The 110661-nt window shown below is 39.2% G+C and overlaps 3 protein-coding genes and 1 non-coding gene across 8 annotated transcripts; all 4 read left to right on the plus strand.

The window, feature by feature from the left end:
- The first annotated feature begins 802 nt into the window (after positions 1 to 802).
- On the plus strand, positions 803 to 43176 carry IPO7 (importin 7). The gene is made up of 25 exons (XM_075048054.1): positions 803 to 1009; positions 10027 to 10108; positions 11727 to 11880; positions 12235 to 12393; positions 14325 to 14481; positions 15131 to 15220; positions 15667 to 15761; positions 15861 to 15945; positions 25484 to 25618; positions 26152 to 26251; positions 27348 to 27424; positions 27800 to 27916; positions 28694 to 28783; positions 29311 to 29476; positions 30184 to 30344; positions 31239 to 31367; positions 32995 to 33061; positions 33140 to 33265; positions 33579 to 33676; positions 35101 to 35196; positions 36164 to 36384; positions 36490 to 36695; positions 37287 to 37493; positions 37854 to 37970; positions 40223 to 43176. Exons 1-25 carry the CDS (start codon positions 926 to 928, stop codon positions 40318 to 40320), a joined length of 3117 nt encoding a protein of 1038 aa, XP_074904155.1. The 5' UTR covers positions 803 to 925; the 3' UTR covers positions 40321 to 43176.
- On the plus strand, positions 28979 to 29160 carry LOC142040651 (small nucleolar RNA SNORA23). Its single transcript, XR_012653248.1, has one exon. It is a non-coding gene; the product is annotated as a small nucleolar RNA SNORA23 (small nucleolar RNA).
- A 2726-nt stretch (positions 43177 to 45902) lies between the features above and the next one.
- ZNF143 (zinc finger protein 143) lies at positions 45903 to 88933 on the plus strand. Of its 3 annotated transcripts, none has more exons than XM_075048058.1 (16): positions 45903 to 46034; positions 59514 to 59644; positions 60437 to 60529; positions 61021 to 61104; positions 61331 to 61411; positions 62511 to 62707; positions 66655 to 66729; positions 71160 to 71279; positions 72308 to 72383; positions 74736 to 74861; positions 77890 to 78069; positions 79192 to 79419; positions 80667 to 80815; positions 82507 to 82668; positions 83506 to 83652; positions 86839 to 88933. In XM_075048058.1, exons 2-16 carry the CDS (start codon positions 59521 to 59523, stop codon positions 86920 to 86922), a joined length of 1926 nt encoding a protein of 641 aa, XP_074904159.1. In that variant the 5' UTR covers positions 45903 to 46034; positions 59514 to 59520; the 3' UTR covers positions 86923 to 88933. The 3 variants fall into 3 exon arrangements, with proteins under 3 accessions (XP_074904159.1, XP_074904162.1, XP_074904160.1); XM_075048061.1 differs by having other exon boundaries at positions 59514 to 59632; XM_075048059.1 differs by lacking the exon at positions 45903 to 46034 and adding an exon at positions 54723 to 55026.
- On the plus strand, positions 88928 to 108392 carry WEE1 (WEE1 G2 checkpoint kinase). 3 transcript variants are annotated; one of them, XM_075048057.1, is made up of 11 exons: positions 88928 to 89009; positions 100269 to 100477; positions 101003 to 101069; positions 101154 to 101326; positions 102256 to 102377; positions 103045 to 103191; positions 103626 to 103721; positions 103801 to 103886; positions 104019 to 104189; positions 104279 to 104424; positions 106922 to 108390. In XM_075048057.1, the coding sequence occupies exons 2-11, from the start codon at positions 100335 to 100337 to the stop codon at positions 107070 to 107072; spliced, it is 1302 nt and encodes a 433-aa protein (XP_074904158.1). In that variant the 5' UTR covers positions 88928 to 89009; positions 100269 to 100334; the 3' UTR covers positions 107073 to 108390. The 3 variants fall into 3 exon arrangements, with proteins under 3 accessions (XP_074904158.1, XP_074904156.1, XP_074904157.1); XM_075048055.1 differs by lacking the exon at positions 88928 to 89009 and adding an exon at positions 96977 to 97886 and having other exon boundaries at positions 106922 to 108392; XM_075048056.1 differs by lacking the exon at positions 88928 to 89009 and adding an exon at positions 98599 to 99976.
- The last annotated feature ends 2269 nt before the right edge of the window (positions 108393 to 110661 follow it).

Raw genomic sequence — 110661 nt, forward strand, 5'->3', positions numbered from 1 at the left:
TCCAATTCTGATTTTGTGACTGAGTCAACCCCTCCAGAAATGACAGCTCTGTTCATAGTGATTTTCTGAAAAATTTCTGACACACCTTCGGCCCTTTTTTGTTTTGTTTTGTTTTTTACTAAACGTGGCAGAACAAAAGGCTGGATTTTCCCAAATGCTTAAGAAGTGTTTGCACCCTGTGCCCACTATAAAGCAAGTGCCTTTAAAGGAAACCCATGCCTCCACGCATCCCTCCTTCCTCACCAGCCATCCAAGCCGCTCCGAAAACGGGAAGAGTACGTGGTAAAAGGAAGGACTTTCGACAAACAGCGGATTCCACTTAAACTTAACGCGGCCCATGAGTTCAGGGCAGAGCGTGTGCCGGCCTTCCCCTCCGCAGAGGCGGCCAGCCCAGCTCCCCCCCCCCCGCAGCCAGCGGCGCCTACCGCGAGCCGAGGTCGCCTTCAGGCCCCTCTCCACAGCCCAGCGCCGCTGCCCGGGCTGCCCCGCACACAACACGCCCCCCGAGGTGGCGGGCCGGGCACCGAGCCCTCACACGGAGGAGGAACCAAGCGACGTCCGTCCATCCGTCCGTCCGTCCGTCCCTCCCCTCAGCCTGCCGGGGCGGGGCGGGGCGCGGCCTCCCTACCAGCGCGCCCCGCCGCTCGCCGCTTCGGTTTGGCGGGGCGGGCGGCGGTTGGGCGCGCGGCGGCGACCGTTGGACTACAGGTCCCGTGGCGCCCCGCGGCGCTGGAGGCGGGGCGCGGGCGGCGGAAGGGGCGCCGCTCCCTGGCGGCGGCGGGGGGCAGCTCTATCCGGGCCTTTGGCGCTTTCCCTTCCTTTCGCGCCGGCGGCCGCTGCGAGGCGGCGGGTCCATGTGCGTACGGCGCGGCGCGGCCCCGGCCCCTACCCTCCGCCTCCTCCTCTTCCCCCCGCCGCCGCCACCATGGACCCCAACACCATCATCGAGGCCCTGCGGGGTACCATGGATCCGGCGTTGCGGGAAGCCGCCGAGAGGCAGCTTAACGAGGTGAGGGCGCCCGATGGGGCCTGGGCCGGGGCCGCGGCCGCCGCGGTACTGGAAAGCGGGGGGGGTGTGTGGAGGGGGGGGAGGCGGCGCTGGGCGGCGGGGTCGGGGCAGGCCTGTGTGAAGGGGAAGCGGGGCGGGGGCGGCGGGAAGGGGGCCGAGGGCGCGGGGAGACGGGGCTGAGGGAGCGGGGAGGGGGGTGCAACCCCCCCCCCGCTCCCTCAGCCCCGTCTCCCCGCGCCCTCGGCCCCCTTCCCGCCGCCGGGCCCTGCCTGGTGTCACGGCGGCTGCAGGCCGGGCCCGGCCGCCCGACTCGCATTGTCCCCGGCACATGGCAGCGGGGCCTCAGGACGGGGCCAGGCCAGGCCATGCCATGCCGTACCGGGCGGGGCTGCTCAAGGTAGTGTGTGTGTGGGGATATTTAACGGCAGAAAGCGGTCGGCGTTGGGGAGGAGGCCCCCGTTGCTTTTCCTGTCGGGTAACAAATTACCTCCATTGTCTTCCTGCTCAGTCGGGGAAAGGGTAATCTATAGAGGGATGTTTAAAATCGTCGGTGGCGCAGGCCCCCGGTGGCTCAGAGGCTGGACCCAGTCCTGCCTGGGACTATCTAAGGGCAGTCTTTGGATGTGGAAGGCAGTAATTTGTCAGCGGGGAAGGAGGTAGCAAGACCCCCATCGCTTGATAAGTAGCACAGCCTGTTAGCTTAAGAGTGGCCTGGGCTGGGTTCAGAAATAAATCGGATAGCCTGGCATTATTTGGTGTTCGTACAGATCGTTTGGACTCAGTGTTCGGCAGCGCTGTCCGGGTAGGTGTGCTTTCTGGGTGTTGTATCGACATGTGCTCGGAAGACAGGGTTCCCAACCCAGATATGTCATCCACTTAGGCTACACTCATGTGTCATATTGGGATATAACAAAACCAGCAGGTCCTAGTTCCACAGGTTTCAATTTTGGAAGGTTATATTACTGTCCCACTTAACTCCACCTGGTAGGTGAAAACTTTTCTTTGTTGATGAGACAGAGCCACGGGACTTCCAGACATCTTGAAAAAAAGACGTTTTAGTGTTTGACTCAGAGAAAAGGTGATAGCTTGATGGAGGAGGTGAAGGATAAGCCTGTGTGGCAGCTCTTGTGGTGCCTTTAGTTGGCCTTTTCCACGAACGTTTTTCTTTGTGCTTTTAAGCAGACTTTTGGCCTGACAAAATATATTTAATGCAACAGATGTTCAACAGGGCTTAGATAAAGGTGGGCTAAATGCTCTGCTGGCAGTAGAGAAACTTCCAAAAACTAAAGGTGTAGCTTCTCATATTGTAAAAAAGTGTAATTAAGCTGAATTCCTGCATGTCATTTAATAAGTGAATGGCAAATAAATATTAGGTATGTTTGAAATAGCTGTAAAACTACTCCATGTTTAATTGAGGTTTGTATAAAGTAATTGCCTGTCTTTTCTATATACTTTGGTAAAAAGAATTTTAGTGTTTCTTATTTAAATAAAAAATCAAAATAATTTAATTTGCTATAAGGACAGTAATATATATGAAAACTTAAGCTGGCCCTAAAATGCCATTTTTTGTGTTCTATGCCTGTCAATATCTATATATAGTAACTTGCTTGAAATCTATTTTAGCTCTTTTCTGCAGGTAATGAGTTGCTGAACTTGCAGGAAATTACGTTCTCTGCCGGTCGGGGTCTTCAGCAAATGGCTAACTCTGTTGCATGAAGGATCTTGCTCACCAGCAACTGGCTTTTGTTCACGCTTTTGAATCAAAACATCATGGTCTATCATGTACTACACAAATATTAAATTGGTATAAAATCCAAATATCTGTGCCCCTTTAAAAACTCCAGACATTATTGAACCAGTGTATAAGAATTCTTTATTGTTGGAAATGTAGCTTCACTGATCTTTCACAGGCCTTTTGTCATAAAAATATTTGTTAAACCCTAAATCTGCAAGCACTTATATATGTAGTTTTAGTCACATGTGTGGTCTTGGTTTTGCATAGGCTTGTTGAAGTCAGTTATGCATTTGCTTGCAGGATCCTGGTCTAAATTTGTTAACTGTTAGGGCAATTGTGTCACCAGTTAATATTTTATTTCAGGTATAGGGGTCTCTTTCTCTGTAAAGATGAAATCACACAACAGTGAAAGCTATTCTTGCATGTGGCCAGGCACACACAAGTGATTTTATAATTTAAGTTTAATAGTTGTCCTTGGTTGACCTTTTAGTTTACCTTTAATTTGTCTGAGGTGCCTCTGTTGACCTGATGAGACTGGTTTTCAGTAGAGTGGTCATTTTACCTTATCAGAAAAGAACGTGCTTCTGTCAGTAATTGATATTACTAATTAATGGAAGAGTTAAGTATCTAGATCTGTCTTCATCATACCCTATCAATCAACAAAGTTTCCACTGACTGGAGAAGGGAACTGGGGTGTATGATTCTTGATTTGTCCAGGCTTTGTTATTTTTCCTTTGACCTTGACTGAGTCATGAATTGTTCTATGCTTTATTTCTTCTTTCATTAAGTTTTATCAGGTTATATTGCCTGTGCGTAAAATGCTGTGAGAACTTCTAGAGTTGAGATATGCTAAAAACAAAGGCAGGTGTTTCAGTCTCTTTGGCTTTACTTTCTGCACTGTGAAAATAAGTTATAGGGAATGATACCACTAGCTCTTGTGTGTGACAGCTTCTTGTGTAATTTCCAGCTGATGATGTACCCTGAGTTGTTTGCCCATCTCTGTCCCTGTCTTACAGGGGAAAGCTGTGTTTTACAAGGACTTAGAACCAGACTCTTCAAGTAAGCTACTGGAAAGCAGCAAGAAGATGTTGTTGCCTTTTGAAACAGTCTTTGTACTGCGTGTATAAACTGTTTCCCAGAAATGGTGATGAAAATAGATATTTTTAACTACGCAGCTATGGAATGACACTCTGAAAATGATACACAGTGTGTTTCATCTTTTAATATCAACATATTTATAAAGGCGCAGTTGCTAGATAATACTTTCCTTGCAGGTTTCTTTGTAATTCCAGGGAATTTATAACTTAACTGTTATGTATGTCTTGTAAGTATCTGAGATTAACCCTGGTGCATATGAGCTATTAAGACATCTTTTTAGACAACCCAATTTTTGTGTCTGAGAATGTTTAAAAAAAAAAAAAAGCATTCCCCAATAACTCATAATTTTTTAAGTCAAGGCTTAACAGAGTTTGTTTATGAAAGTGTTATCCTGTTGCTCTGCTGAAAAAGTGCCTTTCAGAAGTTATGTTTAAGCTTTTTCATGTTCTAATATAAATGACAGGGAAAGGAAAAGTGCTTTAGCTTGTTGACTAGTCACCATAGCATGCCATCGGTTTAACAGGATGCAGTAGTGCCTAGTTCAGTGTCTTTCATTGCCTGCTTAATAGATACAAATGTCAGAACAATAGAATGATTAAATTAAATGATTGAACTCTAACTACTGGGAGCTTTGGAGTGAAACGTCATCAAAGGGGGAAGAAGTAAACTGCTTATTACGTGGTACCTTTCACCCAGGAATTTCCAAATGCTGAAATGCTATGTTTTGGATACTTTGGGGTAGGTGTTTATAGTGTTACCCCCATCTTTAACTTTTTTAACCTTTTCTAACAGGGTCTTCACGTATAACACCTACAGCTATATTTTGTAGTGTGAGTAGGAACAAGAACAGAACATGAGTTTCCTGGCTCCGATTATCAGATCATGCATTCTCTTTTAAAGTTGTTAGTATGACATTTTACCGAAAGTACTTGATTATTTTCACTTCCCTTATCTTTCATCTATATATTTTGGTGTGTGCTACGTGAGAGATGCTTTGGGAAAGGATGGTTTTAAACTGTATGTATCAACGCTGGTCCAACACCAGAAATCCCCTTGGGGGCAGTAAGGAGCCAAGGGAGCTTTGTCTTCATTAGGAAGAAGTTACATTCTTAATGCATGTTAACCAGTACGAGGTAAAATCCTAGCAGATGGGGCAACTTGCCACTTTCTCATGACTTACCAGATAGTACTGTGTGTGCTTAGCTATCCTTCGCTAAAAGCACATTCCTTTTTGCTGTGTGAACAGAAGAGCAAATAGGTTTCAGAACTCGTAGACAGTATTCTGATGAAATGAGCATCTGATAAGCATGTATGTATTTTTTGTGGACCTTAAACTGGATTTGCATATACATTGTAGCTGCATAAGAGGTGACAGAACTAGCTTGCAAAAACCTGAGGTCAGAATGACTTCCACACCTGCTGAGTTCTTAAAAAAGAATTGAAGAGTGCTACAGGGCAGTTTGCTGATTCAGCATGGCCTTACAGTTCCTGACCTTACCTTTCTATAAAAAACCAAACTGTTTCATCTCAGTGTAATAGTTGTGTTCACCTAGTTCTGTTATGGTCTAGATCAAAAATTGCATGTAGATTTTTTATTTTCAAAACTGGAATGGGGGAGATGCATTGAATTTGGTTTTTTCCAGCTCCTTTAAAAATAAATTGTAGCCTTTATTTAAATGTGTGCTACTTTGAATAACTATATAAATAACCTAGGGTTCTAGTTCAGCAACATATAGTAAGTATTACCCTTCTGTTTTACTTTTTTGGTAACAGTAAAGGAGGTAACTATAGTAGTGTGTCTGTTACGGTACGTTGAATTCTTAATGTCTAAGAACATTGGTTTTATCATTTAGTGGCATGCAGGCGTTGTGTGAGATAAGAATAATTGTAGTATTAAAGACGAGTGTAACTGACTTTAGTGAGTATCATTACTGGGGAAAAAGTGCTTTTCAGTGTCATAATTAAACTGGTGATGGTTCATATGCTGTGAACTGGTCTTTTTAATGTTAACTTCAAACTTCATTTACATTTCAGATTATGTAGCTGGCATAATGCTTTTCTCAAAAGTGTGTTTTAGCACATGGCTGACAAACTAACTCAGCTAGGAAAAACTGCAATGAAATATGCAAGAAGATTGTATGTTCTGGGACAGTGATTGATATTAACAGTGGTGCAGCGTTTGTGGTCTGATGGAATACATTCCTCAGCTAGTGAGGCTGCATAGCAAAGATTGCTCTTGGGAAAAGTCCCTGAATTCTTTGGCTCTTAGACAACAAAGTCATACCAGTGACATGGCATGTTGGAGGATTTGTAAGGGGGAAGGACTCGAGATGAGTTTTGGTTTTGTTTTTTTAAAATGTTGAGTTACGTGTTGGGAAACAGACTTTAACAGAACCTTTTTTTTGTTTCTTCAGTTATCGTAGTTCTCTAAATGTAGTATTTATTTTAAAGGGGTGTTTGTAAACAGTGGGCAAGAGAATAAAAGACAAAGTTTTACTGATGTCAAAACTTTAAAAGTCATAGAAATTGTTTCTAGTCTCCATGCAATTTAGAGTATGTGGTAGCAACCATTGTGAAATCCTGATTTTAATTCTTGCATGCTGGAACCATGGGACTTCTGTGTAGAATGACATTACTTGCCAGTGGCTTTCACTGAAGTAGCGTCAGTGCATCCGATTCTTCTGGGGACTGGGGCGTGCATGGGCCAGCAGAATCCTCTGCATTCAGATAGTACTCTGATAGACTTTTAATTAATCTTCATTTGCAGCTCACCTTTTGTATAGTGAAGTATTCTGGCTAATCACATGCACTAAAACCAAAAGCTAGTATTTGTATAGAATATGTACCTAAAATAGGTGTGGGTTTTTTGTTTGGTTGGGTTTTTTTAGCAGTGCTGTCAGTGAAGAGAAACATGATGTCCTCAGAGGCAGCCATCTTTGGAGAGTAAAAATACTAAAGATTAAAATAGCTGAAATGGATGTGTGTTCAGTATTTTTTAATGCCGTAGATACAAAATCAGCACCTATGTGGTGTCTTTTTCTAAGTTCAGTTGGTTTTTTGGGTGCCAGTAAAACATAGGATGTTCTTTTTACTAGTAAAGCAAAACAAGGGAGCAAGTGACAGGTTACTGTAGTACCTGTGTTTTTATTTGACGATTCAGTACACACATGCTTTCATGTAGCTGTGCTGACTCCTCCCCACATTTCCGTTTCTGTGGAATTGCCTTCCTTTCAGTGTCATGGAAAGGGGGTCATTGTAAAGAGTTTGGAAGTCCTTTATATTCCATATAGAATGCATAGAAGTGTTAATGTAGCTCTGTGTGAATTTAGTTACAAACTGAATCGATTAAGAGGAGGCTTTGTTTGGAAGGTACAAGGTATTTTACTTATGCTACCTTGTATTAAAAGCACAAATTATTTCTGGTCTGAATCTCTCCTTTGAACCGCTAGTAGCTCGTCTTTGTGGTTGACTGGTGTCTGATGCTTGAGATGTTAATAAGGATGATATTTGTAAGATTTAAAAAAAAACAAGATAATGTTATAGATGTTTTGGTCCTATCCTTTAAAACTTGGTAGAGTTCAAAGAATCTGGTGAAAATACATTAATCCCACATACTAATATAATTAACATTTCTAGAGAGCTTCTCTAGCTTGCTGTAGGCATAGGCTCAGTGCTGTTTTTTGGGTTTTTTTTTGTTTTTTTTTTAATGAAGGAAAGATGATTCTTGGGTATTTTACTAAATTTCAGTGTGTGGTAGTTTTGTACACTGCTGTATTTTTTTGTTGCTTTTTGCTTTTAAGACAACATTTTTGTATTCAATTTGTTTTGTTATTCCCATTAGTTCCTTGACAGTTCTTAAGCAATTACCATATTTTTTACTGAAGTGCATAGTTTTTATTAAAAGGTTAGTTGACATTTATCATGAAAAAGGGAAAGTAATCCTTCATTTTTTTTAAATTCTAGGATTAAATGCTTTTCAATTTCCAAACATGAAACACATTGCAAATTTTCACTATTGAAAAGGTAGCTGTTAAATTTATCATAGTCACTGTGGAAAGACATCAGTTTCCACTTTTAAGTCCATTTTATGCAGACTAATATAGCCTTATTTGTAGGTGAGTTAAAGGTTGTTGAAACTGAAAGCTTTCTTCAGCAAGTTCATAGTAACACACTTAAGTACAGGAGTACTTCCGCTGACATTAATGTTAGGCATACAATTGAATACTGTGCTGAATTAGGGTCTAATGTTATTTGGTATGTGTTGCAGGTGAAGTGTGTCTATTAATGTTCCTTAAGAAAAGAATGAGTTTAATGGACCTGGAGCTGTAGTAGAAACTAATACCAACAAGTAAATTTTATTTTAAATGTATTTATTCAACCATTACTTGACAGTTGAAAACAAATACTTCTTTTCATTTGAAAGTGTATTTGCTTCTTCAGGACTTTGGGGATCTCAGAGGGACATGGGTGAGAAAGGTGCACGCTCAAGTTGCAGCATCAGTTACTCCCAATTCATCAAAACGCACTCTACAAATAAACATTTCAGTTGGGCCAGATGAGAGTGTTGCTTCTGTGGGTTTTCTGTAGCCTGTAGATTTTTAGTGCACAGGATGAATATGTACAATGAAATTTTAACGTTTTGGGGAGATTCTTAAGTCAAGTTTGTTCTTCATTTAAAATCAGTTTCAATTAACAGGAGATGGAAAACAAGCTACACTAATCAAATCTCAGTACAAATGCATGAACAAATGTCATGTCCCAGGCTGTCCCTTTTACGCTTGTTTATACTAGAATCTATAGGAGATATTTGCTGGGGAAAGTTAAAGTTGGAGAGAAGAACCTGGTGCTGTAGGAGTGAGCTGGGCACTGTTACACACTTAGGAGGAATGTTGACATTTCATACTGTCAAAAGAGCTTTTGGTCCTACTAAAAGAATAGAAGGATAATTTCTGATTATTTCTCTTTATGATATTATTTGTTCTGCTGCAGTAACTGACACAGTCGTTTGTTTTTGATAAATGGATAGTGTAATTTCAATGGTTTTCAAAGTATTAATTTATTAGCTTTCTCTAGGGAGTAATAAATTGAGTAACAAGTAGGTAAGAGGTGTTTTCCTAAGAGTTTAACAGCTTAAGTTATGTAGGTCTATGCAGTTGTCTTTGATAGAAGAGCTGCAAAGAATGTATGAAACAATATTGACATGTAAGTGAAGATAAAGCAGAAATATATCTTGGCAATTTGAATCTGGAGTAATTAGATTAAAAGGGACCTCTGCAGATCATCTGGTCCAGCCACCTGAAGCAAAGCTCTTTTGAAGTTAGATGAGGTAGATCGGGACTTGTCCAATTGAGTTCTGAATATCTCAAAGGATGAGGTCCCACAGCCTTTGTGGACAGACTGTCAAGTTTTTTGTGCTTAGGAAAGGTGGGTAAGGGTTGCTATAATAATGTTAAGGTTATTTTCCTCATATTGAAAATACAATATAATATTTAGTGTATCAATGGCATTTCTCATTGCTGTAAGAAAAAACACATTTTGTTTTCTTTGTAAGTGAACTCTTGCAAATCCTTGCAAAGTTGTTACTCTGCGGATGTCACTCCATTTAGGTCTCCATACTGTTGGTTTGCTTTATACTTTATATAGTTACACTCATAGTTGCTGCAGTAGTGCAAATGGTCACTTGAAGCCGTTTTTTCAGAAAGATGAATTATGAGTTGCACAGGCTTGCTTAAGGCTGGGCTTAGTTTTAAAACATAGTTGCCAGCTGTTTCTTGGGTTATTATATAATGAATTCATACGTTGCTAAAAGTCACTGTAAACTTGCTGTGGTTGGGTTTTTCTGGCTATTCGGATATTCTTCTTTCAAGTAAGTATTTGTTCTGAATTAAGAACATGTTTGGTGACAGGTAAAGGCTGATTACTGTTTAATGATTTCTTCAACTGTATTACCTTAAACGGTAGGGTTTTTCCTTCCCCATGCCGTCTTCAAAATACAGCGAGCATGAAACTTTGGAATGCTTTGGTTGATTAGCTGACTACTGTGAAACTGTTTGAATTGCTGGTATTCTACTGATTGCATTACATCATTACAAAGATATTGTAAAACCTAACAGGAGTATGCTAAAACTTAACAAACTATGACTAAATAATATTCTTTTTTTTTTTTTTTTTTGTTCCTCTACAGGCTCATAAGTCAGTGAACTTTGTTTCAACTCTGCTTCAGATCACTATGTCTGAGCAGCTGGATTTACCAGTGAGACAGGCAGGCAAGTTTTCGAATCTTTTTTCATTGTATCTACTTTAAGGGTGTGTACACACAAGCACATACGCAGATACTGTTGAAGAATTCGAATAGTTTTAATCTCAAATGCTCCAAATGTGGGAGTCACTTGAACTACAGTCATCATGAACTACATCTGGCACCACACACTGAATAGGGAAGACGGAAAGAAAAGGTGGCTGGCTCTTCAGTGATTGCTTCTGTTTATCTCTAGTGGTAATAATGGTCTCTGGGGGAAACAGAATGGTTTATGATGCTAGTACATTTCATCCAAGGAGGTTATTTAACATTGTACTAGTAATGCTAATGTTTCTAGACAGTTGAAGAGGAAGAAAATAAGTTATGACTTTTGGAACCTTGCTGATTTGCACATGAGCCATCAAAATTGGATATTGCATCTTAGCAACTCCAAACAGCACCTTAAAGCTGCTATGATTACTTGATAGTGGTTTCTAATATGATACTTCAGTGGTTTTTCTGACAGTTCAGCAACTGTGATCTTGATCACTTATTTGGATCTTCCACGTAGTAGACTATTCTAAGTTGTAGCATAAGCCTAACTTGCATTTTTATCTTATAGCTTGGGAGTACCATTCAGAGGATGACTCAAAAAGTATAACATGCAAAAAAAGGGGGAGGTTTGAAAACAACCTCTGAAAATTCAACCTCAGTGTAAGCCAATTAAAAACCGAAGCTGTCTGTAGAGAGTAGAGACAACTCATGCAACACATAGCTTACAAACAGTGCATATTTTGCAAAGTAATTAATAATAAATCTCATGAAGGACAGATTGAAGTCTGCATCACTTCAGTCTTGTAATAGCAATATCTGCTGAGTGTTTCTTACCTTTGCAGGCCCTTTCAGAAACCCTTTGGTTTCTGAATCTTCAGAAGGTGCATATGAAATTTCAGAAGAGAAGTTGCTTTATGGAATTGTGCATAGAATTAGATTACTAGTAACTTTGTTACTAGTTTGTCATTTGAGATTTCCCCTTGCGTTTTGTAAGTCTTTCTTTCCATGTGCTGTAATCTGTGTTCTGCCACATAAGCAGTTTGGTTGTCAAATGGTAAATGCAGGCATTTGTGCCAGCAGCCTGATTGCTACAAAGTGCTGTGGCCCATAACCTTGGTATAAAGGAGCTCTGTTTCTCTTTATCATTCACTCCTGTATCACAACTTAATTAGATTTTTTTTTTTTTTTGCTTACAAGGCATGTTTTAGATAGTCATTAGTATTGATTAGCTTTGTTTTAATGAAGATACTGAGAAAATAATTATAAAGGATTTTTAAGAAGTGTGTTGCTAAAATGTTCCACAGCTATTTATCTGTAGCACAAATAAAAGCAATACGTTTAGTATTTTTAGATGAAAACACATTCTTTACTGAGCTAAATATACAGGCATCACGATAAATGGGTAGAATATCAACCTAGTAAATTATTAGCTTAATAATTTGCATGGTTTATGTATTTTGATTTTCACTCAGAAATGGCCAATGAATTAGTCATTTCAATCAGTTTTGTTCTAAAATAGATTTGCCTGCAAAATGCATGTTTGTTTTGTACTTTGAATGGCTATCAGCTGAATTGCCACTTTTGTTTCACAGGGGTTATCTACTTGAAAAATATGATAACCCAATATTGGCCAGATCGTGAAACTGCACCAGGAGAGATTCCACCTTACTCCATCCCAGAAGAAGATAGACACTGTATTCGTGAAAATATTGTAGAAGCCATTATTCACTCTCCTGAGCTGATTAGGTATGCAGTTTTAACCTGGTTATGAATTGGCTGTGGTTTCTAACTGTTGGGTTTGTTTTGTTTTTTTTTCTCCCCAGAACTAAGATCACCTGTGTACTAAGCATCATTGTCATACACTGTGTATCCTAAGCATAGAAATAATGTAGATGGAAAAACAGTTTTCAGCCTGTGCAGCATGTAGAAATTTAAAGTTCCTCAAATGGAGAATATTAAGCAGAAAGTACAGAACCTAAACCTTCTAAACAGAACTTGAAATAAGTCTAAATTTGGGCAATGTTAGTTGTTTCAACACCACAATAATATTATTAAAATAATAGTAGTAACTTATTTAATAATTGTGCATTTGATTTCTAGAGTACAGCTTACTACTTGCATTCACCATATTATCAAGCATGATTATCCTAGTCGCTGGACTGCAGTTGTGGAGAAAATTGGATTTTATCTTCAGTCTGACAACAGTGCTTGTTGGCTTGGAATTCTTCTTTGTCTTTATCAACTTGTAAAAAACTATGAGTAAGTTTTTTCTACCATATGAAACAACAGAATTAATAAATTTGTGTGTATTATTTGTATTCTCTATGTATACTGTGACCATGTAGAATTGTGTGTGGGACTGTGCAGAGGTGATAGAAATCTAGTTTTAGAGAATATTCTTGAATACTTGCCATGCAGATGTTGGTTCATTTATCTTCTCCACTAAGAAATTACAGAAAGACTCTGTCTATGATTATGGCAACCCTTGTTTAGGGAAGAATTTTGATACGAGCGCAGTCATTGCGTGATTAACTAAGGTAACAGATGTGTTCATGATCTTAGTTGATCAAACACTTCAGCTGAGGCCAGCAACTGCTCATACTTGTTTAGCTTTCTGGTCAAGTCAACAAGGGTCGGTTTCACAAATCATGTAGGAATATGCACATTTCATTGTGTAACAATATGGGTGCAAGCAGGTCTCTCAAATTTGTTAAATTACTTATGTCTGTTATGACTTTGATAAAGATTTTACTGCTTGAGTTGTAGGAATATTTAGCTATTGAATTTTTTTTTCCCCTTAATGTGGAAGGTAAATATCTTGGGGCTTTTCAACAGGTTTTTTTTTTGCCCTTCAAATCCAGCCAGCAAGATCATATGGCTGCTCTTTGCATAGTTATTTTTTCTGGTCTTTTTCAATAGTGTCTTTTGTGGAAACTAGAAACGGAGTTTTCCTGAGCAACATTTAATCCTTATATTTAAGTTTCTATTTCAGAAAATACATGGAAACTATATTATTGAACAGGATTTTGGAGCTCAGTGTTCTGTAGCAATTTTTACAGAATATGCCATCTGGCAGCAGACTGAGTAGACTTTATCTTATATTTCTGCAAATTGGCACTCTTTTAAGAGGCTGAGCATTGATATTTAATATTAGTGAAAAGTCTGCTAAAAATGTATTAAAAAAAAAAACCCCAAAACAACAACAACCACCAAACCAAAACCCAACACCCCAACCCAGAAATCTCCCACAAGAGTCCAAGAGTATAATAGTATTAATTGCTTAATCAAAAAATAAAGCTGTATGGTGTTAAAGTGATATTTTACTTTGTTCTTATTGTCATCACCAGTATGGACAAGATCCTATTCTGCTGTGATAACTCTTGAGTCAATAAGGACTTTCTTCTTTGTAAGTTAAAATTTGGGGTGAAGATTTCAAAATGCAGCTTCATGTCCTTTCAGGAATTTTGAAATGTTTTGAGAAAGGAAATGGAGCCTTGTTTTCAGGATAGGCAAACTGGTGGACTGTCACCAGCATGGGAAGGTGCGAGCCACTATTTCAAGGCAGTTTGCAATCGAAGCTTGCTCAGAGTCCACCACATAGCCTTCCAGCCTACATTCTCTATCAGATAGTCAGATTTGGGCAAACTAAATGGTAAGATGTGAGAGACATCAGTGGTAAACTGAGAGACTTCACCATTTACTTTCTTCAATGTCAGTGAAGTAATCTAGGTTCTGGAAATATTTTGATTAATTATGAACTCTGATAAACGTATTTCTGGAATTTTACTGAGTAGCCCAGCATCTGCCGTTCTTGGCAATAAATGCGTACCTTTTGCTTGCAGTTTTTGTAGTGCTCTGATTGCTTTTCACTATAGTAATGGTGTGGCTGAACATGATGAAGAATTCAAAGTAAGTTGGCAGGAGTGCATTACCAGCAGAAAACTAATGTGGATATATAGTGGAGTAATGGATGCTCAGCGGTTTTCTAACTTGCCTTTTAACTGTAATGTTGTCTGACTATAGCTTTATTTCAAATTCTGTAACAAGAAATGGCTAGGTATTTTTTTTTAATCATATGTTGTTATGAATGGTAATATAACCTACTTGTGTCTACACTGGGGGAGCTGTGGACTTTTAAAACTCAAAAGCTACCTGAAATGTCTACAAAACTAGTTTGTTCTTATCTAAAGGTACAAGAAACCAGAGGAGCGGAGTCCTTTGATAGCAGCAATGCAACATTTTCTACCAGTTCTGAAGGATAGTTTCATTCAGCTCTTGAGTGATCCATCTGATCAGTCTGTTCTCATCCAGAAACAGATCTTCAAAATATTTTATGCCCTTGTCCAGGTAAAAAATAACTTTGTATGTACTTGATCAGTAATTTAATTTAAAGCATTATACTTTTCCTTAAAATAGTAAATGACAGAACTATTAACAATATTAGATTGCATCCAAATCATTTACCTAAACTACTCAACTGTGTTACAAATCACAGGTTTTTGGTATGCTTGATTGTGCTGTACTTTTACTTTTGTACAGTGCTATTCCTGGTGGCATTAGATAGAACTTATGCATGCCATCCTGTAAGGTAGAGTGTTTGCTAGGAAACAGATTATAAAATCAGTTTTCTAATGACATTGTAGAGGCCAGCCTACATAGAATTGCCAGTGTAAATGCAGCAGTTTGGAATGAACGGTTAATATGCTCTTAATTGCTTCAGAAATTGGTGTAACATCCATTTAAGTAGTGTCTTAGCATTGCATAAGCAGAGTGTATTTGAGTAAAGACCTCTAGCACTTTTGAGGATATTGAGGATATAGACTAGGTTGTGTTAAGTTCTTTAGCCTGGTTTTCCGAGACATTTGCTAATCTTTCATGGTAGCTAAGCGTAGACAAAGATTTGAAAGAGCTAAAATTCAAACTGAAAGTAACATTATTTTCATATTGCTTTATAATACATTTATCCTCCCCCCCCCTTTTTTTTTTTTTAAATAAGTACACATTACCTTTGGAGTTGATAAATCAGCAAAACCTGACTGAATGGATAGAAATCCTGAAGACTGTTGTCGATAGGGATGTACCAGCTGTAAGTGGCTTTTGGCTATTTATATCTTTAAGCTTAAATATTTTTCATTTGTTAGAATGTTAAGAAGTTTAGCTTTTTATTTCTGCATTCTTTTTTCTCAACTGATGCCAAGAAAATAAATTTTTAAGCTAAATAGGGTGTTTTAAACAGACTAGACAAATTTTGAAAATGTGTAGCTTGTATGGGAGTTCTGTTGTTTTCAAATTATAGCACAGCTTATTTTGGCTTCTTGTTTAAAGAATTTGTTGACCACTTATGCAGCCTATATCATGGAATTTATTTTTAGATATTCTGTACTATATACTTCTATTAAGCTAGAAGTGCAAGTGGCAGGTTAAAAACAAAATATGCTATATAGTTTTTCAAAATACATTTAATTTGAACTCTTTGTGAATAGTTGGTAAATAATATTCCCCCCTCCCCCCCCCCGCCCCTGGCCCCAAAAGGAAACACTTCAAGTTGATGAAGATGATAGACCTGAGTTGCCTTGGTGGAAATGCAAGAAGTGGGCTTTGCATATCTTAGCTAGACTTTTTGAGAGGTATGTTCTTTTCCATTATTATTTTTAAAAAACCAAGCAAGTCTTCAAGTCAGTAATATTGCTGCACCCTTGAATTTGCATACTTGCTTCTAATTCTAGGTATGGAAGCCCTGGTAATGTTTCCAAGGAGTACAATGAGTTTGCTGAAGTGTTCCTGAAGGCATTCGCTGTTGGTGTTCAGCAAGTAAGAAACACTGAATGTGTGGGGTATTAGGATAAGTTCAGAGTTAGTAGTGATTTCTTATTTCACTATTTTCTGAAAAGGCTTCTTGTTCTTCTTCATAGTTGTTTTTTTTTAAGTACATTGGTATGGAAAGCACTGAAGTCTATGGGTAAAATGAAAAGAATTATTAATATGCCACATAGGACAATCCACTGAAAATGGCCTATGCATCACTGATAATCTGTAAACAGAGTAAATGCTCTCATATAACAAGCCCTCAGGTGAGCTTCAGATAAATGCTATCAATTTTTCTCGTTCTGGAAGAGATAGGTATAATATTTATATGGTGTAGTTGACCTTCTTACCTACCCTTTTAACTCTGATGATACAGTTCTTCTTTCACTCAAAGTCAGTAAATACTAAGCTTTCTAGCCTTCTGCAAAAACCTGATCAAGCAGAGGCTTTCTTACAAACAGGTAAGTATGATGGTCGCTTTCCACTCATCTCCCTGTCTGGGGGTTGCCACTTCTGCAGGGTCTGTTACATGCAAAGCATCTTTTGGACTCTAGCAGTTTCTAACCTGATGTATTGATTTTATACTGAACTATCCTTCATTTACCTTTATTGGAGTAACTTCACGTTTCAGATAGTCCTACCACATGGCAGCAAGCTACAGGTTTTCCTGAAGGGACGGAATGGATTGGTAGGGCAGGAATTGTCATCTGCCTCTTATAGTGCATGTGTTTCAAGTCAGTAATCTGAACTTTTTGAATTAGCAAGAAAATTCTCATGAATATTAGGAAATTTTTGGATCTGTTTTTCAGCTCCTGGCTGTACTTTTGACTTCTGTTATTTTGAAACAAGTTTATTTATAAAAAAACTTCAGGTATTTTTTGTAAAATTGCCTTGTACTGGCCCACAAATCTGTTTGCATTAATATGATTAGGTTGTAAATGTAAATAGACTATTAATTTCTGAAAATCTCAGGGAGTAGAATGTTTTTTTTCAAAGCCTTTACTTTATTCAGAAGAACCGTTCTTAGTTCAGTTTCAGTTTTCTTAATTTTCATTCCTAATGAAAGTATAATGAATTACAGGACTTTAAAAGAGGAAAAGTAGGGAGAGTATCTCCTAAATACATGGTTTTTTAAAGGTCATCTGAAGTATTGAAAGGGAAAAGAACTTTTATCACATTGGGTGTTAGAAAATCTATCCCAACATTCTACTCAGACAAGTAGAGTCAGTGTCACCTTCTGAGGTGCTCATCTGTCACCTGTAAGTGACATCAGACAGATAATTATTACATGTTCTTTAAGACCTTACTGATCGCTTTGTACTTCCAAGATAAGGCAAAGTTCTGACAAAAGACTGTATGGGCAAAAAGTCTTTGAAAAAATAAATTTAAACAGTTGAACAAAATAATTCCATGTTTTTTCTTTTCATTTTCTTTCAATCAACTTTGATCCTTACTGCATCTAGGAAATGCCAAGAATTCAAGTCTTGCTTTTTAGCAATTTTCTTTAAAGACTTTAAAATGCTTACAGTTTCTTCCTATACAATAATGTAACTTGCTTAGAAATACAGATTATTTTTAAGGCACTGTCCTCTGTTTCTGTGCAGAAGATAAATCTTGGATGTATGCTCAAGAAATTGAATGCTTCAGATAAATGTTATGGAAGATTTTTGAACAGCATGTACTTCTTTACAAAAATTGGAAATCTGTGAAATACTGAAGAATACAAATTCTGATAGTATGCTTCACTGAGTTCTCTTTACTCTCCAAAGTGTATGCACCCTTTTACTGAAGGAGTATGTGGTGGGTTGACCCTGGTTGGATGCCAGGTGCCCACCAAAGCCGCTCTATCACTCCCCCTCCTCAGCTGGACGGGGGGAGAAAATATAACAAAAGGCTCGTGGGTCAAGATAAGGACAGTTTAATACAGTGATAGCAAAGGTCGCGCGTGCGAAAGCAAAGGAAAAAACAAATGATGTTATTCTCTACTTCCCATCAGCAGGCGATGTCTAGCCACTTCTCGGGAAGCAGGGCTTCAGTACGCGTAGTGGTTGCTCCGGAAGACAAAATGCCCCCCCCCTCCATCTCCCTTTACTTAGCTTTTATATCTGAGCTGACGTCATATGGTATGGAATATCTGTTTGGTTAGTTTAGGTCAGCTGTCCTGATTGTGTCCCCTCCCAAGATCTTGCCCTGCCCCAGCCTGCCATTGAGGGGAGGGCAAAAATGTTGGGGAGACAGCCTTGATGCTGTGCCAGCACTGCTCAGCAGTAGCCAAAACATTGGTGTGTTATCAACACCTTTCTAGCTACTGATGGCAGGGCACAGCCCTACGAGGGCTGCTATGGGGAGTATTAACTCCATCTCAGCCAGACCCAATACGATCTCCACCCCTTATTCCATACCATTTCCGTCCTGCTCGGGTCCCACATAATTTAATACAGATATCTTCTAACCATACTATTGTATTTAATTCTCATTACTGAAATCCTTTCTTACCAACACTTACAGCTGAAACTACATACTTAAATCACTTTTATACCCAACGTACAGATTTATACATTCTTACTAATTACTATCCCCTGTCCTTTAAGAGATAGATATTCCATGGGCTTCTGATCCTCGGTACCCCCGACTCCAAAACCCTAATGGTCGACCTCGGGTTTCTCCTGGTGTTTTCTGCCACAGGCTCCAGGTGAGACCATGCTCCCCAGCTGCAGTGTAGAGTATATTTTGTACATCTGGTCCTGTCTGGACAGGCCCAAGAGCTACTGCACGAGCTATTTCCTGTCTGATATGCTCAAAGGCTTGTTGTTGTTCAGGGCTCCATTCAAAATAGTTCTTTTTCCGCGTTACTCGATAGAGAGGGCTCACAAGCTGACTATAACCTGGAATATGCATTCTCCAGAACCCCACAAGCCCTAGGAAAGCTTGTGTTTCTTTCTTGTTAGCTGGTGGAGACATAGTTGCTATCTTGTTAACCACATCCATAGGGACATGAGGGCGTCCATCCTGCCATTTTATTCCCAAGAACTGAATCTCCTGTGCAGGTCCCTTGACCTTACTTTTCTTTATGGCGAAACCAGCTTTCAGAAGAATCTGAATTATTCTTTTTCCCTTCTCAAACACTTCTTCTGCCTCCTTGCCCCACACGATGATGTCATCTATGTATTGTAAATGTTCAGGGGCATCGCCTCGTTCCAGTGCTGTTTGGATTAATCCGTGACAAATGGTAGGGCTGTGCTTCCACCCCTGGGGCAGTCGATTCCAGGTGTATTGAACACCTCTCCATGTGAAAGCAAACTGTGGTCTGCACTCTGCTGCCAAAGGAATGGAGAAAAACGCATTGGCAATATCAATTGTAGCATACCACATGGCTGCCTTTGATGCCAGTTCATATTGGAGCTCTAACATGTCTGGTACAGCAGCACTCAGTGGCGGTGTCACTTCATTCAGGCCGCGATAATCTACTGTTAACCTCCATCCTCCATCAGACTTTTGCACTGGCCATATAGGAATATTAAAAGGTGAATGAGTCTTGCTAATGACTCCTTGGCTCTCTAGGTGATGAATCAGCTCATGGATGGGAGCCAGGGAGTCTCAGTTTGTCCGATATTGCCGCCGGTGCACCGTCCTGGTAGCAATTGGCACCTGCCGGTCTTCAACTTGCAGCAATCCCACAGTGAAGGGATCTTCCGAGAGGCCAGGCAGGGTAGATAGCTGTTTGATCTTCTCTGTATTTACAGTGGCTACACCAAAAGCCCATCAATACCCCTTTGGGTCTTTGAAGTACCCTCTCCTGAGGTAGTCTATGCCAAGGATACAAGGGGCCTCTGGGCCGGTCACAATGGGGTGCTTTTCCCACTTGTCCCCTGTCAAGCTCACTTCAGCCTCCAGTATAGTCAATTCTTGGCATCCCCCTGTCACTCCAGAAATCCAGATGGGTTCTGTGCCCCTGTATCCTGATGGCATCAGTGTACACTGTGCACCAGTGTCTACCAAAGCCTTATACTTCTGTGGGTCTGATGTGCCAGGCCATCGAATCCACACAGTCCAGTATATCCGGTCATCCCTTTCCTCCTCCTGGCCGAAGGCAGGGACCCTCTATTGCTGTTCCTCATCAGAATATTCACTGTCTGATCCTTGCAGTACCAGACCAGAAGTCCCCTCACCAGAATCAAGGGAGGTGGTTTCAGTTCTTCTGTGCTTGGAGGATCGCTGAGTGCTTTCTTGGGCCTCTACAGCAACTACGCTGACAGCCTTCTTCTTGGGTGACCCCTTCTTAACAGCTGTCTTCCCTCTCAGTTCACGTACGCGGGCTTCCAGCTTAAAGGTGCGTTCACCATCCCACTTCCTCATGTCCTCCCCTTGGTCACGCAGGAAGAACCAGAGTGTACCACGTGGCATGTGCCTTGGGCTCCCTTTCCCTCTGACTGGGGCAGGAGAGGACTGATTTCTTGGAACATCCCTAACAGCCAAGGCACTGTCCTGTAGGGATGAGGAGACACAGAGATTTTCCTCAAAGTTTTGGAGCCAAGACGACACTTTCTCCACAGTTGGTGTTTCCATATCTGGACAATACATTGCTGCCAAGCTGTTAGAATACGACGCTGGGGCACCTTGAATCACCTTTCACCACATGGCCTGTGTGCACAGGACATCCTCTGGATCTTTGGAGACTTCGTCATCATCTAGATCACTGTAGATGACTTCCACCACTGCTAACTCTCTCAGGTACTGGATGCCTTCATCTGCAGTAGTCCACTTTTCTGAGGAATTGACAAGATCTTCCTTGAATGGATATCTTGCCCTCACACTTGAGAGGAGCCGGCTCCAGAGACTGCAAACTGCTGCCTCTTTTCCAATTCCTCTTTCAATTCCCCGGTTTCTAGCGAGGGATCCCAGTTGTTGGGCTTCCTTGCCTTTCAGCTGCTGACTATCAGCCCCGTTATCCCAGCATCGGAGCAGCCAGGCAGCAATCCGCTCACCTGGCTGGCAGCTGTAATCTTTCCGCAAGTCCCGAAGTTCTGAGGACGTTAGGGACCGGGTAGTTTCTGCTTCCTGTTTAAGCTCCCTCACTCCTTCCTCCAATTTCTTTATCGAAGGACCAGCTTCTAGATCAAGCATTTCCTCTTCTTCTTCTTCCCTCACTAATTGATGGTATGGACCCGTTGATCTCCTTGTCCACTGTTTCCTTTTCACTACTGGGGCAATTACTGTAGTTGTTGTTGTTTGGGTCCCTATCTCGAGCATGGTGTCCTCAGATGCAGTCTGGGTCCCTGCCTCAACCATAGTCCTCTGAGAGTGTTGAACTATGGCCCGGTAGGCATAGACCAGGCCCCAGTACAGTGCGAGAAGCTGCTGGTTTTCATTGGGATAGGCAAGGCACCCTTCTATCAGGTGGCGTGTCAGTTTGCCAGGGTTACTTGCCTGTTCGGATGTAAAATCCCAGATTATGGGAGGTGATAACTGTCCTAGGAATCTGCCCAAATCCTTCCATCTACCCTGCCACCCAGGGACCGGTCGCTTGAGGGCACACTTCAGTATTGCCTCACCTAAAACTTGTCTTCTCTTATACCAGGATGAGACCAGATTCCACAATACCCATAATATGCCACCAGTATTAATTATTAGTATTAAACAGCTCACATAAGGGTGAACAGGGACCTCGGGAGCCTGCATAATAAAACCATTCACATCAATGCCTGGTAGGAAGAGGGAGATGTGTTCTCTCATCTCCTCCACAAGATAGCTCCCACAGCACAACAGAGCCATCAGTGCCAGGACAAAGCATGCAGCCATTATTTGCGTTAACATGTTCCCAAACTCAGCAAGCTAGAGATAAGCAAGCAGCTAACAAGCTCTGTGACCTGCACAGGAGCTTGCCACTTAATAACTAGCTATAGAACGCTTAATGCAAAACTGCCGTTGTTGAGCCCCACGTTGGGCGCCAAAAAGGACTGTGGTGGGTTGACCCTGGTTGGATGCCAGGTGCCCACCAAAGCCGCTCTATCACTCCCCCTCCTCAGCTGGAGGGGGGAGAAAATATAACAAAAGGCTCGTGGGTCAAGACAAGGACAGTTTAATACAGTGATAGCAAAGGTCGCGCGTGCGAAAGCAAAGGAAAAAACAAATGATGTTATTCTCTACTTCCCATCAGCAGGCGATGTCTAGCCACTTCTCGGGAAGCAGGGCTTCAGTACGCGTAGTGGTTGCTCCGGAAGACAAAATGCCCCCCCCCTCCATCTCCCTTTACTTAGCTTTTATATCTGAGCTGATGTCATATGGTATGGAATATCTGTTTGGTTAGTTTAGGTCAGCTGTCCTGATTGTGTCCCCTCCCAAGATCTTGCCCTGCCCCAGCCTGCCATTGAGGGGAGGGCAAAAATGTTGGGGAGACAGCCTTGATGCTGTGCCAGCACTGCTCAGCAGTAGCCAAAACATTGGTGTGTTATCAACACCTTTCTAGCTACTGATGGCAGGGCACAGCCCTACAAGGGCTGCTATGGGGAGTATTAACTCCATCTCAGCCAGACCCAATACAGAGTAATAGATAAATATATGGTATGTGTTTGCAGGTTGTTCAAGTATAAACTTGAAACATGCTGCTAATAATATTCTCATAATTACTTGTCATTGAGTATTCTTTTTATCTACTCTATATCTTTTTGTCATGTGCATGTCACCAGCTGCCCCCCCCCCCCGCCCAAAGAAGAAGAAGAAAAAAATTCCAGTACATTCGGCATTAGTTGTAGCTAAACTTTCTTAAGCTTGGCCAAAACAGGCTGAGCTGCCTCGCTGGAATACCTTGATTCTTATCCGTTGTGTTAGCAGCTGTTTTGCTCAAGACATTTCTCATTTTGAAAGACCTGATGAGCCAGAACAAAGCCCTGGTTGAACACTACTGTCTGGTTGTTCCTTGGCACAGTTGCAGAATGTTCTTTATTTGCCCTTGAGCCTCCATCCCACATTCTGCTTTTCCTCACTGCAATTCTTAAACCTTTTCTTAATCTTTTTAATTTCTTTACTTATTGCATCTGAATCGTGGAACTGCTTACATTTGTGGAAAGAGAGGACCAAAACACTTGTCCTAAGTAGTGTGGCTGCAAAGACCATTTGTTTAGACCTCAGCTTTGTCCTCATTTCCAACACTGTTCCCCACCCCTTTATTGACTATTAATGAATTTAGGCTTTTCTGTGTGCTGTCCTGTTACATTGAAGAATCTCTCTCTCTAAAAAAAGAAACTTCAGATCCTTCTAAAATTAAAATATACCAGCAAACTGGACCTTCTTGTATAAGGTTTTCCACAGAGAAGATTGTATTACTGTATGTTAAGTTCTAGTTTGCTGAAGACCCGGGATTACTGCTTATGCCTAGAACAAAGAAAACCAATTTATATTTTTTAAATCTTTCTGAGCTGCCACCATGGTGTGACTTAGGCCACAGAGCCTGTCTCAGATCCATGCATTATAAAAGTTCAGTATATGATGTTAATATAGTGATGGTAGTTTCTTTATTGCTTGTGTTGACATTTATAACGGAAGCCAGTCTTTAGAATGTCATGTACCTTGTGTAAAACTGCAAGAAATCCCAGTCCTCGTTAGTTTCCTGATTACTTCTGGAAGGATTGTGTGTAAGGCTTACCATCAAAGAAGTAAAATATGTTGCATAGTTGTTTACATGTTTAATCAATTTTGTTACGAGTTGGTTAGACTCTTTTTAATGATTAACATTCTTCTTAATTGTTCTAACTTCAAGAAGCATGTTAGTCTTACCAGGTATGCATGTTTTACTGATTTTGGAAGTTACAAACATCTGTCACTATTTTCGCAGAGAAGAATTTTCTCTTTCAGTTAGTTCACAAGAGACTAAAAAGGCATTTTGACATACGTATTCTTTGATAATCCTTGAAACAGCTGTAAGTCTGAACATTTGCTCTCTTTTCCTTTCCTACTCTAATTCAGTATCTAATGCCACCAAAGCCTTGTACTCCTCTTTAAACTCAAGCGCGAGGCATCTCCTTTGGGAGAGATGCTTCAGTAGTTGTGTAATGTTATCAGTGGAATTACTTTTCAAAATAATGAATCTCATTTTCCCAAAATGTTTTCTTGGTGATATTACAGATTGATAGATATCGGTTCCTTCAGTTTTGGATTTTAAAACATTGTTGTTCTATGTGAAGAATTAAATGAAACCCTGGAAATGGGATTTTTCATTTCTCTCCAGTTGGTGCTGCTGCTCTTGAAGGTGCAGTGTTACTAGTGGCCTGGATTGGACTACAAGGAAATCCCCTTGCATTACCCATACCAAACTTTCCAGTGAGCTGGAAATTAATTACTAGTAATGGTCCCATGTCCATTCCATCTCCTTATTTGTGGAAAGCCATGGACTTGAACAAACGTAAATCCCTGTTGTCCTGGTTTCGGCTGGGATAGAGTTAATGTCTTCCTAGTAGCTGGTGCAGTGCTATGTTTTGAGTTCAGTATGAGAAGAATGTTGATAACACACTGATGTCTTCGGTTGTTGCTCAGTAGTGTTTAGTCTAAAGTCAAGGATTTTTCAGCTTCTCATGCCCAGCCAGCGAGAAAGCCGGAGGGGCACAAGGAGTTGGCGCAGGACACAGCCAGGACAGCTGACCCAAACTGGCCAACGGTGTATTCCATACCATGGGACGTCCCATCCAGTATATAAAATGGGGGGAGTGGGGGCAGGGGGGATTGCCGCTCGATTAGCTGGGTGTCGATCGGTGGGTGGTGAGCAATTGCACTGCGCATCATTTGTATATTCCAATCCTTTTATTATTACTGCTGTCATTTTATTAGTGTTATCATTATTAGTTGCTTCTTTTCTGTTCTATCAAACCGTTCTTATCTCAACCCATGAGTTTTACTTCTTTTCCCATTTTCCCCCCCATCCCACTGGATGGGGGGGGGGGGTGAGTGAGTGGCTGTGTGGTGCGTAGTTGCTGGTTGGGGTTAAACCATGACACCTGTGAATAGCTCTGAATGCCACCTCAGGAGAAGAATTGAGGCCAGAAGGGGAAAGCTGGTTCCCTTTCCCTTTTCCAAGGGGAAAGGCTGGTTCATCGTTCTTCATACACATACGTTCTTCATACAGCGTTGTTGCTGTAAGGCTGCACATAGGCAAGAATCAGTAGACTGCGTGATTGTAGAGTATTTTACCAGTCCGCTGTTTGGGCATGAATTTCTGCCCCCAGAGAGTCGTAAGATGTAATAATAAACCTTGGACAGAAAGGACTGCTGTACCATGTTGGTGATGAATTAGCATGTATGTTTTGTCTTATTAAAGGATTGTATTTTTAAAAGATGTGCAGCACCTTCTATGAGCTGCAAATTGCCTTATAAAATTAACAATGACATTTAGTAGAAGGATTAGTCAGTACCCATTTTAGTCTAATGAATAAATAGGGGTTGTTTTTGTTGGATTTAGAGGGGTTCTCATATAGGATTGTGAGATAGGGTAGAATTCTTGTGGTTAAATGGTCTGTGCTCAGTATAAACTATTGATGAGATCTGATTTTTCTAGGTGTTGCTGAAGGTGTTGTATCAATACAAGGAAAAGCAGTACATGGCTCCTAGAGTTCTGCAGCAAACACTGAATTATATCAATCAAGGAGTGTCACACGCAGTCACCTGGAAGAATCTGAAACCTCATATTCAAGTAAACCATTTTGGGGGTTTAATACTTGGATGACTCAGTCATATATTAGTCAGTCTGTTGTATAGTGTTTCTATCCTTGGTAGAATTCAAGTTTTAGGGACCTCTGTTATAAATTGCTGGTGGAAGGAATTTAAGCGTGTTTGTTGAAGGTTACCTTGATACATGAGCAAAGCTAGCTAATTGCTTTTTTTGCTGTCAGTCCTTTGTGCTTTAACATATTAAGGATTACAGCATAACACAGCAACACAACAAATTTGGAGATGCTGTTAACTACTGAATTTATGACATTGAATCATCTCCACATACCATTATCCAAAGCAAATCTAATAGCTTGCGCTGTGTTGTAGCTCTGCCTTAAGTTAAAAGATCTATTTGTTGTACGGTAGCACATAAAATCCACTATGTCCAAATAGTTTTAGAATGTTACCATTTTATGTGAGAAGTGAGAGGATGAACAATCTGTGAAATGCAGGATGGAATACAGAGATTGATTTAGTAGTGCTAGCCTGTTTTCAACTTTTTCTTTATTGCAGGGAATTATCCAAGATGTTATTTTTCCATTGATGTGCTATACAGATGCTGATGAAGAGCTTTGGCAAGAAGATCCGTATGAATATATTCGCATGAAATTTGGTGAGAATTTGAAATCTGCTCATGTTAAAATATGACTTCACACGAAGATGGGATTTTTTGTAGTTTTTGTGAAAATAAGAGATGGCTTTAATCTTTTAAAAGGGGAAAAAAACCCAAACAGTTTGTATTATCCAAACAATATAACTTCATATAGTTAACTTTTGGTTATACTGGTGGAAATGACAGATAACATATGACAGTCAGCAATGACACAGGTGTTTCTGCACTTGAAAAAGTAGCTAATTTTGACAGTTACAAAGTTTTTGTTTTAAGTCTAATTGTCCAGGTTTTGCTAACCATAAGTACATAAATTTAATGTTATTAAAAGTTTATGCTTTACAACAGCTATTATTTCAGGCCCTGGAGTTTTTACAATCTTAAGTAATTTCACACGTGGCACAGTACAGAACAGATTTACCGTAATGGTAAATGACATTATGAAGTAAGCCTAGCATTCCAGACTTTTCTAATTTCACCTCCTGTGGCTTGCTACTTTGTTGTTGGGGTTTACTATTAAGTCTATGCAGTCCTGTCAGGCTGGGGAAGAAAGAAGATACTTCATACTTCCTGAACAAATTCTTCCTTCCACTAGGACTTTTATGTGGCTAGAACAAGGAATCTTGATGGGTTTGGGAGTTTCTTATCCCTCAGGTCAAAGGCAGACCTGTAAACAGTACAGTTATTATACAAGGCTCTGATAATCCTCTTCTGCAGAAAAATAAGAAACTGAGCATTTTTAACTCAATTATGTATGCTTACCTGTACAGCAAATGGAATATATGTTAAAAATTGACTGCTGTGTCTGCTTCTACTGTTACAAAAGATTTATCTTAAAAATAAGGAAGACATACAATTTCAAATTAGACATGTAGAGCCAGTGATCACAAAAAAGGTGAAACATACATATTGGGAATCTCCAACCATGTGTTACTGGTTTTTGGTCTTGGAACATCTGTAGTAAGAAAGCATGATTAACCACCTGGAAAAAAAGGAAATTTTTTTCTCTTTTATTTCATATTAAATCATTAGATTACATTAGGATCATGAACTGTAGTAAAGGATGAAAATTTATAGCTGTTATATGTTTACTTAATAGATGTATTTGAAGACTTCATTTCTCCAACAACTGCTGCTCAGACATTATTGTTTACATCATGTAGTAAAAGGAAAGAGGTAAACTATTCAAGCATTTTACTTCAATACAATGTTAAGTAGATTTAGTTTATAGTCTCCATTTGCTGAAAGAACTACTAATAAAAGTTTTACTTCTCTGCTCTCTGTCATATCATAGTACACTAAAATTTATCACTTCTCTCGAATTTATTTTGCACTGGTCTAAAATCACACATTTTATTGTGATTTTTTTTGTATTTGCCAGTTCCCCTATGACCTATCTATCAAGAATGTTGTGTGTTTATAACAAAGACATAAAACATTACCCAATTCCAGACTTGGAGCAGATTATTAGATTTAAACATTTCAGAGCACTGAGAATGGTACCTGAGATGATTAATTGAAATACTTTGACTAACCTTACATGTAATCTAGGTCTTGCAGAAGACAATGGGCTTTTGTTATCAGATCCTTACGGAGCCAAATGCTGACCCTCGTAAGAAAGATGGTGCTTTACATATGATCGGTTCTTTGGCTGAAATTCTTCTAAAAGTAAGCATAACAAATCTGGTGGTTCTTCTGGTTCTTTTTTTTTTTCCTCCTTTCCTTTCTTTCACATATACTGTCTCAGAAGAAATGAGAATAGCTCTTTGAGTTTACAAGTTTTTGAATAACTGCCAGTTGTTTTTAAAGCTGTTGAACTTAATTGTTTTGGTTTTGTTGCCAGCTTAATTACAGAAGTTTTATTAGGTCATGTTCAAGTTCAGATTATTGTTTTAAGTTCCTTGAAGTTCTCTGCCTCTGGTAAGAATTGCTACACCTTTTCCTGTGCTACACTTAACTACATTCCCTTTTTTTGTGGAAGAAAGGAAAAAAAAATCCATCCAGTGAGAGGCTGTTGATTTAATGAGACCTTTTCTGTGTGTAGAAGAGAGAAAATAAAGTGAAATTAGCAACCTTGCTCAATTAGAATGGTAGCAAAAAAGAGGCAGGGCATGGACTTGTATTTGAACCACAGCTCTGAGAAGTTTCCCTGACTACTTTTGCTTTTGATGCTAGAGTAATGTATTGCCAAGCAAAGGGTTTTTATAGGAGTCAAAAAATTATAGGAAAAAAAGTGTCACTATTTTGATTGAAAATTATAAAAGTACGATCCAAGTTTAATTACTAATACGGGATTTCATTGTTGCTTAATGGACTTTTATTAAAGGGGAAAGTTAAAAGTGAGGGTTTTGTTATGCTGTTCACACTTGTGACTTTTTTACTGGATTAGAAATGCATTTTTATATAAAGTTTTAAACTGATGTGTTTCTATTCATATTCTGACAGAAGAAGATATATAAAGATCAGATGGAATATATGTTGCAGAATCATGTGTTCCCTCTCTTCAGCAGTGAGCTGGGTTACATGAGAGCACGGGTAAGAAAGTGTAAGATTTACTATTAAGATACACCGTTCCAACTGAAGAGTTCAGGAATACTCTTTAAGTTTTTCCCTCTAACAAATGCACTCCTTTCTGCACCTTTTCTGTGATAAATTTTATGCTTATTTCAGATATTAGTATCAGTCCTTATGTATGATTACAGATAGCTACTATGTAGTTCTAAAATGGCTGCAGAATTGTGTGCATAGTTTTCCATCTGTGTCTGGTGGTATGGTCTATTTGTGTTTTGCATTTAGACTGTACTGCTCACACAAAACCTGTGGCCAAAGATGAACTTGAGATCATAGTACTGGTCTAGTGATGTCTGAAAGACAAGCCTCCCACTGGCCAGCCTCCACACTCTCAAACATCTTCATCTGTTAAAAAAAGTTTTACGGTATCTTTATTCAACAGTAATTGTACTTCAGATTTAATGATTCGTGTAGGTTATGGGTATACAAGTAGTTGATAATCCCGTTTGTATGTTTCGTAACTATGAATTTGTTCAATGTCTTTTTTTCAGGCTTGTTGGGTTCTTCATTATTTTTGTGAAGTCAAATTTAAGAGTGACCAGAATCTCCAGACAGCCTTAGAACTCACAAGACGGTGTCTGATAGATGATAGGGAAATGCCTGTGAAAGTGGAGGCTGCAATAGCACTTCAAGTTCTGATCAGTAATCAAGAGAAAGGTAGCCCTCTTTTCTTAAAGCTACAACAAACTTTAATGGAATAGGTATTAATATTGCGATGTTCAGAGACTTGTTCTCTTCTTTCCTGATGTTAATTTACTTCTTGCAATTGTAATTTGTAATCACTTATTGTAATTTTCCAGCCGGAAAATTTTATATTTTTCATAAATGACATTATCACAACTTCATGGTACAATAAATACAGTTTTACAGCACCTACTCATTGAATCAGAAATACAGTGGCAATATAAGCATATCTGTCTTGGCATACATTCATTCATGTGGTTTTTTTTTTGTTTTTTTTTAAGTTGTCTTTATCCTGGCAGGCTTTACATTGGTTAGTATTCCTGAAGCTGGGATAAAAGCCCCAAAGCAAACATAAATTCTATATCAAATACTTTGGCTAATTTGACAAAAAGGCATACATACCCGTTCCTGTTCAATCAAAATTTGCATTGATAAGTAATCTTGCATTCTGTAAAGACTGTAGAACTCTGGTTTTCATACTTCAGTTGTGATCACCTTGGTATACATTTTTATTAAAAAATATTCTGAATGTTAGTATTGCTATAATGATTTATACTACCCACATTTTTGGTATGTTAATGCCAAAGCACTAAATATTAATGAAGTATATATTGACTTTCTTATACTGATACTGTAGTTTTGTAAGAATGTCAATTCAAATATTTCCATTTGTTTTACAGCTAAAGAATATATTACTCCATTCATTAGACCTGTAATGCAAGCTTTACTTCATATTATAAGAGAGACTGAAAATGATGATCTTACTAATGTGATTCAGAAGATGATCTGTGAATATAGTGAAGAAGTTACCCCAATTGCAGTAGAAATGACACAACATTTGGTAAGACTTTCTGGTGACTTAGGAAGATGTTTAATACGTGAAAGATTGGTATTTAAAACTAAGGTAGTTGTCCATTGATTAATATCTGTTGTTACTCCAGTCTGCTTAAGTGCATTGATACAAGTAATTTTCTTCTACATTTAGACAGTTTTTTCTCAGAAATGGCTTCATCGCTTGAACTAAACAGAAATTTCTAAGAATGATTGTAGAAATGTTTGAGAAATCTTTGGACATATTTTCTCCTGGTAGTGTTGTTAATGAATTTTGGTAGCACATTTTAGGTAGTCTCTACAATGTGACTTAGGTTTTCTGTTTTAAAATGGAAAATTAAAGAGCAGATTTTCAATAAAAAACTTGGTGTGAAAATAATGTTATGTTGTATGTAAATGTGAAAATAAAATGGCATCTGCAGGAGAAATTCAGAGCTTGAGTGGCGATATCTAGCAAGTTGTACTAATGGTTTCAAAAGCGGAGGTCAGGTCAGTGCTTTCCTATTAAAGGCCCTTGCCTTGGAGTTACAACTAAATTGTTTGCATGTCCTCTGTGGGAATGCCTGCAAAGTGGTCCAGTCTAGTTCCGCTACCAATTAAACCTTGTGTCAGAAAAACTTACTCGTAGGAAATGTATTCTTTTGCATGGAAAGTAATGTCATTTATATCTTTTTGTTCATGAATGGATAAAGGGTGACAGCTCAAATGGCTTAACGTTCAAATTTTATCAGTCTTGAAAACAAACTCTGGAATGGAGTAGTCACCTTCTAATATTCATACACTTTTTCTTAGCAGAAGTCGTCCTTAAGTTGTGTAGAATACCAGACTTGCACCATCGTTTTTCATCTCCAAGCATGTCCTCATTAAATGACGTATTTATGGGTTGTTTTGCTATTACATGCAGGCAATGACATTTAACCAGGTGATCCAGACTGGACCAGATGAAGAGGGCAGTGATGACAAGGCCGTGACAGCAATGGGAATCTTAAATACCATTGATACACTTCTCAGTGTAGTTGAAGATCACAAGGAAGTAAGTAAAAATTACTTTAAAGCTAATATGTATTGTCCAAGACACTGAAAGTCTGTTGTAGTTCCAGTGTTCCTGACATTGTTATCTGAAAAAGTGTCCTTTTCAGCCAAAAATATCTTAAGCTGGAAAACAGTGAAGTACTTATCATGCAACAGAGTTGTAACAGAGTGGGTCACATTTCTAACACAATGCTTGTAGTTATAGACCATAAATGTTGCCACAGTACGTCTCGTAAGAATCCAGGTTCTTGTTCAAATACGTGGAAGCAACTTGTCTGTAACAGATGGAACTGTCAGCTCATCTGGAAAAACCCATCTGATTTGATGAGGTCTGCCCTTCAAAGAAAATAGATAAAACTTCAGTTAGCTTTGAACATTGACTGCTGACTTAGTTTGCTTTCTGCAACAGAATCAATGTCTGTACATACAGCTGTTGTGGCTATGCTAAATGGTAGGGCTTTTTAAACCTGCCTAATCTGCACTGTAGAATTCTCCAGTGTGATGAAAACTTTTGTTACTTAGTTTTGTTGTACTGAATGGACTAGCTTCTGTCCAGAGTACAGCTTGTTCAAAAGATGCTATTGCTGGTTAAAATCCTCTTGATAAAGTCAGCTACTGTTTTTTGATAAATACATTATAGTTTTTTAGTGACTAAATAGTTCGGTAATAAATTGTACTCTTGGGGTTCTGAAGACTTTACTAAGGAAGCAGCATAATACAAATTCTGAACGCCCAAGGGCAGAAGCCAGTGCTGCCATGCAATAAACCAAGGACCAGTTCGGCTCATTTACTTGTTGCTAAAGCTGCTCGGCAAGCTTTTCATGTACTTGGTTTTGTCAGCAGATTCTTGCTATCTAAATGAAAAGTTTGTGTAATGATATGCTAGTCCTGAGGAACTCAACTGTAAAATGTTGATCACTAAACACTTAAATTTAGAGACATCTCACACGGGATGCCCAGTGTTCGAAGAGGTAAGGTATTTAGCTGGTTAGTTTCAAATCCTGTTCTGTATAGCTAAGACCACCAACTCAAGCCTTATTTGTCCCTATGCAAGGTAAGTGCCCTGAACAGGTGAATGACTGTTTTGTTAGCTGTTCCATGGACTAATAAATACTAATTGGGAAGAGCGTCTGAATCTGTAGACCAGCATTTAGACTGTTTGTCCACGTACCATGTGAACATACTAAGCTAGGTTTGGGAGGTGGCTTGGTATTTGTTTGGTTTTGGTTTTGTTTTGAAATTTCACTTTTCCAGAACAGCAAATACTTCCTGTAACTTCCATTGCTTACCCTTTTGACATATATAAATTTACTTAACTGTGTTTTAATGGAACTGAACTGTTGCATAGGGTTACTGTCAGGCTTTTCTTTTTAAAGGATACCATAAAATGAGATTCTTCCAATATTCAAAGAATACTCCAAAACCAGCTTGTATTAAAAGCTATCTTACAAACCCTTAGCTAAGAGTGCTGCTTTTACACATTTAGTGGTCTAAAATGTGGGAAATTTTTAATTCCTTTTAGAAGACTATATTGTATAAATAGAAACTGCTTTGAGTAATTTTATTTGAAAATGTGTTTAATTTCAACTCCAAAGTATTGAAAACAGTCATAAATCTCCTTTTTTCAGATTACCCAGCAGCTGGAAGGGATCTGTTTGCAAGTGATTGGAACAGTTTTGCAGCAGCATGTATTAGGTATATGTATTTCCGTTGGCTTATTTATTTAAGTGTGTGTGATTGGCATTAAATTTACCTCTATTCTGTTTGTTTTAGAGTTCTATGAGGAGATCTTTTCCTTGGCTCATAGTCTGACCTGTCAACAAGTTTCTGCACAAATGTGGCAGCTTCTTCCGCTTGTTTTTGAAGTCTTTCAGCAGGATGGCTTTGATTATTTTACTGGTAAGTAATACAAATAAATCAGAAAGCCAGATGGTTTCATATATGTGATTTCAACCATACAATGAATTGCATCTTGATTGAAATGTTAGAAGAACACTGAAGTGAGGTTACACTTGAAGTATTTTATTCTGCTGTTGCTACAACCAGACTTGTTTTGCTAAGGCATCTATGAGTAGATGCATGCTTATCTTGACAAACATTAAGCAAGACTGTAATTAACTTATTAATACATAGATTTCAGCCTGATTTTAACAGCTCGTCTAATAAAACATGCAAACAATATCTAACTGTGAACATTCTTTTTTTAATACAGACATGATGCCTCTCTTGCATAATTATGTTACTGTTGATACAGATACGCTTCTGTCAGACACAAAATATCTTGAAATGATCTACAGTATGTGCAAGAAGGTAAGTAGATTTGTTTGTGATAACAAAACCTGTGATCTCTGAAGTAATACACTGTTAAACTGGGTGCTTTTTTCCACAACAGCAGACTGAAACTGAAGAATTTTGATGTCTGCTCTTGAAGCTATTTAACATTCTCTGTGATTCCACAAATTATTGTGGAGAAATCTAAAGAGGTTGCATCAAATTTCAGACATATGCTTTTGCTAAAAGGGAAGAATAAATCATATACAACAAAAGCAGATTAAACAGCCCAGAGTTTTGTGCATGTGTGTTTTGTGTAATACACTTTGTGCATATGGGCATGCAAAACAGGTGTATGCATATTGCAAAAGGTAGATGGTTTTTTTCATCTGAGGTTTGTAGCCTTGCTATGGCTAGGATACCACATACCATATGTATGCTAAAGTCTTAAATCTATTGGCTAAACCAAGTGGAGTAGGGATGGAAAGTAGGGGGATAGGAATAGGAAGTTATTTTCCGAAGTTTGTGCCAAGTCAGTGATGAAAGCTGGGAGCAGAATGCAGTTGGCAGTCCAGTCACTTTTGGGCAGTGTTTCTGTATTTAACTTAGCTTCTCAGCTCCTGTGTATTATAGGTAGCTGCTGACTGGGCTTTCTTTATCCAATCAATATGTAGAATACAAAGCTTTCCAGAATGTTAGCCCTATGTGAGGAAATGAATAATTCTTTATAAGATGGTGTTAATATTTTATAATCTCTAATAGTAATCTGTGGGGATTTCAGTTTTCCACTTCTGGATATCATGTGTTGTGTCTATATAAGAGCTATGATGAACTGTCAGCTGCCCTGCCCATGGTATCTCCTGAGTAATTCTTTTGAAGATGTTTAAATATAATAGTGAATAACTCTAGACAGTCTTTATTTGAAAACAAGTTGCAACCAGGCTGACTAAACTGATTTTAAGTACTTGAACATTTTGTATAAATAAAAAAGAAAATTAGCCTGTTATAACCTCTTAGTGATTAGTGTTTTATTAGCTGAGCACAGTGAATCTTTAACACAGAAGTTTTAGGTATTGCATGGTCTCCCACTGGATATCCCAAGTTTGTAAATACCATTTTTATGAAATTCAGTACACGAACACGTGAGAAAAATTTTTGTTACATGTATGGAAATAAACCTTTGCAAAATGCCAGCTGATGCTTATACAGTTACTGTTGTAAGCTCCACATCCGTAGCGTTATTGAATATTTGTATATGTAGATTAGTTTTACCTGCATTCAGCAACATTTCAGTCTCTAGTTGTGATACTGAGCCATTGCTGTAGATTTGGCTGCTTCACTGATGGATGTTTATTCTAGCATTGTAATAGAGTGGGAGAATTTATATTAGCTTTTCAAAGCAAAGCAGTATATAGAAAATACTTCTTGAAGGGATATTGTCAACATTAATTGTTATTTTTCAGGTTCTTACAGGAGTTGCTGGAGAAGATGCAGAATGTCATGCAGCAAAGCTGTTAGAAGTGATTATTCTTCAGTGTAAAGGGCGTGGCATTGATCAGGTTGGTAACAACTTTGGTTGCTATAACTAATATTTTAAAAAGATTTTATTCTCAAATATGAATTGATTATGTGTTAACATGAGTTCTCTTCTGAGAAGTTTGTGTAGTGTGACTAATAATCTTGCGTTCTACTTTAGTGCTACTCAATTAACAGCCCTGCAGAGATAGTTACTGCACGCTTTGTCTCCAGAATTTAGGACACTGAGAAACTCAAGTGTTTTCCAGAATCTGGAAGAGTACTGCTTTAGGTGCATCTTCGTTCTAAAAGTCGATTATTTATATTCTAAGTTAATTCTAGTGAATACTTCATGAAAACTATTCAGTCTGTTAAGTTAACAGCCTTGAAATAAATAAGAATGAAAATGAAGTTCCTAGAATCCCAGTTGATGTCATAGAGGAACCAGGGACTTCGATATGCATGTATGGAAGTTGGAATTTGAGAGATGAATTTGTGTGCTTCCGCTGTGTACATGACAAGCACTGTATAATAGCTTTTTAAAAGTTTTTTTGCAAGCTTTTTAATATTTGTGGATATGGTCCTTGGAAACTTTAATTTTTAATTTATTTGAAAGAATATCTTCTATTTTTTTTTTTCAGTGTCACGTCTCTGAAGAGACTATTCCTTTGAATAGCTGTTTTCTTGGAATGTTAGTAATATCTCTTGACTGGACTTTCTAGTGTACATATTAACTCTATTTTTCATTTTTAAAACACAAGATATAGAACCAGGAATTACATCTGCTGTGCATAATGTCACAAAATCCCTGTGCTCGGAGTAGATAAAATATTTTCACTTTTTCATTTCATCTTTGTATATGACTTCTGGCAATTAAAAATTATTCCTGTTTTATGCCCTCTGTGTTTATGCGCCAGACTAGTTTTATGCCATTTCTCAGCTTTAGTGTGAAATACAGAACTACAAAATTTATTTTTTATCACTAAATTTGTAATGGTTCTCACTCTTCAGTGCATACCCTTATTTGTGGAAGCTGCATTAGAGAGATTGACCAGAGAAGTGAAAACAAGTGAACTGCGAACAATGTGCCTCCAGGTTGCCATAGCTGCTTTGTATTACAATCCTCATTTACTATTAAATACATTGGAAAATCTTCGTTTTCCCAATAATGTGGAGCCTGTCACCAATCACTTCATAACACAGTGGCTTAATGACGTGGACTGTTTCTTGGGGTAAGTGTTTCTAATTTTGAAGATTATTCTCTGTGATACGCCTCTGCATTATAGGCTTGTAAATCATAACAAAACTTGCAACTTTTTTACTCTATTGTTTTGTAGACTTCATGATAGAAAGATGTGTGTGCTTGGCTTGTGTGCTCTTATTGATCTGGAGCAAATACCACAGGTTTTAAATCAAGTTGCTGGCCAGATCCTGCCAGCTTTTATCCTTTTATTTAATGGATTGAAAAGAGCATATGCCTGTCATGCAGAGCATGAAAATGACAGCGATGATGATGATGAAGCTGAAGAAGATGAGGAAACAGGTATGGAAACTGAAACATCACTGTTACTTTGTATTTTTCATTTTCTCTGATGGAGATGCAGAGTTCCTTTGTGGAAATCTTCAAAGTTCCCTAATTCCAAAAATCAAAAGCTGTGGTAGAAAACATTGGACCTCTTTTAATGACTTTAAAGCATATCTGACTTACTGTCCAGTCACTCTTAAAAACTTAACTTCCTAGGCTGAGTTTCTTCAAAGTCACTAGTGTGTGGATGCTGTCATTGCTGAAAGGAATTATTACTGGGGCATGTTTCCCATTTGAGTGAGGGCTAAGAGTCAGTAGAAGGAGTTTCCAGGGATCCTTCTAATCCATTGTACCATTTAGACTATATATTACAAGCTGTCCCATGAGCTGCTGGTGTTTTAGCTCTGTATTGAAAATGACAGTTCTTGTGAATTCCCTCCCTCCCTGGACTAATGGCACTAGGCGAGGAGTTCAGTGAGCTTCCCCTTTCCTAGTCTGCACTGTTTTCCGTTCCATTGCCTGTTCTGCATAATCGGCCATCTTTGTGAAGAGTCGTTCTTACTATTCTTGAGATGATAAACTTTTTTTTGTGTGTGATATTTAACTCAGAGGAATTGGGGAGTGATGAAGATGACATTGATGAAGATGGTCAAGAATATCTAGAAATTCTAGCAAAACAGGCAGGTGAAGACGGAGATGATGAAGACTGGGAAGAAGATGATGCTGAAGAGACTGCTTTGGAAGGCTATTCCACAATTATTGATGATGAAGACAACCCTATTGATGAATATCAGATATTTAAAACAATTTTTCAGAGTAAGTAACTTGATTTCCTTTCCTGGCTAACAAGTTATATTTTAACTTAATTTTACTGTATACTGTTGTAAACTAGAACCTGTTGAAAGCTTCCAAACAGGCTTTCGAATATGTGCTTTGAAAAAGTTCTTTCTTTGGAAGGGGGAAGCCATTGTTAAACTTTCAGAGCAGGGGAAGATGCTTGAATGAATTTATGGTGGGAGGGAAGAGGTCAGAAGTTGCGTTAGTGTTTTTAAGTGTCTTTTATGTAACCCAAACAGACTATTATTCTGATTAAAATGGTAATGAGTTAGTAAGTTTTGAGTTAAAGAACATTTTAATGAACACTTTCCTTTTGGTTTTTTTTTTTTTCTCTTGCAGCAATTCAGAATCGTAACCCTGTGTGGTACCAAGCTTTGACACAGGGTCTTAATGAAGAACAAAGGAAACAATTGCAGGACATAGCAACTCTGGCAGATCAGAGACGAGCAGCACATGGTATTTTTCCCCCTTTATACCATTAATTCCTGCTTTTGCTGTTTGAATGCTGTTTATGTGCTCAAGAAGCGTAATACAGAAAAAGCCTATAATTCAAGCCTGATAATGTCTTCATCAAAGCAGAGTTGGTTTACACTCCAGAGGTGCTTGAAATCTCTTAAGATTGTTAGGTCACAAAGCCTCAATGCACAAATTGTATGGCATACCACAGGTGTAAGGAATGATAGAAATGTCTTAATGAAGTAGCCAAGTAAATAAAAGCGTATTTGTCATAATTGCTTGGATTTGAAAACAAATTATTTGATTACCTGAAGGTGGATGAACTCTAGGTATGGAGAGAAACACATTAAGTGCCTGATAAATTATTTCCTGATGTGACCTAGTCCAGCTGGGATAGACAATGATTCTATAGGTGGGAAAAGAGCAAATTATGGAAGTAGTATCCATCTGTAAAGCTACATCATTAAGCCTGTTAAATATTTCAGATTGTTATTCTTCAATACAGGTAATACACATTTAAAAATATAGGAAGTTGGCAGATCTTCAGTTTTCTTTTTTTGTTTTGCAAGTTTTCCCAGGTGTTTGAGAGTAAGCCAATATAGATCACTCTCTGAAGTCAGGGCTGAATTTTGAGTGATCAGTCTGGTGTCGCATATCCTGCATCCTATTTACCAATTACTACAAGATCTTTCAAAATAGAAGTTCAGAAACCTTTCAGTAAAAAGATTGGTAGTAAGAATGCACATTTTATAAGTAGTTTGTGTCAGAAAACAGCCTAAATTACCTCACAATGCTTTAAGTGTTCAGAATGATCCACTTTTTAATAGTTATACAGTTTCACTGTGACCCGTCAAACACTTGACATCATATTGATGAGATTATACACCTCTTTTGCATTTCATGAAAAATAATGTTCTTATTTTTTTCAGCTGCTTATTCGTAGAGCAAGTTAGGTTCAGATTGTGAAGTTTAACTTAACTAGATCCTTACAGGAAATTCTTGTGTACTATCGGAGTATACTGATAGTCCATTTAGGCTACCTACCACACATGCAGACATCCTGCTAGAAGGATTTGGAATATAACTACCTCTCATTAATGTAGCTAAGAAGAATTTCCATAAGCTAAGAGATTTGTCTTCTGTACACTATGGAGCCAGGAGCAAACAAAGCAATGATCCCCAGGTCATGTTCTCCCCCCGTCCTTCATCAGCTGTGGCAACATTTTTCTGGCCCGTTTCCAAAGAAACAGAGGCAAAATGCAGATCCTCTGGATAATGTGACCTGTCCTGTATTCCCAGAAAGAGAGAGATTGCAACTACTTTGAGGTAGGAGAAAGCTCTTAAGACTAGAAATAAGACATTAATAAGAGTTGTTATCTTGAGCTGGGAATAATAGAAACCTCCTGCATTATCTAGGTTGTAGTAAAGGTAGATAGAAATACACATTTCTGTAGAAGTAGGTAGACAGAAATGTATAGATGGAAATACACATTTCTGTCTGCTTTTTACCAACCTCATCTTCAGTTGTCCATGTATTAGAGCTTGTGAAAACTGGTCTTATAGTAATCTTGGAAAGATGGAATATGCAGCTAGTAAAACGAGAAAGCTTAACTATCACTGTTAGTTACAGTGATGGATATGTGGACCTCAGAAGCCTAAAGATCTTAAGGTTTGGTTGAAAATGAAAAGTGGTATTGGTAGTTTTCTCTCAGGATTATGTTACATGGTCTAGTAATCTATACTCTATGTGCTTGGGTGTGGCTATTTCTGCTTAAATTGTTGAATTGAGATAGGAACACTGAAAATTTAGGTACTATCTGTGTACTGCTTTTTTGTACATGTGCTCTGTTATTGATTTGACTAAAAAGGTCTATTAATGTTAATCAGAAACAATTGGGTGCCTGTTAGAAAGTTTAGAAGTCCAGCATCCATTCAGGTCCTGTTTCTGAAATGTGAAAATTACATACTCGTGTCCAAAAGCTGAAGTGTGGGCTTCTTAAAATATAAATTCATTTAAGCATAGCTATGACTCAATATTGAGAAATTAAAATAAATAAATAAATAATCAGCCCATCTGTTGTTTGGGGCATTGCACATTTCCACTTTGTGAATGCTGATTACTTCCTTGGGTAACCCCAGGTTAAACCTGTATCTCTGAGAGACTCAAAATGGTCAAGTCACAAAATCTTAATCTGTCTTCCCTCCTACGCACACACTAAAATATCTTCCTTCTGTTTTTTGTTTTGTTTTAGAATCCAAAATGATTGAAAAGCATGGAGGATACAAATTCAATGCTCCAGTTGTGCCAACTTCATTTAATTTTGGAGGCCCTGCCCCAGGAATGAATTGAATTATCACTTTTCCTGCTACTGTGTGATTGTAGTGAAGAGCTTGTGTTCCTCCCAATAGTGGTTCCAGAACTGGTTCATGTTATCTACAACTCACTCTAATTGATAAATAGATTGGACAAAAGCCCTAGAGGTGGGACCTGATCATGCAACCTAATACTGGAAAGCAAACCAGAGGGTTTTTTTGAAGATAGGAAGAATCTGAATTTAAAGCTTCAAATGACACACTTTGGAAATCGGAAATCAAGAGGGGATGTCATGAAGGCAGCTTTTCTTTTTCTGAGGAAAAAAATAGGCATGGGCTGCAGGACTATTTAAAATGTCTCATTTACAGTACAAGCTAGAAGGCAGACTTAATTTTTACACCTGTGGCGGTATGAGTATTTGCCCAATTTATTTCCCTTTTCTCCCTTCCTATTGGGTGTCTATTCTTTTATTGTAAATAAGATAAGGTAATCAGATAGCCTTACTTAATCTTCATCATTTCCATTTATCAAGATTGTTCATATGTAGAATATTGGACACTTAATGTAGCACTACATAACTGATAAATCTGTAAATGAATTAGCACTTTCATATTGAAACAAGCCTGCTAGCCTATGTACAAAAATAGCAAAATGTTTGCTGTTTATAAAAAATAAAAATAAAAAATAAGGGATGTATTGGGGAAAATAATTTCAAGTTATTAATTTAAAATGAACTAGCAGTTTTGTACCTGGTGACTTTGTGGTGCAGTCACCTCTGGTTGTGACTTGAATTCGGTTATGTAAAAAGGGGTTAGTGATATTTCATTGCTGCTAAAAAAAAAATAGCAACACCCTCTGTGTCCTTTGTTTTTCTTAAAGATCTCACTGTACAAGGTGAAATTTGGATACAAATGTGTACTGTAAGCACTGAGGAAAAAGTTACCTTCTCTAAAGCAGGTAAATAAGATGTGAAGTTCTTAAGAGTTGATTGAAGTGTGTGGGTGAAACATCTATATATGCAATCTGTTAAAAAGACAACAATTAATTTGGCTAATCTGGGCTATGAACTATGAATGCAATTGTTTCCCCTAATTTTGCAAAATATTCTTTTTCCAGCATGTGGTAGTGCAGGTGCACTACTCTTGCATTTCATTCCCCCTCTTTTTGCACTCCCAGCATTAGTGTGTGCTGTTGTCTGCCTAATCCAGACAGTGTATTTGAAGTTTTGCCAATCTTTCATTTTTGAAGCCACAATTTTCTTCCTTCAAAGTTGCTATAGTAACTAGTATTTTAGCTGGAGAGGCAAAATACAGTTCCCTCTGGGACCACTATCAAAACCACTGTTTGAAGAAGCCAGCAGGGAGATGCTGTGAACGGGTTGGCTTAAATGCCCCCTTTTTCTTTTCTAAAAGCAAAAATCCATAGGTTTTTGATCTTGCCTTGAGATCATTGGTGTCAGGTCTTTTAAATCAAATGTTTGGTTTTTTTTTTTTTTTTCTTTTGGCTGTTTTTATATAAAAATGTCACCTGCTGTTACAATTGATATTAAACAAGCTACCTTAATTTAATGTAAGCCTCCAAAATTTAAATACAGGTTAAAAATAAACTGAGTTTATATCTGTAAAAATGAAATGCACATATATATATTATGATACTCAAAATGCAGTCTTCAGAAAATTGGTTTGTGTGGTGTGTTTTTTTGCATCAGCAGGGTAGCAGGAATTCATGGTTTGGGGTTTCCTTGACAAGCTGACCAGCACCATGCTCTGCCTTCCATTTGTTGCACAACCGCTAGCGCTTCTCTGGGCAGGTGTAGTGGGTTTTTTCCAGTCACTCTTCTCTGGTCTGCCTTTCTTCGGCAAATACAGTTACCTGCGCGCAGAGCTAATGTGAGAGATGGAGCCAGGACTATAATGCCACTTTGCCCTAGCCGAATACCAAAGGGATACTTTAAAAGCAAATTGTGGACTTAAAAGGATGGGTATTGTACCTGATGTGAAAAAGCCTAAAAAATTAAGCCTCGAATCAGAGTATCCATTATAGTAGTGGTATGAGAACCACCGTAGTACTTTGGAATCTTTAGCTGACAGGCCAAGTCCCTATAGCAGAACTGATTTTTTTTTTAAATGTGTAACTCATGAGCACATACAGGTGTACTCCGGCCTCAAGATAATCTCTAGACAAGGTTTTATTTTTGTAGAAAAAGGTGACAGACATAATTACAGCATACCTTTTCCTGTGCATTCCTTGACCTTGAAAAATCCCCAGTTTGACATAATTTTTGAACATCTGCTTGTTGGGTATCTGCTTACCTTGTTATGCATCCCCCAAAAATCTAAGAGATTTAGGACAGAGGAGACACTTCTGCCTCATGGCAGAAGATGTGACAGAGCAGCAGTGAGAAGGCTTTATATGCAAAGCAGATGAAAAAAAATGAGGGGAAAATCACCAATTTAGTGCCATTGTCATTTCTGGAACAGTTATATTTTTCAAGTCACAAGTCAAGGAAAGAATTTTATCTTGGTGTGAGGAATACAGTCTTACTTCAAGGGTGCTTTTATGTGTCGCTAGATTGGTTAGCAAGGAGCATCTTTTTTAAGAATGGATCTAGAACTTTGCTTTCCTTAGCTCCAAGAAATGTATTTATATAAATTGCAGAACAATTTTGCATTGTTGTTGGTGGTGATAGCGCATTTTGTGATGCAATATATCAATTTCAGTGATACACTTATGTCAAAATTTAAAATTGATCTTCCTCCTAGAACTTGCAATTATCCATTCCATTTTCAAGGATAATGCAACTCTAAAGGAAGAACTGGGAAATTTAAAGCCTCTGTTTTTTCTATTATGGAAGATCTCCTTGGATTAATAAACATCTAAAGCAAATCCTTATCTTCACTTATTTCAGTGTGGTGTTTTGAATGTAGCTGTATTCTTACAGTACTTGGGAGTCCTGTTCTAGTTACGTAGCTCTAAGGTTTGTATTTTCCTCTCTAAAATACTTCTTCAAGCAGAGATGTTAGGCACAACTACAGTCCTCTTAACTGTGTTAAATGTCATATGCTATTTTTTAAAATGTTGACATACTGGGTAAATTTAATACCCTTTTTTCCTGAATCACTATCTTAAAAGAATTATTAGTAGGTGTCAGCGTAGTACAGCAAAGCTCTGTACAAATCTCTTGTAGCCTAGAATTACTACTGCAAGATTCAAGAAGTCTGCAGTGGATTAAGTACAGAATACCCGACAATAAACATGCAGATGGTTTTAATTGTGCCTAGTAATTCATACCTCAAATTTTATGGGTTAAGTTTTATTTTTCTAAAGGAAATTTCTGCCTCTTGTGACTATCAGTTCTCAAAGAGTAGAAATATCATGAAGCTTCTCAGCGATTTTATCTTTGCATGTTTCTGTCAAGTTCTCTTTCAGTCCTTCCTCATAGTACTTTTCTCTTGCTAAACATTTCCACTTCCTGGACCTGAATTTGTCCCCCTGTAACTCCCATGAGATGCTGCCAAGAAAGTGTAAGCTCTCTGTACTTACACAGTTCATACTGTAGGCAGTCATACCCCTGTTGATGCTCTCTCTGTGTGTATTCAACACCAAGAGACACAGCTGCGTCCTTCTCTGGCATTTCAGCAGTGGGACTGATGCTCACTGATGGCTCTGAGCAGTGCAGCCGAGGGGACGGCTCCTCAGTGGGTGCTGCAGGCTCCCATGGGGGAAGCATGTGGTTCCAAAGTCAGTATTAGTGGTAGACCCAGCATTGTCTATGTATGGGTTTTGATTTAACAGATGTGACAAATTTCACATAATGCTGGTCCAAAGTTTGTATGCTTGTGAAGACTTTACCAGTCTTCCATGACTTGGGCTACTAATTAAGTTTTTATCTTTGGTGTATGATCAGCAGTGGGTGAACACTTCTTCTGAAAATCTATGCAAAAATGGGCATTTATTTTTAAAAACATAGTTGGGAAGAGCACTACAGTTCTGCATTTCTGCTCAATCTACTATTCAAGTTTTAACCTGAATGCAGTATTAAAAAAAAAAAAGTTTAAAAGCTTGCCAGGTACAAGGCGCTCAGTATTACGCTGTTACAGACTACCCAAGCATGAGTTCCTTGAGCTGGGTTTTTCTCTTACTTGTGCTTTGTGGGACCTTCTGCATACCCAGAACTAGGAATGTGTAAAAGCTTCATTTATCTGGTGGTGTAGCACTGACTATACATTACTTTGCAATCAATATGTAGTTTATTTAACTTAAAGGGTGTGTCATTGGTTTGCTTATTTCTGCTTTTTATAACCAGTCTCAGGTGTTGGTGCTTTAGAAATGGCAAGTGCTTCAGACTGGGAAATCCCAAGTTGTAAGATTTGAGAGAGATGTTAAGTAATCTATTAACATAAAAGTGTTGGTAAACCCAAAATAGAATTGTATTTTGGGTGTTTCACGGCTACTGTACCTCAAATCAAAGTGATGGCTGTAATTTGTATTTTGGGTGAAAGTTTCCGGTTAAGAAACAGGAACGAAAACTTGAAACTAAGAAAGGAAAATTGCTCTGTATCAGGCCTGGTTGGGAATCAGCTGGTTTTGGCTGTTTGGCCATTTGGCTGTTTTTGACTGCAAGAATTTAGAACTGTAGTTTTAGGCAAAAAACTTACATATTCTTATAGCAGTCATGTTCAGAAAGGTCAAGTAAGCCCTACAGAGCTGGGCCTACTGTCCTGTCAATGGTGGTAGCTCATGTTAATTGCACGGTTGTGTTTTCTTAAAAAATCATTTACCGAAGTAATTGTAATACCCTTTAACTGCCTGTGGAGCTGCTGTTGGACTATTACACGTTTCAATACCTAAAAATCACGTGAGCATAAATATTCTCCAGCTCAGCTTTAAGAACAGAGTCCTTATGCCGAAGAGCTGGGCTGAAAGGCAGCACAAGATAACGCGCCGGGAGGCTGGCGAAGGGGACCCCCGGGGGGCTTCCCCTCCCTACCCAGCTCTGCCCCGAGCAGCCCCTCTGCCAGGGCACCGCGCCCCGGCCCCCTTCCAGCGGCCTCCCCCCGGCTCCCGCACCGCCAAGGGACGGAGCCGCGCGCACCGCCGGCCCGCCCGCCTCCGCGGGGACGGCGGCGCCCCGAGCCCAGCAGAAAAGTGCCGGGGCCGTGTGCGGGGGCCGCGACGGCGGGGCCGGAGCCCACGGGCAGGCCGCGTCCGAGCCAGGAGTCCCTCCCCGCCGGCGCCCGCCTCCTCCGGCCGCTCCGCTCCGTCGCCACCGCGGGGGGCCGGCCGTAACGCCAGGGGCAGCCGCCTCGGGGCGCAGCCCGGCCCTCGACGCTCCCCTCCCCGCGGCGTCCCCCAGCGCCGCTGCCGCCGGGCGCCCTCCCTGGGGAATGAAATGGCGCCCAGCTGCCTCGCTCCCCCGTCGACGCACAGGCGCCTCGCTCCCCGCGGTACAAAATGGCGGCGGCGGCGGCGGCCCCGAACCCAGCCTAACCGAGACGCCATGAAGCTGCGGGGCGGGGCCCCGGGCGTCTAGCCAATGGGCACTGGCGCGGGGCCTGGAGGCGGCCAATGGCGGGCGGAGGCGGTGACGCGTGGCGCGGCGCGCCCAATGGGAGCGGCGGTAGCGGGGGGCACGAGGCCCGCCCGCGCGGCTCGGGGCGGTGCTGAGGCGGGCGGGCGCTGAGGCGGCCGTTTCCTGTCCTGGTGCATGGTGGTCGGACGGAGGAATTGTTGGAAAATTTCTCGGCGAGGTTAGTATATAAATGTGTTTTTACCCAGTGTGCCTTATTCTAACCACCGCCATCTCCGGCTGGGGCCGCCGCGCCGGGCCGCCGGGCCGGGCCTCGCCCTCCGCGCCGCGCGCAAGGAGGCGGCGAGGGGCAGCGAGCGGGGGGGCAGGCGGGCAGCGCCGGCACCGATAGACACGAAGAAAGCCGCGGCTCCGCCGCCCGCCCGCTCCGCGCGGCCCGGCCCCGGCCCCTCCCCCCCCTCCCGCCGGGCCTGCTCGCGCCTGCCCGCCGGCATCCCGCACCGCGGGGCGCGCCGGGCCCGGGCCCCGGGCGGCGCCCCCCCCGCCCCCGCCGGCCGCCCCCCCCCACCTCGCGGGCCCGGGCGCGGGGGCGCCCGTTAGCCGCTGCGTCACGGGCGGGGGCTGCCGGCGGCGGGCGCGCTCTCCGCGCGGGCGGGCGGGGGGCGGGGGCGGGACGGGGTGTCCTGGCGCGCTCCGTGCCCCGCTCCTGCCCCGGGGCGTCCGGCGCTCGTCGTGCGGAAGGCTGGGGGTGGACGCGGTTTTTCACGTTTTCTGGGTTTTTTCTTTTTTTAACGTGGTGTTCCCATTGTGACGGAGGGCAGGCTTGCAGAGCGGCGTTGAAACAATTGCCTGCAGAGCGCTCTCGGCCTAGCGTGCGGCTTGATACGCGCGCGTTTGGGAAGGAGTAATTCGCTCTCCTTGCACGAAGTTGCTTATTTTTAACGTCGCTGTGTCGTAGCGCCGTGAGCGCTGCCGTTGCCGTGCTAACACGGGAGAAGGTCCTTGCACGGAGCTTGTGAAGTAATCTGTTTTAGTTCATCTCTTTCAACTCGCCAAAACACCGTGCAAAATTATTTTAAGGGTTTTACGGCCTGCTCGCTCTTGTTGTTTCCTTCAGCTTTTCTTGTCTGGAACTTCTAATAGAACAGGATAACGAGAAGCTACACCTCCAGAAAAATTACCTGCAATAACGCACAGATTTTTTTTCAATTTTCAGATAAGGCCTTATTTGTGGTGCTTGTTAGTCAAGAAAAAATGACATGACTTTCGTGCAAGTTAAGTTTTTTCTTAAGCCTTCAGTTGAGCAGCTCCAGTTACGTATAAAATCTTTTTAGGGTTTGTTTTGAACCATCAAAGAATTACATCTGTCATTATGTGCAGAGCGATACCAGTGCTTCTAAGGAACGTTATTCCAGTGATACAGAAACTTCAACCTTATAGTCTTTCAAAGAAAACATTTTCTCTTGTTATACAGTTTTCTCAAGATTCTGCTTCAGGTGTTGTAAATCTCTTATGCCTTAGAGGACTATGTACCAGGTATTGCTGTTGCAGCTTCAAGGTGATCGTACCTGAAAAATTAAATTTGTTTGTCCTTGACTAGTAGCTTTCTAAGAGAAGTCATAGACGTGTAGTATATTTTATCTTCTTTGTGTAAGTGTGTTTGCCATACAGCTTTAGAATGGCAGGGTACAACATAATCGTGTTTTCATCGCTTGTTTCTTTGTATTTCATGCATTAAAGTCTCTAGCTTTCAAGCTGTGTGTGCGTCAGAAGCAATTCATCTGAATCACTACAGAAAATGAAACTCGGGAATACATAGTCAAATAATGCATGATTGTTTTGGTAATACATAACAGCTTAAATGAGATGTAAAAATAAACATTTTAAACAGTTTTGAGAAATGAATTTCAAATTTATTGCATAATTTACATAAGCTATTCTCATTATTGTAATGAAATAATGCTTTCTTTCTAATACCTATCTGAGGAAGAGTTATTTTGCCTTCTATTAAAGGCTCAAATACAGCAAATGCTTAAGCAAGTGTAAAAGTTTCTTTAGCTAGGAAGTCACATGGACTTCACTCTGTCTTCATGCTTGTGTAGCATTTGATACTTCTGTCATGAGCTGGCAATATCTTTTCTCGGAGGAGATGGGCGCAGCAATAATAAAGCGATGAATGTTCCCTGGGAATGGGCTGTTAATTTGTTTTTGTCTCTCGAATATCTCAAATGATGTACTGCTTCAGCTCAGCAGACTGCTGATGGCCCATGATTTGCTGTCTTGTACTGTCCAGGAGAAGGGATTTGGTAGGAGTTTGAGCAGTGAACAGGGTCTAAGCAGCAGGCTGGCAGGTCGAAGCAGCCATGCCTGCTGACAGCTGTGCTTCTGGTGCACGGGCTGCCTGCCGGCAGCCTTCTCGCCTATGATTCTGTTGGATGTACAGAGGGATTAGCCTGAGGGTTCCTCAGCTTAAGTTTGGTGGTGGTAATGGTCTCTCCCTGGACACCATCTTTTCTGGGCATTCCTTAAAACATTATGTGTGTGTATTCTTGCAGACTTACGTATTGACCTTAATAAAATGTATGGGGTTTTTTTAAAGCTAAAAAGATGACAGTTTGGAACTGGGTTGCTTCTTTTAGAGTAATTTGGCTTCATTTAGAGTGCAGGTTGTTCATCTTTCCTTGCTGTTGCATGGAAGTCTTGGCCTTAAAAGTTTTGGGTTAAAACATGCTCAGCACAGGTGGAGTCTTTTGAGAAACACTGTTATTAAATTGAGGAGTCTTCAGTTGGCAGTGTGAAACTATTTGTTTTCCAAAGTGTAGGGCTCAGCTGAATTTGGATGAGTTTCCACACACAAAGCGAACGGCACTTGCCTGATAATCAGGGCAATTCTTCCAGTTTCAAGCATCATAATGGACAGAATGCAAATACCAGGAAGATCTAACTTTTCTCAGTGCTCTTGTAGTCACATCCCTTCATTACTCTTTTCCTGTCTGCATGTTGACTTGTACCCTCTTCCTTGATCATCCCCATGATTTCTGCTTCCCATGCTATCTTTTGTACCTCCTGCTGTCTCTGACGTGTACATACGTACCATGGCATCCCAGGCCAACCCTTTGTTTGCCTTTTCTTGCCACTGGCTTTTTTCCTGTATTGTCACATCTCTCACACATTTTTAAGGCTCAACAGCATGCTTTCTGCTTGTTCTGCATTAATAGATGGTCAGTTTGTTCTTTCATCTCTTCTGTGCTGCAAGGAAATTGGTGCGCCTGGTAAAGAGAGCGTGAATTGGGTAGCCAATTCCTGTGCCTTGTGCCACAAAAAAATCCCAAAAGATTGAAGGAAGGTTTCTGCTTAGTTTATGGATCCCTAAGATGGATCATGATCTGAACAGATGGATCCTCTTCAGGAATCTGAGAATTCAGCTCTGAAATGCAAGTCGCTATAAACGGATGTGTGCATAGGTATTGTTCTGAGGATGGAGTGAGGAATCTGAGGGAGGTGCCTGTCCATGGGCACCACATTTCTGGGGGAGGAGAGGAAGGAAGCCTTAGGACCCATCATGGCACAATCGGGTTTATGGGGTTCTGCCTGTACCTTAAGTCTGTAACTTGATCTGCTCTTAGTTGTGTTTACTTAAGGGAATATGGTTTTAGTCTGCTCACTCTCTGCAGTATGCATCAGGAATTGACCAGTTATTCAAAACCGGAATTGGACTAAATTAGCAAATGCTTCCAGTGACTTAGTCTGCTAAAATTTTCTGGGTTACACTGCTTTTTTAATTGTATAGTGGGATTGTACTTTGCTGTACCAAGATGATGCTTGTTAGATAAATGAAGTTCTCAGTTTTGAAGGGAATTTACAGTTCCAGTAAGTTCTGCGATACTCAAAGCTGACATCAAAGTTACACTTACAATTACTTAGTGCTTCCCTCAGTTTGTATTTTATCGTCTGCTGAATGTTTTCCTCTGTATACACTTCTTGAGGGGGAAATTGTGTTACCTGCTTAATGCTCTTGGACTTCATTTCTGATGACAGACTTCTCTAGAATTGGAAGATGGGTCTGTAATTGCAAGTTAGCTGGTGTTGCCCATATCTTAAGTATATTCATACTGAGCTAACATGGTATTACACAGAGTTTCTTAGAATATATTTAGATGTACTGTTTTTCAGTTTACATTTGTGATCTGTTTTTTTGCAATTCAGGGTAAAGGTTGGCAATTCAGTAGGCTGTCCGTTTAGTTCCTGAAATACAAGTATAGACTAAAATACTTCTGTTAACTGTCACGGCTAATACTGATACATCTGTAATATAGTTATCAGATTACTAATTAACTCAACCAGACAAAACAACCCACTCAAAATTCCCCATTTTGTTGGCAGTCTAAGCAGATTTGCAGGATTTGAAGGGGCACAGCCAGGATTAATTATTTTGGTGATGTAAATTAGAGACTTTTGTGATTTCTCGACAATTAAGAGAGAAGTCTGTTTGACATGAAAGTGAAACATTGATAGAAATAGTTGGTCTCAATTTCTTTCAGTTTTTTAGCTGTTAAGTATTCACCTATTCACCTTGTTTTATTTAAAACACCGATATAAATGGAGGTTTTATGATTTAAGGATTAAGCAGCCTCCTGAAGTGCTTCAGAAGTTAACTTTTTTTCTTCTTTTTAAAACTGCAGATAGGCATTACTGCTCATTTCTAGAAGTAATTTGAATACGATCTGACATGCATCATCTGGATGCCTTTTTTTATATAGCTGGTATTTTGTGTATATACACTTGATGGTAAAAAACAAAAGCCAGTAGTTTTAAAAACACATAGGTTCATTGGTTAAGTGCTTTAAGTCTGTTTCTCACTTTGTGACTTTTGGGGGGGGAAATCCACTTGGAATGAGATCTATTGCTTTATCTCACTAGCATGTGTGCTGAAAAATTATTTAAAGGATTTTGGGGTTTGGGTTTTTTTCAGCTTAGTTAATCATGTTCTAAGTTTTTCAAGTATAAAACAGAAAATTAGATGACCTACCATAGCTTCAGCTTTTTTCTGAATTCAGGCCCAACATTCAGTTTCTGAGTGTACACGTTATAATTATTTATCCTTATTTTTTTTGACTATTAAAACAAAAATAATTTATTACCAGTCAGTCTGCAATAAAGAAATGGGGTGTTTTTTAGAAAACAAGGTATGCCTGAGCATTGATGATACAAGTTTGGCTGGGAGAGAAGAAATGTATCTTAACTTTGAGCAAGGAATACCATATGAGTTGAGAGAAACTTGCTGGCTTGTTTTGGTAAGTGAGTTACATTGTTCTGTTGTGGTATGCCTGCAACCCATTCCATGCACACACGCAAGTATTATGAATGATGCATAGGTGTTTTCAGTCATATTGAATTTGATGTTTTGGTACAGATTATATGGCCCTTTCTCATGCTAAACCTATATGGCAATGTACTAAGAATAACTGTCTCATTAGTGCATTGATCATTGACCAGGTGCATTAGTATACTTTTTCGTACTTTAATAAAGCTTTTGGAATCCTGATCTCTGTACCTCTGCAAACAGTGCTACATGGATCTCAGTTGCTTGTTGCCTTCCCTGCAGGATCTTTGGAATCTGATCCCTCGAAAGATTCCCAAATCTGTTTCAAATCTCTGGCTCAGGAGGCTGTGCTGGTCATGGGGGTAGTTAGTTAGAAGTAGTGCTGTTGTAGTAGTGCTGCCCAAGGCAAATGTGATCATTGAACTAAGCATTTGCTGGTGAGGTGCTTGTCCCGGAGCTGCAGCATGAGTTTAATTAGCTTTCTGTCGGCACTGCTGACAGTTAATATACTGATGGAACTACTCTTGACCTCCATTGATTAACAAGTAATTTCTTCTCTAATACATTCAAGAAACATGAAGTTAGCAGTCGTATTTGGGATCAACCTGAGTCTTTTCCAAGCGTGTAGGACTTCTTGGTGGGTGGCTTTCTGATCTGTCTGCAGTTTTTTAAGTGCCCTATGTTTGAAGATCACAGCATCCTTACCACTCCCACAGTGTGGAATTGCACACATGTGTAATCTTGTAATATTAGTTAGAGTAAGGATTTGTAAACATTCTTTATTTGCACTGGTTAATCCAATTACTTTTTTTTAATATATAAAATGCAAGCATTGATCTCTGACAATACTTTTAACATTCACCATTTGTAGGTGGGATTCACAATGTAAACTGAATGTATGGTGATGACTGGGGGAAGAAGACTGCTGGAACAAATGAATTATGTGAGGCTAAATGTGGTTCTCACTGCTCACACTGAAGTCAGAAGAGTTGTGCTTGGTTATGGCAGTGATAAATTTGGTTTTGCATTTATATGTTCTTTTTTAAGAGATATTAAACTCTGTGGCAGTGAATTAGTCTTGAACTGCGTTGTAATCAGGATATATCTCTGGTGGAACAGAAAGGTTGAAATACTGTAAAAAGACTAAAAAGGAGCCTTGAGTTTGACTGCAAACCTCTGCTTTGGGCAGCATGAGTCTCTGCAAGTTAGCTGTGCTGCTGCTTGGAGTGTGTACATCATGCTTATGCAGTTGACAGTGCTGTCAGTCTCGATTAGGCTCTTCTCCAGGGCCAGGGTTAGAGCCCGTGGTTCATAATTCACAACACTATGCTATCTAGAAAATAGTTGTGTAATTTGCTATTAAATTGTGTATCTTACCCCTCTATCTGGATCCAGCTATTGTTACCAGATTCTTTAGTAGAAGTCTTGTTCTGTATTTCAGCTTTGTTTCCATTTTATACCGTGGATGATTAATGTGGTGGAAATTGCTGTTTAATTATATTTTGCTTGCCTTTACAAGAGACTGGAAAAAATACAGTGAAAGATTATTATAGGAGAAAGCATGTAGAAATTTAGAAATGCCTAACATTAGGTAGATTATATTTATCCACTAAAAGTCAATCTGACCGATCATAGCATGAAATCCATGTTTTGGTGCAGTGGTAAAATACTGAAAAAGCTAAGGGCTGTTGATGAAGAAAGAAATCCGTGTCTCATCTATTGAAGCATTTGATCAAAGCATCCACAGGATCTAGATTTCATTTCTGAGCCTGCTACAGATTTCTTTTGTAATACTGTAAGAGGTTACCATACACGTACATATGGGAACCAAAATAAGATTTTAGAGAGCCCTAGTTCTGCTGTGTTTTTATTTCTGAGCTTAGAGCTGCTGAATGACTTTATGTAATTAGTAAGCTATACACTTGTGTCCTCAAAAAAAACTTTGTCTGGACTAGTCAGTTTTTCAGTCTATGCCAGTCACTTTTTGCACTGAGACCCAGAAGGCTGTAATGCATATTAATTATCATTTGAAGTGTATTTACCCAGAATGTTAATTGTAGGTACTAATTTTGATTTTTCACAAATGTTTGTTAATCAGACAAGTTTGGGGAAATAACTGATAGTTGCAATCATATCAGTTGTTTAGGACCCTAATGCAGTCAGTATTTAATTCAGAAGAACCTTAATTATGTTACTCTGCTGACATACTTGAACTGGTTTTGGGATCCAGCTTTGTCAAACATGGGAATGCAGTTTCCTAAAAATCCTCAATGAAAGTTTCAGTATTGTGGGGTTATGTGTCATTTGCCATTTTACTTTTCTGGATTGGTTTTTATTTGTTGTTTTTATAAGTTTTGTACATTATTTAGAAGTGTGTTACAAATAAAATTGAAGTTTCTTTTCAAATGAAATAAATGGATATTATTTCAAACTTCTCAGTGCTGTCTGCACAAGGAGGGTGAACAATCACAAGGTTGCTTAATATCTGGAGTAGGTTTTTCCTCTCTTTCTCAGATCTTTCTTCCCGCACATTCTAGATTGCATTTTATAACCATTAGTTTTCTTCCATGACTGTTATTACAATTTATTTGTTCCATTTCCTGTTAATCATCCTCTAAGCATGATATTTTTTTTCTTTAAGGAGTTTCTGCTACTATCACTGCAGGTTTTTTCCTTTGTCTGGCAATACAGTGGTATAGCCATTCTTTAAATGGCAAATTCCTGCTATTTTCCAGGTGTTACTTGCCACATTCTCCACTATATGGGGTTTCCTCATGCTGTCCTCTCAGCTGCCAGAGTTCCCAAGTACCCCAAACCCTGCTCCATGGGAGCACGCCCTCTACCAGCTCTTGCTTTGCTTTTCAGCTGCCTAAATCCCGCCTCCTGTTTCTTAGTTGTTCGATTCCTAGTTTTCAGCAGAGACTCTTGTTTCCAGTTGCTAGATTGAGTTTATGTAGAAACTTCTCTTTTAACATTGCATCTTTTCTCCAAAACAAGTGAAAGCACCGAAAAGATTCTATTTGTTTGAGTATTAGTGGAGGGAAAAATACAGGAGGTGCTCTCTAGATAGGCAACTTGATGAAATCTTCATGGAAAATCCTTTATTTTTAACCAACCTACCCACCGCCCCTGGTTTCTGAGTGTTGAGAATTTAAAGCATGCTTGAGTTCACAGTTTTTTCTGTTCAGAGAATTTAGTAGGGGGAGGAGGGGGGTGGTGTTGGGGTTTTTTTAATAAAAAAATGCACCTATGTACCCTGCTGGATGGCCTATTTTATCTGTCAGTGTTATACTGGGGGTTTACATTGCTGGTGCAGCCTTTGTCAAAAAGCATAATAAAGTCAGCAATACGCATCACTAACTCACTGCTTTTGCTTTGTAACTAACAGTGCAAGACTTGTTTAAGCATCACTTCTTGCAACTGGCTGTTGCTTCCTTCTATCAGATGCTGTTTTCAGTTCAGAGATTTTTTTCAGTCTAACCATATTCATCTCAGGCTAATTTTTTTTTGTGGGAAGTATATTAACCATCTTAAAGAATGGTAAGATTTTCCCTGCATGAATACTATAGGAGTGTTTCAGTGACTCATCATTTCAGGAATGCAATATGCATTAGTGTCCTTGTGAAAGTCTTCCCAAATATCATCATTAACGTGCCTTTGAAATTGCAACTTGCGTAAGTCAAGTCTCAAGTTTTCACTTCAGTGAGTACCTCATGACTAAGCCTGTATTTGTGTCTTTTCTGTAGGACAGCTCTTGAGATTAAGCAGAACACACGTGCATCAGTCTTGTTGGGCAGCCATGCACGCCCCACCCCAGGGTTCACATATTTTCCTAAAAATGGATGCTTTCAGCTGCTTCTTAACTAATGAGGTGCAAAATTTGAAGCAGGTAAAGGAAATCTTTCTCTCCCAGGTTCATGCTGACAAAATTCCTGGCAGACAGGAGGTTTAAAGAAAAAGCTTAGTGATGCAAATCCACAGAAATAAAAGCAATGATGTGGATTAGGCAAAGAAGCTGGTGAGATTTGGATTGGAAGAAGGATGAAGACAAATTTGCTGGAAGCTGAGGAGAAAGCAGCATGTAAGCCAGTTAGCAGAAAAGGGGGGGGGAAGATAGTTACTAAAGCTGAGGTAAGGGAAAAGACCCAAGTTGGATGAAAACAGGCTGGTTTCAAAAAACCAAGACAAATGAATACAAATGTCATAGGAGACTAGATTTGCAGGGTGGATGATGTACAAACAGTATGGTCATGCTGTTTTAAATGTATGCAATATCAAAATTACTAGGTATCGTAGAACAGTTGAAGTTGGAAGGACTTCCAGAGGTTATGTAGTCCAGCTCCGATCAAGGCAGGTCTGATTAGACCAGGTTGCCCAGGGCTGTGTCATGTTGAGTCTTGAAGACCTACAAGGATGGAGAGTCCATAACCTTTCTTTGCAATCTGTTCCTGTATTTGACAACTCTTACAGAGAAAAAAAAAAAAGGTAACACTGAGGAGCAGTATCTCTGTGATAGCCTGACCCCTTTCTCCACAACATAGGCCAACTTCATGTCATCTTTAGTTCTTTCCCCATCCTCTTCCTCAGAGCTCATAGCCCTGTCTGGTTAGCCTATCTTCTCCACACGGGAGGAAGAGGAGAGGCTGAAAGTGAGCAGCGCATCTGTTTTTGGCTGAGGGTACTCCCTGCACAGCAGAGTAACAGAGCAAAACTGCTGCATCACCAGAGTGAGTGAAAGCTGGGGTTTTGCTGTGTGGAATGGTTCCAGTGCTACAACTTCCACTAGAGGGGATGTACTTCTGAGATGGGTCTGAACATGAACTGTCTTGAGACGAAGAGGCAGGAAGGTGATAGGCAATGGTGTGATGGACATTTAGAGCAGACCAGCAGTAAGAGAAGACTTGGGGAATAGTTGCAGAAGGAGTTGGTGTAGACATGGTAGTATTTTAGATTATTTTGACAAGAAGGATGGGATTATTTTAGGGAGGAGGTATGTGCTGGAAATTTGGTACCATGATAGGACTGGCTGAAGAAGGAAAGTGGTACTTCAAGGAGAAGGGATGAAGCTGAGGATAAGAAGCTAGTGGAAGGACAGAGGACTGGGGAGAGGATATATTGGAAGGGATCCTTTTAAAGGAGTCAGAATTGGGAGAAAACAGCAACACAGTCTCTGTAAATGACAGCACATGATCGTCCAGATCATCTGGACTAGAGGAAAGTAGTGAACATTCTGCTGTGTGCAGCAGTTCACTCTGGTTGTTTTTTTCAGTGTGATAACTATTAATCAGCCACACTACAAGAACAAATACTGTAAAATAATTTAAACAAATACTTTTGTTCCTTTGGACCTTGAATTTATCTTGCATTAGATTTCTTTCTCTTCCAAAATAGCCATTGACCCTTCAAGCAATTGGTTTTGCTCCGACTCTTTCAGGACTTTGCAGTTGTCTGCATTGACTAGCTTCCTCTCTACTTCCCCAAAGTTGAGAGAAGAAGCATAAGCTCTGGAGGAAGGGCATTATTCTATTTTGAAGGCAGATAGTATATTAAAGATTATGGGGGCTTTTAAAAAGATACTTTCTCTAAGAGAGGGAATACTCTGAAGTAGACCTGAGCTGAAAGGCCCTTGATGTGCAGTCCCTGCTGGATTTGGAATTGTTTCAGGATGCAGTTCTAGTCAAAACCAATGGTTGTGTAGCCTTTCTTCTCCAATGTGTGAAATGGTCTAGCTGCTTTGCTGTCTACTTCCATGAGGTGTCCTGAAAACTGAGTGAATGGAAAACATAGGCAATGCAGAACACTGTTAGCAGTTAAGAAGACAGACAACCTCTGTGCACCACTAGCCTCTAATACCATAATTACTTAATTTGACTTGCTACAAGCTGGCAGTACCTCCAGAGAAGCAGTCCTTGCAAACTGGTCTGGAATAAAACTTTTTTTGGTGCTAGTTTATTTTTTTTTAACTGCATTAGTTTTCTGATTTTATAGGGTAATACGGAAAGAAATTACTAGTCCAGTCATTAACGTGGAGATGGCAGAGGAAGGAGCTGAACTCAGGATCTCTTATGTCCTAGTACAATTCCTTGTCCCTTAGATTATAGTAGCCAATAAAACTTAGCTATTTCTTCAGAAACATCTAGTATAAATGCAGTTTATTCTGGATGGCTGCTCTGCACTGGCTCTTTTTCTGTTGTATTACATGTCTTTGAGAGACCTGATTTTCTACAAAAGCTTCTTTTCTTGAAAAGGATGCTGGGAACAAGAATTTCCCATTTTCCCTTGGATGTTAAAAAATCTCTCACACCTCTTTTGAATTATATTCTGGTTTCTAGCTTAACTGTATCTTCTTTTTGATGCTCAGAGTTGTTCAAGGATCAAATTCTCTATTACAAGCCTGTATTTTAATCTCCTTAATGTTCCAGATAGATATTATGTAGCATTTTAATTCTGGAAGGCATATTTCTTACTGTATTGTGAACTGATCATTAGTAGTGTTTTTTTCTTACATGGTTTTCAACGTAGTGCATGAAAAACTTGCTTTTTTTTACAGCTTAAAACCTTCCTAAAGTTACCCCTTTCCCTTTCTTTATCAAACTGTATCTATTCCATTAACTGGGCTCTTAACAGTTAACCAAACTGTCAGTAATATTCTCATACATGCCAAGGTGATTTAGACTCCAGGCCCAATTTCAGGGAGTAATGTGGGTACTTGGTATAACACCACATTAAAAGTTAGCGGAGCTTGGACTGTAGTGACACATTTGCTTTGTGCACAGCACTTGGGTTAAAGCACTTCAGACAGCAAAAGCAGCAGAGCTGCAGCAGCTGGGTGTGGGTCAGCTTTTTCTCTGCCGAGACTAACAAAACTGATGTAGCTGCCTGCCTCTCTAAGAAGTTGAGTCTGGTTCAAAGTCGCTTGGATGTATTTGGAAAGTATTACTCGGGTATAATTTTCAACTACTGAATTAGTGTACCAAACCTTTTAAATACTGCAGGCATGCTGGAGTACCTAAATGGTCTAATTTTGCTTTCATTATTCTTTAGTTTTGACATAAGCACGAGTTTCTCAGTGGTCTTTGAGGCCGTTGATGAGTTGCTCATTCAAGGGCAGATTTCTGCATTGTAGAGGTAAAAATAGTTATTCAGAAATGTAATCATAAGTAAATTAAAAAAACTAGATTATTCTTCTCATCCTTGAATTATGGTCATAGAACCATACTAAGATTAAAAGCTTTGATTGTTTAGCTTTGATTGTAACCTTTTTGTGAGATTGTCAAACTGCTTCTTGTTGTAAGAAAAAACTCTTGACTGTTAAGAGATTGGGGTGAGGGGAAAGTTGCTTTAATGCTGAGTAGCCTAGATTGCAATTCCATGTGATTTTTTTTTTTTTATTATTATTTCTTTCATCCACGTCTAAGTGTATGTTACATTAACTAAAGGGCTTGCAGAACTCAGTGACTTTTTTTTGGTTGTTTTTTTGGTTGGTTGGTTTGGTTTTTTTTTTCCCCTGTGCTGAAAGCCAACATCTGAGTTAGTAGAATGTAATGTTATATATTTCCTTTATAGCTTCTTAATCTACTAATACTGAAAATTAGTAAAAGCCTTTCAGATTCAGTAGACTTCTTAATCTCCCATATTGAAACATGCCTGGGTAAAAAAATCAGTATCCAAAGGGATGGCTGTATCTGGTTCTGTGAGATACATATAGAGTTGTGACTGTCACTTACTAATCGCTACCCTATTGTCTTACTATTGCATTTTATCATGAGATACTTTATTATTTTCAAGGAGGTTTTTTTTTTAATTTTCTTTTTTAAACAGAAACCTTCCTGGAAAGTTTAGGGTAATAGTTGGATCGTTCAGTCAGACTTACTAATGAAGTGTGTATTTTCCAGTGTGTGATAGGTTCTAAACCTCTTACTGGCACCAGAGAGATGTTTAATTTATAAAGTTAAAGCCCTGCTGTTGTCATGGGTGACCATGGGTGAATTGTCAGCTTTATTTTAATTTTGGGGACAAAAAGATATCATTACTTATACTGTCATTACCACCATTATTCTTTATACGTTGGTTGAATAATTCATATTTAACTGAAATCTAAATGTGGTTGATGCAATTCAATTTAGTAACTGCTACCGGAAGTTGTTAGCAGCTTAGTTAATTGAGGTAATAATATTTACCTATTTCAAGTAACTTTTTTTCCTCTGAAGTATTTTCCAGGTAAGTCAATCATTCATTTCATCTTCTTTATGCTGAAGGTAACATAAAATATTTGTAACAGCTGTATAAAATCTAATTAAACTTGAATTGTCTTTAACTAGTTCTGATTCTGTATTTAAATTTTCTATCTATGTTTTGTGAATGCTTTCTTTTTAGGTAGACAATGTTATTAGCTCAGATAAATCGAGACTCTCAGGGAATGACTGAATTTTCTGGAGGAGGAATGGAGGCCCAGCATGTGACTCTTTGTCTAACAGAAGCTGTAGCTGTGCAAGGTGAACCTTCAGGTTAAAATACCTCTACATTATTGTGTCTTTTCTGTTTGAAATTCAGTTACAATGCTAAAACTTATGTAGTGTGTTCTAAATGAAAAATCTAACAGAAATTATTCTTAGTTAACTGAGATTAAGTTCACTAATTTAATTCTGAAAGGAAATGATCTCTTAATTAAGATAATAGGAGTCTAAATGTGCCAAAATAGGAAATACAAAATCTGACTTTATTCTCACTATAGTTTTGCTGTTTTATACTTTGTAACTTCAGTTTATATCTAAGTATGTATTAAACAAGTTGAGTTTTAAAATAGATTGGTGATCTAGGATTGGTTTAAACTGATCTTTTCTGACAGCTTCGTTATAATTTTATGTGATTAAAAACTTTTTTCCTAAATCTGTGTTTTACTCTAAATAGATTTGTGTATATTAATAACAGGTAGTAGTGTACAAAACAAAATTATCAATACAAGTATATGTATCGTTATTTCACTGTTGACACTCATAAGCTAATTAATATTTCTCCTAAAACCTCAGCTTTGTAGTTATTTATTCAGTGACGTTGGAACTTTTTTAGTTAAGGAAAATAACATTCTAGCTGTCATGTTTACAGACCAAAATGTTGAACATATGACCCTAGTGTGTGTTCAAGGTTCAAAAACCAAAAAGCAAGTAAGAACTGTTTACTATTATTATTTCTGAAATCATTATGCTTTAAGGGGTTTTAATCATTTATGGAGGTGGTTAAGTTGTGATTTTTAGGGTTTGATGCTGGTAATAGTGAATATGAACTTTTTTCCTTGCTAGATGGTGACAACTTAGAAAACATGGAAGGTGTAAGTTTGCAAGCAGTTACCCTTGCTGATGGCTCCACTGCTTACATACAGCACAATTCTAAAGGTAAGTAAATGACTAGAAGTTGACTGGTATTGAAATCGTATTCCCCTTTTTAACCCCGTCTTTGGATTCTAAACCCCTTTGGATTGTAAAGTCAGGCAAAATCTGTACAATGTTTATGAAGTTCCAATTCCAGCTGGGAATTACAGGTATTACAGTAACACTATAAAATAAATATTTATTTCTGCTACTAATAAGATGCCAGTATCAAATGGAGAACATAAGTCAATCAAAAGTGAGATGATCTTTACACTTCAAACCCAAATATCAACATCATGACTCCTGGATAGGACATCAGGCCTTTTCTATTTTTTTTAATCCCAGAATTTTAAAACCTCTGTATAGTTATACTGTGCTTACTCTTTACCAAACTTTATTTCTCAGTGATATTTTGTTGACATTTTAATCCAGAAAGTATCAACTGTGTGTTTAAACTGTGATGTGTTATACAGTTATACAGAATGTTTTTTAAGAATTCTAATTGTGTGTTTCAGATGGTAAATTAATGGATGGCCAAGTGATTCAATTAGAAGATGGTTCTGCTGCTTATGTTCAACATGTACCCATGCCTAAAAGCAGTAAGTGTAATAATACAAGAAATATATTCTATAATAAAGTATTACTGATAAATACTGATACTAAGTAATGAATGGTCATTATAATAGCTTGATTTCTTATTTTAATGGAAATAGTCTTGAAGAGATCCTAGGTATTTTGTAATCCTAGGTATTTAGTGTTTAATCTTTCCAGTTAATGGATTTTTCAAACTATTGTTGAAGCATTGTAATTCTTTCTTCCGAACAGGGGACAGCTTGCGTCTGGAAGATGGACAAGCAGTTCAGCTGGAAGATGGAACTACAGCATTTATTCATCACACCTCAAAAGGTAATTATTTTTTTTTTTTGAAGTGTGATTTATTATATTAGAGTTCAACAGAACTTCAGCAGTATAAAATATGGTACTCTTTTCAGACTATGACGTTATTTAGTGTGATTCCCAATGTAGATTACTTGTTGCTTTTACTTTGTGACATCTGGAAATTGTCGAAATGAGACTGGTTCAGTTCCTTATTTGGGCCTCATACAACAGTTATAAACAGAATCAAAACCAGCATATTTCACTTTTTTTTAGCCCAGGATCACATTAAAGTAAATATATGTCATGTTAGTAGAGAATGGAAGCCCTTATACTGATTTCAGCAACAATTGCATGTGAAAATGAGAAAGCAGGTAAGAATCAATCAATCAATCCCTCTTGAGCTAAAGAATGTAGTGATTGACTTAAATTTTAAAGATCGTGCTATTGATGATTTTGCCATTAGGTGGTAGGGCAGAAAACATGACAGCTGACAGTCAAGAATGCAGACGTATTTATTTTAAATGCTAACTTAGATTTCTGCGGAAGATGATTACACTAGTCTTGGAAATAGTACTACTTCTCTACAAAAAGTTAAGTAGATATTTTAAGTCTGTTTAAACTAGAGTGACAAGAATTACATTCTGTAATCAGCAATACTGAGAGAATATAATAAAGAATTTCTTTCTTAAAAGTCACCCTATAAGTTATGTGTTTCTTTTGCATATTTGTGTGATTCTGTTCTTAAAATGATCAGATTTATGAATTCTAAAACCTGAAGTATTGATATCAGTACATGTGTTAATTATTTTCATGTTATTATGAGTGAATATGAAATGGAAAGCATATTTGTGTTCCTGGTTTCCTTTGTAAATAAAGCTAGACCAATATAAAATTGGTTTTGCACTTTTGTAAGTGTGCAGAAATAAAGTTATGGGAGGTGTTGTCTTGGAAAAAAAAATCATCAGTGCTATTCATAGTAATATTTCAAGTGTTTATGTTTCTCATATATTTCATACATATATATGACTTCAGGAGACATTTCCTGAACTGCAATAGTTTTTCTCATGTAACTTGCAGACATTGCTATTCCTTTTCTTTAATAACACTTTGTAATATTATTTCTCAGACAGTTACGACCAGAGTGCATTACAAGCAGTCCAGCTGGAGGATGGAACTACTGCCTACATTCACCACACAGTGCAAATGCCACAGTCAGATACCATTTTAGCTATTCAAGCTGATGGCACAGTAGCAGGTCTTCATACAGGAGACGCTGCCATTGACCCAGATACCATCAGTGCTTTGGAGCAATATGCAGCCAAGGTATACTGAAAGACATTTTCTCTATCCATAATGTTTTAATGTAGCATCACGAGATACTTGGCAGCAAAAGCCAATTGTGATCCAAGAATTAAAATGATAATTAAGACAGTCTTCAGACTCTTAGAAGAGAGAACACCAAATTGTCATGACAGTGCTTCACTATCATGGGCAGCTCTAGTGTGTCGTGGTGCATAAAAAGAACAAAAGATTGAACACTGAAATGTCAGACTGATTTGGAAAGTGGTTTAGACAACTAAGTAATAATTTTCTCTAAAATATAGTATTGGAAAGGAGCCCTTGAGAGGACACTGTTTGGAAAGAAGGGCAAAGTGAAATTATTCTTATTCAGGCACTACTGCTGGATTTTAATTTTTTTATTTTTTTCCTGCATTGGGAAGAGTAGGGCCTGCTGTACTGGGCAAGGACAATGCATGGTATGAAGTGTAAAATAGACAATTAGGCAATTATTGAGTTTGGAAAACACTTCTTTGATCCATACTTTCAATAGTAAAATGTAGTATGATGCTCAAGATTCATGTTGTCCACTTTACTGGACTTCTGTAAAGCATGATGTAAGCGTAATAATGGGCGGTGCAACTTCCATGACTTTATGTTATAGCAGTGTCCCAGTTGCTGGATGATTACCATCAGCGCTTGTACTGCTCTGGAAAAAGAGCAGAATAAATTTTAAAATCTGTCCTCTAGTGTCACGGAGTTGTCATATTTTGGGAGAAGACCAGTTAGGATAATTAAATGGCTTATACACTATTCTTTCCATTATGCTTCTGTCTATTACAATTGAGAGATCCTAAGAGAGCCAGTCAGATTGTCTTGTGTTTGGCTATGCCTTAACATTTCATAAAATAAAAGGTCATTCAAGGTTAGTTGAGCTGTAGTGACAAGCTTTTACATGTTCCATAGATACTATTTAATTTAGGTTTAAATCAATCATAACTTTGTCCTTCTTAACAAGGAGCTATATTAATCATAATTTAAGTTTCTGTTTTGAGAAGGTGAAGAAGAAACAGAAGAAATGCAAATATAAATAAATTTGCATTTTTCTCCTGTTTATCTCAACATGTATTTTTTAATTCTGTAATGTGAATTTGTTTTCCGTAGAGTACTTGTGTGTGTTTAGGAAAAATTCTATTTATTTTCTTCAAGCTTTCATCTCAGAACCTTATTCTGAAAGGTACTGCTAGAACCTCTCAGGGAAAGTCAGTAGAAGTGAGTTTCCAAGTCTTGCACCTGTTTTACATACCAAATAATAGCTCAATCGTCACAACCCTGTCTTTCTCTTAAAAGGAGAAATGTGGTTTTGTGATTCTACTCCATGTCCGTGTACACTTCATAGTGAGGCAATGTATACTTTTCATAGCAGCTGGTATAGGAACCTTGAAAAAGGTACAGGAAGGGGCAGCAATGATGACATGAAATACATGAGGTAAGTATATGATAGAATTTTATAAAATTTTAAGTGGCACAAAGAAGAGTAGTGACTTGTCATTGTCTTTACCAGTGTAAGAACTGGGAAACAGCAGATGAAACTCTCAGGTGACAGGTTCTAGAAAAGCAAGGGAAAAATACTATTTCCAACAGCACAAAGTTAAGCCGTGGCACTGCTTGCAGGATGTTGTGGATGCTAATACCTCCCTGGATTCGAAGAGTAATTAGATAAATTCATAGAAGAAAAATGTATCCAGGGCTATTAGATAGGAACATGTGACTTCTAGTTCAGGAAGTTCCTAAGCCACAAATTGCTTGGAGGTTGGAGAATATTTCTGGGAATGTATCACTGTGTGCTTGGACTGTTCCTTTTGTTTTCTCTAGCATCTGTTACTGGCTGCTGTTGGAAACAAAATGGTACACTAGATTGACCTTTAGATTGATTCAGTATAGGTGTTCTTATGTTCTTAATTGAAGGCAGACTAAAGATTTATTTAGAATCTGAGACAGTCTTTTAGGAGGAACTCAAAGATCTTCCTTGGAATCCTTCCAGAATTCTCCTGATACTGCAAAAAAGAGGTTTAAAATTGGGTGTGTTGCTTTTTTTGTTAACTTTGAAGGTTTTCTCTTCAAAACTTAACAGGGCAAAGAAAATTTTAAAGGCAGATTTGGAGAATGGTGGTGGTTCTCTGTTCCTCTGTCCTACATAATGGGCAGAAATAGCAAAGATCAGTAGCCTGCCCAAGATCAGTGTAGAAACTCTGTAAGAGAGTTCATACAAAGAGATCCAAGAAGACTACAGAGAAGCTCACTGGAAGTGGTGGAACATGTACATTTTTCATTGTCCCTTGCTTCTGCTTTAGGCATAGTACTACTTTACCATATCTTGCAGAGTACATGCAAAGACTTAACTAGAGTGCTCTTAATTTTGGGCTAAGTCAATGCCACCTTCCTCCCAAAGCAACCAAGGAAAAAAGACAACATTGCTCTCAGTGAACATAAAGTCAGAAGATACGTAATGGAATTGTGAAGAGGTTACAACACATACTTTTTCTTCCATAAGCTGTTTTCCTGCAACATCCCAGCTGCTGGAAAAGTACAGTTCCTGGGATTCGTGTATGTCTACACATACACATGCACATTCTGTTTGGATCATTTGTTTCCGGTGGCACTGATGAACTTGAATTTCATGTCAGTAGTTCCTTTCTTAACTAACAACAGGAGGTTCACGATGAAGTGATTCAAGTCTCCTTTCTGTGCAGGTTCTCTCCCCTCCCTTCAAAAATTCTGCAGGAGAAGGTCCCAAAATGGCTATTGTTTCCTTCAAAAATAACCACCTGAGAATTACCTGCTTGCAGACTCTCTTTGCAGTCTCTCTGTAATGTAAACTTGCATCTGCTTGGGCACTTTTCTCTTCGCTGTTTTAGCTCAAAGTTGCCAAAAGCACATTGCTCACAATCGTCTAATTTAGAAAGATAGTCCAGTCTGAAAACCTCTTATGGGATAAGTTCATCTTTAGTCTCCAAGCTAAATGTTGGTAGCTGATGCTTTGAGCAAGATAGTTCACACAACCATTAACATTCTCAGGAGCCTGCTATGACCTCCTAGTGAAAGGCCATAAGCATACCAGCTGAGACAGGGTTCCTGCCAAACTATTTTAGAGAAGAAAAAAATCACTTAGGCTAGATTTAGGTGCAGCAGTCTCAGCCTTGAGTGTAATGGATGCAGAGAGTATTGTGAATGCCTGTGCTCAATACAGAGGCAATTAAGGAATTGGAAACTACATAAACTATACTTTAAATTAGTTTTTTCTGCAGTGACTAATAAGATGTTCTTTGAGTTGATGTATGTGAGAGTTTGTTTTTTTTTTTAACTGGGCAATTATTTTTATTTAAATAAAATTTTCAAATTAACATCTATTACTCTCAGATATTTTTATAAGCTCCTTGGAAAGTAGCAATACCTTTCTCCTCCTGTAGACTGTTTTTAAAAATAAACCTGTGGAGCAATACACAAGTCTTTGCTTAGCTGTTGTAATTTGACTATTTCAAATTGAGATGTAGCACATTGTCTTAGGTATTTTGATTCCAAAGGAGTCCTGCTGTTCGAAACAAGTAAATTCTGATTAACAGGGAGAGATACATCCCTATTATAAAAGAAGTCAACATTTTCTTTTTTTTTTCTTGTCAGAACTCAGTGTTGTTAAATTTATTAATTTATTTTAATACTTTTGCCAGTCTGTTAATTTAACATACTTGGTTCTTGCAGTCTTTCCTACCTTGTTTTAATACAACTTTGAGATACTCACTTTACCTATTCTATAATGCAGGTGCTACGAGTGGTGATTTTCATGTAAGCTAGTGTACCATAGGATAACCATGTTTCAAGAGGGAGCTAGAGAGCTATGAAATAATAAGCCCTCAGGAACTGTCTGTAACCTGTTTTTCAGATGAATAAAAATAACCTGTAAATGTTTTTCCCATTTCAATTTCATTTTTCAGGTGTCTATTGATGGAAATGACAGTGTTAGTGGCACAGGAATGATAGGTGAAAATGAACAAGATAAAAAAATGCAGGTATGTAGCCCAATACAAAATAATTTCTATTTCTCCTGTTTTCTCTGCCCAGAAGCATGCATGCTAGGTAGTCCTGTGTAGCCAAGAACTAGGGTCTGCTAGATCTCAAGCCTATACGGATAGGTCATATTTCTCACTTTGTACAATATCATTTCACAGGATTTTAAAAAGATCTTCTAATACTTACTGTTTTCTGGTTTTTTTCTGTTAAAAGGTAATTAAAAATTATGTTGGATTTCTAATATTCTTTCAAGCTGACCTGAGTTTTTCTCATCACTAAGGGTGCAAGTATTTCAGAAGTTCTTTTCCAGAGAATGAACTAACTTCTTACAGTCCTTAAAGCAGAAGGGATGCTGACTCAATTAATGAATTATTTTCTTCTCAAGAGAGACAATTCCAGGCATATGTCTGGAACTGTTCTCTCTTTGTTGGCTTTTTTTGATTCCACTTGCCCTGTTAGAGTCCCTGACTTTTATTGTGGGTTTTGTAAGTACATAAGTAGATAAGAGCATTGCTCCTAGTGAATACTTAAAAAAGCAGAAAAATACTTCCATTTCTTTTTCTGTATTCATGTTGTTAGTATGTAGGAATAGGAAAACCTTTTCAATGTGAAAATATTAACCTAAAAGATCAAAGGGTAACGGAAAATACAGCTGCAACCTATTAAGTTTCAAACTTAATCTGTAAAATTATGTAAGGAGAATGGTATTTGTCATTGTAACGTATTTTATTAAAGGAAAAGGCAAACCAAAACGTATTCTGGGCTTCAAAGAATTTTGACCAACAACAAACGTAATAATAAAACCTCAATACCCTCACATGTTCAAAGGGGTATTGAGGTTTTATATTGTCAAAGGACAAAATTAAAAAAGGAAAAGTCATTGCATTGAGAAAGGTTTGGTCAGAGAAGCCCTGTTTTTCCTTTGTGTTTAATTTACGAGATAATGGACTAGCCAAGGAGGAAAAATATCTTCCAAGGTAAAATACAGTATCTATGAAAGGAAGAATTATAGGCTCACCTCTGACATTTACCTCAAAATTCTCTATTATTAATTTTTTTAAAAGCCAGGTTCCTCAATGTTTAGTTACAGACACTCCACTGTTGCCTGTGTGGCATGACCGTGAAAGGACAGAATAGCTAATACATGCATTATTTATGGTATTGGAATATATTTCATAAAATGAAATGAAGAAATTTAGAGGTTTTGCACACTTGTAGATTGGAATAGGGAAACAACTCCAATAAAATGCAAAATTCAAGGACGAGTAAGATAAGATCTTGCTTGTTTACCTGGAAGTAAGAGCATATTAAGCAAAATTACCTATAAGCTGTATCAAGTTGCATGTTGATTTCAGCCTCAGCCCCAAACCAAAGTGAATCTGGAGGTTTTATTTTATACATGTGTGGCAGCATATATGCCATGTGGAAATGTGCCAGTCTTATGGAGCATTATGTGTTCCAAACAAAAAAAGATCTGATATTTCAAAAGGTATTGAGGCTTAGTCTCAAATTCTGACCCCTATAAGGTGACTGCAGTTGACCAACTGAAGGGTCCCAAAGCTATCAATTATGTATGAAAATCTTAAAGTTTATATCTTGATTTAAGTAGAAACCTACTTGTGACTCATTCTGAAATAATGTATTACTTGGGATAAAATAGTCTCATATTTAGATATAATATTAAATAAGTGTGTATTTATAAACTTCTTAAGCCTGCAGGTAACACAAGAACAGAACAGATGTCATGCTGCTAGGTAGTCATTCAGACTTGCATGTGGTTAGGTTTTTCACCAAAGAAAAAAGCAGAAAACCTTTTTGTGATTGCTATACGTGAAAATAAAAGGCTACGTGTGCCTAAATGGATATCACACACTATTCTGTTTCAAACCTGCCATACCCATCTGTTCATAATAAAAGCAGAATCATATGACTGAAATTTGTACATCTACAATATAAAAATCTTATCTGAGATCTTTGTTACCTTTTTTGTTTTCTTGTGTTACCAGAACTCAGGATGCATTTGTGATTTCTTTTTAAATTAGGGGTTTTTTTTAATTTATTTTGTCTATTTAAAAGTATTTTGAAGTACACAATTCCTCTCAACAAGTTTTGCGTTATTATAAAGGTGCTTTATTTGTGATGTTCTTCTGATTTTGTGCCTCCTAACGTCTGAATTTTTTAGTTTCTTTGGAGTATATTGTCTTCTAAGAACAGTAATTTTAATACTGTATCTGCCCTTGTTGAATGATAATACTAACTGAATTCTTTATAATCCTCAAGTCATACTAATGAATGTATTGTGAAGAAATACATACTTCTGCACTGCACACAGTTGAACAAACAAATGCTTGTGATGTTCAACTGACTTTTTCCTAAGTGTTCTGTTTGTTTTACACCCCACCCCCCCCTTGTATCAATCTTAATATTGGTAAAATTCTGTCTGGTTATTTCCTTACAGATATTAGCATGTTGATTATAGAACTGTTTTAATTTTCTTTTAAACTTTGGCATACTTCAGCTTTATAGCAGATCTTAGCAGCTATATACATATTTTTATATGCTGAAACAACAAAGAAATTACTAGCAGGTTTACCGATAGAAAAAACAAATCAATGCTTAAGTGCAGGTGCTCAACCAAGCGTCGTCTTCATGATCCTTAATGTATTAAAGTGACTTCTGTGATTCATGGTATCATAGGTTAAACAACAGTATTAGTAGTGGGTTTCTTGATTCATGAGGTTGTTTTTCTTCATGGTTCCAGAGAAGCTTTTCTGAAGTGGTGGAGTGGTACATTTCAGTTGATTAAAAATTTCATATTCAACTTTGCATCTTTAGTCTTCAGAACAGTCTGAAGGTAACAGGGGGCATCCTCCCTGAAGAATCTGTAGGAAAGTTTTTCTCAGTCAAATTTCTGATCTATATGAATGAGGAATTAGAGGTCTATGTGCAGTTGCAGGGCTACAGTCTTGTTGGGATGAGGGGCATGTGGTGGGATAGTTCAGATGACTGGAGTGCTGTGATGGATGGATACAGGCTCTTTAATAAGGCCAGGCAGGGAAGGAGAGGAGGGGCAGCTGCCCTTCATGTGCGAACAGCAGGACCACGCAGGACTCTGCTGTGGGATGGGTGATGAGCCAGTCAAGAGCCAAAGGGTCAGAATTAGCTGGCAGACCAGTGTGGGTGGTGGCATGGTAGCTGTCTGCTACAGAGTGCCTGATCAGGAAGAAGGTGAGGTCTTCTTCAGACAACTGGAAGAAGCCCCGTGTTCACAGGCCCAGGTCCTCATGGGGAATTTTAACCACCTTGATATCTGCTGGAAGAGCATCATAACAGGGCACATGAAATCCAGGAGTTTTCTGGAGTTCAGGCATGGCAAATGGCAGCGGGCAACCTAAAGCAGGTTATTGAACAGCTGGCAAGGTGAGACACTTTGCTGGACTTCATGCTTACCAGGAAGAATTAGTTGGGAATGCGGAGGCTGGTGGTAGCCTTCAGGAGTCTCCCTTGTTAGAGATACTCAGAACCCATCTCATACTGCTGTGAGCAACCTGCTGCAGCTGATCCTGCTTTGAGCAGTGGGTGTTGGACTAGAGGCTCTCCAGAGGTGCCTGCCCACCTCATCCATTCTGTGAAATGTTCTTTTGACAATTCAGAATAGAATTGGATCCATAAGAAAAGGGGGGTGGTTTAAAAGAAGGATAGACCTTTTAAAATAGTCTTGATTACTTTGCATATAGTTGTATCAAAATGTTTACATTAGGGCTTCTCCCTCTTTCTTCAGTCTGTATGAATGTTTCTTGCATATTAGTGTATGAAGAAGCCTTTAAAAGGGGTTTAAGTTGCATCGCAAAGCTATTCTGTATATTTTCCTACTACTCTCCTTCATGTCAGGAAGGAGAGTAGAACTTAGCTCAAATTGCTCCAATTAGTTTGATCAAAACACATGCATCACTGACAAAGTACAAAATGCTTTCCTTCATTTTCAAAAAGTGCTCATTATAAGTGCATTTAATTATTGTTTGGCCTTTGCATGAACTTATCTTTGAAGGTGGTCTGATTTATGGCTAATCTCCCTTAGGAATGGATCCAGCGCCTTAGATGTAATCTAAACCTCTTCTGTCTGCTAATTTGGTCATTTTACCACTGGGTTTATATTTCAAATTATTTTGTCTTTGTTGTTATTTGGCTAATTAATGCATACATTTAAATTTGCTAGCTACAAGTAAATACGTTTTCCTTTCATCAGAACTTATGCTTTTTTGTTATTTATTTTTAGTTTATTTATTGAGGACTAAGAAATACATGGCATAGCAAAGAGAGACAAAAGAAACCTGTCACAATCAGCTCTGGCTTGGTGGCAAAACAAAGTGTGTGACTTTCCTGATCCATTGTGGTTTGTTTTAATTTTTATTTTTTTTTTAAACTTAAGATTGTCTTGCAAGGACATGGAACAAGAGTGACTGCAAAATCTCAGCAGAGTGGAGAGAAAGCCTTTCGCTGTGATTACGATGGCTGTGGAAAACTGTACACAACAGCTCACCATCTTAAGGTGATGAGATGTAAAATGAGCATTGTTACTTCTCAGGCCCAATTTTTTTTGTCAGATTATGTGGTTAAAAGTAACACATTAACAGAGAGCCAGTTGCAATGGTGCTGTTTTGTCAAATGTTTATTGGGTTGATTTTAAAATAATTGGTTGTACCAGGTGCTCAGCTGATTTTGCTTAGTGTTTTGGATATATGCGGGTGTGGGATCATGCTGGGCTTCTATATAGCCAGCATGTAAGAAATCTCTTGTTGAGATAGTTTCTACCAGCAGTGTCACAGAAATACTGAAATCCAGTGTTCACTTTATCTACTTTATATGTATGTGTGATCATGCAAAAATTCCAATTTTTGAAAGATTTTACCATCATAATACAAAGTCTACCTCCTCAAAAAATCCAACATTCAAAGTGAAAAGCTGGAACATCTTTTCTTTACAGGTGACAACTCCTTAATTCTCTTCCTTTTTTAAATTAAGTAAAGGGATTACTGAAACAGTAAGGGTGTAGAGCTGTTCACATTGCAGCTTAGGCTGTGATGATCACTTGCCAATGAGGTAAACTCCTTGCAGTGCTGCTGTGTCTCTGACAAAACGCTCTGGAGTCAGTGAGTAATTGATTCTATGGATCATGTGTTAAGATGGTGTCCTTGCTGTAGAGGTTTCATGCAATAGAAGAGGATCATTAGAAGCACTTGACGGAGTAAAAAATCAGATGGTGGGCTCTGAGGCATGTTTACATACTGTCTTTAATGTAGTTGCATGATGGCAACTCTGTGTGTATTTACAGAAATGGTTTCTGCAAAACAGCCTGAAAGGATCAGGTTAGACCTTGGAAAGAGACATCTTTAGTTTTAGGGAAAACATTGTTACCATATTTCATTATTTTTTTTTTAACACCGATTTAAAAAGAAGACACTTGAATGTGAATCTTAGGAAGAGAATTAAAACGTTGTTGTAGAGAATGAACTGTTTCTCTGTTGAAGTAATCAGATACAACATTTCATTAAGTCAGTGTATTGGATGTCTTAACAGGTGCATGAAAGGTCACACACAGGAGACAGACCATATCAGTGTGAACATCCTGGATGTGGCAAAGCCTTTGCGACAGGTAATCTTTTGTAGACTAGCTCCTCCTGCTTGTTAGTGTTTGTATAAAGTAAGTTTTTAATATTGCCTTTTTTAAACTGCTAAGTAAATAACTTGGGAGAACTGCAAAAAAAAAGTCATCATTTCAGCTAGCGTAGCATATAGAAAGGACAGAGGATTTAGTTACCGAAGGAGGAATGAGTTGAAACACTTGACACTTTCCCTTACTCTTCACCTGTCATGCTACAGTCAGATTTTATGTTGAAAAAATAGGCCTGCCTTAACGTGAAACTAATAGTATAAGTTAAATGAGGTGATAATAAAAAGCCAAACCTGTTGGCTAGAGGTAAATACTGATCTTCTCTTCCAAATTTGAAAGGAACTTTGGTGGAAGATGGTGTTTTAAGTGTTCTTTATTGAATTTGTATCAAAGAGTGACATTTCTCATGAAGTGACATTGCTCTACGTTTTGTACAGAATACTCTGTTCGTAAATTATGCTCTCCCTGGGATTGAATTTGATCATGCAAAATGCAGTTATGAAGAATGAAACATGGAAGAAAGTGAAAGAGCAAAACTTGTTTCAGATTTTATTCTTTTACTTTGAATGTAAATTAGTATGATGCTTAGAAAAGTTAGGCTCTATTTTTTTTTTAACCTATAGTCTTTTTAAAGTAACTTCATCTCATCTAATGCATTTAATACTGTTTCTTTGGATAGAAACAAGCAAAAGAAATGCTGATGAGAAAGGTCAAAAGGGAAACAACCACACTTAAAGGGTTGCACCTAAGTTTAATTGCATAGAGTTTATGAAGGGATTTCAAAACTACAGAATGAAATAGGCTCTTCCCTTGCAACAGACTGATCTATGGCTATAAACAGCTGTTTGTCTGTTAATACCATATTTTTGGTCAGAGCCATTGTACCACTGTAGTTCAGCAATCCTTGATAAAGTTCATTCTAAGTACTGAATGCTCTCTGTTTAAATATTAAGAACTCTCCTGGGTTGGATCATGAAATTATTTCAGATGTCAGCTTGGTAGACATGCTTTGTGTTTTTAAAAACACCAAGAATAGGAATTTCAGTTGTTTTGGGGAGAGCACACTGTGAAACTAAAGCAGGTGCCATCTTCTTACTGACTGTTACTTTATCTTGTAGAAATATATACATCATTTGTGGACACAAGTAATACTCATTCATTTTCTAAAATGGCTGTTTCAGGGTTCTGTAGTCATGATCTTTTCAGGGAAGCGCAGAAAGGAAAATCTTGGTAAAATGCTCTTTGCAAAATAATTTACAGAGGGCCTGATCCAAAGGTCGCTTTAGACTGGTAGTTTTTGATGATGATTGAGTTCCTAATGATACCGAAAAGCTGATCAAAGAAACTCTCTAAGACTTGTTTTGGAGTTTTAGAAAGCAGGCATTCTTTATTGCAGCGCTGGATGCACGGGGGATAGTTCTACCTAGACTGCATACCACAGCTTTAGCACAAACAGGTTATATAGAATAACTAATTACATATTAATCAGGTTAGTATACATATACATAAAAATTATTATGACTGATTATCATAGTACTGCCTACATCGAATCATGCGCAATGAAGGATCCATTTGAGTTGAAGGGCTGCTTTTATGACCACCGACCCATTTGAAGTTCTTGTCAGCTGTCCCTGAAGTCTTTATTCTTGTCCTTGTTCTTTGATCTTGAAGCTTAACGCAGTTTCAATCACATGTGGTCAGTTTCAACATTGTTCTCATCTAGTGTACAGGAACATCTAGTCATAAGAGCAAAGAGCTGCAAAACTTATGAGTAACTACCTCTACTAGTTAATTGCTTGGCTATACTTTTGTCTATTGTTTCAATCATAGTGTTAGTGTAAGATTGCTAATAATTATTTACCAAATCTCACTTTTACAGTCACCTAGCAGCAAACCAGTTTCCATGGCTGGTACAAAATATTAAAGCCATCAAAATATTTAGACATACCATACAGAATGTGTGGAAATATGCTATCACTAAAAGGAATCTTAAAGGGAATGAGTGTCCATGACTGCTATCAGTTGGCACTTATATATGTGATAATGTTAATAATATGGTTTAAAATAATTAGAGTCTAGAGCCTTGATACCAGTAGAGATTTTACTGCTGACTTCATTAATGGTACTGAATGAAGGACGAAAGAATTTATAAACTGTATCTAGAGTTCTGCTGCTCTGTATGGTAGAATGAAGAGCTTGTGAAGAGTGAAAGAGCAAATTTTACTGATCAGGGAGCTTCCTGATTGGAATGGCAAGTGCAGCTTTTGATGGTGATGGTTTATGAGTATCCTAATTTTGTGTTTATACTATTATAATATCCTTTCTGATCTTCAGGGTATGGGTTAAAAAGTCATGTCCGAACACACACTGGTGAAAAGCCTTATCGCTGCACAGAAGAAAATTGCACCAAATCTTTCAAGACTTCAGGAGACCTGCAGAAACATGTTCGAACCCACACAGGTACTATTATCACCCCCCCCTTTTTTTTTTTTTTTAATTAATTCACTTAGGTAGATTTTTTTTTTTCTCTTTGATCATTCTGTGACTTTACTTATGAAATCAGCCTGTGTATATTCTCTTTCTGAAGCCCAGTGAGTTCAACAGCATTTCAGCATGGTAAGCATTTACTGCAAATTCAGCATGCTTTTCTTGGAAAAAGTGCTTAAGCATTCACACTGCTATTGCAAATGCACTAATTTCTAGCAATGCATCACTTACCTTGTCACCAAGTCACTTGGTGCCTTTACAGTTTCATTTGCATCTGTAACAGAAGGAACTTTTCCTCAGTAATATGGCTCACCTTTTAGAAATGGCATCAGTGTTCTTAAGTTTTGGTGCTTTAAGATAACCTGCACGCCAGCTTCACGAAGGTTGATAGTTCGAGCTTGTTATCCTGATTTCCTTTCTCTGCTTGCGGCAGAAAAATGAACAAAAGTATAGAAAACCAACTACTATTAAAAATTCCAAATGCATAAAAGATAAAATCTTATGTTTTGTCTAAAAAAAGATTCATTTGAAAGCCAAAACACAAATAAATTCTAGACAGCATACACTACGCTCTGCAAAACTCTATGGGTGCACACACATGTAAACAAGTTTGTCCAATGTCTCCTTCGCTCCTGAGATCTCCAAAAAAAAAAGGAAAAAAACCCTCAAATGTCGGGAGAATAACCTATCACTTGCTAACCTACTAATACTATTCCATTAAGTGTATTTAGTTGCCTGCTAGAACACTGACAAGTTTTTCCACTGAACTTTCTGAATCTTAAGACAGTAAAAAAGAACAAAAGAAATAGGTTTTTGTCAGATTAAAAAGAACAATGGGGGGCTAATAAAAGCAGGCAATAAAAATTATAAAAACTCAGGATTACATTGAGATAATTCTGCTTTCCTAGACTTCTGTATTCAAAGACAGTCTGTTGAGATTAGTGCTATCTTGATGTTAAATTGGTCATCAGGATGAAGACATGGAAGTGTCATCTGTTCTCAGTTCCAGAAGACGCTGTTTGACATTCTGTAGTAAATCAAGTACAGACTATGAACTTGAAAGATTTCTGTAGTATGGACTACAACTTGATTAGCTGTAGACTGTTTTCTTCTTTATGGCCATAGAAGTTGTATAGTATTTTAATTGCTTTGATCTAATTTAGCAGTTGAGACAAAAGACTTGAGTCAGCCCTATGTAACCATTTATCCATTTGAACAATATTAATTATACAATCATAGACTCCCATCAGTACAGGGACTGGAGTTCAGAGGTGTCTTTTTTTAGATTATTAGTAGTTGCAGGAAGCCAAAGAATAAGAAAATTGCACCAAGTCCTTTGTGCAGATGGACGGAGTAGTGTACGCTCGTACCCTATGCAAGCTGCAACAGTGCACCCGATGGAGGCAAGTCTGGGCTCTGCCCACTCTCTCCCATGGCTCTGAAACCTTTTCATTCCTTTATCATGTAGAGCAGGGTTAGCGCTTTCTTAATTTTCTGCGTGTTTTAGGCAAAAGTGATTTTCCCCTCTCTTTCAGTGGCAGGCCAGTCTTACTTTCTGTTGCCATCAAATGCTTGCCCCAGGTTCCTCCGTGACTTCCCTAGACACACTGTTCTGGTATCAGAAGAGCTGGTGTGGATGGTTCCTCATAGCTGCTCTAGGGCAGAGCTTGAAGGCTTCTGACTTGCTTTGCATTTCTAGTGCTAGAAATCTCAGTCACCTGGAAACAGGTTGCTTTTCTAACAAGTACATTAGAAACTTAAAAGGCTGGCTTCCCCAACCGGTCGGATGACATTCTTGCGGGCATTCTTTAAGAGCAATCTGTTTTGATTTCTAATGCAGGGTCTGTGGTTGGGCAGGGTTGACTCTGCAACCCTGCTCCTTTCAGGCATGATTTGAGGTCCTGTGCTGAAGCAAGAATTAGGGGAGCCATGGTAACACAACACTGAGGCGTGTACACTTAATACACACACACTGCCTTGGCAGGAAGCTGAAAAACCTTCCCGAAACGGCTGCCCTAAGGAGCGAATTACAGTTTCCGCTGCCAGGGAGCTAACTGCTTTGGAGTTTCGTGGTATTAATGTCTCTATCAGGACTTTGTTTTTTATTTCTGTCTCTAAGTACTTGATGTTACATCTGTAGTGGTAATCTGCCCTCTCTGGCTCTCAGATTATTCTCTTCGGTAAGCAGTACAGTGGGTGAAATGTACTTAGCTCTAGGAAGCCTGAAGTTACAACAGGACAGCATGTCAGGTGGCTCGCAGTTCTCCAGAGTTAACCCCCTTTGCTCTCCCCCTCTGTGTGCTTTGATAGATCTGAAAGGTCAGGAGTATTGGGGTATTTGACAGGGCTTGGCCTTATCTAGTGTGCATGGTGAAATGTTTTGGTGCAATGATGTAAGTCACTGTGCTTAAATTTATATTACGTGAATAGAATTATTTTAAAAAGAACCTGTATTTGTGATTGCTTTGGTTTGGGGGTTTGAAACTTGAGTTTCAGGACTGTCTGTCTTTAAGAAGTTGGTTCTTCTCGTGTAAGGTTAAATGCTTTCTATAATGAGTGTTACTAATCCATTTGTATCTTGGTTATATGCTAAATCGTGAAAGTATTTTTTTCATTTTATGAATTACAATTGATAAATGTACAAATGTTATGATACACTTGTCTTGGATAATGTATGTATGAATTCAGGGAGGTGTTAAATACATGTTAGAATATGGACAATGTGGAAGCTAATCCAAGCAACTGAGTCCATTTATACATCGTAAAGTACTAACCTAAATGCTTCATAATTTAGCTTACAGATTATATGATTTTCCTGAATTTTGCTAGTTTTGGTTAAATAGTAGAACACTCCAGAGTGGCGTGTTCATGGTATTTCTGACTGAGGGTCTCAAAGAGAGAATTAGGTAGCTTTGGATTCCTGCATTCAGTCTAAGTGTAATTTAGGATTTTTGTTCTTTTATAACTTTTGCATGTGTACCTTTTCTTTTATTTTTTTCAGGTGAAAGGCCTTTTAAATGTCCATTTGAAGGATGTGGCAGGTCATTCACAACATCTAATATTAGAAAGGTTCACATCAGGACACATACAGGCGAAAGGCCTTATTACTGTACAGAGCCAGGATGTGGGAGAGCTTTTGCCAGTGCAACTAATTATAAGAATCATGTGAGAATACACACAGGTATATGAATGATGTTTTCTATTTTGAAGTGGAATCTGCTTGGGAGAGGCTGTGTCATTTTCCTTGTGAACACTGTTTTGGTGCATTGTAATTGGGTGTAGTCACGTTTATATGACCTGGCTTGGTACTTCTGTTTGGGCCTTGTCTCACCTCAGCTGAGGATAGTTAAGCAGTCAGGTTTCCTGCCTTGCTGTCAAGGCAGAATAATTTTGGTCTGAATACAAAGTTCTTTAAAACGAATGCAAAACAGTGGATATTGGGCTAAATCCTCAATACGGTTCTGGGGCTTGCCTCCGCTGTGAGCTGTTTCTTAAATAAATAACAGTAAAGCACAAGTCTGAGCTTGACTTTGGCTGTTTTGAGTCACCCTTTCATCCCAGCTGTATTTTCCTTGCTGCTGGAGCAGTGGTCAAAACCTTCTTTTTATAGATGGGAGGTGAAAATACTTAGCCCGACTTGATTATCAGGGTTAGTCAGCAGAAATAATTGGCACAAATTTGAAGGTTCTTAAATGTAAAAGTCAGTGATATCTGTATCATCTTGGTAGTAGTCTTATATATTTTATAGAAGCACAGACAAGTTTCATAGAAGTATGTTCTGTTTCTCAGATTATCTTTTTAGTTTATAATGTAATTTAGACATGTGTTTCATTGATTTTTAAATGAAAGGTGTTTTTTATATGAAACCTTACTTGTTTAAACGTATGCTTCCTTTAGATTTCTTCAGAACTTAAAGACTCGATAGTCAGTGAAATTGTATTGGTGTGTCAACATACCTGATCATTGAGGAAAAGTATGGGGCTTCCAGTAATAAAAGAATAAAATTCTCAATATGATGCCAAACTGACATCGTACCTTTCAGGCTGTATCATTCTGTCTTCATCAGAAGGATGTTTTAGATTGAATGATCGGAAGAAAAAAGGGCCCAACTTTTACTGGCAGTAGTTTTTAAAAAAAGACAGTGAGAAGCTACATTGATAAACTTTGTGAGCTTGAGCTTCACTGTTGTTTTTGAAATTGAAGTATAGTTGGTAATGAAGGTGTGTCATTAAATATAATTTGTTGTCAATTTTTTTTCTGTGCATCCTGGATAAAGTCCTGTCGCTTTTGGTTTTCCATACAGGGGAGAAACCCTACGTCTGTACAGTTCCTGGTTGTGATAAACGTTTTACAGAGTATTCCAGTTTATACAAACATCATGTTGTACATACTCATTCCAAACCATATAACTGTAATCACTGTGGGAAAACATACAAGCAGATTTCTACACTTGCTATGCACAAGCGGACAGCACACAATGACACAGAGCCCATTGAAGAAGAACAAGAGGCTTTTTTTGAGCCACCTCCAGGTTAGAGTTTCAATCTTTGAATCTCTTCTTGTTAAAAAAATTGGCTGGATAATATTTTGCTGGTTTTTTTATAACCAAGGAAATGAAAGCATAGATAAAATTCTGAAATACTTAATAAAGTTATTTAATTTGTTTGTAGGACTTTTCAGTGTGGTAGGCAACTTGTAAACAGAAACTGAGAGAGTAATTGACCAGATCATAAACTCATTTATAGCCGTCCTGGGGATAAGAGAGAAATTTGAGTTGCAGTCCCAGCAAACCTCCTGTAAACATGAATGTGGGAAGGTACCTGAGAGAATCTGGAATGTTTATGTTTGCAACCTACTGGACTTTTCTTAGGGATTTTGCTAAGTGTATGTATAATACCATGGTTGGTGACAGTCTTTTGAGCAGGAATAAGGGCAGTGCCTTAAGGAAAGGAAAATCTGTCTTTGCAGCACCCTGATACTGTGCTGGTTTTGCTGCCATTAATAGCAGTTTTTGTAAACTGTTCTAGCGGCAAAGATGAAAATAAGTTCACGTGCTGTAGTTCTCCTTAGAATATGTTTTTCATGGTATCATGAGGATTGAATCCTATGACTATAAAAGATAAGACTGAAGGAAGTATTGTGGTAGGACAAAACTGTGTTTTTTAGATGTGACTGCAGATAGGAAAAACACACGCAAACTGTTTTGGTCAGAAAAGCTGTTTTATTACATGTATGTGGGAAACTGTGCTGAATACCTTAAGCAGATTTGCTATAGTCTTAATTCTTTCTTTTAAGGGAATGATAAGATTCATTTGCTGAGGTTAAACATTTATTAAGATAAAGAACTTGTCTAAATCTTCACACAAAGGCATCACTGTATTCTTCTGTATGTTTGTTAATTAATAACTCTTTTAAAAATCTCCTGGTTGTGTTTGCATGGAGCCTCTTGTATGGAGAGGTTAACATTTAATGAATGAATTAAATTGTTTGTCACCATTTTAATATTTGCTTATAACCTAAATGTATATTTTCTTTATGTGTAGTAGTTATGTGCGTTAAAACTCATTGCTAAAAGATCATATCCCGTGTTCCCAAAACAACAGACTTTCTGACTTGCTTTTCATATCTTTCCTTCTCTTATTTTTCTCATCTTTCTACTAAAATTTTTCCATTGAAGTGTTTAAAACTTTCAAACCAGGATGGCACTCAATCCTTGTCATTTGTTTTTCTGGCAGCATTTAGAGTATATAAACTGTTTGCCTTCTTTGTATCAAATAGGTCAAGGTGAAGATGTTCTCAAAGGCTCCCAGATAACCTATGTGACAGGTGTAGAGGGAGAAGATGTAATTTCTGCACAGGTTGCTACAGTTACTCAGTCAGGATTAGGTCAACAAGTAGCACTAATATCCCAGGATGGAACCCAACATGTAAGTAAGAGCTGACAAAAATATATTGAGAATTGAGGCAGGTGTTTGCAGATACTCCATGTGCTGTCTAAAATCAGTTAGGATTCTTTATAAATATGTACATGGATGTCTTAAGGAAAGAAACTTCCTTGGAGCTGGGTCAGGATATGTTCAGGGCTGGGCCTCGTGTGGAATATCTAAATTAAACCACATACTCTGACATCTGAAAACTGTATTAATACAAAGCTAGATTTTTTGGCTATTCTTGTTATCTTTGTCACTCTTAAAGTAGGCATGGGCTATTTTAACAATTGTTAGGTATACAGCGTAGTTTCAGAGGTTTCTCAGAACTTCCTGATTATTAATATCCAATGGTCATCTTCACTGTTATCTTGTCTGCACACACTTTGGGGAGGTGGGAAGTCTTTCTAGCCCAGGTGCCTGCTTTACAAGCTGTTTGGAAGTGTGCAGTTCTTACGATTAAACAAGAGCATAAGGAATGCTTTGATACTGCCTCCACTTTAAAATTCCTGCGGATATATTTTTTTAAGGATTCCCGTGGATATATTTTTGAAGGATTTCATAAGAAATTTCATTGGGAGGGCATTTCAACACAACTCTTTTGTTTAGCTATGGCAATATATCGAAAGCATATGGGGAAAACTTTATATCTCAGCTGGAAAGGTAGCTGAAATGCCAATAGCATATGAAAGATATTTTCTAAATTCAAATTGGAAATGAAATATTAAAGGGGCCTGTTACATTGCCAGCCCTGAACATTGCAGCAATACTAAGTACCTGGCATTTTTACCCTCTAAAATGAAGGCCTGCAGAAGCCTTAACGTGGAATTCCTGCATTTATTTAAATTATCCTTCAGCTTGACTTTAGTTCTGGGATGTTTTATTACCTTGTAAATCAGACATCAAGTCATGTATCTGATGCCCTAATGCGTTTATACTGGAGACATTGTAATTTATGTCATTAAATTTTTATGAATTGTTTATTCATGGTTTAAATTCTAAGCCCTCACAGGCTTCTTTAGTATTTCCATTAAGATCAAAGTATGTCAGGTGGTACTACCTTGAATCACATTGTCCATTGTGTAAGATACATGCATAGATAATCTCTCATGCAGTTATTTGGAATATGAACTGATTAACATGGAGTTGTAGATTCTGGGGGAAAGTATGCATCCTTTTTCTTATTACTGAGAGCCATGATTTTATTTCTGTAAACAGGTATGTGTGTCTGAAAGATCATGGAATATTAGATCCCAGTCAGTAAGATGAATGTGATGAGGGCTCTTTGTCCAAGACTGGGACTTGGCCAAAGAGTGATGGTGATTCTCAAGGAATGCATGAGCATGCTGGTCAGGAAGTATAATAACGGCTGCTAGATCTTTTGGCCAGTATGTTACTTGTGATCACGAGGCTTAAAATATTTTTTCCCTGCTATTAAGAACAAGTTGCCTTTTTGTTCTGGATTGCTACACATTTTGTTTCAAATGAAATTGAACTAGCAGGAGTATTCTGCTGAACCAACTAGCGGGAATTTGTTTGATACATGCTGTTATACTTCAAATGCTTATAATTGGGGTTTTTTTTCAAATCTTACTTAAAAACATATATTATGTTGCCAAAAGCTAAGACTCAGGTATGACTTGAGCAGCAATCAAACCTTTTTTTACTTCAGGAATTATTTTGTGTTTCAGGTCAACATATCCCAGGCAGATATGCAGGCCATTGGCAATACTATCACTATGGTAACACAAGATGGCACCACCATCACAGTCCCTGCCCATGACGCTGTCATCTCTTCTGCAGGAACGCATTCCGTAGCGATGGTTACTGCAGAAGGCACCGAAGGACAGCAGGTAAGATATTATCCTGCGTACATATGTAATGTTCCTTTATAAGATGATATAAAATAGGCACCTAAGCCATCACAGTTCTGTCATTCACATTGATTTATCTAAGTAAAGCGTTTTTCAGGACCTGGCCATAGCATTTCCCTCATAAGAGTATGATATGTTCTACTCCAATGCTATACATCAACATATGGCAGGATGTTTTAAAAACAATCAGGCACCAAGAAAAAATTCTGAGGTACCAGTCTGGTAATTCATTTAGGTGTATGTAAAGTAAGACCTAGAAATGCTAAGCATTTTCCCCAAAGTCACATAGTAAATGAGTGGCAAAGTTAAGAATAGAATTCAGTATGAACTGTAACTTTATCACTTAATATTATGGGACTGTAATTTATTTGGCAGATAGGAAACATTTGTGTAAGTATGTATTAGTGGTTTTGGTTTTAATATATGAATACAATAAACAACTTTTTTAGTAGAAATATAGTGATATAATTTTTTAATCTTTAAGTTAAAATGCATTCCACTGTTCATTTTCATGTGGCGCATTTTAGAAGATACTTATTAATCACTGTGCTCTGTATGTATAATTAATCACAGGCTTACAGGCACATTTATTGAACTTCTGTGCAGTTCTGAGGATATTTATATTTTGAGAGCTAATAGATAACTTTGGGAACAGAGTGGTGGCAACCTTTCTTAAAAAATGTATCTTTTGCACAATAAAATTATGCTCATGAATAATCACAGCTTTGAATTTAACTTTAACTTTGAAGATAACTGTTGTATGAGGTCAGTAACAGATCTGTCATCTAATTTATTCTCTTCCTTTGGTCTTGGAAGGTTGCTATTGTGGCTCAAGACTTAGCAGCATTTCATAGTGCCTCATCAGAAATGGGACATCAGCAACATGGGCACCATTTAGTGACTACAGAAACTAGACCTGTTACATTGTTGGCTACATCCAATGGAACACAAATTGCAGTACAGGTAAGATGGTGATCAATGTTTTTTGGAGTGTTTCTTACTCCTAGAGCTAGAATCTCCTGGTCATGTAACAATACAATTCAAATAAGCTTGGCTTCCCTGAAAAAAGAGTCCATAACCATATAATCTCATATTTTAAATAATATATAGGGTTAGGAAGAGGAATAATAAGCACCTGATTTTCCAAATCTACTTGTAGAACTTCCAAAAAAGGGGGAGGTTAGGGGAGTGCCAAACTTGAGGTCAACTGAATCGTTCATGGAGTGACAGGTTTTCAGTGGAAAAGTACTTTCATTCATCCTTCAGCATTACATATAGAGCTGATACATATAAAGCCAAACTCTCAAGGGTAAATTGCTATGAACTTATACAGATAAAATTACTGATTTTATGTTATTGAAACCTTGAAATGCTAATAGCAAAAAAGTGTAAACAGTTATATAGAAAGGTTAATAATCAGAAATCTCTGGAAATAGTAACCTCCTGTTTACATGTCAAACCAGCACAGTACAAGCAGCACTCTCTGTAAATAATTTCTCACATTGTCCAAACACTGTAATGAAAGAGTAATTTCTAGGGGTGAAAGAGTTTAATTTAAATTGGGCTAATTTAAAAGAAAGTGGAAACCAAGCACAAATTAAGCTTTTTTCTAGAAAGTAACCAAAACCTAGACAAGTATTTTTGTGAATAGTTTATTCAGAGGGAAGCTTGGCTTGACTGGAAGGTTGAACTAAACTTCTAGCACGAATGATGCCCAATATGCTACCTTACTCAAACATTAGATTAATTATGTATATATTTTATTTTTGTTACATATGATACGATGGTAGGTTAATAGAAGCTTTTGGAAATTTTAAACCTGGAAGATTTACTATTTTAAAAACTCAACACTTTAAATGATATTGCAGTCAAAGGTCAAAGAAATGACTGAAGGATCTTAGGGAAATTGCCACTCCAATGACAGAAGCCAATTTTAAACTCAAAGTAAAATAAAAGGATTTGAATTAGTTTAAATTTGGGGTTGCATAGTAGTATCAGTCCTGCAAAGTGCCTAATACTTTTGGTCCAGCTCATAGCCCTTTTGATTCTGTACTTAACTATATGCATAAATAAGTCCAGGGAGAATGTAGTGATGCTACCTTTGTATTCAAATTTACTGAGGAATTGGGACTCAACACTTGATGGGTTTGATCCTGTTGTTGTCTGGGTATCACCACAGACACACATTTTGTTCTAGAGAACATGGATAATGACAGGAACCATATCTCCTGAAACAATATACAATTAGGAGGAGGATAATTTTCATGGATGTGGTACACCTATGAATTTCAAAGGGAGTTGAGTATATGCAACTGTCTTGAGTATGGTTTGCATGATGGGCCGTAGCTCTGACAAACACCATTATAAAAGAACATCAATGTGGCTATGCAGAGAGGAGATGCTCAAAAGAGTTTCTAAACAAATCAGTATTAAGCAGTGTAGGTTAATATGTGTTCTTCAAAGGTTCTTGGAAATAGCTTCAAACAGAAAAAGAAATGCAGAAAATGCACTCAAAAATTTCATTTCTGGGGGTAAAACATACTTTGCATGTGGAATTCTGTCAAACTTCACATTTGCTGAAACTAATACGAGATCAAAACCTTTGAGCATTTGAGTCTCAGGATTAATGCTGCAGTCTAAATGTATGTATGCACAGTACTATTGTAAGAGCTCAGATTGAAAGGAATTGTGTTAATATCTTCAAGCAGAAATGAGGGATTGTTATTTTCCCCTTTGTTATAGGGAAAATAGCAAGTCAGGTGCTGATAGAAGAGCAATGAAAGTCGAGATGCTCTTAATTCTGAACTCCTGTCTTTTAAGCTAACTTGGCAGTAATCAAAACTGCCTGTAAGAGAAAGCATATCAGAAGGCAGTTGTTTGCATGAAAAGAATTAAGAAAAGTAACCTGTACCCTCAGCAGTGTGTCCTTTGAATGAAAGGAAAACATAGGCACTCTCTGCGCATGTCCCTCTTTTGTTACTAGCAGTGAAACTTCTGGTGAAGGATCTTTATATTAATTAAACTTAAAATATTCAATACAAATAAGAGAGAGAATTCAAAATTAAAATGTTATTGATTATTCCTGAGTTCTTGATTGTTTCTCTTTTGTACTTTGGTACTAATAAATGAATCCATTTGGTTTCTAAAAACTGATAAAGCCAATAGCCTGATAGCCAGATTGAATTCCTAAGGAGGTGGTAACAGAGCTGGTCTTGATTTGAGTGGCTCCAGAATGTGATATTCAGTGACTGTAAAAACAAGTTACAAGCGATATTTAGAACTGTCCCATTAGGTCTATCCATCTGTCAAATAATCTGGTTTTACTTTTCACACTCTCATGCATCTTTCTCCTGAGCCAATAGGTAATGGCCAGTGTTATGTTTTTGTTAGGTTGAGGTTGCCTTCAGTGTTCTTCACTGGGCATACGTGCATGGTGTACATATTATAAAACTCCATGGATTCTTTCTGTAAATTGTGTCCAGTTGTCTTTATTCCGGGTTGGTTGATGTTGCTTCTGACAGTGCCAGATACATTGATGGCCTTGTAGTTGCAACTACAAGATAATTTCCTCTCTAAACTACTGTAGAATCAGTGTCATCGTGACTGCTTTTTTATACAGTCAGGATTCTGCAGTAAGTGTACACTTTTTATATATATATATATATATATGTATATATATATATAAAAATGTCATATGGTGTTCCAAAGAGCTAGCTTCCTGCAAAAGACTTAAGAAAAATGAAGATGTTTGTTTGCTTTACCAGTGTTAAAATGTAATTCAGCAGCCACCATGACTTTTGAAAGCCTTATCTTGGCTTTGTTATATCTGCCAAGTTGAAATATCATCTACTTTGTGTGTCATGAAATGTGTTTACTGTGCAGCAGTTCTTTGAAGAAAATTTATTCGGTAGATACATAGAAACTCCGTTTCATTTGCTATCAGAGGCTATCTTAATTGTCATGCTGATTAGATAGCTGCTAGTATATATTACCCAGAATAGGTGTGACAATACTGATCACACTTATTTGCTCTAAAGTATTGATCCATATCTAGATTTTTGGTTTCATCTTTTAATTTTTTTTGTTTTACACATTTATATCCATACGTAATATTTTTTATTTATTTATGTTTAAATTCATTTGTTTCAGCTTGGAGAACAACAGTCTCTGGAAGAAGCCATTAGAATAGCCTCCAGAATACAACAGGGTGAAACACCAGGGATTGATGATTAACTTCTAAAACTGCTACCAGAACAATAGAGCGAAAGGTATTTTATTTTCAATCAACAAAGGTCCATGCCAGCAGCAACCCATAAAAACTTTGAAGTTCCCCGCTCATTGATACTGTGTACACATTTTATGCAAGAGCGAAGAACATTTTCTAAGTTTTGTGTACATAACCCTTGGAATGGACTGACATCATCTACTTCCAACCATTGTATATTCAGGAATATGGAATTAGGATTATATAGTAAATTTCCTTGTTATCCTTTCATCAGATTTCAGACTGGTCTACAAGCAAGTGAAAAATTAAATAGAAGTATTGGAATTAATTTTTAATGTCATGTACAAATAATGAAGGCATTACTGAAGATTTCAAATGTTTAAAATACTATTAAAAATCATCATTTTGGGAACCCTTACAAGTAATAAAGACAACAAAGCCTTTTAAATTGCATTCCATAAATGGAAAAATCTTGGATTTTGAGCCTACTGCAAATCTTCGTGTTTTGATTTGTTTCATACAGATTTGAATACTCTTTAGATTATCCACCCCATCTCATTCATTGTAAATATAGACTGTTAATGCTGGAAGTGCTAATTATATTATCTTTAAATTGGATTATGTACAAAGGAGAAACTTTGGTTGTTCAATATTAAAGGAAGTAAATCTAATGATTTTGTTTCTTTACATATTTTACTTAAGATGTTACTCTCAAATTATTATGCAATAAAATATAGCAAGATTGTATTGTCTAGATAGGATGATATTGTCGTGTGACGTACTGTTTTACTTTTTAATGAGACTGAAGTTCAAATTATTTATTTACGGCCTTGTATAAATTTTTCAAAAGTTTATTTATCATAAACTTGAATTTTTGACATAATAATTTTGATCATAATCCACTATAGTGTATTAAGTAATTAGTGTTAATAGTTATTTTAAACATTCTAAAACACTACAAGAATGATTAAAATAGTAATTAGTCAACCAACTTTGACTAAAAAGTAAACTACCTGTTTTCAAGAGGAATATTTTCAAATGGTGCATTTGCGGCATAAGTACAAGTACCAATAGTCTATTTTCAACAGTTCTGAGTGCCTGCTGCTACCATTCAGTACCTAGAATATGCTGATAATCAGTGCTTTTGAAAATCAGGACACAAGTTACTAGAAAAAAGGGATTAATTAATGATGATGTAAGTACAGTGCTCCTCTCCACCTATCATTCTGTAAAGGAAAAAAATCTGTTGTAGATATGTCTAACACATACAGTAAAAGGTAACTTTGAAATTTTTTATATGAAAAAGTGTCTTTACTCTTGTCTTGTTAGTAAGCTTGTTAAGCAAGTTAAAATTTTTTGGCTTCATGTAAGATTCAGTGCTTATTTTAGATGAGTGTCAAGAGCACTTGTGAAACTGAAGCCTCACCTTTTACCTTCTCAAGGGAAGGAAGGATTAAACATCTTCTGGATGAAGTGTTAATCAAGTAATCATTTTGTAAGTATTGTGAGGTACACATTTTACATAAAAAATAAAGTCTGTAACTACGTACCTTGAGGTATTTGACCTCAGAAAGGCCAAGTTTGAATAGAATGAAGCTAATTTATTGTGAATTACTGTATCAGTGTGGGTTACAGCCTTTTATGTTTTTCATACAGATGGCCAACTGAAAAGTGCAGTGAAAGAATACAGTACTGTGGGATAGATGTGGACAAAGCAAAGGCATTCTCTGGATCCATTACAAAGTAATAACTTGGAAACACTGAGGTTGTCTGTAACTTTTGTATAGGATTGAGGCTGCTTGCTCACTTAGGTGCCAGTTTTCCTGAAGTGTTGTAATTCTTGATATCCCATGGAGATAAATGTACTATGCAAGGAGGATTAATTGCCTGTCAACTAGATCAGTTTCTTAGTACTTACCACTTTTTAGAAATTAAAGACGTATAATTTGACATGAACGTTCAAGGTTTTTTTTTTTCTTAAATTTCATTGCTAATAGTTTCCGGAAACAGTGGCTGGAACGGTGGCTTTGACTTAGCAAAGAAATAACTTCAGTTCTTCTCATTTCCCAGGACATTTTCTGACCGCTGTACAAATGTGAGTATTCTTTCATACTAGTTGGTTTGCTGCAAGGCATTCAGAACTAGCTTAGTCAGGAAAAGGTGCGGTATTTTGAAAATAATTTCTCTTACTGGTGTCTTACCAGTTAGTCTTGCAAAACTCCCAAGTCAAAGGTTGTCCTTCCATGTTGTGCTAGCTACCCCTATAAAGGAAAACATACTGAATAAATAAGCCAAACTGACTTAGACTGCTTAGTGTTTACAGAGAAGCTGAGGTGATTATATGCTTCTTAGCTGTGAGGCCTGTATTCATAATAGACTTGTTTTCAGAGTGGAGAGACTTGTGCAATTTTCTACCTTGCTTCCATTCAGACCGGAGTGGAAGGAGCTGTTTTGGTAAGCTGATGCTGCGTGTTGGTCTTGGAAGGACCTGTAGTAGAGATTAGACAGGACTAAATCCAGTTAGATAGGAATACTGGTGAAAAGAATTTCAGGAGGAGGAAACAAAGAATATGACAAAAAGAATTGGGTGTTTGGCAGTAGAAATCTCTATCCTTTCCCCATAGATTTTACTCCTCTTTTTGAAAGTTCTGTCTCAAAGGGAATGCTCTGGCAGACTAGAAGGAAATAATTTGTAAAAGAGGAATCCTATAAAGCAACTCAGTATATCACTTCCTCTTACAAACTGGCTCCCACATTTCCAGCATTCTCAGTCACAATTTTTCTTTCAGATCTGAATTACAGGCCTACACCAACTCTTCCCTTAAAGGAATAAACCCAAAATCTCTGTAGACTTTGCAGTCAACTTTTCACTTTTAAATGTTTCTACGGTTTTTCACCACTGTGGGCTTTGCTTTTCTTTACTGTAGTTCAGTGCCTCTCCTGATAGTAAGAAGAGAGAGGCAATTATTTTCAGTGCTCCAGGCTGATGACCTATTGTGCCAGACACACTACGCATAACAATAGGACAGCTCTTTTTTACCCTAAAGAGCTAATGCCAAAGCACACATGAATAGGCTGGGGCTGGAAGACTGTGTTTTTATAAGAGTAAATCCTGAAGCCTGACAACAAAGTTGTAAACAGCCATAATCCCTGATGGTATAATTAATCTCAGCAACCCATCAGCTGACCGATACCAGAGATACTCAGGCAGTGTGGGAGAAAAGGCATGTGGTGTCTGCTTAGCACACGAGAAGGACAGAGCTGATAGTCCAGGTAAACAAAATGTCTGAGCTTGGAAGGCAGTTCTTCCTAAACTTTACTCTAGTTTCTAACCCTCATAACACCTCAAATGCTGCTGGGAGTAATTTGTTTGACTGGGTGCTCTGGTTGCTGTGATGATCATGCGGTAGTACAATATGGAAAAATCACTGCACTTCTGAGTGCAGAGTCAGGGAGCCTTCCCCAAGGACAGGAAGCTATTTAATCGGTATTTAGCCACCAGGAAAAGATGGTATGGAGTAAGGATCTGATCAGGAGTGTTTCTGAATCTGGCACCTTCAGCACTACAGCTGTTGAGGTTAGTCAGATTGCACGCCTTGGGCTGATCATAGCTTCTACTTACCAACGTGCATTAGGGTCCTATAACAGACCTATTCCAGTCACTCTTAGTTTGTTATTGAATGAAAGTAATTAAATGTTCTGTAAAATTTTCTGTGTAATTTTCAAATATAGCACAGATGACATTTCAGTAATAGTTGGGTGGGAAGCAAACTGATTTTCATAAGCGTTAAGAGACTGGAAATGAAGGGTAACTTGTGTTCTGCTCAGCTATTACTTTACAGTTGTTTGGAACTTTAAAAATATATTTATTCAGCCTGCATCATTTTTGTCTTGAAAAAGAGAAATTAACACATGCCTTGTCTTTGCAGATGCATAAATTCAAACTCCAGCTGGTTGATGACAGTAAGGTACTCCTATTTTTTTTGCAAAGCAGTATATCTTTGAACACCAGATCCCCCCAAAAGTATTCTTTGCTCCATTGATAGAAACCTTGGACCCCTATGACAAGAGACCAAAAAATCAAGAGCCATTTTCAGTTCTTGTGTTGTAAATAGTACACTACACTCCAAATAAGGCATAGAAACAAGCATTTTTTCTGGTGTTATGTGTATTTTAAAATGCAGGTTAGGTGTTGCCAGCAGTTTGGCATTCCTTTGATGCTATTTTTCATTCTGCTAGAAAAGTTCACTTCGTCAAAGGAAAATAACAATCTAATTAGACCATCACCATTAGCAGTAAGTGGTTGACACCTAACCCTATCAGGAATGTGATACCAGACTTTTTCAGCTGAGGGTTATATTCAAAGCAGACTTTAATTATCCCAATAAACATAGAAGCTTGTATCAACAAGCAAGCATTTTTTGTCCTACACGCTCTTTGTATTTCTCTCTAATGGAAATGTGACCCCCTTAAATCCTATCCATCTCGGGTTTTGAAACAGTAAGAGATTTTTATTTGGATTGTTTTTGTTCCATTTAGATTATTTGAAGCATTTTACTCAGGGCATGGCAAAAATTTACACTTTCAGGGCACAAATGATTGTGCGGCATTTTTTCTATAAAAAAAAAGTGTCTTATGTTACTGTCAAAATCCTAGCATTTTACTCTTGCCTTTGTTTAAATCCCTTACCAGCCTTCAGGTTGACTGTCTGCTGTGTTTTACTTATTTTTCTGGGGAGTTTTAGACTCTCCATCATGTTACTGCTTGATTCTGTAGTATTTTGCTGAGGGGCTTCTGAGCAGGTATCTTAGTGAGGCAAGACAAGGAGGAGAGGCTGACTTCCTAACATCTGACAAGTCTGCTGGCATAAGAGAAACTACCACATGACTGTAGAAGGCTCATGGAGAAAGGACAATGTTCCAAAGCTACATCTCCAGTGGGCTTTTTGCTTTGGTGTAGAGCTAATTCAGATTTGAATACAGGTTGTAATGACTGAAAAATCAAAGGACAAGAATGGTTTGTGGGACAGACAGGATTAGCTGCTATTTGTTTTTAAACAGATATATTCAAGACAGTAAGAGACAGATTTTTGAATTTAGATTCCTGAGGGTGGTGTTAGTGGGAAGAAGGTAGCTGAGCCTCTTGAAACTCTTACTAGGGTTTTATCTTTTTATCTGCATCTCTGAAAAATGTTTGCAGAATGTCTTACTTTAAGTGACATGCGTAAGAGATTATTAAAATGAATAGTAGTAAATTTGGAAAAAGGCCGAGTACCTCTTTTATGGTTTTGCATGTTCCCTGAAGGAGAAAAAGGCAGAAGGCTTGGGATACTGGTAAATTTGTAGTGACTAGTTTCTGTGCATTAGACATTTTGAGGTTTTTAATTGCAGATACAAAATCTTGACTTCTATTCTGATCATTTTAACTTCACTTCAGCGCAGGAATGAGGCATTCTAATTGTACTTGTTTTCAGTTATAGCAATCATTCTGTCTCTTCAACTTTTAGGATGTTTTGGAGGAATTTCTGATCTGAATGCAAATCTCAGGAATGGATTCTTTTGCCACTTTCTTTGTAAGCAGATATTTCAAGTGTTAAGAGGCAGACATACAGGCAAAAATGAAGTCACTAAAAACTCTTAAGAGTGTGTGCTGTCATAGTCACAGAGAAACATTGAATTGTGCATGACTGCTTGGCAAAACCCGTGCTTTTTTTAATGTACCTTGTACATTATAACTTCTGAGTATCTTCAGATCTTCCCTTAAATTCCCAGATTTTGGGTGCAGAAATTGCTCTTTACTTTGGGAAGCATCCTAGGTGCTGTCAAATTCCCCGTTCTATTCTCCACGTTGTTCTCTTGCTCTTATTATTTACACTTCCTGAGTGAATACATCCTTGAGAAATGCTCTATCTGCATGCAGGCTATAGGCTAAAAAGAGTAAAAGCACTGGGAGCATCAACTACAGGCACGTCTTTGGACACAAAGTCCACCTTTGATGGAGAACCTATTCAACTCTGGACCTTGTAATAATTAAAAAGAGGTTGCCAGCTAACAGCAGCTGTTAGGAGCACAACCCCAGATAAAATAGTCTTTAAACTGTTCACCTTTAAGCTGTCAGTGGCCCAGAGACAACATCTCCCAGTTGGCTGGCACAGTACCACTGAGACCTGTTAGCCCTGTATATGCCAAGCCTTCTGTGAACACTGGAATGCCATCACTGGCACTGGTGACAAGCATGCTAGTCCCTAGGTACCTGCTGGAAACCAAGAGAAAAGCCGGGAATAGCACAGATCTGTCCCTGCTCTGTTATCCAGCAACAGCCCTGGCACAGGTGGCTGTAGTGTTTCTATTTTTCATATAAGCAAGTTAACCTTCCTCCTCTTCTGCTTTTTCACTCCATTTACTCTTCTCATAATAAGAGGAACTCATCATAGTTTCACGACTATGCTGGCTGATATGGAATGGGTTTCATACAGTTTTTGGCAGAACTCTTCCAATTTGATCAAAGTGGTTTTGGGGGACTGCAGATGAACTTACAAGTGCAGGAAATCCTGACAAGATGGCAGTGTACCCACTTCTGTGGCAGTTTCCTCTGACAGCTAGACAAATTGGCCATTGTTCCATTTCTTTCCCATTCACCATTATTTGGGTTCCCCCGATACCCACAAAAGAGGGAACAATGGTTTCCCTTGAAAACTCCTAGTTAAAAGCAGCTGTTTGTCAGTAAGTGTGTGCTGCCCCAGATAAGTATTTCTGGTAGCAAAATCTTCAGTGCACCAGACTGATATACTTATTTTTTAATTTAAAAGCAAGTATTAAAAGAAAAAAATAGGCCAATTTTGCGAATATACCCTGAAAACCCTTAAACCACTCAAATTGGTAGGAATATCAGTCAGGCACTGCCTGGACATCAGGTTACGTGCTGTTACATCTATTTGGAGGATCAGGGCTTTAGTTTGCAAGAACTACAGAGGCTCAAAGATGCAGTTTAATCAGTTTCAGAGAATTTGGGATGAATTTGGCTCAGACAGTATGGCGCAGTGGAAGCCTGCAGAGGTCATCCCTGCTCACTTCTGTTCCTCCTGTGATGATGTCCATTGCTAATGTGCTTTCTGCCTAAGGGAATTGGCTCTGCAGTGCTTTTTAGTCAGGCTCTTTATAGGCCTTCTAATGCTGGTTATAGTCATGTCATGGTGGACAGGATAGCAGAGTTGCCACACTCAGTCTGGGGGAAAATCATCTTCTCTTCAACACAACCGTTTATGGTCCTGTCAAACTACAGTAAAAGAACAAGTGATGCAAATTTAGAACAGCACATATGTAGAGCCTATGAACACGGTCCTTATATAGCAACTATGCATTTTGTTATAGTTACATATTTAATCAGTACTTCTCTTTCTTATTTGCTCTTGGTTTGGAAATAAACTTTCTTTTAAAACAATTATGTTACTGGTGTTTCTTTCTTTCTCTCTTCCTTTTTTCCTTTCCTCTCGTATCTGTCTTCTCTTCAGAAATACTTCTTTCTCTGTACAAACTCTGAATTGTTCCATCTGATTTTGTCCCAATTAAACTGTTCCAGTGATTAGCAATTAATTACTTAAAGTCTATACAATAGCGCTTCTGAATTTCAGTTTGCCACTTACCCTCACTAAATACCCGTGTCTGTAGACTCCAGAAAGCAATGCAGCACTAGTTATGTTTAGGTTGAGTTTGAGGAGGAGACTGCAGCTTCGACATTTCAGGGGGAGGGATGCATTGAAAGCTTGAATTGTTTAATCTTTTTTAAAGAAAAGGAAACATCATATATGACTGAAGTAGGCCACAGCTAGTGGCTGGGATTTTTGAGACACTTACTAGGAATTGCTTTGCATCTCCCTCTGTGGGCTATTAACTGCAAAAGAGATGGAAGTTGTACTTTTTAAATAGCCTTCCCTTACATCAACTGTTCTAAAACTTGAATGCTTCAGTTAGTAGTTGCTACACAGTGCATTTCAATTTTTAAAATGAGTATTTTTAATGGGACATTATTGTGATTAATCTAAAATAATTGCACAACAAGCATGTTTACAGCACTTGGCTTGATGTAGCTGTATCTCTGTAAATGCTGTCCAATCCCATTTTCACAGGTTATGTTGGCTACTTTCAGTTTTCTAAAACTAGTTTTCAGGAAGTTTCTATAATCTCAAAAATTGTGTTCTCGTGGCTCGCCGCTGCTTGTCCTGAAAACAAAAACTGTCTTAAGCTTTCAGGCCATTGAAAGTGTGAGAAATATGTAGGGATGTGATATTTAAGCAGAAATCTTTCTATGTAGGCCTTACAAAAAAGAAAAGGGTAGCGACCCATGCATTTTGAGGCGACGGAGCTTTGAGCAAAACCGTTTCACTGCGCGGGCAGAAGGAGTCTGTGTGAGTACGGAGTTATATTGACGGCTGGTCCGCTTAGCCAAATTAATTTAAAACGCTCTTATGTTTGTACAGTGCCGGTGGCACAGGCAGTCGCCCACACACACGCTACAGGTTCAGTCCCCACAGGGTACTGGTGAGAGCCCTTGGGGACAGTTGTGCCACCCTGCGTGGCAGCTCTTTGCTGAGAAACAGGTGTTTTCAGGCAGAAGAGGTTATAAAAAAGGGATTGCTAGCAGAAGTGGAGTATGGGCCACTAGCATCCCTATGGTGTTTCTTAGGTCCCAAAAGCACATGGGCTTGGAGAGCGGCAGTTGTGCAAACAGCACTGGTGTGAAAAGGGGAGAAAAATATATCCTGGTATTTTTGGTTTGGGCCTCAGTAGAAATCTGTCTAAAAATAATTACCTGCTGGACATACAGGTGTCCAGTTTCAGCAGGCAGCAGAAAAAGGCCTCCGAGCCCCACTGTTGACCACAGCCGTTCTTTCAGCAGCAGGAATGTCTGGGCCCTGGCTGTGGCCACAGGAGCTGGAACCATGTCCGAATTTGCTTGTGAGGCTTCTGCCCACGGACATCGGAGACCAGCGACAGGAGGTGGGCAAACAACGGAAGCATGGTTAAGTAAAAACTTCTGTTTTCTATTGACTGGGCCTTAGGTGTTTCAGTTCGTTATCTTTGGAGCTTTCAGACTCACAGACAGTGCTGCTCACTGTCGAAGTGTGCCATTTGCAGCGGATGAGGTTTTTGTCCCCCAGGCAAGGAGAGGTAGGTTTTGGGGAGGAGGCTGGCTGGGGGGCATGGGCTGAGAGAAGAGGGGCTGTGCCACGGGGTCCCGGCATCCCGCGTGCCCTCATCTCTCAGGGAAGCCAAGCCCTGGCACTACCTGCAGGTCCAGGGGACGGCGTGCCTGCCCGGAGAGCCTGGGGAAGCAGAGAGAAACTCAACAGCGATGCACACCTGGCTTGCTTCGGGTTGTTTGGAGCTCCTGGGGCTGGAAAAACCTGCTTTTTTTCAGGACCTTTGTTACCCAAGGGGTTCATTTTAAGGTGATTTGATAGAGGAGAGAGATTGGCAGGTTTATTTGTTCAGTTACATTTAATCAAGGTGGTGCAAGATGGAAAACGAAGCCGAGAGGCAAATTTGTGGCATTTGTAGGGAGATGGCCTGACTGTTAAATGGCATCCACTGCAAAATCGCATGTGCTGTGCCAAGACTTTTTGATTCGTTTAGAAATGTCTCGTAGGAGTTACCATTAACAGCATGGGGTGCTGTACTGGAGGCTCCTGTGTTTCTGACTGCGTTTCACATCGCACCAATAGGGGTATTTGGAACGTATTAATTCTTCGGCTTAGCTAAAAAAGGCCGCCTTTACCTGGCCTAAAAGGAGTTACTGTTCTGGGGCACATGCGGTGGCGCGCTCCTCCAGCAACCGAACAGCACAGCAACCTTGCTGGGAGGCGGGGAGCTGCACCCTCGGCAGGGCGGCGCGGGGTCCCCGCCCGTCCAAGGCCCGCTGCCCGGGCGGTACCGGCCCGGCCCGGCCCGGCCCGGCCCGGCCCTCCCCCGGGCTCCGCCGCCTCTGGGCGGGGCCGCGCCCCGGGGCTAAGATGGCGCCTCGCCCGCGCCCCAGCGGGCTGACGCGGACGTGTGGCCGCCTCGGGCCCGGTTTCGGGTGGCGAACCCCGCCCCGCCCCCTCCGCCCGCGGCGTTCGCGCCAAAGCGCCCCGTGACGCGGCCGTGTGTAGGCCCGCCCCCGCCCTCCGTGTTTTCAAACCGAGTGGGCGGGCGTGATTGGCTGGCGTGCGCGCCACGTGACTAACGGTCGCGGGAAAGCCGCGGAGTCCGAACAGCGCGAGGCGAGCCGTGCCCGGGGGCAGAGCCGCGCGGAGCCGCCGCCGCCGCACCCAGGGGCGTAGCGCGCCGAGGGCACGCGGGGCAGCGCGGCGCAGCGACAGCGGGCGCGGCGCGGCCGGGCTCGGCCGTCAGAGAGGGGTTCGCGGCGAGCCGCCATGAGCTTTCTCAGCCTGCAGCAGGCGGCGGCGGCGCCGCGGCGGGTCTCGGCCCGGCGGGTGGCCGCCCCGATCCGGCAGAAGCTGCTGTTCGTCAGCGGGCACAGCGACGAGGAGGACGAGGACGAGGAGGAGGAAGGCGGCAGCAGCGGCAACAGCACCGGCGAGGACTCGGCCTTCCAGGAGGCGGACTCGCCGCTCTCGGCGGCTCGCACCCCGGCGCGGGGCGACCCGCCCCTGCTGGAGGAGGAGGAGGAGGAAGAGGAGGAGATGGAGCCCGCGGCGGCGCCGCTGCCGGAGGAGGGGGACTCGTGGGAGGAGGAGGGGTTCGGCTCCTCTCCGGTGAAGTCGCCCGGAGCCTACTTCATGGCCGGCTCCCCCTCGCCGCCGCCCTCTTACAAGGGCCGCCGCTACTGCGGCCGCTCCCCGCCGCACCCGGCTGCTAGCGGTTACCGCCCGCGGAGCGAGGAGCCCGGCTCGCCGCTGCCCGACTGCCCCGGCACGCCGCCTCACAAGACCTTCCGCAAGCTGCGCCTCTTCGACACGCCGCACACCCCCAAGGTGAGGCACCCGCCGCGCCGCGGGGCCCCCCCTCACCGGCCCGCTCGGGGCGAGGGCGGAGGGAGGTGGTGGTGGTGGGGGGGTGCTGGGCCGGGCAGGGCTCGGCGGCCGGCCCGCCCCCGGGGAGGGGGGGAGGAGAGCCCGGGGGACCGCGGGAGGGTCGAATCGCGGGGGTTAGGGGGGCGGCGGGGGCCCGGGGCCGGGCGGCGCCGGCGAGGTCGGCGCCCGCCCCGCGACCCGCTTGCACCACCCCGCCTGCCCGCAACGGCAACTTGGCGTCTGCCCCGAGACCTGCCCACAGCCCGTCCGTTACGGTTATGTAACCCGCGGGGGGCAACGCTCCGCCCGCCCGGCCGCTCGGGCTCCGCGCGCCGGTGGCCCCGGGGGGGGGGAGGGGGCGGGAAGGGGCTGGCGGGCGCCGTCTGTCCGCCCGGCTGCCGCAGCCCGGCGGGAGGCCGCTCGCCCACCCGCTCGCCCGCCTCGGTTCGCCGCGCACCCCGGGCTGTCTGCCGAGGGGCCGCGGCCTGGGCGAACGGGGAAGCCAAAGTAGTACCGCGACCCCCCCACCCCCCAGTCGTGTGTGTTGTCCCGTAGGGTAGCTGGGGGCGTGGAACAATCCCCCCCCAATACATAAAATCTATATGTATAAATACACTTTTACATTTTAATATATCCTACTCATATATGAACACAGGAGTACCCTGCCTTTGCTGTATTTTGTGGAAAAGTTTTTTTTAAAAGGTGAAAGTAGACCACTAAAATAAGTACTTCAGTGTCGCGTGGGCATCTGTACCGTTATAACCAGAAAGTTAAAGCTTGAACTGGAATCTGCTCCTGCGTGTCTGTCAGCAAATCGGTGTGTCTTGTTCCGAGTGCTACTGTTGTTGTACCGTATGCCAGTGCAAGTTCAGTGTCTGCGCTCCTCTGCATCGAATGTAAGAGGCTGTTTGAGTAGCTGATGCTGTTAAACTGATGGATTTGAAAGCTTAAAGGGATAGGTGGCTCTTAACTCTGTCAATAACAGACTTCTGGAAGGCATTTCAACTTTTGAACTCGACACTCGTGTAAAACACCGTATGGTGAATTTAAATCTAGTGATAATAGGCTTGCTTTCTTCATTACTTTTCATATAGCCCTTTAGAAGTAAGCCAGGGATAATCCCTGGGGATAATCTCCTGGGGTCTATAGGCTATAGATTGAAAACAACTGACTTAAGGTGCGAGGAAGGCAACCTTGTTAATTGGTTTTCTACAGCTTCCATCTCGAATGAGGTTTCACTGGTAGAAATCAGTGGTACGATTGGAAATAGTAAAATTGGTGAGGATCTTGTACTGAGTCAGGAGCAGATGCTTTTGAGATGCGAGAGCCTTGTGGATTGTGACACTAAGAACAAGGTCTTAACACTGCGGTTCAGTGGGATTCTTAAATTAGGTGCCCAAATTCTACCTGGGTTGTCTCGGAGAGGTTATCTTTGGAATCTAGAAGAATCAGTTGGTTCAGGTATCCAGTGGAAGTACTGAAATGTGTGTTGAGACGCACAAGTGACTTAAAGGTCTTCATCTAGTCCAGATTTGGGGAGTGCAGCTGAGATTCCCAAGTATTGAGCCTTCTTCCCTATGGTGGTTCAGGCTTTAGTTAGGTCAATTCTTTATTTTGAAAGGTGTTGCTAGGTTAAGGCACTACTCCTGCTTGTGATCCAGTAGGTTGGTGGCTGGCATCCTCAGCAGGATGTAGGATACTCAGGTGCAAACTTCCCTTCCTAACTGGGAGAGTTTCATCATGTGCCTGGAAAATGCCTGGTCTGACAAATCACCACCCAAAAGATCTGTTTTGGATATCGAGCTGACAGCACAACAGTGCTGTCAATTCTTGAGCAATTTTTTTGTATGTTCATGAAGAGGCATCTGTGCATCAGTATTAAATCTTTTATTTGCTCTTTTTTTTTTTGTTTGCCACCTAGATTTGTAGTCACCAAAGATAATTTCCTATGTCTGATCTCGTATGTGAAAATTACAGTGATACAGCACAGGATGGTCCATGAGTTTCATCTGTGTTTGTTTCATGGACAAAGAATTGTCCAAGAAGTACAGGTGATGATATGATTAAAGACTGAGAAACGCTGCTCTCATAATCTTTCCTGTCTTTTATAAATTATTTCAACATTCAGTGTTTCCTTTAACTGTTTTTGTGTGAAGTGTAAAGCCTAATAGTTTATCTGGAATTCTTTTTGATGGAAATGCAGGTATTTAAACAACTCATGCTAACTTTGATTAGACAATATTGTAATGATGGCTTTCAAGCATGACCTGACTGTATGTCTAAAGCAATGTTGAGGTTATAAATGTCTTTTATTTATTTATTTATTTATTTAAATAAATACAGAGTTTGCTCTCTAAAGCACAAGGAGTTGGCTCCAGCTCAGTCAAACTTCGAGGGGGCTCTCTATTTATGAATGTTGGGAAATCAGAGAAGCAAGAAGAAGATATTAGACAAACACCTCACGTGAACATCAATCCCTTCACTCCAGATTCCATGTTCCTTCACAACTCTGAAGGAAAATGTCGTAGGAGGAAGAGAACGCACTGGAATGAGTGAGTAACTTTTATCTTCCTTTGTTAAGCTTATCTTTAGAACTACTTTTAGCTGCAAAAGTTTTGTTACAAATTGCTTCTAGGAAAGTATTTTTCCTTGCAAATCTGTTAGTGATGCATAATATAGCTCTTAAAGTATCTGCTTTGAGATGCATGATATTATGAAATAACCATTTAGGACTAATCTTTTGATTAGTATACTGAGAGGATAGACAAGGCTGTCCCCTACAGTTTTTTTACCTGACTGACTGAGCTGTGCACACAGTCTTTTCTTGAGGATGAAAAAACACATTAAACACTAGTATGAAACATGAAGAAAGAAATTACAAAGATATTAGCATGGTACCTTTATTTTATGAGACCTTTATTTTATGAGTTTTTGTTTACAAATGTCTGGCATTCAATTAGTTAAACTAAGGTGGAGTGGGAGAATTAGATCTTGGAAAAATCAACAGCTGCTAGACTTCAATTTTAAGTTTACTTAAGCCATATTACTTCTGCAAAAATAACTGCTGTGAATTTCAGCTCTTGTGGAGAGGACATGGAAGCAAGCGATGGAGAGCCTGAAGATGAAACTATCAGACCTGCTAAGGTAATTAACCTTTTGAACCTGATACTAAAGTTTGGCAATTTGTGTATCTGCAGATCTAAGTATTTTCCTTCCTAATCTTTGCAGAGGATAACAATAACAGAAAGCAATATGAAGTCACGGTATGCAACTGAATTTCATGAGTTGGAGAAGATTGGATCGGGTGAATTTGGTTCTGTATTTAAATGTGTGAAGAGGCTTGATGGCTGTATTTATGCAATAAAGCGATCCAAGAAACCCTTAGCTGGCTCAGTGGATGAGTGAGTATTTCCTGCTCTTAAAAGTCACCTCTTGGTGCTGTTTCCTCCTATGTCTCTTCATATTGGTGTGTAGAGAAGGCATTTCAGAAAAAAGTATAAATATACATGAATTAAATGTAAAATGGGTACAATTTTGAAGTAGCTTTACTGGTTTTTTTTGGTTCTGAATACTGTGCAGTACAGGGGAGGAAAGGCTACTTGGCCTTTCTCCTAGTGGACATTTGTCCCAATGCTCTGTGGGAACAGATTGTTCTCATCTGGAAAGTAAGAATAATGCTTACTTGCATTAATGGCAGGAGGGACTATATGAATAAATTGCAGTGATGATTCTTTGAGTTATGAAAGGAAAGCAATATTCCCAACTAGGTCCTCATCCTTGATCAACTTGAGTGACGTGCAGATTACTTAAGTCAGTTTTGGGGTATTTTTTGGCATTCGTGAATGAGCCTGTGATTCATGACTTTTTTTCCCCCACTGTTCTAATAAAACTCCAGAAGTTGGAGTTGCTCAAAATTGCATACCAGACTCACACAAGAAGTTAGGAATGTTGAGTTCAGTCAGACTCCTGTTTTATGGTCATCATTACTTTCTTCCTAAAGCTTCAGTGATGCTTCTCAAAGCTTGCTGCTGCTGCTAGTTGAAAAGTATGTAATGGAAGTGGCACCTCCTTCAAGAATTATCTGCAACAAAACCTGTATTTTGATGTTCTGTATGCTTAGTCTTTTAATACAATGTAAATTATCTTAGCTGTTTGGGTATAAATGTAAATCCACCTTCGGGTGCCACAGAACTGAATGTGAAGATTTTAATTAGAGACCTGAGCTGGCAGAGAGGCATGATATTATAATAAGTGTTTCTATCAAGCTGAAATTGGACTAATTTCACCTCATAATATTCTTGTGTGCTGTTATTTTTTGGGACTGTAACAGGCAAAATGCTTTAAGAGAGGTCTATGCACATGCAGTTCTCGGACAGCATTCTCATGTAGTAAGATACTACTCTGCATGGGCAGAAGATGATCATATGCTTATACAGAATGAATATTGCAATGGTAAGTAGAGTTTATCACTTGTTCTGAACTTGCTTTCAAAAAAAATCTAATTTTGAAGATATGCAGGTCCCTCTACAAATCCCTAGACCTAGTTAGGGATTGATTGCCCTACACATAGCTCATACCATCGTTGTCTCAAAGTTGTCTGATATTCCTTTCTGTTGGAAAAGGCATATCAGATATATGAAGCAAAAACTATACAAAACTGCAGACAAAGTCTTAAGTGTTCAAGAATATTGGAAGTAGAGTGAGGCATTTGCAAGCAGCGAAACTGTTCTTTATTCTGTACAATAGTGCAAGCTGGAATAGAGAAAATTACCAGAGTTTTCTTTAAAAAGAGAGGTGGACCTGATTTCTCAAGCTTTTTGCTATGGTTGATACAGTACCAGAGATTTGGAAAAGGGAGAGAGGTCTTCTCCCTTGCGTTGGTATCCTGTTAATTTGCACTTCAATTACAGCAGAAAAATAATTTTATTATATTACATGGCTATAAAGAGGTGATACAGCACTAGATTTTGCACTTCCTATGTATCATCAGCAAGTTCTTGGTGATAGATTCACTGTTAATTTTGGAAGCCAGTTGTACTTACTTTTGGAAGCAAGTTTTCATTACTTTGTCAACTGTTTGATATAAAATAATTAGTTGTTTGTTTTAATGTTGTTTTAGGCGGCAGTTTAGCAGATGCTATAAGTGAAAATTACAGGAATATGCGTTATTTTACTGAACCAGAACTGAAGGACCTGCTACTTCAGGTGGCTCGAGGCTTAAAGTACATTCATTCAATGTCACTGGTGCACATGGATATCAAACCTAGTAAGTTTGTAAACTGCTTTACTCTGTATTGACAGAGTAAATACTCTGTATTAACAACTTCCTCAGTTAATTTAATCTGCTGTAGAAAAACAAGCTGTTAGCCACACCTTACTAACTGTAGATTCTTCACTGAAGTTCTAAATAGCAGTACAAGGATGTCAGTTGTAAAATTGGCTAGCAGACTTAAACTGTTACTGAGTTTATCTCGGGTCCTTTTTGTGTAATTGACTCTACTTGTGTAACACTTGGCTCCTCTCCCAGCAGAGGGACTAGACCAAGTAAGTTAGAGTTTCTTGCTCTATGAACGGGGTATGTATACAACAAACTTCTGTGTGGTTAAAGCAAACTGTAGTAAAACTAGATGAAGTAGAAATTGGACAGAAATAGCTGTTTGAGTTTTTTGGTTGTTGGTTTTTTTTTCTGCTCTTTTTCAGGTAATATTTTCATATCTAGGACATCAGTCCCAAGTACAACTTCAGAAGAAGGTGATGATGATGACTGGTCGTCTGATAGAGTCATATTTAAAATAGGTGAGAAGCAGCACACTTGTGCTCAGAAGAATTGCATTGCCTATTTGTCTTCTGAAGAATAACTTTTTTCTTTTTGCAGGTGACCTTGGTCATGTAACTCGAGTATCTAGTCCGCAAGTGGAGGAAGGTGATAGCCGTTTTCTTGCAAATGAAGTCCTACAAGAGGTAAGTGTTCAGTTTGTGGAAAATAGTGAAGTTGGGTCTGTATGCTGTTTTCTTTTATGAGTTGCTGTGTGTTAGATTTCCCCTTATGCTGGGTGGTATGTGTAGTAAATTTATTTTTCTTTATTTTTCAAGAACTACACTCATTTGCCAAAAGCAGATATTTTTGCTCTTGCTCTGACTGTTGTCTGTGCTGCTGGGGCTGAACCACTTCCAACTAATGGGGACCAATGGCATGAAATTCGACAAGGAAAACTACCTAGAATACCACAAGTGCTTTCTCAAGAATTGCTAGACTTACTAAAAGTAAGAACTCTTGTACTGGTGGCTCACTGATTAGTGTAACTTACTGTATTACTGGCCTTAACTAAATGCTTTATTTTCTTTTTTCCAAGGTTATGATTAACCCTGATCCAGAGAAAAGGCCTTCAGCTGTGGCACTAGTCAAGCATTCGGTGCTTCTCTCTGCTGCAAAAAAGAGCGCAGAGCAGCTCCGGATAGAACTGAATGCTGAAAAATTCAAAAACTCGCTCTTACAGAAGTAAGTAGTTCCTTGGGGTTCTTAAACATAACTTAATTTCCAGTGGGTTCTCATATGACAGTAGAGTGATGATAAAACAGGACTGTCCTTGTTTCTGCATGAGGTCCACAAATCTGTATGCATGTACGTACCTGAGAGTACAAAGTGGGTTATGTAACTTTAAAAGGAACTTTCTTGATAGAAGGAACTTTCTGAACACTCCAAGGGAATCTCAACTACACTATTAGAATTCAAAGCATACAACACATTACAGTTTTTGAAAAATGTTTCAAGCATAGTGCATACTTTTGTGACATGTATAGTGTAACTTATGTCTGTATTATTTGAGTCTGTGTTTTCCTAGGTCAATCTCTACATTGAAATGTTGGAAAATGTGACTTAAATGAGCTGTTTTGAACTTAAATCAAACGGTACATCAGGAATGTTTTTGGACTAATTTGACACAGCAGTGTTATTAGGTTACCAGAGAATCATTTGTATCGGGAGGTCATCTTGTCCTACCCCTTGCTTAAACACTCAACTCTGAATTAAAGCTTTGAAGAAGAGATTCCCTTTAGGAAAGTCTGATTTCTGCTCAAATTTCAGAGAAAGAGCTAGTAAGTTAAGAAGGAATCATCTGTATCTTTCACTGCAGTTGACTTTGCACGTGTTATGCGTGATAGGCAGACTTTTGTGAGGGAATATAGAACACTGATTACTTTCTGACTGGCTTGTTTTGAATTAAGATGTTAACTTTGTGTTTGGAGTCTCTCCATTGCTATCTGCTTATCTTGCCATAGCTACAGTCTGAATGTAGCCAGGCTTGCCATTTTAGATGGTTATCTTTATAACGTTCTTATGAATTACATTGACTGCAGAAAGAATAATTTGACAGTTTGTGCAGGTTATTCAAGGACAGATTTGCTGAGGTAACTTGCTTGCTTCTATAAAGACAACGTATTTTTGTATCATGTGAAAGGGGAAGTTGGCAAAGCTAATGTTTTGCAAAGACTGTGTCTGGCCTGGCAACAAGTAGGGTACATCCTTATAAAATAACGGTAAATCCAAGAATGATTTTAAAAGAACACTTATCCACAGTAATTTTTTTACGTTGTGTGGGATAGTGTTCCATAAAATAGTTCAGGTAGGTATTTTTGGTTCATTTTATTTTGTTTTTTTTTAATGCTCCTGCTTTGAGCCATTTAAGATACCACTTGTGTATGTAAGTTATCATCAGTGAAAGGAATTATTGTAAGGAAACTCAGCTTTATCTACTGTGTCATCTTTTTCAGAGGAAGGAATAATTCAAGATTAGACTTCTAGGGAAGAATGGAAGTGTATCGTAAAACTTAATTTCCTGGTAATGGCATGGTGGGTGGGTGTGCGCACATGTGTGCACTTGTGACTGACATTCAATCTTTAGGGAAGATGTCTAAAAATTGATTGTGTTCTCTTGCAGTGAATGACACAGTGATAATGTGGGGGAGGATTAGATGGGGCAAGGGTGTTTAATGAATAATACTTTGGTTTACAAGAATGGGATTAGCTTATTAAACTGTGTAACTTAAAACTAAATACACCTACACCTATATGCAGCAAGCTTGTAAAATTTGGTCTTGCTTTGGAGTCCAGATGTGAAGTGAGACTACAAATACTAGTTCTTAGAAAATTCTTTGAGGGAAGTTTGGGATAGGAAAAGGAAAAGAGCATGGGGGGAATCCTTACACTTAGCCGTATGTCAGCATTTAAGGAAAGGAGAAAAGGGGTGTGTGGAGAAACCCTTGATAAAGATAACTTTGCTCTTTAGCATGACTGTTTCATAGTTTTAAACAGAGTTTTATTTAACTTTGTCCTCAGACTGAGTATTGGTAATTCTCTGAAACAGAATAGTTGACGGAATGTTGCACAGGGACAATAGCCTGTGCTACCTTCAGTGACTCAGCCTTGCAGTTTTCGCCTCAAATTTTTAAGTTGGGCAAAAAAGATTTAGATGGTGATAAGCTTTTGATGTGGGTATGCAAAAGGAAAAGGATGCTTCCCAAGTTGTCTGTTGCCACTTGCGTTCATCTATGTTCATCTAAGTGTGTGTCTGTTTGTCAGGATCTTCCACAGAAGTTCAGTTGTGGCTGAATGCTTCATCTGGGCAAACCTCAGTAATTAGTTCTTCAGTGATTTATCATACGGCTTGTATGAGAAAGTAAACAGCATCTTGCCATGTTCTGGCAATTGAAGTGTTGAGCTGCTTATAAAAGGCTGGATTTGAAAATCTGAGCTGTGTGAATTTGTCATTTCCTTCCCTTGTTCAAAAGAAAGACTATCTAGACGAGTAACGAACATCCCACTTCTGTCCTCTGGGTTGTAAACAGGTGGATGTGAATGATAATGGTCTTAGTATGACCTAAATTGATGGCAAGTCTTAAGTCCTGAACTGCTGCAATTCATTTGAAACACTCTTGCTGTGATACACCTGTAGTCCTGACTGATACATTGCTTAAGTGTGACTCTCAATGTCTTGCAGAGAGCTGAAGAAGGCACAGATGGCAAAGGCTGCAGCTGAGGAGCGAGCGCTGTTCACTGACAGAATGACAACTAGATCTACGACACAAAATAGACCATCTCGACTCATTGGAAAGAAAATGAACCGCTCAGTTAGTCTTACTATATACTAACTATGAAGTCTAAAAGAACTACTGAGGATGGCTATAGCATCTCTGCTGGACTGAAGCCTAAGGAATTGAAGGAAGCATTCAATTCCTGGTTTCTTGTCCTGTCATTGATCAGTGTCACTAGTTTTACAGGAATTGCTTCTGGGTTTTTACTTGTACGATATGGCTGATAGCTGTATTAACCATTTGAGTTAACGGACTCTGTTACTGTCTTGTCTATAGAGGATCCTGGATGCTAATCCATAAGCCTTTCAGTTACACTGTTAGATGTTACATTGTCCCAGGGTTAACCACTATAGTGGTGTGCTGCTTTGTAGTGTTACGGCATTGTAATAAGAAGTAATATCCTGAACGATCTTTAAGAGGGAGGGAGGGGGCCTTGGTTTGATAGTTACTGTTTTTTTTGGAGCAGAGGGGAATAAATTTTGAAAGACAGGCTTTAAGGCCACCTACACTCAATGTACCTGATGTCAGGTAGACTTTTATTGTGAATTTTATTTGTATATTCAACTGGGAGCACTTTGTAGGCATTGCATAAACCACAGCTTAGAAACCTGTGGAATTAAGTGCCATGTGGAACTGCTGCTATTTTTAGTTTGTTGTTCTCGCTGTAAACTGTAGCATTAAAACAATCATTATTGTGTTAATAGGCTTCTTGTTAAAACAATTACGTGAATCAAATCTAAGCTGCATTTTAGTGAAGGCAGCAGTTTTCTCTCAAAGCTAGTGCATTGTGAAATAATGCACCAATTTAATATTTGGACTCTGTATTAGTGTAGTGCAATTGTTAATGTCTTGGCTATTGATGTTTTGTAATTCTTTCTGATAAGGTTCTCTAAATGTTGGTATTCTCTTCAGTTGTCCATTCTTGAGGCTATTGTATATTTTTTTTTTTATGTTGGAGTACTTGTAAATAATTGTTTAGTGTAAGTGTTCAGGTTGTTCTTCATTGTTATGTACATAATTTTGATCGTGCTTATAGTATACTATACTGAAACTGCAGTCTCAGTTGGCAACAGACAAAGCTTAACTATTCAGTTTTAAGTTCCAAAATGAACAGAATGTGGTCATCAGAACCTGTACTGATGTTGAACCTAGGCTGACAGATGTTGCTAAAAAATAGAACTGTTCTAATTACTGGCTTGTCTCTTCATTAATTTTAGTTTAAACAATGTTTCCCATTTGTGCTCTATTTGTTCTTACTAGTGTTGAGTTTGAATATTAAAGTTAAAAGTTTTGTTTAATATTGTCTAACACTTATTTAAGTCTATAGTTGTGGAAATAAAATAATGAGTCAGGAAGACACTATGGCAAATCCTGATGAGATCTGCTTCCTGCTACTGTGTAATGCTTGTGGTTCCCTCATGAGAGTGGGACTGAGGTAACATACTTGCTGATAGTTATGTTAGGAGAGAAGCACCACAGTCTGTGCGTTAGTACCTATAGCAGTCTGTCTCTACAGCTTCAGAAATGGTACTGCATGTTGGAAAGGTGAAGCCCCTGGAAGATTTGAAGTGGAACCCATGACTGAAGATGAAGGACCAGATGAAACTCTGTGAAGAAAGACCTGGGTCTGAGGTAAGGAGGAAAACTTATGAGTTGCTGAGAATGGGAAGAGAACTGCTTATTTAGAAGTTGGGAAGAAAACAGTGGGAGGAGTTGGAATAGTCTAGGGAACACAATGTCAGCGTGCACTGTGGCATGGAGCAAAATATTTATGCACTTGTATTCTACCTCATGAAGAGAGATACAGTAAAATTATTAAAGGCTTAATAGGTTAGTCTGTTGGGGAAGCTTTCATATTGCTGTATTAGTCACAGGCGACTATCAGAGAAGCTGTATGTGAATCGAATGGACTACCATAAGTTTTAACTTTGTAATTAGCAAATGAAAACTGCTAAGTATTTTTATTTATAAGAGGTCTCAGTGCTATTCATATGTGGCACTGAAATTCAGAGGCTTGGTTTAGGTATCTTTATTTGCTGAATATGCAGTTCTCATCAGTAAAAACTGATAGACTGGAATACCTTTTTAAGTTTTTACTTTGTATGATAGTCCTGTCTTGTTTGTGAGAGAACTTGGAATATCTCATACGGTTTTGTTGCAGCATTTTAACGTTCATCTACACTAAATGAGACCTCTCTTAAAGCATACCTCTAAACGGTCATAAATATCAGTTGGTGGGGATCAACAAACTTAATAAGCCTTTCTTCCCCTATAGTGTAAATAAATTTGATCTACCTATGATGATGTGCTCTTGCGTCACTGATTTTCAGAGGCCTGTAACATCAGTACATGTATTGCTGCACAAACAAGCTGTACACAGTAGCTATGTATACTTGTAGACGTGTACTCTTCACTGGGTAAAAAATTGTCTGGATGGCTGGGCCCAAAGAGTGGTGGTGAATGGAGTTAAATCCAGTTGGCAGCTAGTCACAAGTGGTGTTCCCTAGGGCTCAGTTTTGGGGCCAGTTCTGTTTAATATCTTTATCAGTGATCTGGATGAGGGGATCAAGTGTACCCTCAGGAAGTTTGCAGATAACACCAAGTTGGGCAGGAGCGTTGATCTGCTGGAGGGTAGGAAGGCTCTGCAGAGGGATCTGGACAGGCCGAGGCCAATCATATGAGGTTCAACAAGACCAAGTGCCGGGTCCTGCACTTGGGTCACAACAACCCCATGCAGCGCTACAGGCTTGGGGAAGAGTGGCTGGGAAGCTGCCCGGCAGAGAAAGACCTGGGGGTGCTGGTTGACAGCCGGCTGAATATGAGCCAGCAGTGTGCCCAGGTGGCCAAGAAGGCCAATAGCATCTTGGCCTGTATCAGAAATAGTGTGGCCAGCAGGAGCAGGGAAGGGATCGTGCCCCTGTACTGGGCACTGGTGAGGCCGAGTACTTGAGTCCTGTGTTCAGTTTTGGGCCCCTCATGACAAGAAAGACATTGAGGTGCTGGAGTGTGTCCAAAGAAGGGCAATGAAGCTGGTGAAGGATCTAGAGCACAAGTCTTGTGAGAAGCAGCTGAGGGAACTGGGGTTGTTTAGTCTGGAGAAAAGGAGTCTCAGGGGAGATCTTATCGCTCTCTACAACTACCTGAAGGGGGGTTGTAGTGAGGTGGGTGTCAGTCTCTTATGTCAAGTAACAAGTGATAGGACAAGAAGAAATGGCCTCTAGTTGCAGCAGGGGAGGTATAGGTTGGATATTAGGAAAAAATTCTTGACCAAAAGGGTTGTTGAGCATTGGAACAGGCTGCTCAGGGAAGTGGTTGAGTCTCCATCCCTGGAGGTTTTTAAAAGACATGTAGATGTGGCACTTAAGGACATGGTTTAGCAGTGGGCTTGGCAGTGTGACGTTAACGGTTGGACTCAATGACCTTAAGGGTATTTTCCAACATAAATAATTCTATGATTCTATGCTATTGCTGGTCCCAGGTTTTGTATCTGCCATGGAACGGATGCCCAGCCTAAACCATGCAACTGAAGGGGCTCTAGATTTTTTAACTTTCTCATGTGACAAGCAGAATGGTTAAAAAGGAGCTTCAGGGTTTTTAAGTAGTTTATGGGAGCAGTAAGAATGGTGAAATTTTATCTCAAACTTTC

This window comes from Buteo buteo, chromosome 16, assembly GCF_964188355.1.
Source record: "Buteo buteo chromosome 16, bButBut1.hap1.1, whole genome shotgun sequence".
NCBI lineage: Eukaryota > Metazoa > Chordata > Aves > Accipitriformes > Accipitridae > Buteo > Buteo buteo.

Coding starts and splice junctions, on each gene's coding strand:
- ZNF143 (XM_075048058.1), top strand. CDS start 59,521: ATGTTATTAGCTCAGATAAATCGAGACTCTCAGGGAATGACTGAATTT. Junction 80,816..82,506: donor CCCAGGATGGAACCCAACAT/GTAAGTAAGAGC, acceptor TTTGTGTTTCAG/GTCAACATATCCCAGGCAGA. Junction 83,653..86,838: donor GAACACAAATTGCAGTACAG/GTAAGATGGTGA, acceptor CATTTGTTTCAG/CTTGGAGAACAACAGTCTCT.
- IPO7 (XM_075048054.1), top strand. CDS start 926: ATGGACCCCAACACCATCATCGAGGCCCTGCGGGGTACCATGGATCCG. Junction 10,109..11,726: donor TTTACCAGTGAGACAGGCAG/GCAAGTTTTCGA, acceptor TTTGTTTCACAG/GGGTTATCTACTTGAAAAAT. Junction 36,696..37,286: donor TGAAGAAGATGAGGAAACAG/GTATGGAAACTG, acceptor TATTTAACTCAG/AGGAATTGGGGAGTGATGAA.
- WEE1 (XM_075048055.1), top strand. CDS start 97,326: ATGAGCTTTCTCAGCCTGCAGCAGGCGGCGGCGGCGCCGCGGCGGGTC. Junction 103,192..103,625: donor GCACATGGATATCAAACCTA/GTAAGTTTGTAA, acceptor GCTCTTTTTCAG/GTAATATTTTCATATCTAGG. Junction 103,722..103,800: donor TAGAGTCATATTTAAAATAG/GTGAGAAGCAGC, acceptor TTCTTTTTGCAG/GTGACCTTGGTCATGTAACT.